Below are 135275 nucleotides of genomic sequence, written 5' to 3' on the forward strand. Positions count from 1 at the left end.
TCAGGGCCAGGGTCCAGGGTTAGGGTTGTTTTAGGGTCAGGGCCTGGGCCCAGGGTTAGGGTTGTTTTAAGTCCAGGGCTCAGGCTTAGGGTTGTTTTAGGGTAAGGGCCAGGGCCCAGGGTTAGGGTTGTTTTAGGGTCTAGGGCCAGGGCCGAAAGTTAGGGTTGTTTTAGGGTCAGGGCCAGGACCCAGGGTTTGAGTTGTTTTAGGGTCAGGTCCAGGGGCCAGGGTCAGGGTTGTTTTAGGGTCTGGGCCCAGGGACAGGGTTGTTTTAGGGTCAGGGCCCAGGGTTAGGGTTGTTTTAGGGTCAGTGCCCTGGGTTAGGGTTGTTTTAGGGTCAGGGCCCAGGGTTAGGGTTGTTTTAGGGTCAGGGCCAGGGCCCAGGGTTAGGGTTGTTTTAGGGTCAGGGCCCAGGGTTAGGCTTGTTTTAGGGTCAGGGCCCAGGGTTAGGGTTGTTTTAGGGTCAGGGCCCAGGGTTAGGGTTGTTTTAGGGTCAGGGCCCAGGGTTAGGCTTGTTTTATGGTCAGGGCCCAGGGTTAGGCTTGTTTTAGGGTCAGGGCCCAGGGTTAGGCTTGTTTTAGGGTCAGGGCCCACGGTTAGGGTTTTAGGGTCAGGGTCAGGGCCCAGGGTTAGGGTTTTAACGTCAGGGCCATGGCCCAGGTTTAGGGTTTTAGGCTCTTGGCCAGGTCCCAGGGTTAGGATTTTTGGCTCAGGGCCAGGGTCCAGGGTTAGGGTTTTAGGCTCAGGGCCCAGGGTTAGGGTTTTAGGGTCAGGGCCCAGGGTTTAGGTTTTAGGGTGAGGGCCCAGGGTCAGGGTTTTAGGGTCAGGGCCCAGGGTTAGGGTTTTAGGGTCAGGGCCCAGAGTTAGTAGGGTTTTAGGGTCAGAGCCCAGGGTTAGTAGGGTTTTAGGGCCAGGGCCCAGTGTTAGTAGGGTTAAGGGTCAGGGCCCAGGGTTAGGGTTTTATGGTCAGGGCCCAGGGTTAGGGTTTTAGGGTTAGGGCCCAGGGTTAGGGTTTTAGGGTCACGGTCCAGGGTTAGGTTTGGTTTGGGTCAGGGCCATGGGCCAGGGTTAGGGTTGTTTTAGGGTCAGGGCCAGGGCCCAGGATTAGGGTTGTTTTAGGGTCAGGGCGAGGGCCCAGGGTTAGGGTTGTTTTAGGGTCAGGGCCAGGGCCCAGGGTTAGGGTTGTTTTAGGGTCAGGGTCCAGGTTTAGGTTTGTTTTAGGGTCAGGGCCCAAGGTTAGGGTTGTTTTAGGGTCAGGGCCCAGGGTTAGGTTTGTTTTAGGGTCAGGGCCCAGGTTTAGGTTTGTTTTAGGGTCAGGGCCCAGGGTTAGGGTTGTTTTAGGGTCAGGGCCCAGGGTTCGGGTTGTTTTAGGGTCAGGGCCCAGGGTTAGGCTTGTTTTAGGGTCAGGGCCCAGGGTTAGGTTTGTTTTAGGGTCAGGGCCCAGGGTTAGGGTTGTTTTAGGGTCAGGGCCCAGGGTTAGGCTTGTTTTAGGGTCAGGGCCCAGGGTTAGGGTTGTTTTAGGGTCAGGGCTCAGGGTTAGGCTTGTTTTAGGGTTAGGGCCCAGGGTTAGGGTTGTTTTAGGGTGAGAGCCCAGGGTTAGGGTTGTTTTAGGGTGAGGGCCCAGGGTTAGGGTTGTTTTAGGGTCAGGGCCCAGGGTTAGGCTTGTTTTAGGGTCAGGGCCCAGGGTTAGGGTTGTTTTAGGGTCAGGGTCAGGGCCCAGGTTTAGGGTTGTTTTAGGGTCAGGGCCAGGACCCAGGGTTAGGCTTGTTTTAGGGTAACGGCCCAGGGTTAGGGTTGTTTTAGGGTCAGGGCCCAGGGTTAGGCTTGTTTTAGGGTCAGGACCCAGGGTTAGGGTTGTTTTAGGGTCAGGGCCCAGGGTTAGGCTTGTTTTAGGGTCAGGGCCCGGGGTGAGGGTTGTTTTAGGGTCAGGGCCAGGGCCCAGGGTTAGGGTTGTTTTAGGGTCAGGGCCAGGGCCCAGGGTTAGGGTTGTTTTAGGGTCAGGGCCTGGGCCCAGGGTTAGGGATGTTTTAGGGTCAGGGCCAGGGCCCAGGGTTAGGGTTGTTTTCGGGTCAGGGCCCAGGGCTAGGTTTGTTTTAGCGTCAGGGCCCAGGGTTAGGATTGTTTTAGGGTCAGGCCCAGGGTTATGCTTGTTTTAGGGTCAGGGCCCAGGGTTAGGGTTGTTTTAGGTTCAGGGCCAGGGCCCAGGGTTAGGGTTGTTTTAGGGTCAGTGCCAGGGCCCAGGGTTAGGGTTGTTTTAGTGTCAGGGCCCAGGTTTAGGGTTGTTTTAGGGTCAGGGCCCAGGGTTAGGGTTGTTTTAGGTTCAGGGCGAGGGCCCAAGGTTAGGGGTGTTTTAGGGTCAGGGCCAGGGTCCAGGGTTAGGGTTGTTTTAGGGTCAGGGCCTGTGCCCAGGATTAGGGTTGTTTTAAGTCCAGGGCTCAGGCTGAGGGTTGTTTTAGGGTCAGGGCCAGGGCCCAGGGTTAGGGTTGTTTTAGGGTCTAGGGCCAGGGCCGAAAGTTAGGGTTGTTTTTGGTTCAGGGCCGGGACCCAGGGTTTGAGTTGTTTTAGGGTCAGGGCCAGGGCCGAGGGTCAGGGTTGTTTTAGGGTCTGGGCCCAGGGACAAGGTTGTTTTAGGGTCAGGGCCCAGGGTTAGGGTTGTTTTAGGGTCAGTGCCCTGGGTTAGGGTTGTTTTAGGGTCAGGGCCCAGGGTTAGGGTTGTTTTAGGGTTAGGGCCAGGGCCCAGGGTTAGGGTTGTTTTAGGGTCAGGGCCCAGGGTTAGGCTTGTTTTAGGGTCAGGGCCCAGGGTTAGGGTTGTTTTAGGGTCAGGGCCCAGGGTTAGTGTTGTTTTAGGGTCAGGGCCCAGGGTTAGGGTTGTTTTAGGGTCAGGGCCCAGGGTTAGGGTTGTTTTAGGGTCAGGGCCCAGGGTTAGGCTTGTTTTAGGGTCAGGGCCCACGGTTAGGGTTTTAGGGTCAGGGCCAGGGCCCAGGGTTAGGGTTTTAACGTCAGGGCCATGGCCCAGGTTTAGGGTTTTAGGCTCTTGGCCAGGGCCCAGGGTTAGGATTTTAGGCTCAGGGCCAGGGTCCAGGGTTAGGGTTTTAGGGTCAGGGCCCAGGGTTTAGGTTTTAGGGTCAGGGCCCAGGGTCAGGGTTTTAGGGTCAGGGCCCAAGGTTAGGGTTTTAGGGTCAGGGCCCAGAGTTAGTAGGGTTTTAGGGTCAGGGCCCAGGGTTAGTAGGGTTTTAGGGCCAGGGCCCAGTGTTAGTAGGGTTAAGGGTCAGGGCCCAGGGTTAGGGTTTTAGGGTCAGGGCCCAGGGTTAGGGTTTTAGGGTTAGGGCCCAGGGTTAGGGTTTTAGGGTCACGGTCCAGGGTTAGGTTTGGTTTGGGTCAGGGCCATGGGCCAGGGTTAGGGTTGTTTTAGGGTCAGGGCCAGGGCCCAGGATTAGGATTGTTTTAGGGTCAGGGCGAGGGCCCAGGGTTAGGGTTGTTTTAGGGTCAGGGCCAGGGCCCAGGGTTAGGGTTGTTATAGGGTCAGTGCCAGGGCCCAGGGTTAGGGTTGTTTTAGGGTCAGGGCCAGGGCCCAGGGTTAGGGTTGTTTTAAGTCCAGGGCTCAGGCTTAGGGTTATTTTAGGGTCAGGGACAGGGCCCAGGGTTAGGGTTGTTTTAGGGTCTAGGGCCAGGGCTGAAAGTTAGGGTTGTTTTAGGGTCAGGGCCAGGACCCAGGTTTAGGGTTGTTTTAGGGTCAGGGCCAGGGCCCAGGGTTAGGGTTGTTTTAGGGTCAGGGCCAGGGCCCAGGTTTAGGGTTGTTTTAGGGTCACGGCGAGGGCCCAGGGTTAGGGTTGTTTTAGGATGAGGGCCTGGGCCCTGGGTTAGGCTTGTTTTAGGGTCAGGGCCAGAGCCCAGGGTTAGGGTTGTTTTTGGGTCACGGCCACTGCCCAGGGGTTGGGTTGTTTTTGGGTCAGGGCCAGGGCCCAGGGTTACGGTTGTTTTAGGGTCAGGGCCAGGGCCCAGGTTTAGGGTTGTTTTAGGGTCACGGCCAGGGCCCAGGGTTAGGGTTGTTTTAAGGTGAGGGCCAGGGCCCAGGTTTAGGCTTGTTTTAGGGTCAGGGCCAGAGCCCAGGGTTAGGGTTGTTTTTGGGTCAGGGCCACGGCCCAGTGGTTGGGTTGTTTTTGGGTCAGGGCCAGGGCCCAGGGTTAGGGTTGTTTTAGGGTCTGGGCTAGGGCCCAGGGTTAGGGTTTTTGTAGGGTGAGGTCCAGGGCCCAGGGTTAGGGTTGTTTTCGGGTCAGGGCCAGGTCCCAGGTGTATGGTTGTTTTAGGGTCAGGGCCAGGGCCGAGGGTTAGGGTTTTTGTAGGGTGAGGTCCAGGGCCCAGGGTTAGGTTTGTTTTATGGTGAGGGCCCAGGGTTAGGGTTGTTTTAGGGTCGGGGCCCAGGGTTAGGGTTGTTTTAGGGTCAGGGCCCAGGGTTAGGGTTGTTTTAGGGTCAGGGCCAGGGCCCAGGGTTAGGGTTGTTTTAGGGTCAGGGCCCAGGATTAGGGTTGTTTTAGGGTCAGGGCCCAGGGTTAGGGTTGTTTTAGGTTCAGGGCGAGGGCCCAAGGTTAGGGGTGTTTTAGGGTCAGGGCCAGGGTCCAGGGTTAGGGTTGTTTTAGGGTCAGGGACTGTGCCCAGGATTAGGGTTGTTTTAAGTCCAGGGCTCAGGCTGAGGGTTGTTTTAGGGTCAGGGCCAGGGCCCAGGGTTAGGGTTGTTTTAGGGTCTAGGGCCAGGGCCGAAAGTTAGGGTTGTTTTTGGTTCAGGGCCGGGACCCAGGGTTTGAGTTGTTTTAGGGTCAGGGCCAGGGCCGAGGGTCAGGGTTGTTTTAGGGTCTGGGCCCAGGGACAAGGTTGTTTTAGGGTCAGGGCCCAGGGTTAGGGTTGTTTTAGGGTCAGTGCCCTGGGTTAGGGTTGTTTTAGGGTCAGGGCCCAGGGTTAGGGTTGTTTTAGGGTTAGGGCCAGGGCCCAGGGTTAGGGTTGTTTTAGGGTCAGGGCCCAGGGTTAGGCTTGTTTTAGGGTCAGGGCCCAGGGTTAGGGTTGTTTTAGGGTCAGGGCCCAGGGTTAGTGTTGTTTTAGGGTCAGGGCCCAGGGTTAGGGTTGTTTTAGGGTCAGGGCCCAGGGTTAGGGTTGTTTTAGGGTCAGGGCCCAGGGTTAGGCTTGTTTTAGGGTCAGGGCCCACGGTTAGGGTTTTAGGGTCAGGGCCAGGGCCCAGGGTTAGGGTTTTAACGTCAGGGCCATGGCCCAGGTTTAGGGTTTTAGGCTCTTGGCCAGGGCCCAGGGTTAGGATTTTAGGCTCAGGGCCAGGGTCCAGGGTTAGGGTTTTAGGGTCAGGGCCCAGGGTTTAGGTTTTAGGGTCAGGGCCCAGGGTCAGGGTTTTAGGGTCAGGGCCCAAGGTTAGGGTTTTAGGGTCAGGGCCCAGAGTTAGTAGGGTTTTAGGGTCAGGGCCCAGGGTTAGTAGGGTTTTAGGGCCAGGGCCCAGTGTTAGTAGGGTTAAGGGTCAGGGCCCAGGGTTAGGGTTTTAGGGTCAGGGCCCAGGGTTAGGGTTTTAGGGTTAGGGCCCAGGGTTAGGGTTTTAGGGTCACGGTCCAGGGTTAGGTTTGGTTTGGGTCAGGGCCATGGGCCAGGGTTAGGGTTGTTTTAGGGTCAGGGCCAGGGCCCAGGATTAGGATTGTTTTAGGGTCAGGGCGAGGGCCCAGGGTTAGGGTTGTTTTAGGGTCAGGGCCAGGGCCCAGGGTTAGGGTTGTTATAGGGTCAGTGCCAGGGCCCAGGGTTAGGGTTGTTTTAGGGTCAGGGCCAGGGCCCAGGGTTAGGGTTGTTTTAAGTCCAGGGCTCAGGCTTAGGGTTATTTTAGGGTCAGGGACAGGGCCCAGGGTTAGGGTTGTTTTAGGGTCTAGGGCCAGGGCTGAAAGTTAGGGTTGTTTTAGGGTCAGGGCCAGGACCCAGGTTTAGGGTTGTTTTAGGGTCAGGGCCAGGGCCCAGGGTTAGGGTTGTTTTAGGGTCAGGGCCAGGGCCCAGGTTTAGGGTTGTTTTAGGGTCACGGCGAGGGCCCAGGGTTAGGGTTGTTTTAGGATGAGGGCCTGGGCCCTGGGTTAGGCTTGTTTTAGGGTCAGGGCCAGAGCCCAGGGTTAGGGTTGTTTTTGGGTCACGGCCACTGCCCAGGGGTTGGGTTGTTTTTGGGTCAGGGCCAGGGCCCAGGGTTACGGTTGTTTTAGGGTCAGGGCCAGGGCCCAGGTTTAGGGTTGTTTTAGGGTCACGGCCAGGGCCCAGGGTTAGGGTTGTTTTAAGGTGAGGGCCAGGGCCCAGGTTTAGGCTTGTTTTAGGGTGAGGGCCAGAGCCCAGGGTTAGGGTTGTTTTTGGGTCAGGGCCACGGCCCAGTGGTTGGGTTGTTTTTGGGTCAGGGCCAGGGCCCAGGGTTAGGGTTGTTTTAGGGTCTGGGCTAGGGCCCAGGGTTAGGGTTTTTGTAGGGTGAGGTCCAGGGCCCAGGGTTAGGGTTGTTTTCGGGTCAGGGCCAGGTCCCAGGTGTATGGTTGTTTTAGGGTCAGGGCCAGGGCCGAGGGTTAGGGTTTTTGTAGGGTGAGGTCCAGGGCCCAGGGTTAGGTTTGTTTTATGGTGAGGGCCCAGGGTTAGGGTTGTTTTAGGGTCGGGGCCCAGGGTTAGGGTTGTTTTAGGGTCAGGGCCCAGGGTTAGGGTTGTTTTAGGGTCAGGGCCAGGGCCCAGGGTTAGGGTTGTTTTAGGGTCAGGGCCCAGGATTAGGGTTGTTTTAGGGTCAGGGCCCAGGGTTACGGTTGTTTCAGGGTCAGGGCCCAGGGTTAGGGTTGTTTTAGGGTCAGGGCCCAGGGTTAGGTTTGTTTTAGGGTCAGGGCCCAGGGTTAGGGTTGTTTTAGGGTCAGGGCCAGGGTCCAGGGTTAGGGTTGTTTCAGGGTAAGGGCCCAGGGTTAGGGTTGTTTTCGGGTCAGGGCCCAGGGCTAGGTTTGTTTTAGGGTCAGGGCCCAGGGTTAGGATTGTTTTAGGGTCAGGCCCAGGGTTATGCTTGTTTTAGGGTCAGGGTCCAGGGTTAGGGTTGTTTTAGGTTCAGGGCCAGGGCCCAGGGTTAGGGTTGTTTTAGGGTCAGGGCCAGGGCCCAGGGTTAGGGTTGTTTTAGGGTCAGGGCCAGGGCCCAGGGTTAGGGTTGTTTTAGTGTCAGGGCCCAGGGTTAGGGTTGTTTTAGGGTCAGGCCCAGGGTTATGCTTGTTTTAGGGTCAGGGCCCAGGGTTAGGGTTGTTTTAAGTTCAGGGCCGGGGCCCAGGGTTAGGGTTGTTTTAGGGTCACGGCCAGGGCTCAGGGTTAGGGTTGTTTTAGGGTCAGGGCCAGGGCTCAGGGTTAGGGTTGTTTTATGGGGAGGGCCCAGGGTTAAGGTTGTTTTAGGGTCAGGGCCCAGGGTTAGGGTTGTTTTAGGGTCAGGGCCCAGGGTTAGGCTTGTGTTACGGTCAGGGCCCAGGGTTAGGGTTGTTTTAGGGTCAGGGCCAGGGCCCATGGTTAGGCTTGTTTTAGGGTAAGGGCCCAGGGTTAGGTTTGTTTTAGGGTGAGGGCCCAGGGTTAGGGTTGTTTTAGGATCAGGGCCCAGGGTTAGGGTTGTTTTTGGGTCAGGGTCCAGGGTTAGGGTTGTTTTAGGGTCAGTGCCCAGGGTGAGGGTTGTTTTAGGGTCAAGGCCAGGGCCCAGGGTTTGGGTTGTTTTAGGGTCAGGGCCCAGGGTTAGGCTTGTTTTAGGGTCAGGGCCCAGGGTTAGGGTTGTTTTAGGGTCAGGGCCAGGGCCCAGGGTTAGGGTTGTTTTAGGGTAAGGGCCCAGGGTTAGGGTTGTTTTAGGGTCAGGGCCCAGGGTTAGGGTTGTTTTAGGGTCAGGGCCCACGGTTAGGGTTTTAGGGTCAGGGCCAGGGCCCAGGGTTAGGGTTGTTTTAGGGTCAGGGCCAGGGCCCAGGGTTAGGGTTGTTTTAGGGTAAGTGCCCAGGGTTAGGGTTGTTTTAGGGTCAGGGCCCAGGGTTAGGGTTGTTTTAGGGTCGGGGCCCAGGGTTAGGGTTGTTTTAGGGTCAGGCCCAGTGTTATGCTTGTTTTAGGGTCAGGGCCCAGGGTTAGGGTTGTTTTAGGTTCAGGGCCAGGGCCCAGGGTTAGGGTTGTTTTAGGGTCAGGGCCAGGGCCCAGGGTTAGGGTTGTTTTAGGGTCAGGGCCAGGGCCCAGGGTTAGGGTTGTTTTAGGGTCAGGGCCCAGGATTAGGGTTGTTTTAGGGTCAGGGCCCAGGGTTAGGGTTGTTTTAGGTTCAGGGCGAGGGCCCAAGGTTAGGGTTGTTTTAGGGTCAGGGCCAGGGTCCAGGGTTAGGGTTGTTTTAGGGTCAGGGCCTGGGCCCAGGGTTAGGGTTGTTTTAAGTCCAGGGCTCAGGCTTAGGATTGTTTTAGGGTCAGGGCCAGGGCCCAGGGTTAGGGTTGTTTTAGGGTCTAGGGCCAGGGCCGAAAGTTAGGGTTGTTTTAGGGTCAGGGCCAGGACCCAGGGTTTGAGTTGTTTTAGGGTCAGGGCCAGGGGCCAGGGTCAGGGTTGTTTTAGGGTCTGGGCCCAGGGTCAGGGTTGTTTTAGGGTCAGTGCCCTGGGTTAGGGTTGTTTTAGGGTCAGGGCCCAGGGTTAGGGTTGTTTTAGGGTCAGGGCCAGGGCCCAGGGTTAGGGTTGTTTTAGGGTCAGGGCCCAGGGTTAGGCTTGTTTTAGGGTCAGGGCCCAGGGTTAGGGTTGTTTTAGGGTCAGGGCCCAGGGTTAGGGTTGTTTTAGGGTCAGGGCCCAGGGTTAGGGTTGTTTTAGGGTCAGGGCCCAGGGTTAGGCTTGTTTTAGGGTCAGGGCCCAGGGTTAGGCTTGTTTTAGGGTCAGGGCCCACGGTTAGGGTTTTAGGGTCAGGGCCAGGGCCCAGGGTTAGGGTTTTAAGGTCAGGGCCATGGCCCAGGTTTAGGGTTTTAGGCTCTTGGCCAGGGCCCAGGGTTAGGATTTTTGGCTCAGGGCCAGGGTCCAGGGTTAGGGTTTTAGGCTCAGGGCCCAGGGTTAGGGTTTTAGGGTCAGGGCCCAGGGTTTAGGTTTTAGGGTCAGGGCCCAGGGTCAGGGTTTTAGGGTCAGGGCCCAGGGTTAGGGTTTTAGGGTCAGGGCCCAGAGTTAGTAGGGTTTTAGGGTCAGGGCCCAGGGTTAGTAGGGTTTTAGGGCCAGGGCCCAGTGTTAGTAGGGTTAAGGGTCAGGGCCCAGGGTTAGGGTTTTAAGGTCAGGGCCCAGGGTTAGGGTTTTAGGGTTAGGGCCCAGGGTTAGGGTTTTAGGGTCACGGTCCAGGGTTAGGTTTGGTTTGGGTCAGGGCCATGGGCCAGGGTTAGGGTTGTTTTAGGGTCAGGGCCAGGGCCCAGGATTAGGGTTGTTTTAGGGTCAGGGCGAGGGCCCAGGGTTAGGGTTGTTTTAGGGTCAGGGCCAGGGCCCAGGGTTAGGGTTGTTTTAGGGTCAGGGCCCAGGTTTAGGTTTGTTTTAGGGTCAGGGCCCAAGGTTAGGGTTGTTTTACGGTCAGGGCCCAGGGTTAGGTTTGTTTTAGGGTCAGGGCCCAGGTTTAGGTTTGTTTTAGGGTCAGGGCCCAGGGTTAGGGTTGTTTTAGGGTCAGGGCTCTGGGTTCGGGTTGTTTTAGGGTCAGGGCCCAGGGTTAGGCTTGTTTTAGGGTCAGGGCCCAGGGTTAGGTTTGTTTTAGGGTCAGGGCCCAGGGTTAGGGTTGTTTTAGGGTCAGGGCCCAGGGTTAGGCTTGTTTTAGGGTCAGGGCCCAGGGTGAGGGTTGTTTTAGGGTCAGGGCTCAGGGTTAGGCTTGTTTTAGGGTTAGGGCCCAGGGTTAGGGTTGTTTTAGGGTGAGAGCCCAGGGTTAGGGTTGTTTTAGGGTGAGGGCCCAGGGTTAGGGTTGTTTTAGGGTCAGGGCCCAGGGTTAGGCTTGTTTTAGGGTCAGGGCCCAGGGTTAGGGTTGTTTTAGGGTCAGGGCCAGGGCCCAGGGTTAGGGTTGTTTTAGGGTAAGGGCCCAGGGTTAGGGTTGTTTTAGGGTCAGGGCCCAGGGTTAGGGTTGTTTTAGGGTCAGGGCCCACGGTTAGGGTTTTAGGGTCAGGGCCAGGGCCCAGGGTTAGGGTTGTTTTAGGGTCAGGGCCAGGGCCCAGGGTTAGGGTTGTTTTAGGGTAAGTGCCCAGGGTTAGGGTTGTTTTAGGGTCAGGGCCCAGGGTTAGGGTTGTTTTAGGGTCGGGGCCCAGGGTTAGGGTTGTTTTAGGGTCAGGCCCAGTGTTATGCTTGTTTTAGGGTCAGGGCCCAGGGTTAGGGTTGTTTTAGGTTCAGGGCCAGGGCCCAGGGTTAGGGTTGTTTTAGGGTCAGGGCCAGGGCCCAGGGTTAGGGTTGTTTTAGGGTCAGGGCCAGGGCCCAGGGTTAGGGTTGTTTTAGGGTCAGGGCCCAGGATTAGGGTTGTTTTAGGGTCAGGGCCCAGGGTTAGGGTTGTTTTAGGTTCAGGGCGAGGGCCCAAGGTTAGGGTTGTTTTAGGGTCAGGGCCAGGGTCCAGGGTTAGGGTTGTTTTAGGGTCAGGGCCTGGGCCCAGGGTTAGGGTTGTTTTAAGTCCAGGGCTCAGGCTTAGGATTGTTTTAGGGTCAGGGCCAGGGCCCAGGGTTAGGGTTGTTTTAGGGTCTAGGGCCAGGGCCGAAAGTTAGGGTTGTTTTAGGGTCAGGGCCAGGACCCAGGGTTTGAGTTGTTTTAGGGTCAGGGCCAGGGGCCAGGGTCAGGGTTGTTTTAGGGTCTGGGCCCAGGGTCAGGGTTGTTTTAGGGTCAGTGCCCTGGGTTAGGGTTGTTTTAGGGTCAGGGCCCAGGGTTAGGGTTGTTTTAGGGTCAGGGCCAGGGCCCAGGGTTAGGGTTGTTTTAGGGTCAGGGCCCAGGGTTAGGCTTGTTTTAGGGTCAGGGCCCAGGGTTAGGGTTGTTTTAGGGTCAGGGCCCAGGGTTAGGGTTGTTTTAGGGTCAGGGCCCAGGGTTAGGGTTGTTTTAGGGTCAGGGCCCAGGGTTAGGCTTGTTTTAGGGTCAGGGCCCAGGGTTAGGCTTGTTTTAGGGTCAGGGCCCACGGTTAGGGTTTTAGGGTCAGGGCCAGGGCCCAGGGTTAGGGTTTTAAGGTCAGGGCCATGGCCCAGGTTTAGGGTTTTAGGCTCTTGGCCAGGGCCCAGGGTTAGGATTTTTGGCTCAGGGCCAGGGTCCAGGGTTAGGGTTTTAGGCTCAGGGCCCAGGGTTAGGGTTTTAGGGTCAGGGCCCAGGGTTTAGGTTTTAGGGTCAGGGCCCAGGGTCAGGGTTTTAGGGTCAGGGCCCAGGGTTAGGGTTTTAGGGTCAGGGCCCAGAGTTAGTAGGGTTTTAGGGTCAGGGCCCAGGGTTAGTAGGGTTTTAGGGCCAGGGCCCAGTGTTAGTAGGGTTAAGGGTCAGGGCCCAGGGTTAGGGTTTTAAGGTCAGGGCCCAGGGTTAGGGTTTTAGGGTTAGGGCCCAGGGTTAGGGTTTTAGGGTCACGGTCCAGGGTTAGGTTTGGTTTGGGTCAGGGCCATGGGCCAGGGTTAGGGTTGTTTTAGGGTCAGGGCCAGGGCCCAGGATTAGGGTTGTTTTAGGGTCAGGGCGAGGGCCCAGGGTTAGGGTTGTTTTAGGGTCAGGGCCAGGGCCCAGGGTTAGGGTTGTTTTAGGGTCAGGGCCCAGGTTTAGGTTTGTTTTAGGGTCAGGGCCCAAGGTTAGGGTTGTTTTACGGTCAGGGCCCAGGGTTAGGTTTGTTTTAGGGTCAGGGCCCAGGTTTAGGTTTGTTTTAGGGTCAGGGCCCAGGGTTAGGGTTGTTTTAGGGTCAGGGCTCTGGGTTCGGGTTGTTTTAGGGTCAGGGCCCAGGGTTAGGCTTGTTTTAGGGTCAGGGCCCAGGGTTAGGTTTGTTTTAGGGTCAGGGCCCAGGGTTAGGGTTGTTTTAGGGTCAGGGCCCAGGGTTAGGCTTGTTTTAGGGTCAGGGCCCAGGGTGAGGGTTGTTTTAGGGTCAGGGCTCAGGGTTAGGCTTGTTTTAGGGTTAGGGCCCAGGGTTAGGGTTGTTTTAGGGTGAGAGCCCAGGGTTAGGGTTGTTTTAGGGTGAGGGCCCAGGGTTAGGGTTGTTTTAGGGTCAGGGCCCAGGGTTAGGCTTGTTTTAGGGTCAGGGCCCAGGGTTAGGGTTGTTTTAGGATCAGGGTCAGGGCCCAGGTTTAGGGTTGTTTTAGGGTCAGGGCCAGGGCCCAGGGTTAGGCTTGTTTTAGGGTAACGGCCCAGGGTTAGGGTTGTTTTAGGGTCAGGGCCCAGGGTTAGGCTTGTTTTAGGGTCAGGACCCAGGGTTAGGGTTGTTTTAGGGTCAGGGCCCAGGGTTAGGCTTGTTTTAGGGTCAGGGCCCGGGGTGAGGGTTGTTTTAGGGTCAGGGCCAGGGCCCAGGGTTAGGGTTGTTTTAGGGTCAGGGCCCAGGGTTAGGCTTGTTTTAGGGTCAGGGCCCAGGGTTAGGGATGTTTTAGGGTCAGGGCCAGGGCCCAGGGTTAGGGTTGTTTTCGGGTCAGGGCCCAGGGCTAGGTTTGTTTTAGGGTCAGGGCCCAGGGTTAGGATTGTTTTAGGGTCAGGCCCAGGGTTATGCTTGTTTTAGGGTCAGGGTCCAGGGTTAGGGTTGTTTTAGGTTCAGGGCCAGGGCCCAGGGTTAGGGTTGTTTTAGGGTCAGGGCCAGGGCCCAGGGTTAGGGTTGTTTTAGTGTCAGGGCCCAGGGTTAGGGTTGTTTTAGGGTCAGGCCCAGGGTTATGCTTGTTTCAGGGTCAGGGCCCAGGGTTAGGGTTGTTTTAAGTTCAGGGCCGGGGCCCAGGGTTAGGGTTGTTTTAGGGTCACGGCCAGGGCTCAGGGTTAGGGTTGTTTTAGGGTCAGGGCCAGGGCTCAGGGTTAGGGTTGTTTTATGGAGAGGGCCCAGGGTTAAGGTTGTTTTAGGGTCAGGGCCCAGGGTTAGGGTTGTTTTAGGGTCAGGGCCCAGGGTTAGGCTTGTGTTACGGTCAGGGCCCAGGGTTAGGGTTGTTTTAGGGTCAGGGCCAGGGCCCATGGTTAGGCTTGTTTTAGGGTAAGGGCCCAGGGTTAGGTTTGTTTTAGGGTGAGGGCCCAGGGTTAGGGTTGTTTTAGGATCAGGGCCCAGGGTTAGGGTTGTTTTTGGGTCAGGGTCCAGGGTTAGGGTTGTTTTAGGGTCAGTGCCCAGGGTGAGGGTTGTTTTAGGGTCAAGGCCAGGGCCCAGGGTTTGGGTTGTTTTAGGGTCAGGGCCCAGGGTTAGGCTTGTTTTAGGGTCAGGGCCCAGGGTTAGGGTTGTTTTAGGGTCAGGGCCAGGGCCCAGGGTTAGGGTTGTTTTAGGGTAAGGGCCCAGGGTTAGGGTTGTTTTAGGGTCAGGGCCCAGGGTTAGGGTTGTTTTAGGGTCAGGGCCCACGGTTAGGGTTTTAGGGTCAGGGCCAGGGCCCAGGGTTAGGGTTGTTTTAGGGTCAGGGCCAGGGCCCAGGGTTAGGGTTGTTTTAGGGTAAGTGCCCAGGGTTAGGGTTGTTTTAGGGTCAGGGCCCAGGGTTAGGGTTGTTTTAGGGTCGGGGCCCAGGGTTAGGGTTGTTTTAGGGTCAGGCCCAGTGTTATGCTTGTTTTAGGGTCAGGGCCCAGGGTTAGGGTTGTTTTAGGTTCAGGGCCAGGGCCCAGGGTTAGGGTTGTTTTAGGGTCAGGGCCAGGGCCCAGGGTTAGGGTTGTTTTAGGGTCAGGGCCAGGGCCCAGGGTTAGGGTTGTTTTAGGGTCAGGGCCCAGGATTAGGGTTGTTTTAGGGTCAGGGCCCAGGGTTAGGGTTGTTTTAGGTTCAGGGCGAGGGCCCAAGGTTAGGGTTGTTTTAGGGTCAGGGCCAGGGTCCAGGGTTAGGGTTGTTTTAGGGTCAGGGCCTGGGCCCAGGGTTAGGGTTGTTTTAAGTCCAGGGCTCAGGCTTAGGATTGTTTTAGGGTCAGGGCCAGGGCCCAGGGTTAGGGTTGTTTTAGGGTCTAGGGCCAGGGCCGAAAGTTAGGGTTGTTTTAGGGTCAGGGCCAGGACCCAGGGTTTGAGTTGTTTTAGGGTCAGGGCCAGGAGCCAGTGTCAGGGTTGTTTTAGGGTCTGGGCCCAGGGTCAGGGTTGTTTTAGGGTCAGTGCCCTGGGTTAGGGTTGTTTTAGGGTCAGGGCCCAGGGTTAGGGTTGTTTTAGGGTCAGGGCCAGGGCCCAGGGTTAGGGTTGTTTTAGGGTCAGGGCCCAGGGTTAGGCTTGTTTTAGGGTCAGGGCCCAGGGTTAGGGTTGTTTTAGGGTCAGGGCCCAGGGTTAGGGTTGTTTTAGGGTCAGGGCCCAGGGTTAGGGTTGTTTTAGGGTCAGGGCCCAGGGTTAGGCTTGTTTTAGGGTCAGGGCCCAGGGTTAGGCTTGTTTTAGGGTCAGGGCCCACGGTTAGGGTTTTAGGGTCAGGGCCAGGGCCCAGGGTTAGGGTTTTAACGTCAGGGCCATGGCCCAGGTTTAGGGTTTTAGGCTCTTGGCCAGGGCCCAGGGTTAGGATTTTTGGCTCAGGGCCAGGGTCCAGGGTTAGGGTTTTAGGCTCAGGGCCCAGGGTTAGGGTTTTAGGGTCAGGGCCCAGGGTTTAGGTTTTAGGGTCAGGGCCCAGGGTCAGGGTTTTAGGGTCAGGGCCCAGGGTTAGGGTTTTAGGGTCAGGGCCCAGAGTTAGTAGGGTTTTAGGGTCAGGGCCTAGGGTTAGTAGGGTTTTAGGGCCAGGGCCCAGTGTTAGTAGGGTTAAGGGTCAGGGCCCAGGGTTAGGGTTTTAAGGTCAGGGCCCAGGGTTAGGGTTTTAGGGTTACGGCCCAGGGTTAGGGTTTTAGGGTCACGGTCCAGGGTTAGGTTTGGTTTGGGTCAGGGCCATGGGCCAGGGTTAGGGTTGTTTTAGGGTCAGGGCCAGGGCCCAGGATTAGGGTTGTTTTAGGGTCAGGGCGAGGGCCCAGGGTTAGGGTTGTTTTAGGGTCAGGGCCAGGGCCCAGGGTTAGGGTTGTTTTAGGGTCAGGGCCCAGGTTTAGGTTTGTTTTAGGGTCAGGGCCCAAGGTTAGGGTTGTTTTACGGTCAGGGCCCAGGGTTAGGTTTGTTTTAGGGTCAGGGCCCAGGTTTAGGTTTGTTTTAGGGTCAGGGCCCAGGGTTAGGGTTGTTTTAGGGTCAGGGCCCTGGGTTCGGGTTGTTTTAGGGTCAGGGCCCAGGGTTAGGCTTGTTTTAGGGTCAGGGCCCAGGGTTAGGTTTGTTTTAGGGTCAGGGCCCAGGGTTAGGGTTGTTTTAGGGTCAGGGCCCAGGGTTAGGCTTGTTTTAGGGTCAGGGCCCAGGGTTAGGGTTGTTTTAGGGTCAGGGCTCAGGGTTAGGCTTGTTTTAGGGTTAGGGCCCAGGGTTAGGGTTGTTTTAGGGTGAGAGCCCAGGGTTAGGGTTGTTTTAGGGTGAGGGCCCAGGGTTAGGGTTGTTTTAGGGTCAGGGCCCAGGGTTAGGCTTGTTTTAGGGTCAGGGCCCAGGGTTAGGGTTGTTTTAGGGTCAGGGTCAGGGCCCAGGTTTAGGGTTGTTTTAGGGTCAGGGCCAGGGCCCAGGGTTAGGCTTGTTTTAGGGTAACGGCCCAGGGTTAGGGTTGTTTTAGGGTCAGGGCCCAGGGTTAGGCTTGTTTTAGGGTCAGGACCCAGGGTTAGGGTTGTTTTAGGGTCAGGGCCCAGGGTTAGGCTTGTTTTAGGGTCAGGGCCCGGGGTGAGGGTTGTTTTAGGGTCAGGGCCAGGGCCCAGGGTTAGGGTTGTTTTAGGGTCAGGGCCCAGGGTTAGGCTTGTTTTAGGGTCAGGGCCCAGGGTTAGGGATGTTTTAGGGTCAGGGCCAGGGCCCAGGGTTAGGGTTGTTTTCGGGTCAGGGCCCAGGGCTAGGTTTGTTTTAGGGTCAGGGCCCAGGGTTAGGATTGTTTTAGGGTCAGGCCCAGGGTTATGCTTGTTTTAGGGTCAGGGTCCAGGGTTAGGGTTGTTTTAGGTTCAGGGCCAGGGCCCAGGGTTAGGGTTGTTTTAGGGTCAGGGCCAGGGCCCAGGGTTAGGGTTGTTTTCGGGTCAGGGCCAGGGCCCAGGGTTAGGGTTGTTTTAGTGTCAGGGCCCAGGGTTAGGGTTGTTTTAGGGTCAGGGCCCAGGGTTAGGGTTGTTTTAGGTTCAGGGCGAGGGCCCAAGGTTAGGGTTGTTTTAGGGTCAGGGCCAGGGCCCAGGGTTAGGGTTGTTTTAGGGTCAGGGCCAGGGTCCAGGGTTAGGGTTGTTTTAGGGTCAGGGCCTGTGCCCAGGATTAGGGTTGTTTTAAGTCCAGGGCGAGGGCTTAGGGTTGTTTTAGGGTCAGGGCCAGGGCCCAGGGTTAGGGTTGTTTTAGGGTCTAGGGCCAGGGCCGAAAGTTAGGGTTGTTTTAGGTTCAGGGCCAGGACCCAGGGTTTGAGTTGTTTTAGGGTCAGGGCCAGGGCCGAGGGTCAGGGTTGTTTTAGGGTGTGGGCCCAGGGACAAGGTTGTTTTAGGGTCAGGGCCCAGGGTTAGGGTTGTTTTAGGGTCAGTGCCCTGGGTTAGGGTTGTTTTAGGGTCAGGGCCCAGGGTTAGGGTTGTTTTAGGGTTAGGGCCAGGGCCCAGGGTTAGGGTTGTTTTAGGGTCAGGGCCCAGGGTTAGGCTTGTTTTAGGGTCAGGGCCCAGGGTTAGGGTTGTTTTAGGGTCAGGGCCCAGGGTTAGTGTTGTTTTAGGGTCAGGGCCCAGGGTTAGGGTTGTTTTAGGGTCAGGGCCCAGGGTTAGGGTTGTTTTAGGGTCAGGGCCCAGGGTTAGGCTTGTTTTAGGGTCAGGGCCCACGGTTAGGGTTTTAGGGTCAGGGCCAGGGCCCAGGGTTAGGGTTTTAACGTCAGGGCCATGGCCCAGGTTTAGGGTTTTAGGCTCTTGGCCAGGGCCCAGGGTTAGGATTTTAGGCTCAGGGCCAGGGTCCAGGGTTAGGGTTTTAGGCTCAGGGCCCAGGGTTAGGGTTTTAGGGTCAGGGCCCAGGGTTTAGGTTTTAGGGTCCGGGCCCAGGGTCAGGGTTTTAGGGTCAGGGCCCAGGGTTAGGGTTTTAGGGTCAGGGCCCAGAGTTAGTAGGGTTTTAGGGTCAGGGCCCAGGGTTAGTAGGGTTTTAGGGCCAGGGCCCAGTGTTAGTAGGGTTAAGGGTCAGGGCCCAGGGTTAGGGTTTTAGGGTCAGGGCCCAGGGTTAGGGTTTTAGGGTTAGGGCCCAGGGTTAGGGTTTTAGGGTCACGGTCCAGGGTTAGGTTTGGTTTGGGACAGGGCCATGGGCCAGGGTTAGGGTTGTTTTAGGGTCAGGGCCAGGGCCCAGGATTAGGATTGTTTTAGGGTCAGGGCGAGGGCCCAGGGTTAGGGTTGTTTTAGGGTCAGGGCCAGGGCCCAGGTTTAGGGTTGTTATAGGGTCAGTGCCAGGGCCCAGGGTTAGGGTTGTTTTAGGGTCAGGGCCAGGGCCCAGGGTTAGGGTTGTTTTAAGTCCAGGGCTCAGGGTTAGGGTTATTTTAGGGTCAGGGACAGGGCCCAGGGTTAGGGTTGTTTTAGGGTCTAGGGCCAGGGCCGAAAGTTAGGGTTGTTTTAGGGTCAGGGCCAGGACCCAGGTTTAGGGTTGTTTTAGGGTCAGGGCCAGGGCCCAGGGTTAGGGTTGTTTTAGGGTCAGGGCCAGGGCCCAGGTTTAGGGTTGTTTTAGGGTCACGGCGAGGGCCCAGGGTTAGGGTTGTTTTAGGGTGAGGGCCTGGGCCCTGGGTTAGGCTTGTTTTAGGGTCAGGGCCAGAGCCCAGGGTTAGGGTTGTTTTTGGGTCACGGCCACTGCCCAGGGGTTGGGTTGTTTTTGGGTCAGGGCCAGGGCCCAGGGTTACGGTTGTTTTAGGGTCAGGGCCAGGGCCCAGGTTTAGGGTTGTTTTAGGGTTACGGCCAGGGCCCAGGGTTAGGGTTGTTTTAGGGTGAGGGCCGGGGCCCAGGTTTAGGCTTGTTTTAGGGTCAGGGCCAGAGCCCAGGGTTAGGGTTGTTTTTGGGTCAGGGCCACGGCCCAGTGGTTGGGTTGTTTTTGGGTCAGGGCCAGGGCCCAGGTTTAGGGTTGTTTTAGGGTCTGGGCTAGGGCCCAGGGTTAGGGTTTTTGTAGGGTGAGGTCCAGGGCCCAGGGTTAGGGTTGTTTTCGGGTCAGGGCCAGGGCCCAGGTGTATGGTTGTTTTAGGGTCAGGGCCAGGGCCGAGGGTTAGGGTTTTTGTAGGGTGAGGTCCAGGGCCCAGGGTTAGGTTTGTTTTATGGTGAGGGCCCAGGGTTAGGGTTGTTTTAGGGTCGGGGCCCAGGGTTAGGGTTGTTTTAGGGTCAGGGCCCAGGGTTAGGGTTGTTTTAGGGTCAGGGCCCAGGTTTAGGTTTGTTTTAGGGTCAGGGCCCAGGGTTAGGGTTGTTTTAGGGTCAGGGCCCAGGGTTAGGCTTGTGTTAGGGTCAGGGCCCAGGGTTAGGGTTGTTTTAGGGTCAGGGCCCAGGATTAGGGTTCTTTTAGGGTCAGGGCCCAGGGTTACGGTTGTTTCAGGGTCAGGGCCCAGGGTTAGGGTTGTTTTAGGGTCAGGGCCCAGGGTTAGGTTTGTTTTAGGGTCAGGGCCCAGGGTTAGGGTTGTTTTAGGGTCAGGGCCAGGGTCCAGGGTTAGGGTTGTTTTAGGGTAAGGGCCCAGGGTTAGGGTTGTTTTAGGGTCAGGGCCCAGGTTTAGTGTTGTTTTAGGGTCAGGGCCCAGGGTTAGGGATGTTTTATGGTCAGGGCCCAGGGTTAGGGTTGTTTTAGGGTCAGGGCCCAGGGTTAGGGTTGTTTTAGGGTCAGGGACCAGGGTTAGGCTTGTTTTAGGGTCAGGGTCCAGGGTTAGTGTTGTTTTAGGGTCAGGGCCAGGGCCCAGGGTTAGGGTTGTTTTACGGCCAGGGCCCAGGGTTAGGGTTGTTTTCGTGTCAGGGCCCAGGGCTAGGTTTGTTTTAGGGTCAGGACCCAGGGTTAGTGTTGTTTTAGGGTCAGGCCCAGGGTTATGCTTGTTTTAGGGTCAGGGCCCAGGGTTAGGGTTGTTTTAGGTTCAGGGCCGGGGCCCAGGGTTAGGGTTGTTTTAGGGTCACGGCCAGGGCTCAGGGTTAGGGTTGTTTTAGGGTCAGGGCCAGGGCTCAGGGTTAGGGTTGTTTTATGGTGAGGGCCCAGGCTTAAGGTTGTTTTAGGGTCAGGGCCCAGGGTTAGGGTTGTTTTAGGGTCAGGGCCAGGGCCCAGGGTTGTGTTAGTTTTAGGGTCAGCGCCAGGGCCCAGGGTTAGGGTTATTTTAGGGTCAGGGCAAGGGCCCAGGGTTAGGGTTGTTTTAGGGTCAGGGCCAGGGCCCAGGGTTAGGGTTGTTTTAGGGTCAGGGCCAGGGCCCAGGGTTAGGGTTGTTTTAGGGTCAGGGCCACGGTCCATGGTTAGAGTTGTTTTAGGGTCAGGGCCAGGTCCCAGAGTTAGGGTTGTTTTAGGGTCAGGGCCCAGGTTTAGGGTTGTTTTAGGGTCAGGGCCAGGGCCCAGGGTTAGGGTTGTTTTAGGGTCTAGGGCCAGGGCCGAAAGTTAGGGTTGTTTTAGGGTCAGGTCCAGGACCCAGGTTTAGGGTTGTTTTAGGGTCAGGGCCAGGGCCCAGGGTTAGGGTTGTTTTAGGGTCAGGGCCAGGGCCCAGGTTTAGGGTTGTTTTAGGGTCACGGCCAGGGCCCAGGGTTAGGGTTGTTTTAGGGTGAGGGCCAGGGCCCTGGGTTAGGCTTGTTTTAGGGTCAGGGCCAGAGCCCAGGGTTAGGGTTGTTTTTGGGTCAGGGCCACTGCCCAGGGGTTGGGTTGTTTTTGGGTCAGGGCCAGGGCCCAGGGTTACGGTTGTTTTAGGGTCAGGGCCAGGGCCCAGGTTTAGGGTTGTTTTAGGGTCACGGCCAGGGCCTAGGGTTAGGGTTGTTTTAGGGTGAGGGCCAGGGCCCAGGGTTAGGCTTGTTTTAGGGTCAGGGCCAGAGCCCAGGGTTAGGGTTGTTTTTGGGTCAGGGCCACGGCCCAGTGGTTGGGTTGTTTTTGGGTCAGGGCCAGGGCCCAGGGTTAGGGTTGTTTTAGGGTCTGGGCTAGGGCCCAGGGTTAGGGTTTTTGTAGGGTGAGGTCCAGGGCGCAGGGTTAGGGTTGTTTTCGGGTCTGGGCTAGGGCCCAGGTGTATGGTTGTTTTAGGGTCAGGGCCAGGGCCGAGGGTTAGGGTTTTTGTAGGGTGAGGTCCAGGGCCCAGGGTTAGGGTTGTTTTATGGTGAGGGCCCAGGGTTAGGGTTGTTTTAGGGTCGGGGCCCAGGGTTAGGGTTGTTTTAGGGTCAGGGACCAGGGTTAGGGTTGTTTTAGGGTCAGGGTCCAGGTTTAGGTTTGTTTTAGGGTCAGGGCCCAGGGTTAGGGTTGTTTTAGCGTCAGGGCCCAGGGTTAGGCTTGTGTTAGGGTCAGGGCCCAGGGTTAGGGTTGTTTTAGGGTCAGGGCCCAGGATTAGGGTTGTTTTAGGGTCAGGGCCCAGGGTTACGGTTGTTTCAGGGTCAGGGCCCAGGGTTAGGGTTGTTTTAGGGTCAGGGCCCAGGGTTAGGGTTGTTTTAGGGTCAGGGCCCAGGGTTAGGGTTGTTTTAGGGTCAGGGCCAGGGTCCAGGGTTAGGGTTGTTTTAGGGTAAGGGCCCAGGGTTAGGGTTGTTTTAGGGTCAGGGCCCAGGTTTAGTGTTGTTTTAGGGTCAGGGCCCAGGGTTAGGGATGTTTTAGGGTCAGGGCCCAGGGTTAGGGTTGTTTTAGGTTCGGTGCCCAGGGTTAGGGTTGTTTTCGTGTCAGGGCCCAGGGCTAGGTTTGTTTTAGGGTCAGGACCCAGTGTTAGTGTTGTTTTAGGGTCAGGCCCAGGGTTATGCTTGTTTTAGGGTCAGGGCCCAGGGTTAGGGTTGTTTTAGGTTCAGGGCCGGGGCCCAGGGTTAGGGTTGTTTTCGGGTCACGGCCAGGGCTCAGGGTTAGGGTTGTTTTAGGGTCAGGGCCAGGGCTCAGGGTTAGGGTTGTTTTATGGTGAGGGCCCAGGGTTAAGGTTGTTTTAGGGTCAGGGCCCAGGGTAAGGGTTGTTTTAGGGTCAGGGCCCAGGGTTAGGGTTGTTTTAGGGTCAGGGCCCAGGTTTAGGTTTGTTTTAGGGTCAGGGCCCATGGTTAGGGTTGTTTTAGGGTCAGGGCCCAGGGTTAGGCTTGTGTTACGGTCAGGGCCCAGGGTTAGGGTTGTTTTACGGTCAGGGCGAGGGCCCAGGGTTAGGCTTGTTTTAGGGTAAGGGCCCAGGGTTAGGTTTGTTTTAGGGTCAGGGCCCAGGGTTAGGGTTGTTTTAGGATCAGGGCCCAGGGTTAGGGTTGTTTTTGGGTCAGGGTCCAGGGTTAGGGTTGTTTTAGGGTCAGGGCCCAGGGTGAGGGTTGTTTTAGGGTCAAGGCCAGGGCCCAGGGTTTGGGTTGTTTTAGGGTCAGGGCCCAGGGTTAGGGTTGTTTTAGGGTCAGGGCCCAGGGTTAGGGTTGTTTTAGGGTCAGGGCCACGGCCCAGGGTTAGGGTTGTTTTAGGGTCAGGGCCCAGGGTTAGGGTTGTTTTAGGGTCAGGGCCCAGGGTTAGGGTTGTTTTAGGGTCAGGGCCCAGGGTTAGGCTTGTTTTAGGGTCAGGGCCCACGGTTAGGGTTTTAGGGTCAGGGCCAGGGCCCAGGGTTAGGGTTTTAAGGTCAGGGCCACGGCCCAGGGTTAGGGTTTTAGGCTCTTGGCCAGGGCCCAGGGTTAGGGTTTTAGGCTCAGGGCCAGGGTCCAGGGTTAGGGTTTTAGGGTCAGGGCCCAGGGTTAGGCTTTCAGGGTCAGGCCCTGGGTTAGGGTAATTTCAAGGAAGTGACCTCACAATGACTCAAGCTACCACTTACTGTTGATTGTGACGAAATGCCAGCTGAGGCACATGCCTTGGGAGCTAAGTGGTTGCTGCCCTTGACTACTATGAAGACTGGTGTGGGAAGGGTCGCTTTGGATGCAGTTGAGCAGGGGTCCCCAACCCCTGAGCCATGGAGCCGTAAGGAGCCACACAGCAGGTGAGTGGTGTCGAGTGAGGGAGTGAGGGAAGCTTCGTCTGTATTTACAGCCACTCCCCTTTGCTCACATTCCCGCCTGAGCTTCACCTTCTCAGATGAGCAGCAGCATTAGATTCTCATAGGAGAACGCACCCTGTTGTGAACCGTGCATGTGAGGGATCTAGGTTGCGCTGTGCTTATGAGAATCTAATACCTATTGATCTGTCACTTTCTCCCATCACGCTCAGGTGGGACCATCCAGTTTCAGGAAAACAAGCTTAACACGCCCACTGATTCTACATTATGGTGAGTTCTATAATTATTTTATTATATATTCCAGTGTAATAATGGAAATGAAGTGCCTAATAAACGTAAATGTGCTTAAATCTTTTGGCCCAGCTCCTACCTCCCGGCAGCCTCGCCAGGCCCAGAACTCTCTCCAGTCAGCCTCTACAGACCAAGCTCATGACTCACAATGGCCTATTTAGGCCCATACCCTACCTCACGGCAGTCTCCGCAGATGAGCCTACTGCCTCACAACAGCCTCCACAGGCACAGCTCCATCGTTACAATGGCCTCTTTAGACCCAGCTCCTGCCTCCCAGCCTTCTCTCCAGGCCCTGAACTTTCTCCGTAAGTTGAGGTAGCTGGGACTGTAGGTATACATGACGATACTTGGCTAATTTTTAAATTGTTTTGCAGACATGGGGTCTCACTTTGTTGGCCAGGCTGGTGTCAAACTAATGGCCTCAAGTGACCCTTCCACCCCTGCCTCCCATCCTCGAGGTATGTGCCACCACAAGGAGCACTTGTTCAATTTTCTAAAGAAAAAATTTCTAAAGTAAGGCTGTGGGATGATGGCAGGAAGATAAAAGAAAAACAGAAGAATAAGTTAAAATGACTTATTCACACATATTCTTTTACAGCAAGAAGAACTTTTAGTATATACATTCCTTACAAACAAACAAACGGTAGATAAACAATGTTGTATAGGAACTTCAACACACACTGTACAATATTCCCACTTTGCTGACATAAGTTATGGAAATTTCGTGGTTTCCTTGAGTGTCGCTACCAGTATTTTGCTTCTCTGATGATTTTTATGAACTTCCTCATCTGTTAACTTCTCTCCAAAGTATGTCATGTCACGACATACTGCCGCTGCACGAACACGGCCAGTGTCTTCCTATTAAACATGTAGAATGCTTTCCTAATTTCTCTTTTTACTCTCTGTCTTTGTGTTCTGCATTTTCCTTACTTTTATTGTCGGAAACTCCAGAAAGTCAATCGTACTAATTTATCACGATTTGCTTCATTAATTTATACTATGCTTATATGGAATTTTGCCCAACAGACCTCATTACAATTTGGTCAAGGGCCCAGGGTTAGGGTTGTTTTAGGGTCAGGGCCAGGACCCAGGGTTAGGGTTGTTTTAGGGTCAGGGCCAGGGCCCAGGGTTAGGGTTGTTTTAGGGTCAGGGCCCAGGGTTAGGGTTGTTTTAGGGTCAGGGCCCAGGGTTAGGGTTGTTTGAGGGTCAGGGCCCAGGGTTAGGTTTGTTTTAGGGTCAGGGCCCAGGGTTAGGGTTGTTTTAGGGTCAGGGACCAGGGTTAGGCTTGTTTTAGGGTCAGGGCCCAGGGTTAGGGTTGTTTTAGGGTCAGGGCCCAGGGTTAGGGTTGTTTTAGGGTCAGGGCCCAGGGTTAGGCTTGTTTTAGGGTCAGGGCCCAGAGTTAGGGTTGTTTTAGGGTCAGGGCCCTGGGTTAGGGTTGTTTTAGGGTCAGGGCCCAGGGTTAGGGTTGCTTTAGGGTCAGGGCCATGGCCCAGGGTTAGGGTTGTTATAGGGTCAGGGCTAGGGCCCAGGGTTAGGGTTGTTTTAGAGTCGGGGCCCAGGGTTAAGGTTGTTTTAGGGTCGGGGCCCAGGGTTAGGTTTGTTTTATGTCCGGGGCCCAGGGTTAGGGTTGTTTTAGGGTCGGGGCCCAGGGTTAGGCTTGTTTTATGGTCAGTTCCCAGGGTTAGGCTTGTTTTATGGTCGGGGCCCAGGGTAAGGCTTGTTTTAGGGTCAGGGCCAAGGGTTAGGGTGGTTTTAGGGTCAGGGCCCAGGGTTAGGGATGTTTTAGGGCCAGGGCCCAGGGTTAGGGTTGTTTTAGGGTCAGGGCCAGGGCCCAGGGTTATGTTAGTTTTAGGGTCAGCGCCAGGGCCCAGGGTTAGGGTTATTTTAGGGTCAGGGCAAGGGCCCAGGGTTAGGGTTGTTTTAGGGTCAGGGCCAGGGCCCAGGGTTAGGGTTGTTTTAGGGTCAGGGCCAGGGCCCAGGGTTAGGGTTGTTTTAGGGTCAGGGCCAGGTCCCAGAGTTAGGGTTGTTTTAGGGTCAGAGCCCAGGTTTAGGGTTGTTTTAGGGTCAGGGCCAGGGCCCAGGGTTAGAGTTGTTTTAGGGTCTAGGGCCAGGGCCGAAAGTTAGGGTTGTTTTAGGGTCAGGTCCAGGACCCAGGTTTAGGGTTGTTTTAGGGTCAGGGCCAGGGCCCAGGGTTAGGGTTGTTTTAGGGTCAGGGCCAGGGCCCAGGTTTAGGGTTGTTTTAGGGTCACGGCCAGGGCCCAGGGTTAGGGTTGTTTTAGGGTGAGGGTCAGGGCCCTGGGTTAGGCTTGTTTTAGGGTCAGGGCCAGAGCCCAGGGTTAGGGTTGTTTTTGGGTCAGGGCCACTGCCCAGGGGTTCGGTTGTTTTTGGGTCAGGGCCAGGGCCCAGGGTTACGGTTGTTTTAGGGTCAGGGCCAGGGCCCAGGTTTAGGGTTTTTTTAGGGTCACGGCCAGGGCCCAGGGTTAGGGTTGTTTTAGGGTGAGGGCCAGGGCCCAGGGTTAGGCTTGTTTTAGGGTCAGGGCCAGAGCCCAGGGTTAGGGTTGTTTTTGCGTCAGGGCCACGGCCCAGTGGTTGGGTTGTTTTTGGGTCAGGGCCAGGGCCCAGGGTTAGGGTTGTTTTAGGGTCAGGGCCCAGGGTTAGGGTTGTTTTAGGGTCAGGGCCCAGGGTTAGGCTTGTTTTAGGGTCAGGGTCCAGGGTTAGTGTTGTTTTAGGGTCAGGGCCAGGGCCCAGGGTTAGGGTTGTTTTAGGGCCAGGGCCCAGGGTTAGGGTTGTTTTCGTGTCAGGGCCCAGGGCTAGGTTTGTTTTAGGGTCAGGACCCAGGGTTAGTGTTGTTTTAGGGTCAGGCCCAGGGTTATGCTTGTTTTAGGGTCAGGGCCCAGGGTTAGGGTTGTTTTAGGTTCAGGGCCGGGGCCCAGGGTTAGGGTTGTTTTAGGGTCACGGCCAGGGCTCAGGTTTAGGGTTGTTTTAGGGTCAGGGCCAGGGCTCAGGGTTAGGGTTGTTTTATGGTGAGGGCCCAGGCTTAAGGTTGTTTTAGGGTCAGGGCCCAGGGTTAGGGTTGTTTTAGGGTCAGGGCCAGGGCCCAGGGTTGTGTTAGTTTTAGGGTCAGCGCCAGGGCCCAGGGTTAGGGTTATTTTAGGGTCAGGGCAAGGGCCCAGGGTTAGGGTTGTTTTAGGGTCAGGGCCAGGGCCCAGGGTTAGGGTTGTTTTAGGGTCAGGGCCAGGGCCCAGGGTTAGGGTTGTTTTAGGGTCAGGGCCACGGTCCATGGTTAGAGTTGTTTTAGGGTCAGGGCCAGGTCCCAGAGTTAGGGTTGTTTTAGGGTCAGGGCCCAGGTTTAGGGTTGTTTTAGGGTCAGGGCCAGGGCCCAGGGTTAGGGTTGTTTTAGGGTCTAGGGCCAGGGCCGAAAGTTAGGGTTGTTTTAGGGTCAGGTCCAGGACCCAGGTTTAGGGTTGTTTTAGGGTCAGGGCCAGGGCCCAGGGTTAGGGTTGTTTTAGGGTCAGGGCCAGGGCCCAGGTTTAGGGTTGTTTTAGGGTCACGGCCAGGGCCCAGGGTTAGGGTTGTTTTAGGGTGAGGGCCAGGGCCCTGGGTTAGGCTTGTTTTAGGGTCAGGGCCAGAGCCCAGGGTTAGGGTTGTTTTTGGGTCAGGGCCACTGCCCAGGGGTTGGGTTGTTTTTGGGTCAGGGCCAGGGCCCAGGGTTACGGTTGTTTTAGGGTCAGGGCCAGGGCCCAGGTTTAGGGTTGTTTTAGGGTCACGGCCAGGGCCTAGGGTTAGGGTTGTTTTAGGGTGAGGGCCAGGGCCCAGGGTTAGGCTTGTTTTAGGGTCAGGGCCAGAGCCCAGGGTTAGGGTTGTTTTTGGGTCAGGGCCACGGCCCAGTGGTTGGGTTGTTTTTGGGTCAGGGCCAGGGCCCAGGGTTAGGGTTGTTTTAGGGTCTGGGCTAGGGCCCAGGGTTAGGGTTTTTGTAGGGTGAGGTCCAGGGCGCAGGGTTAGGGTTGTTTTCGGGTCTGGGCTAGGGCCCAGGTGTATGGTTGTTTTAGGGTCAGGGCCAGGGCCGAGGGTTAGGGTTTTTGTAGGGTGAGGTCCAGGGCCCAGGGTTAGGGTTGTTTTATGGTGAGGGCCCAGGGTTAGGGTTGTTTTAGGGTCGGGGCCCAGGGTTAGGGTTGTTTTAGGGTCAGGGACCAGGGTTAGGGTTGTTTTAGGGTCAGGGTCCAGGTTTAGGTTTGTTTTAGGGTCAGGGCCCAGGGTTAGGGTTGTTTTAGCGTCAGGGCCCAGGGTTAGGCTTGTGTTAGGGTCAGGGCCCAGGGTTAGGGTTGTTTTAGGGTCAGGGCCCAGGATTAGGGTTGTTTTAGGGTCAGGGCCCAGGGTTACGGTTGTTTCAGGGTCAGGGCCCAGGGTTAGGGTTGTTTTAGGGTCAGGGCCCAGGGTTAGGGTTGTTTTAGGGTCAGGGCCCAGGGTTAGGGTTGTTTTAGGGTCAGGGCCAGGGTCCAGGGTTAGGGTTGTTTTAGGGTAAGGGCCCAGGGTTAGGGTTGTTTTAGGGTCAGGGCCCAGGTTTAGTGTTGTTTTAGGGTCAGGGCCCAGGGTTAGGGATGTTTTAGGGTCAGGGCCCAGGGTTAGGGTTGTTTTAGGTTCGGTGCCCAGGGTTAGGGTTGTTTTCGTGTCAGGGCCCAGGGCTAGGTTTGTTTTAGGGTCAGGACCCAGTGTTAGTGTTGTTTTAGGGTCAGGCCCAGGGTTATGCTTGTTTTAGGGTCAGGGCCCAGGGTTAGGGTTGTTTTAGGTTCAGGGCCGGGGCCCAGGGTTAGGGTTGTTTTCGGGTCACGGCCAGGGCTCAGGGTTAGGGTTGTTTTAGGGTCAGGGCCAGGGCTCAGGGTTAGGGTTGTTTTATGGTGAGGGCCCAGGGTTAAGGTTGTTTTAGGGTCAGGGCCCAGGGTAAGGGTTGTTTTAGGGTCAGGGCCCAGGGTTAGGGTTGTTTTAGGGTCAGGGCCCAGGTTTAGGTTTGTTTTAGGGTCAGGGCCCATGGTTAGGGTTGTTTTAGGGTCAGGGCCCAGGGTTAGGCTTGTGTTACGGTCAGGGCCCAGGGTTAGGGTTGTTTTACGGTCAGGGCGAGGGCCCAGGGTTAGGCTTGTTTTAGGGTAAGGGCCCAGGGTTAGGTTTGTTTTAGGGTCATGGCCCAGGGTTAGGGTTGTTTTAGGATCAGGGCCCAGGGTTAGGGTTGTTTTTGGGTCAGGGTCCAGGGTTAGGGTTGTTTTAGGGTCAGGGCCCAGGGTGAGGGTTGTTTTAGGGTCAAGGCCAGGGCCCAGGGTTTGGGTTGTTTTAGGGTCAGGGCCCAGGGTTAGGGTTGTTTTAGGGTCAGGGCCCAGGGTTAGGGTTGTTTTAGGGTCAGGGCCACGGCCCAGGGTTAGGGTTGTTTTAGGGTCAGGGCCCAGGGTTAGGGTTGTTTTAGGGTCAGGGCCCAGGGTTAGGGTTGTTTTAGGGTCAGGGCCCAGGGTTAGGCTTGTTTTAGGGTCAGGGCCCACGGTTAGGGTTTTAGGGTCAGGGCCAGGGCCCAGGGTTAGGGTTTTAAGGTCAGGGCCACGGCCGAGGGTTAGGGTTTTAGGCTCTTGGCCAGGGCCCAGGGTTAGGGTTTTAGGCTCAGGGCCAGGGTCCAGGGTTAGGGTTTTAGGGTCAGGGCCCAGGGTTAGGCTTTCAGGGTCAGGCCCTGGGTTAGGGTAATTTCAAGGAAGTGACCTCACAATGACTCAAGCTACCACTTACTGTTGATTGTGACGAAATGCCAGCTGAGGCACATGCCTTGGGAGCTAAGTGGTTGCTGCCCTTGACTACTATGAAGACTGGTGTGGGAAGGGTCGCTTTGGATGCAGTTGAGCAGGGGTCCCCAACCCCTGAGCCATGGAGCCGTAAGGAGCCACACAGCAGGTGAGTGGTGTCGAGTGAGGGAGTGAGGGAAGCTTCGTCTGTATTTACAGCCACTCCCCTTTGCTCACATTCCCGCCTGAGCTTCACCTTCTCAGATGAGCAGCAGCATTAGATTCTCATAGGAGAACGCACCCTGTTGTGAACCGTGCATGTGAGGGATCTAGGTTGCGCTGTGCTTATGAGAATCTAATACCTATTGATCTGTCACTTTCTCCCATCACGCTCAGGTGGGACCATCCAGTTTCAGGAAAACAAGCTTAACACGCCCACTGATTCTACATTATGGTGAGTTCTATAATTATTTTATTATATATTCCAGTGTAATAATGGAAATGAAGTGCCTAATAAACGTAAATGTGCTTAAATCTTTTGGCCCAGCTCCTACCTCCCGGCAGCCTCGCCAGGCCCAGAACTCTCTCCAGTCAGCCTCTACAGACCAAGCTCATGACTCACAATGGCCTATTTAGGCCCATACCCTACCTCACGGCAGTCTCCGCAGATGAGCCTACTGCCTCACAACAGCCTCCACAGGCACAGCTCCATCGTTACAATGGCCTCTTTAGACCCAGCTCCTGCCTCCCAGCCTTCTCTCCAGGCCCTGAACTTTCTCCGTAAGTTGAGGTAGCTGGGACTGTAGGTATACATGACGATACTTGGCTAATTTTTAAATTGTTTTGCAGACATGGGGTCTCACTTTGTTGGCCAGGCTGGTGTCAAACTAATGGCCTCAAGTGACCCTTCCACCCCTGCCTCCCATCCTCGAGGTATGTGCCACCACAAGGAGCACTTGTTCAATTTTCTAAAGAAAAAATTTCTAAAGTAAGGCTGTGGGATGATGGCAGGAAGATAAAAGAAAAACAGAAGAATAAGTTAAAATGACTTATTCACACATATTCTTTTACAGCAAGAAGAACTTTTAGTATATACATTCCTTACAAACAAACAAACGGTAGATAAACAATGTTGTATAGGAACTTCAACACACACTGTACAATATTCCCACTTTGCTGACATAAGTTATGGAAATTTCGTGGTTTCCTTGAGTGTCGCTACCAGTATTTTGCTTCTCTGATGATTTTTATGAACTTCCTCATCTGTTAACTTCTCTCCAAAGTATGTCATGTCACGACATACTGCCGCTGCACGAACACGGCCAGTGTCTTCCTATTAAACATGTAGAATGCTTTCCTAATTTCTCTTTTTACTCTCTGTCTTTGTGTTCTGCATTTTCCTTACTTTTATTGTCGGAAACTCCAGAAAGTCAATCGTACTAATTTATCACGATTTGCTTCATTAATTTATACTATGCTTATATGGAATTTTGCCCAACAGACCTCATTACAATTTGGTCAAGGGCCCAGGGTTAGGGTTGTTTTAGGGTCAGGGCCAGGACCCAGGGTTAGGGTTGTTTTAGGGTCAGGGCCAGGGCCCAGGGTTAGGGTTGTTTTAGGGTCAGGGCCCAGGGTTAGGGTTGTTTTAGGGTCAGGGCCCAGGGTTAGGGTTGTTTGAGGGTCAGGGCCCAGGGTTAGGTTTGTTTTAGGGTCAGGGCCCAGGGTTAGGGTTGTTTTAGGGTCAGGGACCAGGGTTAGGCTTGTTTTAGGGTCAGGGCCCAGGGTTAGGGTTGTTTTAGGGTCAGGGCCCAGGGTTAGGGTTGTTTTAGGGTCAGGGCCCAGGGTTAGGCTTGTTTTAGGGTCAGGGCCCAGAGTTAGGGTTGTTTTAGGGTCAGGGCCCTGGGTTAGGGTTGTTTTAGGGTCAGGGCCCAGGGTTAGGGTTGCTTTAGGGTCAGGGCCATGGCCCAGGGTTAGGGTTGTTATAGGGTCAGGGCTAGGGCCCAGGGTTAGGGTTGTTTTAGAGTCGGGGCCCAGGGTTAAGGTTGTTTTAGGGTCGGGGCCCAGGGTTAGGTTTGTTTTATGTCCGGGGCCCAGGGTTAGGGTTGTTTTAGGGTCGGGGCCCAGGGTTAGGCTTGTTTTATGGTCAGTTCCCAGGGTTAGGCTTGTTTTATGGTCGGGGCCCAGGGTAAGGCTTGTTTTAGGGTCAGGGCCAAGGGTTAGGGTGGTTTTAGGGTCAGGGCCCAGGGTTAGGGATGTTTTAGGGCCAGGGCCCAGGGTTAGGGTTGTTTTAGGGTCAGGGCCAGGGCCCAGGGTTATGTTAGTTTTAGGGTCAGCGCCAGGGCCCAGGGTTAGGGTTATTTTAGGGTCAGGGCAAGGGCCCAGGGTTAGGGTTGTTTTAGGGTCAGGGCCAGGGCCCAGGGTTAGGGTTGTTTTAGGGTCAGGGCCAGGGCCCAGGGTTAGGGTTGTTTTAGGGTCAGGGCCAGGGTCCAGGGTTAGAGTTGTTTTAGGGTGAGGGCCAGGTCCCAGAGTTAGGGTTGTTTTAGGGTCAGAGCCCAGGTTTAGGGTTGTTTTAGGGTCAGGGCCAGGGCCCAGGGTTAGAGTTGTTTTAGGGTCTAGGGCCAGGGCCGAAAGTTAGGGTTGTTTTAGGGTCAGGTCCAGGACCCAGGTTTAGGGTTGTTTTAGGGTCAGGGCCAGGGCCCAGGGTTAGGGTTGTTTTAGGGTCAGGGCCAGGGCCCAGGTTTAGGGTTGTTTTAGGGTCACGGCCAGGGCCTAGGGTTAGGGTTGTTTTAGGGTGAGGGCCAGGGCCCTGGGTTAGGCTTGTTTTAGGGTCAGGGCCAGAGCCCAGGGTTAGGGTTGTTTTTGGGTCAGGGCCACTGCCCAGGGGTTCGGTTGTTTTTGGGTCAGGGCCAGGGCCCAGGGTTACGGTTGTTTTAGGGTCAGGGCCAGGGCCCAGGTTTAGGGTTTTTTTAGGGTCACGGCCAGGGCCCAGGGTTAGGGTTGTTTTAGGGTGAGGGCCAGGGCCCAGGGTTAGGCTTGTTTTAGGGTCAGGGCCAGAGCCCAGGGTTAGGGTTGTTTTTGCGTCAGGGCCACGGCCCAGTGGTTGGGTTGTTTTTGGGTCAGGGCCAGGGCCCAGGGTTAGGGTTGTTTTAGGGTCAGGGCCCAGGGTTAGGGTTGTTTTAGGGTCAGGGCCCAGGGTTAGGCTTGTTTTAGGGTCAGGGTCCAGGGTTAGTGTTGTTTTAGGGTCAGGGCCAGGGCCCAGGGTTAGGGTTGTTTTAGGGCCAGGGCCCAGGGTTAGGGTTGTTTTCGTGTCAGGGCCCAGGGCTAGGTTTGTTTTAGGGTCAGGACCCAGGGTTAGTGTTGTTTTAGGGTCAGGCCCAGGGTTATGCTTGTTTTAGGGTCAGGGCCCAGGGTTAGGGTTGTTTTAGGTTCAGGGCCGGGGCCCAGGGTTAGGGTTGTTTTAGGGTCACGGCCAGGGCTCAGGTTTAGGGTTGTTTTAGGGTCAGGGCCAGGGCTCAGGGTTAGGGTTGTTTTATGGTGAGGGCCCAGGCTTAAGGTTGTTTTAGGGTCAGGGCCCAGGGTTAGGGTTGTTTTAGGGTCAGGGCCAGGGCCCAGGGTTATGTTAGTTTTAGGGTCAGCGCCAGGGCCCAGGGTTAGGGTTATTTTAGGGTCAGGGCAAGGGCCCAGGGTTAGGGTTGTTTTAGGGTCAGGGCCAGGGCCCAGGGTTAGGGTTGTTTTAGGGTCAGGGCCAGGGTCCAGGGTTAGAGTTGTTTTAGGGTCAGGGCCAGGTCCCAGAGTTAGGGTTGTTTTAGGGTCAGGGCCCAGGTTTAGGGTTGTTTTAGGGTCAGGGCCAGGGCCCAGGGTTAGGGTTGTTTTAGGGTCTAGGGCCAGGGCCGAAAGTTAGAGTTGTTTTAGGGTCAGGTCCAGGACCCAGGTTTAGGGTTGTTTTAGGGTCAGGGCCAGGGCCCAGGGTTAGGGTTGTTTTAGGGTCAGGGCCAGGGCCCAGGTTTAGGGTTGTTTTAGGGTCACGGCCAGGGCCCAGGGTTAGGGTTGTTTTAGGGTGAGGGCCAGGGCCCTGGGTTAGGCTTGTTTTAGGGTCAGGGCCAGAGCCCAGGGTTAGGGTTGTTTTTGGGTCAGGGCCACTGCCCAGGGGTTGGGTTGTTTTTGAGTCAGGGCCAGGGCCCAGGGTTACGGTTGTTTTAGGGTCAGGGCCAGGGCCCAGGTTTAGGGTTGTTTTAGGGTCACGGCCAGGGCCCAGGGTTAGGGTTGTTTTAGGGTGAGGGCCAGGGCCCAGGGTTAGGCTTGTTTTAGGGTCAGGGCCAGAGCCCAGGGTTAGGGTTGTTTTTGGGTCAGGGCCACGGCCCAGTGGTTGGGTTGTTTTTGGGTCAGGGCCAGGGCCCAGGGTTAGGGTTGTTTTAGGGTCTGGGCTAGGGCCCAGGGTTAGGGTTTTTGTAGGGTGAGGTCCAGGGCCCAGGGTTAGGGTTGTTTTCGGGTCAGGGCCAGGGCCCAGGTGTATGGTTGTTTTAGGGTCAGGGCCAGGGCCGAGGGTTAGGGTTTTTGTAGGGTGAGGTCCAGGGCCCAGGGTTAGGGTTGTTTTATGGTGAGGGCCCAGGGTTAGGGTTGTTTTAGGGTCGGGGCCCAGGGTTAGGGTTGTTTTAGGGTCAGGGACCAGGGTTAGGGTTGTTTTAGGGTCAGGGTCCAGGTTTAGGTTTGTTTTAGGGTCAGGGCCCAGGGTTAGGGTTGTTTTAGGGTCAGGGCCCAGGGTTAGGCTTGTGTTAGGGTCAGGGCCCAGGGTTAGGGTTGTTTTAGGGTCAGGGCCCAGGATTAGGGTTGTTTTAGGGTCAGGGCCCAGGGTTACGGTTGTTTCAGGGTCAGGGCCCAGGGTTAGGGTTGTTTTAGGGTCAGGGCCCAGGGTTAGGGTTGTTTTAGGGTCAGGGCCCAGGGTTAGGGTTGTTTTAGGGTCAGGGTCAGGGTCCAGGGTTAGGGTTGTTTTAGGGTAAGGGCCCAGGGTTAGGGTTGTTTTAGGGTCAGGGCCCAGGTTTAGTGTTGTTTTAGGGTCAGGGCCCAGGGTTAGGGATGTTTTAGGGTCAGGGCCCAGGGTTAGGGTTGTTTTTGGTTTGGTGCCCAGGGTTAGGGTTGTTTTCGTGTCAGGGCCCAGGGCTAGGTTTGTTTTAGGGTCAGGAGCCAGTGTTAGTGTTGTTTTAGGGTCAGGCCCAGGGTTATGCTTGTTTTAGGGTCAGGGCCCAGGGTTAGGGTTGTTTTAGGTTCAGGGCCGGGGCCCAGGGTTAGGGTTGTTTTCGGGTCACGGCCAGGGCTCAGGGTTAGGGTTGTTTTAGGGTCAGGGCCAGGGCTCAGGGTTAGGGTTGTTTTATGGTGAGGGCCCAGGGTTAAGGTTGTTTTAGGGTCAGGGCCCAGGGTAAGGGTTGTTTTAGGGTCAGGGCCCAGGGTTAGGGTTGTTTTAGGGTCAGGGCCCAGGTTTAGGTTTGTTTTAGGGTCAGGGCCCACGGTTAGGGTTGTTTTAGGGTCAGGGCCCAGGGTTAGGCTTGTGTTACGGTCAGGGCCCAGGGTTAGGGTTGTTTTACGGTCAGGGCGAGGGCCCAGGGTTAGGCTTGTTTTAGGGTAAGGGCCCAGGGTTAGGTTTGTTTTAGGGTCAGGGCCCAGGGTTAGGGTTGTTTTAGGATCAGGGCCCAGGGTTAGGGTTGTTTTTGGGTCAGGGTCCAGGGTTAGGGTTGTTTTAGGGTCAGGGCCCAGGGTGAGGGTTGTTTTAGGGTCAAGGCCAGGGCCCAGGGTTTGGGTTGTTTTAGGGTCAGGGCCCAGGGTTAGGGTTGTTTTAGGGTCAGGGCCCAGGGTTAGGGTTGTTTTAGGGTCAGGGCCGGGGCCCAGGGTTAGGGTTGTTTTAGGGTCACGGCCAGGGCTCAGGTTTAGGGTTGTTTTAGGGTCAGGGCCAGGGCTCAGGGTTAGGGTTGTTTTATGGTGAGGGCCCAGGCTTAAGGTTGTTTTAGGGTCAGGGCCCAGGGTTAGGGTTGTTTTAGGGTCAGGGCCAGGGCCCAGGGTTATGTTAGTTTTAGGGTCAGCGCCAGGGCCCAGGGTTAGGGTTATTTTAGGGTCAGGGCAAGGGCCCAGGGTTAGGGTTGTTTTAGGGTCAGGGCCAGGGCCCAGGGTTAGGGTTGTTTTAGGGTCAGGGCCAGGGCCCAGGGTTAGGGTTGTTTTAGGGTCAGGGCCAGGGTCCAGGGTTAGAGTTGTTTTAGGGTCAGGGCCAGGTCCCAGAGTTAGGGTTGTTTTAGGGTCAGGGCCCAGGTTTAGGGTTGTTTTAGGGTCAGGGCCAGGGCCCAGGGTTAGGGTTGTTTTAGGGTCTAGGGCCAGGGCCGAAAGTTAGAGTTGTTTTAGGGTCAGGTCCAGGACCCAGGTTTAGGGTTGTTTTAGGGTCAGGGCCAGGGCCCAGGGTTAGGGTTGTTTTAGGGTCAGGGCCAGGGCCCAGGTTTAGGGTTGTTTTAGGGTCACGGCCAGGGCCCAGGGTTAGGGTTGTTTTAGGGTGAGGGCCAGGGCCCTGGGTTAGGCTTGTTTTAGGGTCAGGGCCAGAGCCCAGGGTTAGGGTTGTTTTTGGGTCAGGGCCACTGCCCAGGGGTTGGGTTGTTTTTGAGTCAGGGCCAGGGCCCAGGGTTACGGTTGTTTTAGGGTCAGGGCCAGGGCCCAGGTTTAGGGTTGTTTTAGGGTCACGGCCAGGGCCCAGGGTTAGGGTTGTTTTAGGGTGAGGGCCAGGGCCCAGGGTTAGGCTTGTTTTAGGGTCAGGGCCAGAGCCCAGGTTTAGGGTTGTTTTTGGGTCAGGGCCACGGCCCAGTGGTTGGGTTGTTTTTGGGTCAGGGCCAGGGCCCAGGGTTAGGGTTGTTTTAGGGTCTGGGCTAGGGCCCAGGGTTAGGGTTTTTGTAGGGTGAGGTCCAGGGCCCAGGGTTAGGGTTGTTTTCGGGTCAGGGCCAGGGCCCAGGTGTATGGTTGTTTTAGGGTCAGGGCCAGGGCCGAGGGTTAGGGTTTTTGTAGGGTGAGGTCCAGGGCCCAGGGTTAGGGTTGTTTTATGGTGAGGGCCCAGGGTTAGGGTTGTTTTAGGGTCGGGGCCCAGGGTTAGGGTTGTTTTAGGGTCAGGGACCAGGGTTAGGGTTGTTTTAGGGTCAGGGTCCAGGTTTAGGTTTGTTTTAGGGTCAGGGCCCAGGGTTAGGGTTGTTTTAGGGTCAGGGCCCAGGGTTAGGCTTGTGTTAGGGTCAGGGCCCAGGGTTAGGGTTGTTTTAGGGTCAGGGCCCAGGATTAGGGTTGTTTTAGGGTCAGGGCCCAGGGTTACGGTTGTTTCAGGGTCAGGGCCCAGGGTTAGGGTTGTTTTAGGGTCAGGGCCCAGGGTTAGGGTTGTTTTAGGGTCAGGGCCCAGGGTTAGGGTTGTTTTAGGGTCAGGGCCAGGGTCCAGGGTTAGGGTTGTTTTAGGGTAAGGGCCCAGGGTTAGGGTTGTTTTAGGGTCAGGGCCCAGGTTTAGTGTTGTTTTAGGGTCAGGGCCCAGGGTTAGGGATGTTTTAGGGTCAGGGCCCAGGGTTAGGGTTGTTTTTGGTTCGGTGCCCAGGGTTAGGGTTGTTTTCGTGTCAGGGCCCAGGGCTAGGTTTGTTTTAGGGTCAGGAGCCAGTGTTAGTGTTGTTTTAGGGTCAGGCCCTGGGTTATGCTTGTTTTAGGGTCAGGGCCCAGGGTTAGGGTTGTTTTAGGTTCAGGGCCGGGGCCCAGGGTTAGGGTTGTTTTCGGGTCACGGCCAGGGCTCAGGGTTAGGGTTGTTTTAGGGTCAGGGCCAGGGCTCAGGGTTAGGGTTGTTTTATGTTGAGGGCCCAGGGTTAAGGTTGTTTTAGGGTCAGGGCCCAGGGTAAGGGTTGTTTTAGGGTCAGGGCCCAGGGTTAGGGTTGTTTTAGGGTCAGGGCCCAGGTTTAGGTTTGTTTTAGGGTCAGGGCCCACGGTTAGGGTTGTTTTAGGGTCAGGGCCCAGGGTTAGGCTTGTGTTACGGTCAGGGCCCAGGGTTAGGGTTGTTTTACGGTCAGGGCGAGGGCCCAGGGTTAGGCTTGTTTTAGGGTAAGGGCCCAGGGTTAGGTTTGTTTTAGGGTCAGGGCCCAGGGTTAGGGTTGTTTTAGGATCAGGGCCCAGGGTTAGGGTTGTTTTTGGGTCAGGGTCCAGGGTTAGGGTTGTTTTAGGGTCAGGGCCCAGGGTGAGGGTTGTTTTAGGGTCAAGGCCAGGGCCCAGGGTTTGGGTTGTTTTAGGGTCAGGGCCCAGGGTTAGGGTTGTTTTAGGGTCAGGGCCCAGGGTTAGGGTTGTTTTAGGGTCAGGGCCACGGCCCAGGGTTAGGGTTGTTTTAGGGTAAGGGCCCAGGGTTAGGGTTGTTTTAGGGTCAGGGCCCAGGGTTAGGGTTGTTTTAGGGTCAGGGCCCAGGGTTAGGCTTGTTTTAGGGTCAGGGCCCACGGTTAGGGTTTTAGGGTCAGGGCCCAGGGTTAGGGTTTTAGGGGTAGGGCCCAGGGTTAGGGTTTTAGGGTCAGGGCCCAGGGTTAGGTTTGGTTTAGGGTAAGGGCCATGGGCCAGGGTTAGGGTTGTTTTAGGGTCAGGGCCAGGGCCCAGGATTAGGGTTCTTTTAGTGTCAGGGCGACGGCCCAGGGTTAGGGTTGTTTTAGGGTCTGGGCCAGGGCCCAGGGTTAGGGTTGTTTTAGGGTCAGGGCCAGGGCCCAGGCTTAGGGTTGTTTTAGGATCAGGGCCTGGGCCCAGGGTTAGGGTTGTTTTAGGGTCTAGGGCCAGGGCCGAAAGTTAGGGTTGTTTTAGGGTCAGGGCCAGGACCCAGGGTTAGGGTTGTTTTAGGGTCAGGGCCAGGGCCCAGCGTTAGGGTTGTTTTAGGGTCAGGGCCAGTTCCCAGGTTTAGGGTTGTTTTAGGGTCACGGCCAGGGCCCAGGGTTAGGGTTGTTTTAGGGTGAGGTCCAGGGCCCAGGGTTAGGCTTGTTTTAGGGTCAGGGCCAGGGCCCAGGGTTAGGGTTTTAAGGTCAGGGCCATGGCCCAGGTTTAGGGTTTTAGGCTCTTGGCCAGGGCCCAGGGTTAGGATTTTAGGCTCAGGGCCAGGGTCCAGGGTTAGGGTTTTAGGCTCAGAGCCCAGGGTTAGGGTTTTAGGGTCAGGGCCCAAGGTTTAGGTTTTAGGGTCAGGGCCCAGGGTTAGGGTTTTAGGGTTAGGGCCCAGGGTAAGGGTTTTAGGGTCAGGGCCCAGGGTTAGGGTTGTTTTAGGGTCAGGGCCATGGGCCAGGGTTAGGGTTGTTTTAGGGTCAGGGCCAGGGCCCAGGGTTAGGGTTGTTTTAGGTTGAGGTCCGGGGCCCTGGGTTAGGCTAGTTTTAGGGTCAGGGCCAGAGCCCAGGGTTAGGGTTGTTCTTGGGTCAGGACCACGGCCCAGGGGTTGGGTTGTTTTTGGGTCTGGGCCAGGGCCCAGGGTTAGGGATGTTTTAGGGTCAGGGCTAGGGCCCAGGGTTAGGGTTTTTGTAGTGTGAGGTCCAGGGCCCAGGGTTAGGGTTGTTTTCGGGTCCGGGCCAGGGCCCAGGTGTATGGTTGTTTTACGGTCAGGGCCAGGGCCGAGGGTTAGGGTTTTTGTAGGGTGAGGTCCAGGGCCCAGGGTTAGGGTTGTTTTATGGTGAGGGCCCAGGGTTAGGGTTGTTTTAGGGTCAGGGCCCAGGGTTAGGGTTGTTTTTGGGTCAGGGCCCAGGGTTAGGGTTGTTTTTGGGTCAGGGCCCAGGGCTAGGTTTGTTTTAGGGTCAGGGCCCAGGGTTAGGGTTGTTTTAGGGTCAGGCCCAGTGTTATTCTTGTTTTAGGGTCAGGGCCCAGGGTTAGGGTTGTTTTAGGTTCAGGGCCAGGGCCCAGGGTTAGGGTTGTTTTAGGGTCAGGGCCAGGGCCCAGGGTTAGGGTTGTTTTAGGGTCAGGGCACAGGGCCCAGGGTTAGGGTTGTTTTAGGGTCAGGGCCCAGGGTTAGGGTTGTTTTAGGGTCAACGCCCAGGGTTAGGGTTGTTTTAGGGTCAGGGCCCAGGGTTAGGTTTGTTTTAGGGTCAGGGCCCAGGGTTAGGGTTGTTTTAGGGTCAGGGCCCAGGGTTAGGGTTGTTTTAGGGTCAGGGCCCAGGGTTAGGGTTGTTTTAGGGTCAGGGCCCAGGGTTAGGGTTGTTTTAGGGTCAGGGCCCAGGGATAGGGTTGTTTTAGGGTCAGGGCCCAGGGTTAGGGTTGTTTTAGGGTCAGGGCCCAGGGTTATGCTTGTTTTAGGGTCAGGGCCCATGGTTAGGGTTTTAGGGTCAGGGCCAGGGCCCAGGTTTAGGGTTTTAGGCTCTTGGCCAGGGCCCAGGGTTAGGATTTTAGGCTCAGGGCCAGGGTCCAGGGTTAGGGTTTTAGGCTCAGGGCCCAGGGTTAGGGTTTTAGGGTCAGGGCCAAGGGTTTAGGTTTTAGGGTCAGGGCCCAGGGTTAGGGTTTTAGGGTCAGGGTCCAGGGTTAGGGTTTTAGGGTCAGGGCCCAGAGTTAGTAGGGTTTTAGGGTCAGGGCCCAGGGTTAGTAGGGTTTTAGGGTCAGGGCCCAGTGTTAGTAGGGTTAAGGGTCAGGGCCCAGGGTTAGGGTTTTAGGGTCAGGGCCCAGGGTTAGGGTTTTAGGGTTAGGGCCCAGGGTTAGGGTTTTAGGGTCACGGTCCAGGGTTAGGTTTGGTTTAGGGTCAGGGCCATGGGCCAGGGTTAGGGTTGTTTTAGGGTCAGGGCCAGGGCCCAGGTTTAGGGTTGTTTTAGGGTCAGGGCGAGGGCCCAGGGTTAGGGTTGTTTTAGGGTCAGGGCCAGGGCCCAGGGTTAGGGTTGTTTTAGGGTCAGGGCCAGGGCCCAGGGTTAGGGTTGTTTTAAGTCCAGGGCTCAGGCCTAGGGTTGTTTTAGGGTCAGGGCCAGGGCCCAGGGTTAGGGTTGTTTTAGGGTCTAGGGCCAGGGCCGAAAGTTAGGGTTGTTTTAGGGTCAGGGTCAGGACCCAGGGTTAGGGTTGTTTTAGGGTCAGGGCCAGGGCCCAGGGTTAGGGTTGTTTTAGGGTCTGGGCCAGGGCCCAGGGTTAGGGTTGTTTTAGGGTCACGGCCAGGGCCCAGGGTTAGGGTTGTTTTAGGGTGAGGGCCAGGGCCCAGGGTTAGGCTTGTTTTAGGGTCAGGGCCAGAGCCCAGGGTTAGGGTTGTTCTTGGGTCAGGGCCACGGCCCCGGGGGTTGGGTTTTTTTTGGGTCAGGGCCTGGGCCCATGGTTAGGGATGTTTTAGGGTCAGGGCTAGGGCCCAGGGTTAGGGTTTTTGTAGGGTGAGGTCCAGGGCCCAGGGTTAGGCTTGTTTTAGGGTCAGGGCCAGAGCCCAGGGTTAGGGTTGTTCTTGGGTCAGGGCCACGGCCCCGGGGGTTGGGTTTTTTTTGGGTCAGGGCCTGGGCCCATGGTTAGGGATGTTTTAGGGTCAGGGCTAGGGCCCAGGGTTAGGGTTTTTGTAGGGTGAGGTCCAGGGCCCAGGGTTAGGGTTGTTTTCGGGTCAGGGCCAGGGCCCAGGGGTATGGTTGTTTTAGGGTCAGGGCCAGGGCCGAGGGTTAGGGTTTTTGTAGGGTGAGGTCCAGGGCCCAGGGTTAGGGTTGTTTTATGGTGAGGGCCCAGGGTTAGGGTTGTTTTAGGGTCAGGGCCCAGGGTTAGGGTTGCTTTAGGGTCAGGGCCCAGGGTTAGGCTTGTTTTAGGGTCAGCGCCCAGGTTTAGGTTTGTTTTAGGGGCAGGGCCCTGGGTTAGGGTTGTTTTAGGGTCAGGGCCCAGGGTTAGGCTTGTGTTACGGTCAGGGCCCAGGGTTAGGGTTGTTTTAGGGTCAGGGCCCAGGATTAGGGTTGTTTTAGGGTCAGGGCCCAGGGTTAGGGTTGTTTCAGGGTCAGGGCCCAGGGTTAGGGTTGTTTTAGGGTCAGGGCCCAGGGTTAGGGTTGTTTTAGGGTCAGGGCCCAGGGTTAGGCTTGTTTTAGGGTCAGGGCCCAGGGTTAGGGTTGTTTTAGGGTCAGGGCCCACGGTTAGGTTTGTTTTAGGGTCAGGGCCCAGGGTTAGGCTTGTTTTAGGGTCACGGCCGAGGGTTAGGGTTGTTTTAGGGTAAGGGCCCGGGGTTAGGGTTGTTTTAGGGTCAGGGCCGAGGGTTAGGGTTGTTTTAGGGTCAGGGCCCAGGGTTAGGGTTGTTTTAGGGTCAGGGCCCAGGGTTAGGGTTGTTTTAGGGTCATGGCCAGGGCCCAGAGTTAGGGTTGATTTAGTGTCAGGGCCGAGGGTTAGGGTTGTTTTAGGGTCAGGGCCCAGGGTTAGGGTTGTTTTAGCGTCAGGGCCCAGGGTTAGGGTTGTTTTAGGGTCTGGGCCCAGGGTTAGTAGGGTTTTAGGGTCAGGGCCAAGGGTTAGTAGGGTTAAGGGTCAGGGTCCAGGGTTAGGGTTTTACGGTCAGGGCCTAGGGTTAGGGTTTTAGGGTTAGGGCCCAGGGTTAGGGTTTTAGGGTCAGGGCCCAGGGTTAGGTTTGGTTTAGGGTCAGGGCCAGGGCCCAGGGTTAGGGTTGTTTTAGGGTCAGGGCCAGGGCCCAGGGTTAGGGTTGTTTTAGGGTCAGGGCCAGGGCCCAGGGTTAGGGTTGTTTTAGGGTCAGGGCCTGGGCCCAGGATTAGGGTTGTTTTAAGGCCAGGGCGCAGTGTTAGGGTTGTTTTAGGGTCAGGGCCAGGGCCCAGGTTTAGGCTTCTTTTAGGGTCAGGGCCAGGGACCAGGGTTAGGGTTCTTTCAGGGTCAGGGCCAGGGCCCAGGGTTAGGGTTGTTTGAGGGTCAGGGACAGGGCCCTGGTTTAGGGTGCTTTCAGGGTCAGCGCCATGGCAAAGGGTTAGGGTTGTGTTAGGGTCAGGGCCAGGGCCCAGGTTTAGGCTTCTTTTAGGGTCAGGGCCAGGGCCCAGGGTTAGGGTTCTTTCAGGGTCAGGGCCAGGGCCCAGGGTTAGGGTTGTTTGAGGGTCAGGGACAGGGCCCTGGTTTAGGGTGCTTTCAGGGTCAGCGCCATGGCAAAGGGTTAGGGTTGTGTTAGGGTCAGGGCCAGGGCCCAGGGTTAGGGTTGATTTAAGGTCAGGGCCAGGGCCCAGGGTTAGGGTTGTTTTAGGGTCAGGGCCAGGGCCCAGGGTTAGGGTTGTTTTAGGGTCAGGGCCAGGGCCCAGTTGTAGGGTTGTTTTAGAGTCAGGGCCACGTTCCCGGGTTACGGTTGTTTTAGGGTCAGGGCTAGGGCCCAGGGGTAGGGTTGTTTTAGGGACAGGGCCAGGGCCCAGGGCTAGGCTTGTTTTAGGATCAGGGCCAGGGCCCAGGGGTAGGGTTGTTTTAGGGTCAGGGCCAGGTCTAAGGGGTAGCGTTGTTTTAAGGTCAGGGCCAGGGTCCAGGTTTAGGGTTGTTTTAGGGTCAGGGCCAGGGCCCAGGGGTAGGGCTGTTTTAGGGTTACGGCCAGGGCCCAGGGTTAGGGTTGTTTTAGGGTCAGGGCCAGGGCCCCGGGTAAGGGTTCTTTCAGGGTCAGTGCCAGGGCCCAGGGATAGGGTTGTTACAGGGTCAGGGCCAGGGCCCAGGGTTAGGGTTCTTTCAGGGTCAGGGCCAAGGCCCAGTTTTAGGGTTGTGTTAGGGTCAGGGCCAGGGCCCAGGGTCAGGCTTGTTTTAGGGTCAGTTCCCAGGGTTTGGGTTGTTTTATGGTCGGGGCCCAGGGTTAGGCTTGTTGTAGGGTCAGGGCCAAGGGGTAGGGTTGTTTTAGGGTCAGGGCCTAGGGTTAGGGTTGTTTTAGGGCCAGGGCCCAATGTTAGGGTTGTTTTAGGGTCAGGGTCCAGGGTTAGGGTTGTTTTAGGGTCAGGGCTCAGGGTTAGGGTTGTTTTAGGGTCAGGGCGCAGGGTTAGGGTTTTAAGGTCAGGGCCACGGCCCAGGGTTAGGGTTTTAGGCTCTTGGTCAGGGCCCAGGGTTAGGGTTTTAGGCTCAGGGCCAGGGTCCAGGGTTAGGGTTTTAGGCTAAGGGCCCAGGGTTACGATTTTACGGTCAGGGCCCAGGTTTTGGGTTTTAGGGTCAGGCCCAGGGTTAGGGTGATTTCAAGGAAGTGACCTCACAATGTCTCAAGCTACCACTTACTGTTGATTGTGAGGAAATGCCAGCTGAGGCACATGCCTTGGGAGCTAAGTGGTTGCTGCCCTTGACTACTATGAAGACTGGTGTGGGAAGGGTCGCTTTGGATGCACTTGAGCAGGGGTCCCCAACCCCTGAGCCATGGAGCCGTAAGGAGCCACACAGCAGGTGAGTGGTGTCGAGTGAGGGAGTGAGGGAAGCTTCGTCTGTATTTACAGCCACTCCCCTTTGCTCACATTCCCGCCTGAGCTCCACCTTCTCAGATGAGCAGCAGCATTAGATTCTCATAGGAGAACGCACCCTGTTGTGAACCGTGCATGTGAGGGATCTAGGTTGCGCTGTGCTTATGAGAATCTAATACCTATTGATCTGTCACTTTCTCCCATCACGCTCAGGTGGGACCATCCAGTTTCAGGAAAACAAGCTTAACACGCCCACTGATTCTACATTATGGTGAGTTCTATAATTATTTTATTATATATTCCAGTGTAATAATGGAAATGAAGTGCCTAATAAACGTAAATGTGCTTAAATCTTTTGGCCCAGCTCCTACCTCCCGGCAGCCTCGCCAGGCCCAGAACTCTCTCCAGTCAGCCTCTACAGACCAAGCTCATGACTCACAATGGCCTATTTAGGCCCATACCCTACCTCACGGCAGTCTCCGCAGATGAGCCTACTGCCTCACAACAGCCTCCACAGGCACAGCTCCATCGTTACAATGGCCTCTTTAGACCCAGCTCCTGCCTCCCAGCCTTCTCTCCAGGCCCTGAACTTTCTCCGTAAGTTGAGGTAGCTGGGACTGTAGGTATACATGACGATACTTGGCTAATTTTTAAATTGTTTTGCAGACATGGGGTCTCACTTTGTTGGCCAGGCTGGTGTCAAACTAATGGCCTCAAGTGACCCTTCCACCCCTGCCTCCCATCCTCGAGGTATGTGCCACCACAAGGAGCACTTGTTCAATTTTCTAAAGAAAAAATTTCTAAAGTAAGGCTGTGGGATGATGGCAGGAAGATAAAAGAAAAACAGAAGAATAAGTTAAAATGACTTATTCACACATATTCTTTTACAGCAAGAAGAACTTTTAGTATATACATTCCTTACAAACAAACAAACGGTAGATAAACAATGTTGTATAGGAACTTCAACACACACTGTACAATATTCCCACTTTGCTGACATAAGTTATGGAAATTTCGTGGTTTCCTTGAGTGTCGCTACCAGTATTTTGCTTCTCTGATGATTTTTATGAACTTCCTCATCTGTTAACTTCTCTCCAAAGTATGTCATGTCACGACATACTGCCGCTGCACGAACACGGCCAGTGTCTTCCTATTAAACATGTAGAATGCTTTCCTAATTTCTCTTTTTACTCTCTGTCTTTGTGTTCTGCATTTTCCTTACTTTTATTGTTGGAAACTCCAGAAAGTCAATCGTACTAATTTATCACGATTTGCTTCATTAATTTATACTATGCTTATATGGAATTTTGCCCAACAGACCTCATTACAATTTGGTCAAGGGCCCAGGGTTAGGGTTGTTTTAGGGTCAGGGCCAGGACCCAGGGTTAGGGTTGTTTTAGGGTCAGGGCCAGGGCCCAGGGTTAGGGTTGTTTTAGGGTCAGGGCCCAGGGTTAGGGTTGTTTTAGGGTCAGGGCCCAGGGTTAGGGTTGTTTGAGGGTCAGGGCCCAGGGTTAGGTTTGTTTTAGGGTCAGGGCCCAGGGTTAGGGTTGTTTTAGGGTCAGGGACCAGGGTTAGGCTTGTTTTAGGGTCAGGGCCCAGGGTTAGGGTTGTTTTAGGGTCATGGCCCAGGGTTAGGGTTGTTTTAGGGTCAGGGCCCAGGGTTAGGCTTGTTTTAGGGTCAGGGCCCAGAGTTAGGGTTGTTTTAGGGTCAGGGCCCTGGGTTAGGGTTGTTTTAGGGTCAGGGCCCAGGGTTAGGGTTGCTTTAGGGTCAGGGCCATGGCCCAGGGTTAGGGTTGTTATAGGGTCAGGGCTAGGGCCCAGGGTTAGGGTTGTTTTAGAGTCGGGGCACAGGGTTAAGGTTGTTTTAGGGTCGGGCCCCAGGGTTAGGTTTGTTTTATGTCCGGGGCCCAGGGTTAGGGTTGTTTTAGGGTCGGGGCCCAGGGTTAGGCTTGTTTTAGGGTCAGTTCCCAGGGTTAGGCTTGTTTTATGGTCGGGGCCCAGGGTAAGGCTTGTTTTAGGGTCAGGGCCAAGGGTTAGGGTGGTTTTAGGGTCAGGGCCCAGGGTAAGGGATGTTTTAGGGCCAGGGCCCAGGGTTAGGGTTGTTTTAGGGTCAGGGCCAGGGCCCAGGGTTATGTTAGTTTTAGGGTCAGCGCCAGGGCCCAGGGTTAGGGTTATTTTAGGGTCAGGGCAAGGGCCCAGGGTTAGGGTTGTTTTAGGGTCAGGGCCAGGGCCCAGGGTTAGGGTTGTTTTAGGGTCAGGGCCAGGGCCCAGGGTTAGGGTTGTTTTAGGGTCAGGGCCAGGGTCCAGGGTTATAGTTGTTTTAGGGTCAGGGCCAGGTCCCAGAGTTAGGGTTGTTTTAGGGTCAGGGCCCAGGTTTAGGGTTGTTTTAGGGTCAGGGCCAGGGCCCAGGGTTAGGCTTGTTTTAGGGTAAGGGCCCAGGGTTAGGTTTGTTTTAGGGTCAGGGCCCAGGGTTAGGGTTGTTTTAGGGTCAGGGCCCAGGGTTAGGCTTGTTTTAGGGTCAGGGCCCGGGGTGAGGGTTGTTTTAGGGTCAGGGCCCGGGCCCAGGGTTAGGTTTGTTTTAGGGTCAGGGCCCAGGGTTAGGCTTGTTTTAGGGTCACGGCCCAGGGTTAGGCTTGTTTTAGGGTCAGGGCCCAGGGTTAGGGTTGTGTTAGGGTCAGGGCCAGGGCCCAGGGTTAGGCTTGTTTTAGGGTAAGGTCCCAGGGTTAGGGTTGTTTTAGGGTCAGGGCCCAGGGTTAGGGTTGTTTTCGGGTCAGGGCCCAGGGTTAGGGTTGTTTTAGGGTCAGGGCCCAGGGTTAGGCTTGTTTTAGGGTCAGGGCCCGGGGTGAGGGTTGTTTTAGGGTCAGGGCCAGGTCCCAGGGTTAGGGTTGTTTTAGGGTCAGGGCCCAGGGTTAGGCTTGTTTTAGGGTCAGGGCCCAGGGTTAGGGTTGTTTTAGGGTCAGGGCCAGGGCCCAGGGTTTGGGTTGTTTTAGGGTAAGGGCCCAGGTTTAGGGTTGTTTTAGGGTCAGGGCCCAGGTTTAGGGTTGTTTTAGGGTCAGGGCCCAGGGTTAGGCTTGTTTTAGGGTCAGGGCCCACGGTTAGGGTTTTAGGGTCAGGGCCAGGGGCCAGGGTTAGGGTTTTAAGGTCAGGGTCACGGCCCAGGGTTAGGGTTTTAGGCTCTTGGCCAGGGCCCAGGGTTAGGGTTTTAGGCTCAGGGCCAGGGTCCAGGGTTAGGGTTTTAGGCTCAGGGCCCAGGGTTAGGGTTTTAGGGTCAGGGCACAGGGTTAGGGTTTTAAGGTCAGGCCCAGGTTTAGGGTGATTTCAAGGAAGTGACCTCACAATGACTCAAGCTACCACTTACTGTTGATTGTGACGAAATGCCAGCTGAGGCACATGCCTTGGGAGCTAAGTGGTTGCTGCCCTTGACTACTATGAAGACTGGTGTGGGAAGGGTCGCTTTGGATGCAGTTGAGCAGGGGTCCCCAACCCCTGAGCCATGGAGCCGTAAGGAGCCACACAGCAGGTGAGTGGTGTCGAGTGTGGGAGTGAGGGAAGCTTCGTCTGTATTTACAGCCACTCCCCTTTGCTCACATTCCCGCTTGAGCTCCACCTTCTCAGATGAGCAGCAGCATTAGATTCTCATAGGAGAACGCACCCTGTTGTGAACCGTGCATGTGAGGGATCTAGGTTGCGCTGTGCTTATGAGTATCTAGTACCTATTGAACTGTCACTTTCTCCCATCACGCTCAGGTGGGACCATCCAGTTTCAGGAAAACAAGCTTAACACACCCACTGATTCTACATTATGGTGAGTTGTATAATTATTTTATGATATATTGGATATATAATATGTATATATATTTATATATATGTAATAATGGAAATAAAGTGCCTAATAAATGTAAATGTGCTTAAATCTTTTTAAGCAGATTCTTCAGGCCCAGCATCTGCCTCACTGTGGACCCCCCAAGCCAAGCTCCCAACCTTTCAGCAGCTTCTACACACCCAGCTCCCGCCTGCCAGTGGCCTCTTCAGGCCCATGGGGCTCATTCCTCACAACAGCCTTTCCAGTCCCAGTTTTTCCCTTCCGGCGGCCTCTCCGGGCTGAGAACCTCCTCAAGTCGGCCTCTCCAGACCCACTTGCACCCTCCAGGCGTCCTCTCCGGGCCAAGCTCCTCTTCCTGGCTGCGTCTCCAGGCCCGACTCCTGCCTCTCAACAACCTCTTTGGACTCAGTGCCTACCCATCTCCTGGCGTCCTTGGTCGGCCCACAGCTTCATCAAGCCAAGCTCCCCAGGCCCAGGTCAGGCCTCACGGTGCCCCCTCCACGATGAGCTCCTGCCCTCCAATGGCACCTGCAGGCCCCAAATGGTCTCCGGTCGGTGGGCTCCTCCACGCCAAGCTTGGGCCTCCCGGTGACCTCTGCAGGCCCAAGTTGTCCTGAAGTCGGCATCTCCCGGCCGTGCCTCCCAGCAAGTAAGCAAGCTCTTTTGGCTCAACTCCTGCCCAGCTCCCAACCGCCTTTGTAGGTCCCGAACTTTCTCCAGCCAAGTTCTTTGGGCCTCATTCCTGCCGCCCGGTGGCCTGTACGGGCCCAGCAATGGTTGGAGAACGGCCTCTGCAGGTCTCGCTCTTGCCTCCCAGGGGCCTCTCCAGGCCCAGCTCTTGCCCTCACGGCGGCCACCCGGGGCCAAGTCCCTGCCTGCCTCCCAGCAGCCCTCATGCGGCCCAGCTCCTCCCTCACGGTGGCCTGTTGATGCCCATGCCTCTGGTACCCTGCCCAGAGGCATGAGCCCCTGCCACACACTGGCTCCTCCCACGCTGAGAGAGGTCAGCGTGAGCCCTTGCCTCACACCGGCCCCTCCCATGCTGAGAGAGGTCAGCGTGAGCCCCTTGCCTCACACCGGCCCCTCCCACGCTGAGAGAGGTCGGCGTGAGCCCTTGCCTCACACCGGCCTCTCCCACGGTGAGAGAGGTCAGCGTCAGCCCCTTGCCTCACACCGGCCCCTCCCATGCTGAGAGAGGTCGGCGTGAGCCCTTGCCTCACACCGGCCCCTCCCACGGTGAGAGAGGTCAGCGTCAGCCCCTTGCCTCACACTGGCCCCTCCCACACTGAGAGAGGTCGGCGTGAGCCCTTGCCTCACACCGGCCCCTCCCACGCTGAGAGAGGTCGGTGTGAGCCCTTGCCTCACACGGGCCCCTCTCACTCTGACAGAGGTCAGCCTGAGCCGTTGTCTCACACCGGCCCCTCCCACGCTGAGAGAGGTCAACATGAGCCCCTTGCCTCACACCGGCCCCTCCCACGCTGAGATAGGTCAGCCTGAGCCCTTGCCTCACACCGGCCCCTCCCACGCTGAGAGAGGTCAGCGTGAGCCCTTGTCTCACACCGGCCCCTCCCACGCTGAGAGAGGTCAGCGTCAGCCCTTGCCTCACACCAGCCCCTCCCACGCTGAGAGAGGTCAGCGTGAGCCCCTTGCCTCACCCCGGCCCCTCCCATGCTGAGAGAGGTCGGCGTGAGCCCTTGCCTCACACCGGCCCCTCCCACGGTGAGAGAGGTCAGCGTCAGCCCCTTGCCTCACACCGGCCCCTCCCACGCTGAGAGAGGTCGGCATGAGCCCCTTGCCTCACACGGGCCCCTCTCACTCTGACAGAGGTCAGCCTGAGCCCTTGTCTCACACCGGCCCCTCCCACGCTGAGAGAGGTCAACATGAGCCCCTTGCCTCACACCGGCCCCTCCCACGCTGAGATAGGTCAGCCTGAGCCCTTGTCTCACACCGGCCCCTCCCACGCTGAGAGAGGTCAGCCTGAGCCCTTGCCTCACACCGGCCCCTCCCACGCTGAGAGAGGTCAGCGTGAGCCCTTGCCTCACACCGGCCCCTCCCACGCTGAGAGAGGTCAGCGTGAGCCCCTTGCCTCACCCCGGCCCCTCCCACGCTGAGAGAGGTCGGCGTGAGCCCTTGCCTCACACCGGCCTCTCCCACGGTGAGAGAGGTCAGCGTCAGCCCCTTGCCTCACACCGGCCCCTCCCACGCTGAGAGAGGTCGGCGTGAGCCCTTGCCTCACACCGGCCCCTCCCACGCTGAGAGAGGTCGGCGTGAGCCCTTGCCTCACACCGGCCCCTCCCACACTGAGAGAGGTCGGCGTGAGCCCTTGCCTCACACCGGCCCCTCCCACGGTGAGAGAGGTCAGCGTGAGCCCCTGCCTCAACAGGCCACCGTGAGGGAGGAGCAGGGTCGCACGCGGGCTGCTGTGAGGCAGGCAGCGACTTGGGCCTGGGAGGTCGTGGTGGGGCGAGAGCTGGGCTTGGAGACTCCCCTGGGAGGCAACAGCAGGGCCTACAGACTCTGTTCTCCAGCCGGAGCTGGGACTGTTCAGGTACTGGGAGGTGGGATGTGGGTCTGAAGAGCTTGGTTGCAGAAACTTCGGGGTCTACAAACGCAGGCGGGAGCTGAGCCAAAAAAGCTTGTTTGCTGGGAGGCGGGAGATGCAGTCAGGAGAAACAGCTGTGCCTGCAGAGGCCGCCATGCGGGAGGCGGAGGCCGGGCCTCCTCAAATCGGCCTCTCCAGACCCACTTGCAGCCTCCCGGCATCCTCTCCGGGCCCAGCTCTTCCTCCCGGCTGCGTCTCCAGGCCTGACTCTGGCCTCCCAACAACGTCTTTGGACTCAGCTCCTGCCCAGCTCCCAGCAGGCCCAAGTCGTCGTCAAGTCGGCCTGGAATTGGGCCCGGAAGAGCAGCAAGTCGGCCTCCCCGGGCCCAGCTCCGTCCTCTCGGTGGCCTCTCCAGGTGCAAAACTTCCTCGAGTCAGCCTCTCCAGGCCCAGCTCCTCCTGCCTCCCAGTGGCCTCTTTCAGCCCAGACCAGCTCATGGCTCTTGGCGGCCTTCCCAGGCCCCGCTTTTGACTTTTGGTGGCCTCTTCAGGCCCAGAACTTGACCTCCAGTGGGCCTTTGCAGGCCCGGCCTCCTGCCTCTCGAAGGCCTGCACGGGCCCGGACTCACAGCGGACTCACAGCGGACTCTCCATGCCCAGCTAGCTCTCGCCTCATTGCGGCCTCCCGAGTCCAAAGCTCCTGCCTCTCGGCTGCTTCGGCAGGCCCAGCTCCCGCCTGCCAGTGGCCTCTTTAGGCCCAGCTCATTCCTCACAACGGCCTTCCCAGGCCCCGTTTTTCCCTTCTGGCAGCCTCTTGGCCTCTAATTTGTTTATCTTTTGTGTATAAATCCCAAAATATTGAATTTTGGAATATTTCCACCATTATGTAAATATTTTGGTAGGTGATTTATTTGGGGTGAGTTTCTGCACCAAGCCCGAATTTTTTATTTTATTTTCCTTATTATTTGGTGTTAAACAGGTTTAATGACGGTCATGGCAACTGTTTGGCACAATGAAAAATATCGCCCATGATCAACGTGTTCTGTTCTGGGGAAGGGGGCAAAGGCAGGGTGAATCACTTTCTTAAAAAGTATAGCTCAAGTTGGGAGTGCAGAGGGAATGGGGAGAAAACCCTCCCACTGCCTGTGTCAAAGTGCAGGAGCCCCCACCCCCATACTCACCTGAGTCCAGCCCCTCTGGGGAAAGAAGGGGTGCATGAACTCCCCCTAGTCCACAGGCACCTCCCTGTGGCCCAAGGCCCTCTTCACACTCCATCTTGTAGCCCCAACAGGAGCTATTTTCCGAAAAGTGAAAAGCTCTGAAGGTCGCACAATTCATGGTATGTACACCTCCCTCACCAGGGGCTGCAAAGTGGCCTGGAGCTCCATACTGAGTAGAAGTCTTTGGGCCAGAGTCAGCATCTGGCTGACGGTCCGGATATCCTGGTTGGAGTGACCCTGGTGCACCCTGCCAGGGCCTGGTGCCGCTTGCTGAAGATCATGACCGCCACTCATGGGCCACCGATGTGGTCCTTGTCCCATTTGTTGGGGCTGCGTCCATCCTTCTCAGAAGATGAGTCCTGTTCCTTGCGCAGGGCACTGAGGGACTGGGCCTGACATCATCTGAGTGGTAGAGGCAACTGGGTGTCAGGAGACATGATGGAGAGGAAAGCATCATCATGGTCATTCTCTGTCTCTCTGTCCAGCAGGGACTCCCCTGAGGGGCCCAGGGCTCCTCCTCCTTGGTGGGAGGTGAGCTTTTAACAGGTTCCACCACCCCCAAAGTGTGTGGGGTTGCGGGCCCTGGGCTTTCAGGGCAGGTGGCTCCAGGGGGCCGCCCAGGGTCAACACTCCCTGTGCCACCTGGTGGATGCTCATGAGCAACAGCTGCCAACTTGGCAGGTTGTTTTCTCTGGTTGGAGGCCACTGAGTAACTGGCAGGTTGCTGGGCCTCGTGTGGCTGCAGGGAGGGGTCAGGAAGGGGATGGAGTACCAGGGGAACACGGCCACAGAGTGACCTTCCACATTCCTCCACACGAACATGCTGACGCCACGGGAGGCCTCAGTGAATGCAGGCCTGGGGGCCGAGTACTTGGTCCGGGCAGGGAGTTCCTGGCAGGGGCTCACACCTCACCCCCTCCTCAGCCCAGGTGGCTTGGGCCCAGAGAAGTGGGGGTTGGAGAGGAGCAGAAGGCCAGGCCTCAAGTTTTGTTTTTTTTGTTTGTTTTTTTGTTTTTGAAATGCAGTTTGACTCTTGTCACCCAGGCTGGAGTGCAGTGGCACGATCTCAGTGGCCTTCATACCTGGCTAATTTTTTGTATTTTTACTGGGGGTGGGGTTTTGCCATGTTGGCCAGGCTGGTCTTGACCTCCCGACCTCAGGTGATCCACCCACCTCAGCCTCCCAAAATGGGATTACGGGCATGAGCCACTGCTCCCAACTTCATTCATTTTTACTTGAAAAACTCCGTTAAGCATTTTTTTAAGGTAGACCTAGTGGTCCTGAATGCCCTCAGCTTTGTTTGTCGAGGAAGCACGTTATTTCTTTTTTCTTTCTGAAGGACAGCTTTGTCAGACATAGTATTAGTTGCTGGCACTTTTTTTCTTTCAGCACTTTGAATGTATTATTCGATTCTGTCCTGACCTGCAAAGTTTCTTTAACTTTTGACTATTTGATTATATTGTGACTTGGTGAGTATCTATTTGGTTTGAACCTCTTTAGGAATCTTTAAGCTTCATGGATTTAGATGTCTAAATCTTTCCCATGATTTAGGCAGTCTTCAGCCATTGTTTAAATAAGCTTTCTTCTCCTTTCTCTACTTTCCTTCTCAAACTCCCATAACCTGACAATGGTTTGCCTAATGGTGTCTTGTTGGCTTTCTTTTCTCTGTCTTTTTTTTTTTTTTTTTTTTTTTGAGACACAGTCATGCTCTGTCACCCAGGCTGGAGTGCAATGTGTGGTCTAGGCTCACTAGGGTTAGGGTTAGGGTTTTAGGGTAAGGGCGAAGGGTTAGGGTTTTAGGGTAAGGGTGAAGGGTTAGGGTTTTAGGGTAAGGGCAAAGGGTTAGGGATTTAGGGTCAGGGCCCAGGGTTAGGGTTTTAGGGTCAGGGCCCAGGGTTAGGGTTTTAGGGTCAGGGCCCAGGGTTAGGGTTTTATGGTCAGGGCCCAGGGTTAGGGTTTTAGGGTCAGGGCCCAGGGTTAGGGTTGTTTTAGGGTCAGGGCCAGGGCCCAGGGTTAGGGTTGTTTTAGGGTCAGGGCCAGGGCCCAGGGTTAGGGTTGTTTTAGGGTCAGGGCCCAGGGTTAGGGTTGTTTTAGGGTCAGGGCCCAGGGTTAGGGTTGTTTTAGGGTCAGGGCCCAGGGTTATTGTTGTTTTAGGGTCAGGGCCCAGGGTTAGGTTTGTTTTAGGGTCAGGGCCCAGGGTTAGGGTGGTTTTAGGGTCAGGGCCCAGGGTTAGGGTGGTTTTAGGGTCAGGGCCCAGGGTTAGGGTTGTTTTAGGGTCAGGGCCCAGGGTTAGGGTTGTTTTAGGGTCAGGGCCCAGGGTTAGGCTTGTTTTAGGGTCAGGGCCGAGGGTTAGGGTTGTTTTAGGGTAAGGGCCCAGGGTTGGGGTTGTTTTAGGGTCAGGGCCCAGGGTTAGGTTTGTTTTAGGGTCAGGGCCCAGGGTTAGGGTTGTTTTAGGGTCATGGCCAGGGCCCAGGGTTGGGGTTGATTTAGGGTCAGGGCCCAGGGTTAGGGTTGTTTTAGGGTTAGGGCCCGGGGTTAGGGTTGTTTTAGGGTCAGAGCCCAGGGTTAGGGTTGTTTTAGGGTCAGGGCCCAGGGTTAGGGTTGTTTTAGGGTAAGGGCCCAGGGTTAGGGTTGTGTTAGGGTCAGGGCCCAGGGTTAGGGTTGTTTTAGGGTCAGGGGCCAGGGTTAGGGTTGTTTTAGGGTCAGGGTCAGGGCCCAGGGTTAGGGTTGATTTAGCGTCAGGGCCCAGGTTTTGGGTTGTTTCAGGGTTAGGGCCCAGGGCTAGGGTTGTTTTAGGGTCAGGGCCCAGGGTTAGGGTTGTTTTAGGGTCAGGGCCCAGGGTTATGGTTGTTTTAGGGTCAGGGCCCAGGGTTAGGGTTGTTTTAGGGTCAGGGCCCGGGGTTAGGGTTGCTTTAGGGTCAGGGCCCAGGGTTAGGCTTGTTTTAGGGTCAGGGCCCACGGTTAGGGTTTTAGGGTCAGGGCTAGGGCCCAGGGTTAGGGTTTTAAGGTCAGGGCCACGGCCCAGGGTTAGGGTTTTAGGCTCTTGGCCAGGGCCCAGGGTTAGAGTTTTTGGCTCAGGGCCAGGGTCCAGGGTTAGGGTTTTAGGCTCAGGGCCCAGGGTTAGGGTTTTAGGGTCAGGGCCCAGGGTTAGGGTTTTAGGGTCAGGGCCCAGGGTTAGGGTTTTAGGGTCAGGACCCAGGGTTAGGGTTTTAGGGTCAGGGCCCAGGGTTAGGGTTTTAGGGTCAGGACCCAGGGTTAGGGTTTTAGGGTCAGGGCCCAGGGTTAGGGTTTTAGGGTGAGGGCCCAGAGTTAGTAGGGTTTTAGGGTCAGGGCCCAGGGTTAGTAGGGTTTTAGGGTCAGGGCCAAGGGTTAGTAGGGTTAAGGGTCAGGGCCCAGGGTTAGGGTTTTAGGGTCAGGGCCCAGGGTTAGGGTTTTAGGGTTAGGGCCCATTGTTAGGGTTTTAGGGCCAGGGCCCAGGGTTAGGGTTGTTTTTGGGTCAGGGCCTGGGCCCAGGATTAGGGTTGTTTTAAGGCCAGGGCGCAGGGTTAGGGTTGTTTTAGGGTCGAGGGCCAGGGCCGAGGTTTAGGGTTGTTTTATGGTCAGGGCCAGGACCCAGGGTTAGGGTTGTTTTAGGTTCAGGGCGAGGGCCCAGGGTTAGGGTTGTTTTAGGGTCAGGGCCACGGCCCAGGGTGAGGGTTGTTTTAGGGTCAGGGCCAGGGCCCAGGGTTAGGGTTGTTTTAGGGTCAGGGCCAGGGCCCAGGGTTAGGGTTGTTTTAGGGTCAGGGTCAGGGCCCAGGGTTAGGGTTGATTTAGCGTCAGGGCCCAGGTTTTGGGTTGTTTCAGGGTTAGGGCCCAGGGCTAGGGTTGTTTTAGGGTCAGGGCCCAGGGTTAGGGTTGTTTTAGGGTCAGGGCCCAGGGTTAGGGTTGTTTTAGGGTCAGGGCCCAGGGTTAGGGTTGTTTTAGGGTCAGGGCCCGGGGTTAGGGTTGCTTTAGGGTCAGGGCCCAGGGTTAGGCTTGTTTTAGGGTCAGGGCCCACGGTTAGGGTTTTAGGGTCAGGGCTAGGGCCCAGGGTTAGGGTTTTAAGGTCAGGGCCACGGCCCAGGGTTAGGGTTTTAGGCTCTTGGCCAGGGCCCAGGGTTAGAGTTTTTGGCTCAGGGCCAGGGTCCAGGGTTAGGGTTTTAGGCTCAGGGCCCAGGGTTAGGGTTTTAGGGTCAGGGCCCAGGGTTAGGGTTTTAGGGTCAGGGCCCAGGGTTAGGGTTTTAGGGTCAGGACCCAGGGTTAGGGTTTTAGGGTCAGGGCCCAGGGTTAGGGTTTTAGGGTCAGGACCCAGGGTTAGGGTTTTAGGGTCAGGGCCCAGGGTTAGGGTTTTAGGGTGAGGGCCCAGAGTTAGTAGGGTTTTAGGGTCAGGGCCCAGGGTTAGTAGGGTTTTAGGGTCAGGTCCAAGGGTTAGTAGGGTTAAGGGTCAGGGCCCAGGGTTAGGGTTTTAGGGTCAGGGCCCAGGGTTAGGGTTTTAGGGTTAGGGCCCATTGTTAGGGTTTTAGGGCCAGGGCCCAGGGTTAGGGTTGTTTTTGGGTCAGGGCCTGGGCCCAGGATTAGGGTTGTTTTAAGGCCAGGGCGCAGGGTTAGGGTTGTTTTAGGGTCGAGGGCCAGGGCCGAGGTTTAGGGTTGTTTTATGGTCAGGGCCAGGACCCAGGGTTAGGGTTGTTTTAGGTTCAGGGCGAGGGCCCAGGGTTAGGGTTGTTTTAGGGTCAGGGCCACGGCCCAGGGTGAGGGTTGTTTTAGGGTCAGGGCCAGGGCCCAGGGTTAGTGTTGTTTTAGGGTCAGGGCCAGGGCCCAGGGTTAGGGTTGTTTTAGGGTCAGGGCCAGGGCGCAGGGTTAGGTTTGTTTTTGGGTCAGGGCCAGGGCCCAGGGTAGGGTTGTTTTAGGGTCAGGGCAAGGGCCCAGGGTTAGGGTTGTTTTAGGGTCAGGGCCAGGGCCCAAGGTTAGGGTTGTTTTCGGGTCAGGGCCAGGTCCCAGGTGTAGGGTTGTTTTAGGGTCAGGGCCAGGGCCCAGGGTTAGGGTTGTTTTAGGGTCAGGGCCAGGGCCCAGGGTTAGGGTTGTTTTAGGGTCAGGGCCAGGGCCCAGGGTTAGGGTTGTTTTCGGGTCATTGCCAGGGCCCAGGTCTACGGTTGTTTTAGGGTCAGGGCCAGGGCCCAGGGTTAGGGTTGTTTTAGGGTCAGGGCCAGGGCCCAGGGTTAGCGTTGTTTTAGGGTCAGGGCCAGGGCCCAGGGTTAGGGTTGTTTTAGGGTCAGGGTCAGGGCCCAGGTTTAGGGTTATTTTAGGGTCAGGGCCAGGTCCCAGGGTTAGGGCTGTTTTAGGGTCAGGGCCAGGGCCCAGGGTTAGGGTTGTTTTAGGGTCAGGGCCAGGGCCCAGGGTTAGGGTTGTTTTAGGGTCAGGGCTAGGGCCCAGGTTTAGGGTTGTTTTCGGGTCAGGAGCAAGGCCCAGGGTTAGAGTTTTTTTAGGGTCAGGGCCAAGGGTCAGGGTTAGGGTTGTTTTAGGGTCAGGGCCAGGGTCCAGGGTTAGGGTTGTTTTAGGGTGAGGGCCAAGGCCCAGGGTTTGGGTTGTTTTAGGGTCAGGGCTAGGGCCCAGGATTCAGGTTGTTTTAGGGTCAGGCCCAGGACCCAGGGTTAGGGTTTTTTTAGGGTTAGGGCCAGTTCCCAGGGTTAGGGTTGTTTTAGGGTTAGGGCTAGGGTCCAGGGTTAGGGTTGTTTTCGGGTCAGGGCCAGGGCCCAGGGGTAGGGTTGTTTTAGGGTCAGGGCCAGGGCCCAGGGGTAGCGTTGTTTTAAGGTCAGGGCCAGGGTCCACGTGTAGGGTTGTTTTAGGGTCAGGGCCGGTGCCCAGGTGTAGGGCTGTTTTAAGGTCACGGCCAGGGCCCAGGGTTAGGGTTGTTTTAGGGTCGAGGGCCTGGGCCCAGGGTTAGGGTTGTTTTAGGGTCAGGGCCAAGGCCCAGGGTTAGTGTTGTTTCAGGGTCAGGGCCAGGGTCCAGGGTTAGGGTTATTGTAGGTTCAGGGCCCAGGTTTAGGGTTTTAGGCTCAGGGCCAGGGCCCAGGGTTAGGGTTGTTTTAGGGTCAGGGCCAGGGTCAGGGTTGTTTTAGGGTCAGGGCCAGGGCCCAGGGTTAGGGTTGTTTTAGGGTCAGGGCTAGAACCCAGTGTTAGGGTTGTTTTAGACTCAGGGCCAGGGCCCAGGGTTAGGGTTGTTTTAGGGTCAGGGCTAGGGCCCAGGTTTAGGGTTGTTTTCGGGTCAGGAGCAAGGCCCAGGGTTAGGGTTTTTTTAGGGTCAGGGCCAGGGGTCAGGGTTAGGGTTGTTTTAGGGTCAGGGCCAAGGTCCAGGGTTAGGGTTGTTTTAGGGTGAGGGCCAAGGCCCAGGGTTTGGGTTGTTTTAGGGTCAGGGCCAGGGCCCAGGGTTCAGGTTGTTTTAGGGTCAGGCCCAGGGCCCAGGGTTAGGGATGTTTTAGGGTCAGGGCCAGGGCCCAGGTTTAGGGCTGTTTTAGGGTGAGGGCCAGGGACCAGGGTTATGGTTGTTTTAGGGTCAGGGCAAGGGCCCAGAGTTAGGGTTGTTTTAGGGTCAGGGCTAGGGCCCAGGGTTACGGTTGTTTTAGGGTCAGGGCCAAGGCCCAGGGTTAGGGTTTTTTTAGGGTTAGGTCCAGGGCCCAGGGTTAGGGATGTTTTAGGGTCAGGGCCAGGGCCCCGGTTTAGGGTTGTTTTAGGGTCGAGGGCCAGGGCCCAGGCTTAGGGTTGTTTTAGGGTCGGGGCCAAGGCCCAGGGTTAGTGTTGTTTCAGGGTCAGGGCCAGGGCCCAGGGTTAGGGTTATTGTAGGTTCAGGGCCCAGGTTTAGGGTTTTAGGCTCAGGGCCAGGGCCCAGGGTTAGGGTTGTTTTAGGGTCAGGGCCAGGGCCCAGGGTTGGGGTTGTTTTAGGGTCGGGGCCAGGGCCCATGGGTAGGGTTGTTTTAGGGTCAGGGCTAGAACCCAGTGTTAGGGTTGTTTTAGACTCAGGGCCAGGGCCCAGGGTTAGGGTTGTTTTAGCGTCAGTGCCATGGCCCAGGTATAGGGTTGTTATAGGGTCAGGGCCAAGGCCCAGGGTTAGTGTTGTTTCAGGGTCAGGGCTAGGGCCCAGGGTTAGGGTTATTGTAGGTTCAGGGCCCAGGTTTAGGGTTTTAGGCTCAGGGCCAGGGCCCAGGGTTAGGGTTGTTTTAGGGTCAGGGCCAGGGTCCAGGGTTAGGGTTGTTTTAGGGTCAGGGCCAGGGCCCAGGGTTAGGGTTGTTTTAGGGTCAGGGCTAGAACCCAGTGTTAGGGTTGTTTTAGACTCAGGGCCAGGGCCCAGGGTTAGGGTTGTTTTAGGGTCAGGGCTAGGGCCCAGGTTTAGGGTTGTTTTCGGGTCAGGAGCAAGGCCCAGGGTTAGGGTTTTTTTAGGGTCAGGGCCAGGGGTCAGGGTTTGGGTTGTTTTAGGGTCAGGGCCAGGGTCCAGGGTTAGGGTTGTTTTAGGGTGAGGGCCAAGGCCCAGGGTTTGGGTTGTTTTAGGGTCAGGGCCAGGGCCCAGGGTTCAGGTTGTTTTAGGGTCAGGGCCCAGGGTTAGGGTTGTTTTAGGGTCAGTGCCCTGGGTTAGGGTTGTTTTAGGGTCAGGGCCCAGGGTTAGGGTTGTTTTAGGGTTAGGGCCAGGGCCCAGGGTTAGGGTTGTTTTAGGGTCAGTGCCCAGGGTTAGGGTTGTTTTAGGGTCAGGGCCCAGGGTTAGGGTTGTTTTAGGGTCAGGGCCCAGGGTTAGGGTGGTTTTAGGGTCAGGGCCCAGGGTTAGGGTTGTTTTAGGGTCAGGGCCCAGGGTTTGGCTTGTTTTAGGGTCAGGGCCCTGGGTTAGGGTTGTTTTAGGGTCAGGGCCCAGGGTTAGGGTTGTTTTATGGTCAGGGCCCAGGGTTAGGCTTGTTTTAGGGTCAGGGCCGAGGGTTAGGGTTGTTTTAGGGTAAGGGCCGAGGGTTGGGGTTGTTTTAATGTCAGGACCCAGGGTTAGGTTTGTTTTAGGGTCAGGGCCCAGGGTTAGGGTTGTTTTAGGGTCAGAGCCCAGGGTTACGGTTGTTTTAGCGTCAGGGCTGAGGGTTAGGGTTGTTTTAGGGTAAGGGCCCAGGGTTAGGGTTGTGTTAGGGTCAGGGCCCAGGGTTTGGGTTGTTTTAGGGTCAGGGGCCAGGGTTAGGTTTGTTTTAGGGTGAGGGCCAGGGCCCAGGGTTAGGGTTGATTTAGGGCCAGGGCCCAGGTTTAGGGTTGTTTTAGGGTTAGGGCCCAGGGTTAGGGTTGTTTTAGGGTCAGGGCCCAGGGTTAGGGTTGTTTTAGGGTCAGGGCCCACGGTTAGGGTTCTTTTAGGGTCAGGGCCCATGGTTAGGGTTGTTTTAGGGTCAGGGCCCAGGGTTAGGGTTGTTTGCTTCCCCCCGCCCATCATACTTAGCATCTTTTAACCAATACATTCACTTATTTAAAAAGTTTATTGTCTAGACTGTAAGCTCCAGGATTGCAGGGATTTTGTCTCGTTTCTCCGCCAATGTGCCTCAAGTACCTAGAGCAGTATCCTGACCATAGTGTGTGCTCACATAGTTGTCCCATGGACTTATGTTGTCTGAGGACCTAGGATGTGCCCAGCACTGTCTGCTGGGATGAACAAGGCAGGCACAGAGAAAGTCGGTGCTGAGCACACGGTAGTGCTCTGACAATGGGGGACATGAGCGCCACAGCTGGGCTCATCACTGCTTCTCCCTCCTCCCGGGTCTGGGTGCAATGAGTCTTCAGATGTCAGCGTTGTCATTATTGAATAACACACCATGCCCCGCAGGCCTGCCTTGCTCTGCCAGGAACCATGAGTGAGGCCCGCAGGGACAGCACGAGCAGCCTGCAGCGCAAGAAGCCACCCTGGCTAAAGCTGGACATTCCCTCTGCGGTGCCCCTGACGGCAGAAGAGCCCAGCTTCCTGCAGGTAGGCCCTGGCCTGCAGGGACTGTGGGTGCCCCCTGTCCAGCACCCTCACCATGACCCTGTTGCCCAGCCCCTGAGGCGACAGGCTTTCCTGAGGAGTGTGAGTATGCCAGCCGAGACAGCCCACATCTCTTCGCCGCACCATGAGCTCCGGCGGCTGGTGCTGCAACGCCGGACGTCCATCACACAGACCATCCGCAGGTACCAGCACTGCCCAGCTGCTCCGTGGGGTGGGAGCTGGGGGCTGGTGGGGCAGAGGCAGGGACACTGAGGATGGGAATGAGAACAAGGGCCCTCCTGTTTCAGCTTCCTCCTCCGTCTCGGTCCCCACATCCCCTTGCCCTCCCCCTGTTCTGGAGACTGACGGCTCTCACCCCACTACCCTGCTCCACTCCCTTCTCTTCAGCACTCACTCTCTCCTTCTCTGTCTCCACCACCCGGATGCTCTGGCCTCTTAGCAGCCGACAAGTACGCTTTGGGCGTGTCCACACTCTGCCCCTCTTGGGTCCCCGGGCTGCCCGCAGGGCCTTCCCACAGCGCCAGTCTCTCTCTTGGTCCCTGCTCAGGTATCTCATTACAGGTCATGAGTGTGTTGGTGTTTTCTGGCATGTGCTTGGCATGTGGCCTCTTGGGAGCTGCCAGTGTGGTTGGCATTCCCTGGGGCTCCTAATGGCAGGTGCTGGCAGTGTTTTTGTTTGCATGTCCAAGTGCTGTGGACAGCCTGCCTGGGCCTGTAAGCACCTGCTGTCTGAGCTTTGTGGTGTCCTGGGGCCAAGCTCTCTCGGGTTGAGCTCTCAGCTCCTTCTCTGGACTCAGTGTCTCCCCTCAACTGCCCCTCAGGGATGGTGGGGTGAGGGCCTCTGTGAAGCACTCAACCGGGCAAGGCCTGCCAGCTGCGGTCTAGTGGAAACTTCGAGTTGGCTAACAGTTCAGGGGGTGGCCGGAACCCGCTCATCCTCTTATTAGACCTTGCCCACCCAGACCCTGGCCCCTGGAGTGACTACAGGCCTGGGGCAGGGCATGCTGCCCCGGAGGAGGGCCTTTGAAGTCCCCTGCCTGGGAGGGGGTGATCTGGCTGCCCCTTGCTGAGTCCCTGCCATGCCAGGGGGACCGCCGACTGGTTTGGAGTGAGCAAGGACAGTGACAGCACCCAGAAATGGCAGCGCAAGAGCATCCGTCACTGCAGCCAGCGCTACGGGAAGCTGAAGCCCCAGGTCCTCCGGGAGCTGGACCTGCCCAGCCAGGACAACGTGTCGCTGACCAGCACCGAGACGCCACCCCCACTGTACGTGGGGCCGTGCCAGCTGGGCATGCAGAAGGTATGCCTGCCTGTTGCTGCCTCCTGCAGGCCCCTCCTTCCGCTCTCAGGGGCTGGGGCTGCGGACACAGCCAGCCTGAGCAGAAGGGACTCTCTGGGAGCTCACAGTCTGGAAGGGCAGTCAGACAGCCTGCTCGTGAAGGCACCTGAAACAGTCTCTGGGAAAGGGGTGCCTTGGGATGGGGACATGGTCTTGGGATTGCACCAGGGGGCCAGTGTCTGGATGGGAGAGCATTCCAGGCAGGACTTCTAGGTGCTGTGGGGTGGGAGTGGTGGCCATAGAGCTGTCCAGGAGCCCGTGAGGAGTCAGGAGCAGCAGTCACGCTGTCTTTGCAAGGCCTCTGTGCCTCTGGGTGAGCTAGGAGCCCCCCATGGTCCTGACTCCAGCATCTCCTCTCCTCTCCTCTCCAGATCATAGACCCCCTGGCCCGTGGCCGTGCCTTCCGTGTGGCAGATGACACTGCGGAAGGCCTGAGTGCCCCACACACTCCCGTCACGCCGGGTGCTGCCTCCCTCTGCTCCTTCTCCAGCTCCCGCTCAGGTTTCCACCAGCTCCCGCGGCGGCGCAAGCGAGAGTCGGTGGCCAAGATGAGCTTCCGGGCAGCCGCAGCACTGATGAAAGTGGGTGCAGGGGCCAAAGGTGGGGTTGGGGGCCGACCCAGCAGCCGGGTCTCACGCTCACTTCCCCGTCCCCAGGGCCGCTCCGTCAGGGATGGCACCTTTCGCCGGGCACAGCGTCGAAGCTTCACTCCAGCTAGCTTTCTGGAGGAGGACACAACTGATTTCCCCGATGAGCTGGACACATCCTTCTTTGCCCGGGTAAGAAGTGCCCAGGGCGTCCCCCCACCCCCCGTTCCCTTCCTCCCTGTGTCCACCCTGACCTCATGTGTTTGCTCAGGAAGGTATCATCCACGAAGAGCTGTCCACATACCCGGATGAAGTTTTCGAGTCCCCATCGGAGGCAGCGCTAAAGGACTGGGAGAAGGCACCGGAGCAGGCGGACCTCACCGGCGGGGCCCTGGACCGCAGCGAGCTTGAGCGCAGCCACCTGATGCTGTGAGTGCGGCAGGCAGGGAAGGGGGGCAGAGTGAGACCCCAGGGCCCGTCAGGAACAGTTGGGCGAGTATCGGCATTCACCTCTGTGGGCAATGGAAGGGGTAGCCTCAGGGACTGGGAACTCACTACTCACTGGCCACCAGGGGTGGGAGAAGCAGGGCTGGGCATGGCCCCAGTCTCATGGCTTGCCTGTGGAATGGGACAGCAATCTTAGAACCCAGGGGCTGGGCAGAATCCAACGGGGAGGCGGAGGCGACAGAGGTGATACTTGCTGAGTTGCAGAAGACAGTGTGTCCCCGTTCCAGCTCCCTGCCATCCCCGGAGGCCCGCAGTGTTGCTTTTTTACTGGCAAGGAGAAGGCAGATGCCGGGCGACTTGCGCAGCATATTCACCAGGATAGAGACAGGGTGCCCTGGTGCCCCCGGGGAGGGACTGCAGCAGTTTGCGGGGCTGGGGCGGGAGGTGAATGCCTGCTCCCTCCAGGCCCTTGGAGCGAGGCTGGCGGAAGCAGAAGGAGGGCGCCGCAGCCCCGCAGCCCAAGGTGCGGCTCCGACAGGAGGTGGTGAGCACCGCGGGGCCGCGACGGGGCCAGCGTATCGCGGTGCCGGTGCGCAAGCTCTTCGCCCGGGAGAAGCGGCCGTATGGGCTGGGCATGGTGGGACGGCTCACCAACCGCACCTACCGCAAGCGCATCGACAGCTTCGTCAAGCGCCAGATCGAGGACATGGACGACCACAGGTAGGCGCGGCAGGCAAGGCCTGGGTTGGGATGGAGGCTCCTGGGGGAGGGTGGGGGCTCCGGGTTGGGGATGAGGCCCCCGCTGACGCTCCACCCCGCAGGCCCTTCTTCACCTACTGGCTTACCTTCGTGCACTCGCTCGTCACCATTCTAGCCGTGTGCATCTATGGCATCGCGCCCGTGGGCTTCTCACAGCATGAAACGGTGGACTCGGTGAGCCCCTGTGCCTTCACTGGGCCCAGACGAGTGGAGTCTGGGCACTGGACCCCCTCCCGACCCGCTCTGGGAGGAGAGGGCCAGAGTCGGGGCCCGTCTGATCCCGCTCCCCAACCTCCCAGGTGCTGCGGAACCGCGGGGTCTACGAGAACGTCAAGTACGTGCAGCAGGAGAACTTCTGGATCGGGCCCAGCTCGGTGAGGGCGGGGCTGGGGGCGGGGCTGGCGGGGGCGGGACCTGGAGGTGCCCGGCGGGCAGGAGGCCTGGACTGCGGCTGCTCGTCTCCCTCGCCCGCAGGAAGCCCTCATCCACCTGGGCGCCAAGTTTTCGCCCTGCATGCGCCAGGACCCGCAGGTGCACAGCTTCATTCGCTCAGCGCGCGAGCGCGAGAAGCACTCCGCCTGCTGCGTGCGCAACGACAGGTCGGGCTGCGTGCAGACCTCGGAGGAGGAGTGCTCGGTGCGTTTCCCCGCCCTGGACTCCCGCCCTCGTCTGCCCCGTGTTCGCTCTTTCCTTCAGAATTCAGATAGACTCGGCAGAGTGATCCTTCGCCCTTGTTCCTGGCACATCCCGCCGTCCTTACGCGCAAGGCCTTTCTTGTCATATTCATTGCTCCTTATCCCCACCCTCCCCCATCTCCAGCTCCTCGCCCCGCAGACCATCATCTGATTTGGTCTTTTGATTTGGGTGTACTCTTCCAGCGTGTGTCTTAAAGCTTACATAAGTGGTATTTGCCTCTTTTCCACTAAGCAATTTTTAACAAAATTCATCCAAACTTTCATCACATCATCTTATGTGGAAGTGCCATAGTCCATACCAGTTCCCTGATTTAGGACACAGAGGTTGTTTCTGATTTTCAGCTAACAGGAATTATGCTGTCAAACTCCTTGTAAGAGTCTTTTCCAACATGCACGTGTATCTCAAGAGTGGGGGTGACTTGTAGAAGCGGAGGGAGGAGCTCAGTGGTTTTGCCTTCGCCTCCTGACTCGCTGCGTGCCCCTCATTGCCCTGACCCAACTGGACCTGACCCTGTGTCCCCCTCCCACAGTCCACGCTGGCAGTGTGGGTGAAGTGGCCCATCCATCCCAGCGCCCCAGAGCTTGCGGGCCACAAGAGACAGTTTGGCTCTGTCTGCCACCAGGATCCCAGGTTAGTCCTGCCGGCAGCTCTCTCACCTGCCTTCGTCCACACCTTACCCGGGGGCTGTGGTGCAGAGGGTGTAGGGGCTCCTCTTGTTGGTGACTTGGCTGGAAGGGTGCCAATGCTAGGGGCTTGAAGCCGGGTCTGACCACATACTTGGCTCATGCAGGGTGTGTGATGAGCCCTCCTCCGAAGACCCTCATGAGTGGCCAGAAGACATCACCAAGTGGCCGGTGAGCTGCAGTTGGGGGTTGTTAGGGAGCCCTCCGTGTCATGCGGGGGAGAATGCCACACCCCACCCACTGGTGATACCAGAGATTCCCATCATGGGACCACCTCACGTTTTCAGAGGCTGTGCACCTGACCTTTGCACAGCCTGTCCATCAACCAGCGCCTGCCCCTCTGAGCAAGTAGATCAAGAGAACTAGATGGAGACTTGAAAGGTCAAGTGACATTATTCCAGTTTGATAGAGACTCAGTGTGGTGGCCTGCTTGAAATCAAGGAAGCCACACCGTTTTCTGCTTTATGAGCCCACCCATCTTTGCCTCTACCCCCAAACGTGGTGTGGGGCCAAAGGTTGGGGGAGGCCCTGACCCAGCTCATCCTCATTTGTGACCCAGATCTGCACCAAAAACAGCGCCGGGAACCACACCAACCATCCCCACATGGACTGTGTCATCACAGGACGGCCCTGCTGCATTGGCACCAAGGGCAGGTACGTGTGCGTGCCAGCGAGTGCAGCTGGTCTCTGGGCTCAGAGCATCGCCCTAGGGCGTGCCTTCTCCCTAACCAAATCCTGAAATAACCCAGTATACCAAGGGTGTGGGGTTAGACGGGGTCTGCACTTCCTTGCGGCCAAAAAAGGTGGGTAGGTGCGGCTGAAACTTGCCCTGGATGCCAGCAATCCCCCTCTGCAAGGCAGCAGTCTCCGAACCCTGGCCTGCCTTTCTAGGTGTGAGATCACCTCCAGGGAGTACTGTGACTTCATGAGGGGCTACTTCCATGAGGAGGCCACGCTCTGCTCTCAGGTAGGTCTGCAGAGTGTCCGTCGTTCCCCTCCCCCAGCTGCTGTGATGCTGATATGCTGCTCTGCGCAGGTGCACTGCATGGATGATGTGTGTGGGCTCCTGCCTTTCCTCAACCCCGAGGTGCCTGACCAGTTCTACCGCCTGTGGCTATCCCTCTTCCTGCACGCCGGGCAAGTGACACTGTGGGCCGGGTGGGGGGTCTCAGGGTCCTCAGGATTGGCTGGCTGGGGGTGGCAGAGAGGTCACTTCCCTGCTGAATGTCTCCCGACCCCCGCCTGCTACTGACTACAGGATCTTGCACTGCCTGGTGTCCATCTGCTTCCAGATGACTGTCCTGCGGGACCTGGAGAAGCTGGCAGGCTGGCACCGCATAGCCATCATCTACCTGCTGAGTGGTGTCACCGGCAACCTGGCCAGTGCCATCTTCCTGCCATACCGAGCAGAGGTAAGGCTGGCCCTCAGGGTGGGGATCCTCCCGTGTGCACCTGCAGCCTGCTGTGAACCTGTCCATATCGAGCACTGAGTCTGGGAGCATCTCCAGTTGGATCCTCGGTCCCAATATGCTCTGGGCCATGGGAAGTGGGGCACAAAGATGAGGCCTTGGGTCCAGGGGGCCTGCCCAGCCCCATGGCCTTACAGCTACCCCAACCATCCCCCAGGTGGGTCCTGCTGGTTCCCAGTTCGGCATCCTGGCCTGCCTCTTCGTGGAGCTCTTCCAGAGCTGGCAGATCCTGGCGCGGCCCTGGCGTGCCTTCTTCAAGCTGCTGGCTGTGGTGCTCTTCCTCTTCACCTTTGGGCTGCTGCCGTGGATTGACAACTTTGCCCACATCTCGGGGTTCATCAGTGGCCTCTTCCTCTCCTTCGCCTTCTTGCCCTACATCAGCTTTGGCAAGTTCGACCTGTACCGGAAACGCTGCCAGATCATCATCTTTCAGGTGGTCTTCCTGGGCCTCCTGGCTGGCCTGGTGGTCCTCTTCTACGTCTATCCTGTCCGCTGTGAGTGGTGTGAGTTCCTCACCTGCATCCCCTTCACTGACAAGTTCTGTGAGAAGTACGAACTGGACGCTCAGCTCCACTGAGCTGGCTGCGGGCTCCAGCGGCCGTGTGCTCCAGCAGGCCAGAGCCAGACACGACAGCCCTGAGCCTCACAGGCTTACAAAAGTCACCTGCTCCATGTGGGGACTGGCCTGTTTCCTGAACACAGACCTCTTTCTTGTGCCTTGTTCACTTCTGTTGAACCCCTCGTACTGCCGGGCATTTATTATACTACTTCTTGTCATAACCTTCTAACTTGTTTCTTGACGACCACCTCATGTGGCCAATAAATGGACTGGGAGCGTTTTAGCTGCCATTAACTTGACCAGGACTTCCCCATCCTTCTTTGTTTCTGGCTGGAAGCTGTGGAGGGAGGTCCTGCAGGCCCCTTGTGGCTGACTCACCCGGGCAGGGAACTGAGTGTCAGATACAGTCACGGGCTCTTTCACTTCCCAGTGAAATCCTTCAGCCAGGCACGTGCACCTTGCTCTTTCTCCTTAGAGTGGCTGGTAGCAGACGCTGGGACAGGGACCTAGGGATGTGCTGTCACACCCTCCCCACATGCTGGGAAGCACCCCGCCCCCACCCTTAGCAGCTCCAATTTCCACCCCACACTCCCTCCCTGTCCACGGAACCTGCTGCAGGGAACCCTAAAGGCTGAGGCTGGAGGGCCCACACACAGCTGTGCTGTGCTCGCTGCCACCGTGAGCTCCAGGATGCAAACCCTAAAGCCGCTCTGCTTTTATTTCCTCCTTGCTGTGGAGATCATGGTAACACAGTTGTGTGGTTTGGGGAGTGGCGTGGCCTCAAGGCTTTGGTGGTGTGGCGCCATCTTGGACTATAGGACTCGCCTGTACCAATTCTCTCCCCTTAACTCACCTCTGTGATGGGGCAATCTGTCTTTGCTACCCAAGTTACTGTGGGTTTTTACTTTTCAAACTAAGAAGCAAACAGGTTTATTTTATACACTGGGCCAGGCCGTGGGTCTGCCATGTGACTAGGGCATTTGGACCCAGGGAGAGGTCAGTCTCAGGCCAAGTACATGAAAGGAGGGAGCACTGGCTCACCCTGTCCTAGTCCTGAGGGCCCCCAGGTTGATGCTGACAGTTCCTGTTGGGCATGCCTGGGGTGAGGCCACCACAACGTCCTTTCTGTGAAAGAGGCACGATGACTCGAGGACCCATTCCTGCTGGGAAAAAGCTCAGCCACCAGTGATGAAGAGGGTTGTCCTGTCTGGAGGCTCACTTTTGCCTCAGCTTTTTGATGAAGGAAACCTCGTCTCGATTCCGGATGCCGTAGCTGAAAAAGAAGGAAAGGTATAAAGCACCTGCCCTACAGAAGGACATATCTGTGACTCCCCTCCTGAGGCTGTGGAGGACCACGAAGAAACAACAGAGGGGAGGCGTGTGGCTTCTGGGAAGGCCAGGAAGTAGCAGTGGCCATCCTCTCACAGACCCAGAAGCACTCCGACTCAGAAGTCCCTGGGGCAGGGAACTGAGTGTCAGATAGAGTCGCAGCCTTTCGCCTCCATGCCCACTCTGATTTCCTCCCTCCTGGCACTGTGTAGCCCTAAGCTGCCACTGGTGGGAAGCAGCAAGGCCCCTCCAGGTGCCCTCTGCCTGCCATTCTCCTAGTGGGGAGGGCCCCAAGGAAGCTCCTTGGAGGAGGGTGTTATCTCCGGAGAGGGAGTCGCAGCCCTCTGGCAGAGCATGGGGGACTAAGGAGCAACAGAACAGCCGTGCCCTACGGCTCCGGATGTGGCCGGCACTTACTCTTGGAGCTTCTTTCTATCTTCCGTGAGTTTCTCTCCTGCAGAGGTCAGATGGTATGTCCTCCACACGTAGGACCCGCAAGAGGGGAACACAGGTAGACCACATGCCCTGAGCAGGGTGAGCTGAGTGGCTCTGCATGACGTGGGCTTGAGGCATGCAGCCCTATGGGACCTGGGGCAGCTGTCCTCCCTACCTGGGCTGTTGTGTACAATGTACAAATTGGGTCTGAGGCAGCTACAAGGAGGCTCTGTTCTCAGAGGGCTGTTTGGGGCGGCTTGGCCAAGCGCACCTTGCTAATACAACAGGTGACAGTGTTGAGACTCAGTGAACAGGACAGTTGATCCAATAGGAGAGTGAGGGCTGACAGCACCCAGGTGAGAAGGGGATGGGAGCCCCTACAGGTGTACCATCCATAACTAGGGAGGCCACTTCCAGACACACTGGAAATTCCCGACGGTGTCCCCAAGTGAAGATACCCAGCAGCTCGGATGGGGTGATGCCGATGGAAGAGCAGAATGTTGGGGATGGCCGAGGCAAGAGTCCCAGGCACAGAACGACCCGCACTGTCTGAACTCTTGTGACAGGGAGCTCATCACTTCAGTGGTGCTGTACTCATGCAGAGCTGAGAGCTGTTTCCAGGTGGTGCCTGGTGACAGTGCCAAGAAGGGCACTAGCCCCAGGAAGGGCTATAATGAAGGGAATGTTGTTCCACTTACCAGCTGATGTGCTGAATGCCCCCTTCACGCTCCTGCTTGAGCTGCACGTATCTCTGGATGGCCTTCTTCAGGTCCAGGACTGTGGCACTCTGCACTACAACCACGGCTGCAACCACGGACACAGATGGGAGAAGATCCATGGTGAGAACCCAAAGCCATAGCCTCTGATGGCAGGAAAGGAACCAACACCTCTGTGCACAGGGCAGGTTTGTGGTTGCCCCAGTACCCCTGGGTATGGCCTGTGAGTTTCTGAGCAGGCTGACCAGCACTGTTACATCTTCCTGCTGTGAAAGCCTGGACCACATAACCTGAAGGGAGGAGGGCAGCACTTACGCATTACTTCTCCATCCATCTTGCACACTCGGACCGTCATTGCCTGGCCGTATTCTAGGGCTATCTGGGAGTTGACTTCTTCCAAAGTGACCTACAAAAGACCAAGGGCAGAAGTGGGAACCCTGGCTCTCTTTACCACCTTGAGCAACACCAAAGAACAAGCCGATAGTGGCCAAAAAGTGGTGCCCCATTTTACGAAGGGCAAGGAAGGGTGGTTGCCCGTATGTTACGGTTTCCCAATTCATCAGAGCCCTAATCTCATGTTCCACTCACATTTTAATGTCCATAGTGGACAGAGTCTCTGGGGGAAACAGGTGCTAAGAAACAGGCAAGAGAATAAACTCACATGAGGACCTGCCCCCAGGGGTGGGTAGGGGCCTGTCGGTTCACCCTGAGTATATCCCTGATCATCAGGACCCAGGCCAGGGCTCGGGACTGAGTAAAGCAGGTGTGCAAAATTTACCGGGGCAGCAAAACACGGTAATAACAATGAATATTTTAATACAACATTTAAGAAATACAAGGCAATTAAAATATCCATGATGAGCAAAATATAAAACATTTAAAATTGGCCGGGCGCGGTGGCTCACGCCTGTAATCCCAGCACTTTGGGAGGCCGAGGCAGGCGGATCATGAGGTCAGGAGATCAAGACCATCCTGGCCCAACATGGTGAAACCCCGTCTCTACTAAAATACAAAAAATTAGCCGGGCGTTGTGGCGCGTGCCTGTAGTGAACCCGGGAGGGGGAGGTTGCAGTGAGTGGAGATCGCACCACTACGCTCCAGCCTGGAAACAGATCAAGACTCAGTCTCAAATAAATAAATAAATAAAAAGACAGTATCGTCCCAAAGCATGATACTGATGCTTCGACACATGATTGACGCTTGAGGCAAATGGAACAATCAGTACTACTAATCTTGCTCTTACTTAAAACTAAGCTTTTTCGTTTACCGTAGGCTCTTTTTTTGCATCAGCTTTGACTTTTAAAGGTATTACAGGCCGGGGGGTGGCTCACACCTATAATCCCGGCATTTTGGGAGGCCGAGGCAGGAGGATCGCCTGAGCCCAGGAGTTTCAGACCAGCTTGGGCAACATAGTGAGACTCCCTCTGTACCAAATATTTAAAAATTAGCCGGGTGTGGTAGCGCGCACCTGTGGTCCCAATTACTCGGGAGGCTGAGGTGGGAGGACGCCACTGCACTCCAGCCTGGGCAACACAGCAAGACCCTGTCCCCCGAGGCCCCTAAATACAATTACATTAAAATGTCATTTAATGCCACTCACTAATGAGGTTTTTGGTTCCTCTGTAAGCTTCGCGCCCCAGGCGAGTGCGCCCGGCCAAGGTTAAAACCCTCGTTTACGCCCAGAGGCGCCTTCCTCAGCCTTGGGCCGCAGCCTCCCACCAGCACCTTTGGAGGCTGCCGGCGCCCGGATGCCCGGCCCCTGGGGGGACGACTCCCGCGCCCCCAGCCCCCGCCCGCACGCACGCACCTGGATCGGCAGATCGCAGAGCAGCGGGTCCTGCACCACCATAGCCAGACCCTCCTGGAACACGTCCATGGCCTCGGAGTGCGGCAGCGCCTCTTCTTCGTCCTCATCTTCCTCTTGCGCCTCGGGCCCACCCGCGGCCTCCGTCTCCTCCAGGGCCGCACCTCTCAGCGGGGCTCTGCCCGCACTGCCAGTCCGCACTAGGGAGGCCAAGCGCGCACGCGCACGAACTGCGGCCCGCCCCAGCGAGGCCGCCCAGCCATTGGCGCGCCGAGGGGTGGGGCGGCTGCAGTGGCCAATGACAAGTGCGAGACGGCCTGCAGCAGGGCTGCGAGCGCGGAATCGCCCTGTCTATTGGTTGGTTGGTGTGGCGGGGAGGCTGCCAGGACCAATGTGAGCTCGAGGCGGGCGGGGAGGCTGCCAGGACCAATGTGAGCTCGAGGCGGGCGGCGCGTCGGCGCTGAGCGGCAGTGGGAGCCGCAGGGAGTTGGAGCCTGCGGAGTTCGAGACCATGCTGCTGTTCTGCCCCGGCTGCGGGAACGGGCTGATCGTGGAGGAGGGACAACGCTGCCACCGCTTCGCCTGCAACACGTGCCCCTACGTGCACAACATCACCCGCAAGGTGGGACCCGAAGGCCGGCGCTGGGCCGCGGGCGACTCTCGCAGGCCTTCCGCTTCCTCCGACTGCTGCTCCATAGCCGCCAGCCCCGGCGTCTGCCTCTGTCCGCTCTTTCTCGCGCCCCTTTCTGGTCTGCAGCAGATCTGTGGGCTCTACTTTCCAATACACTCAGAAAGCCCCACCGTTTCCCACCTCCTTGGGTTCCTGCTCCCATGGTTGCGCCCTTCTCTGCGTTCACAGCAGCGGCCACGGTGATTTCCTTAAAGCTGAGGCACGCAGGTCCGTGTTGTGCGCAGAAACCTTCGGCTCTTCTCCAGCTCACGCAGACGAAAAGCCGGAGTTCTCCCAGGGCCTTCCAGGTTCTGACACTGACCCCCTCCCCTGCGTGCGTCTCCGATTTCAAGTCCTAATGCCCTTCCTGTTGCCCTTTGCCGCATCAACACCGCCTCCTGGACGATCTCTCATCGTGCACATGGTGCTAGCAGGGCCTTTGCACTTGCTGTTGCTCAGTTCACTCTTCCCCTAGATCGCCACCTTACTCATTGGTCTTGTCTTTACCGTATTTTAAATTTCAGCCCCTCCTTCCAATTTATCCTCCTTCCCTTTGTAATTGTTTCCATAGGGCTTATTACCTTCTAATATATTATGTAATGTATTGTGTGCTTTCTTTCTTTATTTTTTTATTTTTATTTTTTATTTTTGAGACGGAGTCCCGCTCTGTCGCCCAGGCTGGAGTGTAGTGGCGCGATCTCGGCTCACTGCAAGCTCTGCCTCCCGGATTCACGCCACTCTCCTGCCTCAGCCTCCCAATTAGTTGGGACTACAGGCGCCCGCCACCACGCCTGGCTGATTTTTTTGTATTTTTAGTAGAGACGGGGTTTCACCGTGTGTTAGCCAGGACGGTCTCCTGACCTCGTGATCTGCCCGCCTCGGCCTCCCAAAGTGCTGGGATTACAGGCGTGAGCCACCGTGCCCGGCCTTTTTTTTTTTTTTTTTTTTTTTTGAGACAGAGTCTCGCTCTGTTTCCCAGGCTGGAGTGCAATGGCATAATCTCGGCTCACTGCAACCTCTGCCTCCCGGGTTCAAGCAATTCTTCTGCCTCGGCTTCCCGAGTAGCTGGGATTACAGGCGACTGCCACCATCCCCGGCTAATTTTTGTATTTTTAGTAAAGACGGGGTTTCACCGCGCTGGCCAGGCTGGTCTCGAACTCCCGACCTCAGGTGATCCGCTTGCCTTGGCCTCCCAAACTGCTGGGATTACAGGTGTGAGCCACCACGCCTGGCCAGAATACCTTTACTTTTTAGCAGTTAGAATATGTTGGTGCTACGTCAGCCTTAATGTTTGCATGCTACTCCAGTTTGTACTGTGTTGTGGGAGTTTGGAGTTTGAAACTACAGGAAGAGTGAACTCGTTTTTTTTTTTTTTTTTTTTTTTTGAGCTGGAGTCTTGCTCTGTCGCCCAGGCTGGAGCACAGTGGTGCGAACAACGCTCACTGCAAGCTCCGCCTCCCAGGTTCACACCATTCTCCTGCCTCAGCCTCCTGAGTAGCTGGGACTACAGGCGCCCGCCAACACGCCGGGCTAATTTTTTGTATTTTTAGTAGAGACGGGGTTTCACCGTGTTAGCCAGGATGGTCTCGATCTCTTGACCTCGTGATCCGCCCGCCTCGGCCTCCCAAAGTGCTGGGATTACAGGTGTCAGCCACCACGTCCAGCCGAGTGAACTCTTATGTAATCCTGAAATTTAAGGTTTGGCAGCCCAGGTTTGTGCTGTTCAGTTACTTGGAGTCTGAAGTGTTGTTTTTGTTAGGTAACAAATCGGAAGTACCCAAAACTGAAAGAAGTGGATGATGTGCTTGGTGGAGCAGCTGCCTGGGAGAATGTTGACTCTACTGCAGGTAAGAGGGAAAACTGTTTCTGCTGCTGAACTGTGGATAATTATGAGGCTGTTGATGCCACTGCATGGCAGAGTCTATGATGTCATATAAATGATGTAGGTTTCTAAAAATAGAAAATGGTTCTTGAATAATTTATTTGTATTTGTTACTGTTTAATAATCTGTCAGACAAGCAATATTTGTGCCAGCCTTGGAGTCATACAGGCCCGGGTCAGATTCTCAGGGCAACCTTGTATTGTTGTAGGACCTTCCTTGGGTCTCTTGACTTCTCTGGGGCTAATCCATATTCGTAGACCTCGAGAGCATAAAGTGAATTATACCGTGCTTGGTATATAAGAGGCACTCAACAGGTGATAGCTTTGATAATGGCAATGATGAGTAGATTAATAAAAATAAGAGTCTAAGGAAAAAAGTATGTTCTTTCTGTTTGATATGGTTTGGCTGTGTCTGCACCCTAATCTCATCTTGAATTATAGTTTCCGTAATCCCCAGGTGTCCTGGGAGGGGCCCAGTGGGAGGTAATTGAATCATGGGAGCGGATTCCCCCCATGCTGTTCTCCTGATAGTGAGTGAGTTCTCACAAGATCTGATCGTTTTATAAGCGTTTGCATTTCCCCTGCTCGTACTCATTCTGTCTCCTGCTGCCCTGTGAAGAGGTTCCTTCCGCCATGATTGTAGGTTTCCTGAGGCATCCCCAGCCACGCACAACTGTGAGTAAATTAGACCTCTTTTCTTGGCTGGGTGTCGTGGCTCACGCCTGTTAATCCCAGCAGTTTGGGAGGCCAAGGTAGGCAGATCACTTGAGGTCAGGAGTTCCAGACCAGCCTGGCCCGCATGGCGAAACCCTGTCTCTACTAAAGATAAAATAATTAGCCGGGTGTGGTGGCGCTCGCCTGTAGTCCCAGCTGCTCAGGAGGCTGAGGCACGAGAATTGCTTGAACCCAGGAGGCAGAGGTTGCAGTGAGCTGAGATCGCACTACTGCACTCTAGCCTCGGTGACAAGAGTGAGACTCTGTCTCAAAACAAACAAACAAAACCCCTTTTTTCTATATAAATTACCCAGTCTCAGGTATTCATAGCAGTGTGAGAACGGACTAATACACGGTTCTAATATAGATTTTTAGAAGTTAATACCAGTGAGCATTAAACTGCAGATTGGGTAAAATACATGTTTATTGCATGTCTGGTAGAGATAGATGTGGCCAGGAGAGGAAAGGGGAAGGCCCTAAATGTAAGTTATATTGAGAGGTGAGAGAGATAACTGATGGTTAGTACTGTGGTTTTCCCCCTATAAAAGAACATATAGGCTGGGTGTGGTGGCTCACGCCTGCAATCTCAGCACTTTTGGAGGCCAATGTGGGCGGATCATCTGAGGTCAGGAGTTCGAGACCAGCCTGGCTAACACAGTGAAACCCCGTTTCTGCTAAAAATACAAAAAATTAGCCAGGCATGGTGGCAGCGCCTGTAATCCCAGCTACTCGGGAGGCTGAGACAGGAGAATCGCTTGAACCTGGGAAGTGGAGGTTGCAGTGAGCCAAGATTGCATCATTGCACTCCAGCCTGGGCAACAAGAGCGAAACTCTGTCAAAAAAAAGAACATACAAATCTGCTATGTGAAAAAGTTAGCAGCTGGCACGGTGGCTAACACCTATAATCACAGCACTTTGGGAGGCCAATGTGGGCGGATCACGAGGTCAAGACATCGAGACCATCCTGGCCAACATGGTGAAACCCCGTCCCACTAAAAATACAAAAAGTAGCTGGGCGTGGTGGTGCCTGCCTGTAATCCCAGCTACTTGGGAGGCTGACACAGGAGAATTGCTTGAACCTGTGAGGCAGAGGTTGTAGTGAGCTGAGATCGTGCTATTGCACTCCAGCCCAGGCAACAAGAGCAGAACTCCATCTCAAAAAAAAAACAAATTAGCCAGGCTCAGTGGCGCGTGCATGTAGTCCTAGCTACTCAGGAGGCTGAGGCAGGAGAATTGCTTGAACCAGGAGGCGGAGGTTGCAGTGAGCCGAGACCATGCCACTCCAGCCTGAGCGAGACTGTCTTAAAAAAAAAATCTTTTTACCTAATGTCAGAAATAGAGTGTTTGAAGCCATTTCTGTCAGGTGTAGGGTAAGTTTCTCAAAGTGAAATCGCTTTGAAGAGTGCAATGGTGTGATCTCAGCTCACTGCAACCTCCACCTCCCAGGTTCAAGCGATTCTCCTGCCTCGGCCTCCTGAGTAGCTGGGATTACAGGCATGCGCCACCACGCCCAGCTAATTTTGTATTTTTAGTAGAGATGGGGTTTCTCCTTGTTGATAAGGCTGGTCACGAACTCCCAACCTCAGGTGATCTGTTGGCCTCAGCCTCCCAAAGTGCTGGGATTACAGGCCTGAGCAACTGCGCCTGGCTTTTTTTTTTGAGATGGAGTCTCTTTTGCCCAGGCTGGAGTATAGTGGCACGATCTCTGCTCACTGCAAACCTATGCTGCCCGGGTTCAAGCGATTCTCCTGCCTCAGCCTCCCTAGTAGCTGGGATTACAGGCACCTGCCACCACGCCCGGCTAATTTTTGTAGTTTTGGTAGAGACGGGGTTTCACCATCTTGGCTAGGCTGGTCTTGACCTCCCGACCTCGTGATCCATCTGCCTCAGCCTCCCAAAGTTCTGGGATTACAGGCAAGAGCCACCATACCCGGCCGGCCTCTTCTCTTCTTTTCAGCCCACACCAGAATCGCCCTTAATGCTCAATTCTTTTTTTTTTTTTTTGAGATGGAGTCTCACTCTGTTGCCCAAGCTGGAGTGCAATGGCGTGATCTCGACTTACTGCAAGTTCCGCCTCCCGGGTTCACGCCATTCTCTTGTCTCAGCCTCCCGAGTAGCTGGGACTGCAGGCACCCGCCACCACGCCTGGCTAATTTTTTGTATTTTTAGTAGAGACGGGGTTTCACCATGTTAGCCAGGATGGTCTCGATCTCCTGACCTCGTGATCCACCTGCCTTGGCCTCCCAAAGTGCTGGGATTACAGGCATGAGCCACCGCGCCCGGCCCTTAATGCTCAATTCTTGACAATGCAGGCTTTTCCCAGCATTTACTTCAAAACTCTTCCACCATCTAACCATTACTTAGTCTTAGGCATTTTGTTACAGCAGCAGAAAATGGACCAAAACAGTCACCTTCCATGTTACGTTTCCAGCCAGCCTTCAGCTGGATTTGAGAAGAACCATGGGACTCAGGGAGGGGAGGGGGAGAGTGTGTGAGTCACAGGTGTCCCAGATTCCCTTAGTGTTAGAGTGTAGTGGGAATGACATCACTGTTTGTAGATCTACCCTTGTCAAGGGGGATCAAATGAGCAGGGAGGTTCTTTATCATCTTTAAAGATATTAAGTAGGCTGGGCACGGTGGCTCACGCCTGTAATCCCAGCACTTTGGGAGGTTGAGGTTGGGCGGATCACGAGGTCAGGAGTTCGAGACCGGCCTGGCCAACATAGTGAAAACCCGTCTCTACTAAAAATACAAAAAAATTAGCCGGGTGTGGTGGCAGGCGCCTGTAGTTCCAGCTACTCGGGAGGCTGAGGCAGGAGAATCACATGAACCCAGGAGGCAGAGGTTGCAGTGAGCTGAGATTGCCCCACTGCCCTCCAGCCTGGGTGACTGCAAGATTCCATCTCAAAAAAAAAAAAAAAAAAAGATATTAAGTAATACCTACTCTTTTTTTTTTTTTTGAGTGCACTGGCACGATCTTGGCTCACTGCAATCTCTGCCTCCTGGGTTCAAGCGATTCTCCTGCCTCAGCCTCCCAAGTAGCTGGGATTAAAGGCGCCCGCCACCACGCCTGGCTAATTTTGTATTTTTAGTAGAGATGGGGTTTCACCATGTTGGCCAGGATGGTCTCGAACTCCTGACCTCAGGTGATCCGCCCACCTTGGCCTCCCACATATTAAGTAATACCTACTTTTGACAGTCATGAGCATCATCTTTTTTTAAATGTGGTAACTTCTTTTTTCTCGTTGCCAGAGCCGTGTCCCAAATGCGAACATCCTCGTGCTTACTTCATGCAGCTTCAGACCCGCTCTGCAGATGAGCCGATGACCACCTTCTACAAGTGCTGCAATGCTCAGTGTGGACACCGCTGGAGGGATTAGGGCCAGGATGGCCCAGCTGCCCTAGTGTGTGCTTGCCTTGTCCCTCAGGGTAGATGCTTAGCTGGCAGTATGAGTCGTGTGTCCTGAGGGTCTTTGCTAGTGTGGTGGAAAGATAAACCTTTTGAGGTGAAGAGCCAGGGGGTCAGGAAATATGGCCTATCTGCCAGGCAGGGTGGATGAAGTCGTGAATGTCTGGGAGTTTTTCTGTGTGGGGAGGAGACAGAGACCCATAACTAAATATGCTCTGTTTAAAGTCCTATTCTTTCATCTTCCACTTTATTGGCAGTTGACATTCCCTTACTCCCAATCAACACTCTTAAATATTTGTACTGTTTGTAAAACTTAGTACATGTCCCTAAATATTTAACTGTTACTTGTAAACTTGTGTAATTTATTATTTATTTTAATCAAAATTCTGAATATTTCATTAAAATGAAAGTTCCAATATTGCCTTCTCAGTGTTTTAAATAGCTTAAGAGGTAGAGCGCAAACCCCAAATCACAGTGATCCCAGAATAGACTACATACTTACATTTGAACAGGCTACGAAAATGTTAATCACCGGGATTTCAATTTCTTTCTTTATTCCTATTCTTACTCCCTTATTCATTTTTTTGAACCTTCCCTGATTTGCTTCCTAGGGTTGCTTTAAATGTATAAGATACTATTTATTTATTTATTTATTTACTTAAGACAGAGTCTTGCTCTGTCGCCCAGGCTGGAGTGCAGTGGTACAAATTCAGCTCACTGCAACCTCTGCCTTCCAGGTTCAAGGGATTCTCCTGTCTCAGCCTCCCAAGCAGCTGGGACTACAGGCATGCTCCACCACACCTGGGTAATTTTGCATTTTTAGTAGAGATGGGGTTTCTCCATGTTGGTCGGGCTGGTCTCCAACTCCTGACCTCAGATAATCTGTCTGCCTCGGCCTCCTAAAGTGCTGGGATTACAGGCGTGAGCCACTGTGTCCCACCAATCTTTACATTTAATATGAGTATTTTCTTATTGTTTGAACATGTTGATCAGTTCCTGATCACAATATGGGGCCTATCCTATATTAGTCCTAGAGTGGCTGGATTTTATTTTTTAACCTGAACAAAGACCCTAGGTTTGAAAGGGTGTACTGGGTCTGTTAGACTTACAGGCTTTTTTTTTTTTTAATACTTAGCCGTGCATCTCTTGCATTGTCACTCCTTTAGGAGTGCATCTGTCTTCTAAGGGTTAGCTCTCCTAACTCTTTTAAATCCCCTCTAATTTGATTAATGATTGGGGGCAGCCTTCTGAACAATATTTCACAGGACGAATACCCAGTTTTTTTGGTGGGGGTGTACCTGACTTGGAGGAGGACCATGGGCGAGACCTGATCTTATTTTAGATGAGTTTCTTGACAAAATTTTTTCAGCAGCTGTTTGAGTGTCTGGTTCATGCACTCTACTTTACTTGAGCTCTGTGGCCTGTAGGATGTATGCAGTTTCCACTTTATTTTTAATAGTCGAGTTAAGTCCTGAACTCTTGCAGCCACAAATGTTGGTCCATTGTCTGATCTTAGAGGCAGTCCAAATCTGAGAATAATGTCTCCTAACAACACCTAAGTCACTTCTAGTGCCTTCTCTGTCCAGATGGAGAAGGCCTCGACTTATCCTGAAAAGGTGCAAATGAACACCCACATGCACTGACAGCCCCCCTTTCAGGGCAATTTGGCAAAGTCCATAAGCAGCTTTTCACAGGGCATGGCTGGCTCATGTTTCCTGCACTCCTGGGGGCCAAGTAGGCCCTTGTTATGGATTGTTCTGAACACAAGTTAAACACTGTTTGTTTACAAATGGCTTGAGTAATAGCAGCGAGCCATGGCACATAGAAGTGATGCCTTAATAATGTCTTTAGTGCTGTTTTTTTTTTTTCCCATGTGAGTTCCTTGGTGGAACTGTTTTACAAATCGTGGTCACCATTTCAGGTATGGCCTCCCATTGGAGAATTTTTACCGTCCTTCAATGTAGTTCTTATTTTTCTCGGCAAACCAAGCCCTTTTATTTGCAGGGGCGCTTGGGATCTCTGGGAGGGAATCTCCGGGAGGAGAGGCATAGCTAAGGCCTCCTCTTTAGAAGGTGGAGTTGTCACTGCAGCCTGCTTTGCCTTTTTGCCTTTCTATTTTTTCTATTTTTTTTAGCCTTTAGCGTTCTTGCTTTTTGGTGCCTCTCGCAGGGCATCACGGCCACCTCTTTTGGGGCTCGTACAGCATCTAAGAGCTGCAGAATTTCTTCCTTGTGCTTTTTATTTTTTTACTTTTAGTAGTTAAAAGGCTTTTTTTTTTTTTTGTAAATAGCCTCATGAACATGCAAAGTGGCAGAAGCATATTTGGAATCTTTGTAAATATTTGTCTTTTGGTCTTTTCCTAGCCAGAGAGTTCTTGTCAGAGCTATCAGCTCTGATTTCTAAGCAGAAGTTTGCACCTTTACTACTGAGTCCGAAGTCACCACTGCATACCCAGCTTGGTGGATTCCCTTTAGTGTGAAATCGCTTCCATCAGTAGAATATTCAATGTCTGAGTCCCCGAGGGGCCGATCTGGTAAATCTCTCTGGCTTGAGAACACTTTATCTACCAAGTCCACACAGCAATGAAGGGGGCCTCTTGGCACTGACTTGATGAGGAGCAGTGTAGCTCGGTTTAGGGTATTCAGTCTCTAAAGTCAGTTTATTAGCTTTTTCCATGACTGCATTCACGCCCACGTCCATGCCTTCTTGCAAAGCTAGCTTCTCTTCCTGTAAGGGCTGCTGCTAGTAAATTAGCCTTTCTTAAGCCTCTGATCAGCCTCCTGATCTCGGTTAATGTACACCTTGGTAGCCACTTTAATAAGCTGAGTAGCATTCATGCCTGCGGAGCTTCCAACTTCTGTAATTTATGCCTGATATCTCCTTGGGCCTGCCTTACAAATGTCATATTCACCATGTGCTGATTTTCAGCAGCCTCAGGGTTAAACGGAGTGTACAACCAAAATGCCTTACAAAGTCTGTTATAAAACTGACTGGTGCTTTTAATTTGCACCCTGGAGAACCTCTGAGGTTTTGTGTGTGTGTGTGTGTGTGTGTGTGTTTTCAGACGGAGTCTCGCTCTGTTACCCAGGCTGGAGTGCAGCAGCGTGATCTTGGCTCACTGAAAGCTCTGCCTCCTGGGTTCACGCCATTCTCCTGCCTCAGCCTCCCGAGTAGCTGGGACTACAGGCGCCCGCCACCACGCCCGGCTAATTTTTTTGTATTTTTTTAGTAGAGACGGGGTTTCACCGTGTTAGCCAGGATGGTCTCGATCTCCTGACCTTGCGACCCGCCCACCTCGGCCTCCCAAAGTGCTGGGATTACAGGTGTGAGCCACCGCGCCTGGCCTGTCCTCTGAGATTTTTTATATTGGTTGCCTTTCTCTTTTACCTTCCTTTAGCCTTTGCAGAAATGTTTCTTGGCACCTTTGTAGGTGCTGAAGCTGGACTGCATCATCGGATCCTGGTGGGGGTCCTCTTGTCCTCTTAAGAGGCGTAAGTATAACTTGGGCATGGCCAGGCCTGAGACGGCCTGCCTGACTTTTTGAGCCTTTCACTTTAACTTCCCGGAGCTCTGATTTCTCCCTCTCAGGTGAGACTGGGAGCGTGTATCTGTTTGAACTTAACTCCCTAGGTGCAGTTAGCTTTGGTAAAGGGGGGCAGATTGGAATATAGGGAGGAGTGGTCTCTATTCCCTCCTGTGGTTCTTGCAAACGGTTTTTCTCTTTCTTTTCTGAGACTTTTCATTCATCCCCATAGCTTCCAGGGCAGCTGATTTTTACTTTTGCTTTTGGCTCAGTGGTGCTACGAGCCTCTGTGACTTTCCCTTTAACTCTGTAGCTGCTAGCGCAGCTGATTTCTCTCTTGGCGTGAGCTGTGAGCGTTCTACAACAAACTGCTAGGTAGGGCTGCATTCACTTAGCCATGAGTCAATACCATTGCCTCTGGCTTCCCTATCTCCAGGGTCACATTCCCTTTAGGTGTAAAGGAAATTTGTGCCTGCAGTTTTTGGAGCAAGTCTCTCCTCAACAAGGGCACTGAAGAATTTGGCATATATGGAAACTCATGCTGCACTTCTTGTCCTCCAATAACACATCTCCTGTATTTGGAGAAAGGTGTCATGTCTTTGGCCCTAGTAGCTCCCATGATAGCAGCATAGTTCTTTCTATGGGTGCTAATTGGGTGAGTTACCACAGAGAAATCAGCACCAGTATTGACCAAAAGATCCATTAATTGGCCCCCTTCTTCCATAGAGACCACAGGCTCCCCGGGGCCTAAAAAGATGGAGCCCAGTCTGTCTCAGTCCTCAAAATTCTCAGCCCCCGCTGAGCCAGTCAGATCAGGATCTGCCTTTGAAGCACTATGACCAGCAACGGAACGCCACACTTGGGTGTTAGACCATTGACCATCATCTCCATCCGTTTCCTTTCTGGGACACTCATGTTTCCAGTGGCCCATTGGTCTGTACCTTGCACATTGGTTCCTGTCCAGCCGGGACCAGCTTCCTCTCCCTGTCTTGTCTGCCCTCTTCCTCGGCCTCTTCCTTGGCCACACCCTCTAGCAAATCCAGGGTTACTTTCTGCTACTGTGTCAGCTACACATTGAGCCATCTCTTTGTTTCTATTTTTGGTTTTTTTTTTTTCTTTGGTTGGGCTGCCTGGGCCTCTGATGCCTTGTAATACCCCTCTAGGCAGGGCTGTAGCCACCTGGGGCAAGTTTGTGCCACAATGAGCCAACTGTCCATATAGGGAAACTGGTCTGGGTATCCTGGTTGTCCTCCAACTCCAATGACCACCTTAAACACACGGCCAATTAATTCCCTGTCTACTGTAGCTTCAGAGGGCCACCCCACATTGAAAGCAGACCAGTCTATTTCACTTAACTTCTGAGCATCCAGTTTCATCCCATAATCACCTCTAAATCCTTTTTTAAAGTTCTTTATCACGCACGCCAAAGGAGTTGGTTTAGAGACTTTCCCTCCCATTTCCTCCCTTGCGGCACGCTCTCACTCTCACTTTCTCACCTCGGTCCACCAGACCTGGTCCTGGAGTTTCGGACGCTGCTTAGCCAGGCATGTGCCTTCCCGTCTCACAGCCTGCTGCGGCTGTAGACTGGTCTTATCTGCCGTATGCAGCGTCCTATGTCTGATTTCCCCCGCACTCACCTCGGAGCACACAGCCTGCACTGAGGGATCTGTGCTTCCCCACGTCACTCCCTGCATTGGCCTCTCCCGAGACCGTCTCTTTCACACACTTTCACACACCTCCCTTGCCCCAGGACTCCTCATTGGATGAAACGAGCCTCTCTCGTGTCCCGGGTGAGCCTAGTTAGGCTCCTACATTCACACACATACACACACCACTCCTACCCCAGGACTCCTTATTGGAGGAAACTAGCCTCTCTCATGTCCCGGGTAGGTTCACACACACCCACACACTCCCAGTTGCTGTCTCCAGATCCAGTGAACCACTTTCACTTTGTTAGTGGGGACGCGAGGTTCATCCAAATTGGCAGGCCACTCCTGCCGCCCCCAGCTGCTCTGGGTTGGATTAGTGGTTGGTCCCTGGGAGGTGATCAAGCTCCCATTCATCCCTGTGGGACAGGCTTTCCTGCCTTGGTCCCTTACTCCTTACCATGGTTCCCGAAGTGCTGGTATCATCCTACAGCCCCATCCCTGGTTCCGCTGCGCTGCCGGACAGGGCGCCGGGACGTGGGGAGAGCTGGCTTCCATCTGGGTGAAGCTCCCCCGTGGTGCACCTTGGATGCTGGGTCTTCCCTGGCCCTGGGGCTCTAGTGCCACAGGCAAAGGAGAGAGTAAATCTGTTCATCCAATCCCGGATGAACCCCCAGAAATATTTCCGGATTGATAAGGAATCAGAGAGACTGATGGGGTTGAGGAGGATATTTATTATTTAGGAGCACCAGCCCAGTCGGATTAACACCCAAAGACTGAGCCCTGAACAGAGTTACCTTTTAAGTATTTTGTGGGGTGGTGGGAGATCTGTGCAGGGAGAAGCATATTACAGCAGTGACAAACAAAGGTAGTTATTTAATTAATTGAGACATGCATTACATCATTTCTCACTTTTCAAAGAAAAACATGTTTTGTGACTTGAGTTTATCTGTCTAGTGACCTTGCAGCTGCACGGCTAGAGAAACAGGGTCTTCACGATGCCTGGGAGAGGAGGAGAGATAAGGCTCACTAGCCATGGAAAAACAGGCAGTCAATTTTTAAAGGGCTCCAGCTCTTTCTCTTTCTCAGGGGAACTGGGTTTCCTTACATACAACTCGGTTTCTGCTTACACATTCTTTAATTTCTTTTAATTCCTGTTCCAACACAATCCCAGCTCACTGCAGCCTGGACCTCCTGGGCTCAAGCGATCCTCCCACCTCAGCCTCCCGAGGGGCTGGAACTACAGGTGCGCACCATGCCCAGCTTATTATTATTATTATTATTATTTTTGAGATGGAGTTTTGCTCTTGTTGCCCAGGGTGGAGTGCAATGGCACGATCTCGGCTCACTGCAACCTCTGCCTCCCGGGTTCAAGCTATTCTCCTGCCTCAGCCTCCTTAGTAGCTGGGATTCCAGGCATGTGCTACCATGCCTGGCTTATTTTGTATGTTTAGTAGAGACGGGGTTTCTCCATACTGGTCAAGCGGGGCTTGAACTCCTGACTTCAAGTGATCCACCCACCTCGGCCTCCCAAAGTGCTAGGGTTACAGGCATGAGCCACTGTGCCTGGCCTAATTTTTATATATTTTTTTTGTAGAGACAGGGCTTTGCCATGTTGCCCAGGCTGGTAACTTCCATATGTTTTTTATAGGCAATTTTTTTTATTTTATACTTTTTATTTAATTTTTTTGAATTTAACCTCAGAATGTGATTATAGACAAAATTCAAAACATAATAATTGAGTTTAATTTTTGTAATGTGGGTCTATTACCGAGAAGAGTGGATGCCATTTTGCTTAATTGGGGTTCAAAGTTAGTGTTCCCTGTCATTGAAATCAATTGCAAATGTGCATCTGTGAATGCCGGTTACGTCCAGGAGAGCAAGTGAAGTATACCATTGACACCACTGATAGAGTCAATAGATTCACCACTGATAATGGATTCAGATATTTCCCCCAGAGTTCTTGCTGTTGAATAATGCAGTGAAGTCAGGCACAGTGGCTCATGCCTGTAATCCTAGCACTTTGAGGCTGAGGTTGGCGGATCACCTCAGGTCAGGGGTTCGAGACCAGCCTGGCCAACATGGCGAAACCTCATCTTTACTAAAAATACAAAAATTAGTCTGGGCGCAGTGGCTCGTGCTGGGCATGGTGGCACAGCTTATAATCCCAGCTATTCTGGGGGCGGAGGCAGGAGAATCACTGGAACCTGGAAGGCAGAGGTTGCAGTGAGCTGAGATCGCGTCATTGCACTCCAGCCTGGGTGACAGAGTGAGACTCCATCTCAATAATAATAATGATAATAATAGTGATAATAATAATGATGATGGAGTGAAAACCATACACTTTAAGCACTTTATGTTTTCATAAGCTTCGTACATTTGTCCACCTAAGCTTTTTCCTGCCCCACACATGCTTTTACCGCCGCTAGTTTTAACACATATTTACACTTCCTTTTTTGCTGCGTTAGTTTCTCATCTTTGGGAATATTCTTGCTGCAGTTGTTTTTTTTTTTTTTTTTTGAGACAGGGTTTCACTGTCACCTAGGTTGGAGTACAGTGGTGCAATAACGACTCACCACAACCTGAAACTGCCGGGCTCAGGAGATCCTCCCACCTCAGCCTCCCGAGGAGCTGGGACTATAGGCGTGGGCCTCCCTGCCCAGCTAAGGGAGGGTGAAGGGCTGAGCTTGCCTGAAGACCCTCCCGTGGGTGTGGCAGAGCCTGTGGTCTGAGGGAGGAGTCTAGCTGCAGGGCAGCGCACAGCTTCACGGTGGCCCAGGGAACCAGGACAGGCAGGCCGTGAGGCCCAGTGGTCATCCGGGCCAGGCCTTGATGCTGAGGCCATGGAACAGGTGAGGCTCTAAGAAGGGCCCAGAGTGACCATGGGCTGGAGGCTATGTCCACAGACCCAGTGCAGGAGAGGGTGTCCTGGGCAGTGATGTCAGCCAGGCTCCCTAGCAGGACTGGGGGTGTCGGGGCAGCTCTTTCCCAGGTGGCAGACACTGGCTTCCCCTCTTGCTCTCACAACTGTCCTGTGACCTGGTGTTGTCTGAGCTGTGGTGAGGCCTCCCTGGTGACATACAGGAGCACGGAGCATGTGGGTGGGGGTGTGTGCACCTGCCCTGACTTCCTGGTCCTGTGGTCAAGGATGGGGGAAGGCAGATCTGCCTGTAGCTCCACCCCATTTGTAAAGCACTGTGGTGCCTTCTGCTGGGGCATCTGCTGAGTGGTGCCTCGCAGGCACTGCCCTCGGGAAGTTCACAGGCTTGTGTAGAAGCTGATGGGAATGTGCCAAGAACAGAGGTGTCAGGAGCCAGGTATTGGGCAGGTCCTAGGTCTCTGAGCCTCAGTTTCCTTATCTGTAGGAGGGTGGGAACCCTGCCCTGCTCAGCTTACCAGGTGCAGCTGTGAGTTTTCAGTGCAGAGGAAAAGCAGAGACCTTCCCCTCAGATGGCCATACCCCCTTGTCGCTGTACCAACACTCTAATGCTCCCCTAGGGAGTGTCCTGGCCTCCTCCTTTGTAGCTCTCAGGTGTCACATGTGGGTCTTGCCCTACCATCCCCTCTCCCTTTCTAGAAATAAGGACTGCTGAGCTTGGAGCCACCCCACTCCCTGCTCTCAAGCCATCGGCTCCTGGGTTAGCCTGTGGCTGGCCTGGCCTGATTCTACACCGATGTGGGTGTTTTTCCACTGCTGGGGCAGTGGTTGTCCATCCTGGGGCCTGGGTCAGCTCTCAGCTGTGGCCGTTGTGCCTGTGCTTCCCCCAGGTCCTGGTGGTCACTCCAACCCTGCCCTCACATATCTCAAGAGCAGGCTGACTGTCTTCCCCATTCCTACCTTTCCAGTAACTGCTGCAAGAAGGGACAGACATTGCTGCAGAGAACTTGCCACGGTGTTTCATGTTGTGGCCAGTGGTGCCAGACTGCACGCTCCATTCTAGGGAAGGGTGAGCCTTCCCGATCATCAGTCTTAACAGGGAACTGTCCTGTGGGTACCTGGGTAGGCTGCAGGAGTGGGATTAGAGTAGTGCCTACTGCCTGTTGAGAGTGTGTGAGTTCCTTAAGAGCGTGCATGCTGGGCCAGGCATGGTGGCTCATGCCTGTAATTCCAGCACTGTGGGAGACTGAGGCGGGCAGATCACGAGGTCAGGAGTTCAAGACCAGCCTGACCAACATGGTGAAACCCTGTCTCTACTAAAAATACAAAAATTAGCTGGGAGTGGTGGTGCGCACTTGTAATCCCAGCTACTCAGGAGGCTGAGGCAGGAGAATCACTGGAACCCAGGAGGCAGAGTTTGCAGTGAGCCAAGATGGTGCCACTGCACTCCAGCCTCTGTCTCAAAAAAAAAAAAAAAAAAGAAAAAGAAAAACAAGGCATGCATGCTGTAGTCTGTGTGTATGTCTGTTTTTGTTCTCCTCCTTAACACTAGTCAGTCTTGTGTAACCAGGCTGGCCCTGCTTCCTGCTTAGAAGCTATTGGTGTATCATCTGGAGCTGCAAATAGGGTGATAGGGCGTCAGTAGCCTTCCCACACTCAAGAGCTCCCTGACACCCAGCCCCTCATCTCCAGCCAGCCTCTGGCTACCCCAGGAATCTTGGGGCTCAGGCCTAACACTCCAGCATAGAGGGCTTTGCCGTTCTGGTGTACTCTCGCTTGGAGGCATCTTGGAACGGGGGTACAACAGAGCTCTGGAAGTGCTGTCTGTTGCATCGATACCCCGCTGCCACATTTGTCCACCTTCCTGGGGCAGAATCCTGGGATGGGTCTTTATTTAAGGAGACAAAAGGGAGAGAGAATGCATAGAGGCTGGGCATGGTGGCTCACTCCTGTAATCCCAGGACTTTGGGAGGCCGAGGCTGGTGGATCACTTGAGGTCACGGGTTTGAGACCAGCCTGGCCAATACGGTGAAACCGTCTCTACTAAAAATACAAAAAAATTAACTGGGTGGCAGCGCGCACCTGTAATCCCAACTACTTGAGAGGCTCAGGCAGAAGAATCACCTGAACCCAGGAGTCGGAGGTTGCAGTGAGCCGAGATCATGCCACTGCACTCCAGCCTCCAGCCTGGGCAACAGAGGGAGACTCCGTCTCAAAAAAAAAAAAAAAAAGAGAGAGACAGAGAAGAAAAAAAGAAAGAGAGAGAGAAGAAAAAAAGAATGCATAGAGGCCATCTGTGTGACCCTGGGCAAGCCATTTTCCCTGCTTCACTCCTTGGGACTCAGCCTGTGAACGGGGACAGTGCTTCTTCCTTACAGAGCTGTTGTGAGAATTTTCATTGAAAATGCACCTGTGGTGGTTGTAAGTAGTGGCTGGTTCCCCCAATCCTGACCCCCCCCTGCAGAATGGGGCCTGGGCCCAGGGACAGGGCATGGGCTGGCAGAGGGTGCCCGTCCTAGAGAGGAGCCTTCTTGGTGGACGTGGAGACCTGGCTAAGTCCGGATCAAAGTTTGAGGGTGCATCTGACACCCTGCAGCCATGAGTCTGCAGCTGGGTCAAGCGGCCTTTCTGAGCTTCAGTTCCTTATCAGTAAACCCTGGGCAGTGGTGCCCAGCGTCTTTCACAGGACACCGTGTGAGTGCAGATGGAGACCCGCTGAGCACTCTGCTGGGGAGCAATTCATGGGGAGCACCCCTCCAGAGAGGGATGGCTCGCACAGGCCCTCAGCCCAGCCCCTTGCAGGCTGGATCTTGGAGAGTGAGGCCCTGAGGCGAGACATAGGCACCTGGCTCCTGGCCTGCACCTTTGTCTGCACCTGTGTCTGCTCGGGAGTCTCTATCTCAGGGGATGGACGAGGTGAGGGCTGGGCACTAGTGTCTGTATGAGGTGTGTGGAGAACTAGGGCATGTTTGGGAGACTGGTTTGTCCGATGTTGAGACCCTAGGGAAAGGCTTGGCCCCAACTGTGCTGGGGCATGTCCTCTAGGGTTCAGTCTGGACCTCAGTCTCTATTCTTGCTTCCTTTACCTCCCTATCTTCAGTCCCTGGACAGACCTTAGTCTCCCTTCCTTCACCCTCTTGACGCCTCTCTGGGTCTGACTTGCCCGTGTACCACGGGTCAGAGCCCATCACTTCCCAGGCCTCTCAGTGCTTTCTTGGACAGATTCTGGGATCATTCACTGGTGACTGCCCTGCTAGGGTGTCAGCTGTCATATCCCCCCGCAACCCCCCAACTCAGCTCTGCCCTCAAGCACTCACTGTGGGCTCCCGACCATCACTGTCTCCAGGGCCAAGGGCTGGAACCTCCACCTGCCTCACCAACAACATTCTCAGGATCGATTGCCACTGGTCTGCCCCAGAGCTGGGACAGGGCTCCAGCCCCGGGCTCCTCTTCACCAGGTGAGCTTGGAGGGCCAGGTGGGCATGCACCTGGACAGGGATGAGGGTGAGGTCCCCAGGATGGCAGCAGATATGCTAGGATAGTGTAGCAGCCCCGTGGTGCTGACACATGCCCTTTCCAGCAACCAGGCTCCTGGTGGCACACGTAAGTGCACCTTGCGGGGCAGTGAGTGCACCGTTGTGCTGCCGCCCAAGGCAGTGCTCCTGCCGTCCGACAATTTCATCATCACTTTCCAAATGCGTGTCTGGGAGGGAGCAGGTCAGCCTGGTGGACCCGGAGTACCTGCCCCGGAGACACAGTGAGCAGCGGCTATAGGCCTGGGGCAGGGCCCTTTGGCAAGAACATCCTGGCTGCTTGCGGGCTGGGAGCAGGGCCCTGCAGCCTGTGACCCCTGTGGCCCAGTGAGTGTTCTCAGTCCCAGCCAAGTGAGATCCAGGGCTGGGGGCAGGCTTGGCCCCTGCGAGGGGAGGGCCCACGTGGTGACTGCAGGGGCAGGGTTTTGTAGAAAATAAAGATGCAGGGCTGCTAGTTGGGGCAGGGGCTGGCACTTGAGTCATGTGAAATGCACTTCGGTCATACCAGGAAGGACTCCAGTAAGATGCTGGGAAGGACTCCCAGCAGCAGACTGTGAAGGAAAGGGGAAGCAAGATTTAGAAACCACCTAGTCTAGCTGCAGAGGTCAGAGGAAGTCGTTGCTGTCCTGTCCCTCCCGAAGGTTTTCTGGACCAGTCTCCCAGTGAGGTGCCTGGTCTGAGAGGGCCTTGACGATGCCCCTTGGGAATCTTTCAGATCCCCGGTCTTGGATGTGCTGACTGACACACCCAGACCCATGGGGCTTCAGCCTTACGTAGACTCACTCTGTTCCAGTGAAGCTGGAGCCACTCTGACTTGCAGAGCAACATCATCTCTGGCCATTGCATCCTGACCTGGAGCATCAGTCCTGCCTTGGAGCCGAGGACCACACTTCTCAGCTATAACTATGGTCTTCGAGAGGCAGGAGGAGGCCTGGGAGGTAACGCTTTGGCTGGCTTCCCCTGGGGGCCTCCCTCCTGGGAGCAGCAGTCCAGGGCAGGCTCCCCACTGTAAATAAGGAGAGGTCACCTTGGAGCGAAGAGGAGGGGAGGAGCTAGAGCGGGGTGTGTGTGCACACGTGCTGACATGCACATGTGTGTGCCTCGTGTGTGTATGCGAGTAGGGTCAGTGCGCCTGTGTTTATGTGTGTGCACGTGTAAGTGTGCCCGTGTTTGTAAGTGTACGTGAGTGTGTGCCTCGTGGTTGTGTACGTGAGTGCACATGGGCATGCCTACAGGTATGAGTGTGTGTGTGAGTGTGGTGAGTTGCTTCTGTGCACACACTTGTGTTTATGAGTGTGATGCAAGTGTGATGAGTGTGAAAGTGCCTGTAGACACGTTTGCCTGTGTGTGCGTATGTGTATTTGTGGGAAAATGCAGCTGTGTCTGTGTGTGAGTGTGCCTTCTCCGTGTGTGTGTGCACGTGAACCTGCTGAGTGTGCTTGTGTGAACACAGATGTGTTCCTGTGTGTGTTATGTGAGCGTGTGCGTGTGTGTATTCTCGAGGGGGACCCAGCCCCACCTTCAGCACCTGCTAACTGTCCCCACCCCCACAGTGGGCCCAGCACAGGGATCACATCGTCGGGGTGACCTGGCTCATACTTGGAGCCTTTGAGCTGGACCCTGGCTGTATCCATGAGGCCGGGCTGCGTGTCCAGATGGCCATGCTGGAGGATGACGGGGCACAGGAGCGTCACACAGGCCGGTGGAGCGAGTGGAACCAGCCCGTGTGCTTCCAGCCTCCCCAGAGACAAGGTGGCCACTGCTATGGCTGCTGCACTTCCAGAGTCTGGGTTGGGCATCCTCTCCCCTGATCACCTCACCCCTGCACCCTTTCAGCCTCCTGGAAGCCCCTCCCTGAGGCAGCCATGCCCCAGTTTGACCCCCTTCCTCTGACGCTCTGAGGTCTGTAGGGAGGAAACAAATACTTGCCAACTATGGGGCTTCCTGGGAACCCATAGTCAGTGGCTCCTGTTAGCAGTGAGGGTGGCAGGGCTGCACACCAGGGTTGGTGCTCCTGCCTGGAGGCTGGACATGACCTCAGTGTCCTTAGTGAGGGCTGGGCTGACCCTTGCGCACTGCAGTGCTGAGACGGCCCAGGGACCTTATGACCCACCATGTGGCAGATGGGAAGAGTGAGGCCCAGGAGTGTGGCTCACACAAGGTCCTTCAGCAGGTGACAATTGTGTGGCAGAGGGGAAGAGTGAGGCCCAGGAGTGTGGCTCACACAAGGTCCTTCAGCAGGTGACACAAACCTCCAAGGCCCATCACAAACCTTCCACTTTGGCCCAGGGCACTAAAGGGCGCACCTTTGCCAGGTGGGTTTGGGGGGAGCCTCCTGGCACTGACGCTGCTCACAGCCCTGGGCCCTTCCTGCCCACGGACTCTCTGATCCCACCCTGGGGGTGGCCAGGCAACACCCTTGTTGCTGTGTCCATCTTTCTCCTGCTGACTGGCCCGACCTACCTCCTGTTCAAGTTGTCGCCCAGGTAGGTAGCTGATGTGTGTGTGTGTGTGTGTGTGTACATGTGTGAGCGGGTAAGAGTGTACATGTTAGTGTATGTGTGCAGATGTGTGACTGTGTGCATGTGTGAGTGTGTGGTGGGTGGGCCGTCAAGGGCCACCCTTGTCTGGTTCCTCCCCTTCCCTCTCCACTGCCTGGTCCTGGATGGGGTGGGCTTTTCCAGTCTCCACTCTGGGCCACTAGAGAGTCGTCAAGTTGCCAGGGGAGAGAAGGGAAGGGGGGTCTGAGGCAGAGGCTGAAGATAAGGGCAGCTTGGTCCCGACCAGACCCAGAGTCACTGAGATCAGGAGCCCGGGGTCCTAGTCTCCTGCCTCTGGAGGAGCTTGGTTTGTTCATTTGTTCACATGTTCTACGAAAGGACAGCTGGGGCATCTGGTGTGTTCAGGACCCTCTTCTCACCCTGGCAGATGCCTTAGAGAACAAGATGGACAAGGGCCCTCCTTAAATAAACCATCACGCCTCATGCACCACATGTCAGGTTACAAGAGCGAGTGCAGGGGCCATGTCAGGCCGAGGATGTGAGGAAGAGGGTGTGGGGAGAGGGGTGTTGGGTGGGGCTAAGCGGGAGGGTGCTTGGCTTCTCCTTGGAGCAAAGGAAAGTGTGAAACTGTGTAACACGACCTAGTTTATGTTTTGAGGAATGGATTGCTGGGAAAGGGGGACATGGGGGACCTGCTGGGGGCCAATGGGGGCCAGTGGGGTGCCCTCAGGGAGATGATTTGGCATGAGCCAGTGAAAGAAGTGGAGATAGAGCAAGGTGGAGGGAATTGCAGGGTCTTAGGGAGAGAAATAGAGGGAACGTGTGACTGGATGAGATATGAGCAGTGACCCCTGAGGTGGGGAAATGGGGCACAGCCTTGCGGGGAGGTTGGCGAGGTCTATTTGCACCTGCTGGGTTGGAGCCCCAGGTGACATCCTTGTGGGAGGGTCACTGGATCCTTGGCAGCAAGTCAGGTGCTCAGGGAGACACTGGGTGGGTGGGAGCCACAGACATGCTGATGGCAGAGACAGAGTTCCTGGAGGCGTGGCTCCCTCTGCGGGCTGAGGATCTAGCTGATAACTCCCCGTTCTGAACCCACCATCGCAGCTCACGCTGTAAAGGACGCGCGCCTCAGTATAAATCAGTTCTATGCGGCCGTTAGGCAAGGAGGCCCAGTTGGGTCCTGCCCTGACAGTGGGTTGGGATGTGATGAGATGGGAGAGAGGCAGTGGCAGGGATGAGGTGGGCGGACCCCCTGCTGATGGAAGGAAGCTCAGCCTCTGCAGTGACCTCAGGCCACCTCGGTCCCCACAGGCCTCTGACTGGCCTCTCCTGGCCTCAGGGTGAAGAGAACCTTCTACTAGAATGTGCCCTCTCCAGCGGTGTACTTCTAGCCCCTCTACAGTGTGCACAATGGGAACTTCCAGGTGTGTGCAGAGACCACGGCAGGGCGTCGGGGGCAGGTGTTGCCCAGAGCTCTGGCCTGCCCGAGATGTTGGCTTTCATGAGGGTTGGCGGCCAGTATGGGAAACTTGTTAGTACTTGGAGCCTTTTTTGTATATTCAGTGTATTTCAATTTATATGCTGTGTCTCAAGTGGGGAAAAACTAGCTTTATTCTCCATTACTGATTTCTTTTTGTTCTCATGTCTCCAGTTCCACTGTTGACGGAAAAATGTAAATTTCTCACGACTTATCTCTGTCCCCTCTGGTTTGCGGCTGTCTGCACCCACCATGTGCCTCACCTCCTCCTTCTGCGAAGGTGTCTGTCCTGTGGCCGTGGGGAAGGGTCTGTGGTATGTGCGCTGCCCTGGGGGCTCTCACTGCCTCTGGGCTCCTGCTCTGCCCTGTCCCCTGGTCCCTATGGATCGCAGGCTGGCACCACAGCTGAGGAGTGGGCTCTGCACTTCCCCCGCTTCCCCCCATGTTGGGCCCCCACAGCCCAGGAACCAGTGAGCAACTTAGGGGTTGCGTCAGCCCCTCCCCTCCCTGCTGAGCCGGCGGTTCATGCCCCCTGGGTGGGAGGAGGGGGAGAGGGAGGGCTCCAATGAATGGTCTCTGGTTTTTCCCCTCTGACTTCTCACTTTGGGCAAAGGACAAGAAGCAGTGAGGGCCCCTTCCTGGGTTCTGGGCCAAGCTGACCCCTCTTCTCCAGGATCTTCCCCCCCTGTGCCCTAGGGCATCCCTGGGCCCTGTGTGGCAAGGATGTCCCTTCCACACCGGGGCTCCAACTTACTATGCAGAAAAATCCTTTTTTCTCTCAATGAGGAGCCTAGTTTTCAAGATTTTTGTCCAAATGTTCAATTTAAAGCATAAATCGGGCACCTGGCTCTTGGCAGAGTCTCCCCCTTTCCCCAAGGTGGTAGGTGTGACCGCCACGAGCCTGGGCAGCCAAGTATAAGGCTGAGCAGGACACAGATTGTGACTGTCCCCTGGACTGTCATCCTGTTGCGGGCACCAGCCCTTCCCTAGAGAACGAGGGCACCTGCCAGGGGGTATTTAGACCCGAGGGTGGGGATCTGGTGCCATAGGTTGGTCTCCAGGGAGCAGTGCAGTGACGGAGGGTGTGTTGTGTGTTTAGGGAGCAGTGCAGTGACGGAGGGTGTGTTGTGTGTTTAGGGAGCAGTGCAGTGACGGAGGGTGTGTTGTGTGTTTAGGGAGCAGTGCAGTGACGGAGGGTGTGTTGTGTGTTTAGGGAGCAGTGCAGTGACGGAGGGTGTGGTGTGTGTTTAGGGAGCAGTGCAGTGACGGAGGGTGTGGTGTGTGTTGTGCATGGGATGGAGGTTCCTGGTCTCACCAAGGGAACAGCTTCCTTTTGGAGGCGGGGCCTCCTGTGGCCCCATAGAAGGATCCAGGTCTGCTAGCCTTAGCCCAGTGCTTTGAAAGTCACCAGTCCTGACAGCGACTCGTGTGTGTGTGTGTGTGTGTGTGTGTGTGTGTGTGTGTGTGGTGGGAATGCCCAGTCTCTGCAGCTGCTGAAAGGCCTTGAGGCACATGCTGTCAGGAGTTGGCTCTGTCCTGGGCAGATATCACCATCTGTACCTTGGTTCAGGCTGCCGTGAGCACCAGGCCCTGTGCTGGTGGAGTGGTGAGGAGCCTGAAGGGACTCAGGGTCCCATGACGAGGCTGGGCTGGCACATGGAGGAAAGACAGAATGTCCAAGATACAGGCGCTGCTTGGCCTCTGGGTGTGGATCTCAGGAGGGCTTCCTGGAGGAGGAGGGATGCTGGGCTTGCCAGAAAGGAGGCAGCTCCTCCCAGGATGAGTTATGAACATGCTACCTGAGCCCCTCCCTCCTCCTGCACTCTGTTCCAGACTCGGATGGGGGGCCCACAGGGCTGGTGTGCTGCTGAGCCAGGACTGTGCTGGCACCCGACGAGGAGCCTTGGAGCCCTGCGTCCAGGAGGCCACTGCACTGTTCACCTGTGGCCCAGCGGGTCCTTGAAATCTGTGGGCCTGGAGGAGGAGCAGGAAGGCACTGGGACCTGAGCTCAGAGCATGTGCTGCCAGCAGGGTGTACGGAGTGGAGGGCACAGCCACTTGCCTATCTGCCACAGGAGGACTGGGCCCCCACGTCCCCCACCGGGGCATGTTACTCCCTTCCGTCCTTAGCAAGGCTCGATCCTGGATGTTCTAGGTCCCTGACTTGCCAGACGAATCATGTCTGTTTTGGGAAAATGGACTTAAGTCTCCGGAGCCCTTGTCTAGGACTGAACCTCCTGAGAATGGGCCCTTAGCAGTGGTCGGAGGTCCTGTCTGGATGGAGGCTCAGAGGCAGCTTCAGAGAGGAAGGATCCCTCTGCTCAGTGCCTGTGGGGAGCAGCCTCTACCCTCAGCATCCTGCCCACAGGTTATTCCTTCCGCTGTCCCTTTTCTTTATCCCCGGCCTCTCTGAGAAGAGGGGTGTGGTCTCTCAGCTGTTCCGCCCTCATCCCCTTAAAGGGCCAGCCTGGGCCCAGTGGACACAGGTAAGGCACCATGACCACCTGGTGTGACCTCTCTGTGCCTTTCTGAGGCACCTTTCTAGAGAGTAAAAGGGGCTTCATGGCTGTTCCAAAGTGCTGATGGCTGGGAAGAGGGGCCAGAGGAGGAGTGAGGGGTGAGGTTTGGCCAGCCCTAGGCTTTCTGGGCTCTAGGGATAGCGTGGTGGATGCTCAATGACAGTTTCGGGGACAGCAGTGTGGAGGCTCAGGGGCAGCTCCGGGGACAGCAGGGTGGAGGCTCAGGGGCAGCTCCGGGGACAGCAGGGTGGAGGCTCAGGGGCAGCTCCGGGGACAGCAGGGTGGAGGCTCAGGGACAGCTCTGGGCTGAGGTCAGGGTGGAGGTTCAGGGGCAGCTCCGGGGACAGCAGGGTGGAGGTTCAGGGGCAGCTCTGGGGACAGCAGGGTGGAGGCTCAGGGGCAGCTGTGGGCTGAGATCATGGTGGAGGTTCAGGGGCAGCTCTGGGGACAGCAGGGTGGAGGCTCAGGGGCAGCTCTGGGGACAGCAGGGTGGAGGTTCAGGGGCAGCTCTGGGCTGAGGTCAGGTTGGAGGTTCAGGGGCAGCTCCGAGGACAGCAGCGTGGAGGCTCAGGGGCAGCTCTGGGCTGAGGTAAGGGTGGAAGCTCAGGGGCAGCTCTGGGGACAGCAGGGTGGAGGCTCAGGGGCAGCTCTGGGGACAGCAGGGTGGAGGCTCAGGGGCAGCTCTGGGCTGAGGTCAGGGTGGAGGTTCAGGGGCAGCTCCAGGGACAGCAGGGTGGAGGCTCAGGGGCAGCTCTGGGCTGAGGTCAGGGTGGAGGCTCAGGGGCAGCTTCATGGACAGCAGAGTAGAGGTTCAGGGACAGTTCCTGGGAGGCCAGAGCCCTCATTCCTCCTTGTCCTCATCCTCCCACTTGCTCCTGGAAACTGAGAGATGAGGCTGGAGCTCCCAGTCAGTGCTGGAAATGACCATCCAGCAGTGATGGTGGCCTGTGAAGGGTCCTGCTTCTGTCCTCAGCCTCTCATGGGGTGGGCTTGGGGAAGAGCTGTGGTCTGGAGAGAGCGGCAGATGGAGCAGAACGTGCCTGCATTTGTTTCCTAGGGCTGCTGTAACAAAGTGCCACAAAATGGGTAGCTTAGAACCACAGAGATTTTTTGTCTTAGTTCCGAAGTCCAAAAGTTGGAAATAAAGATGTTGGCAGTGTTCCTGACTACAGGTTCTTAGGCTCCCATGAAACAGAAGTTGATACAAGGCCAAGCAAGCTTCCCAGACAAGGCTTTATTAAATCTTATGTCCCTAAAGGTTGGGCAGAAAAGAGACGTATTAAGTCTTACTCCCTGAAGGTTGGCCAGGAGGAAGGATTCTTGGCTGGCTCACCAAGGGGAGTGCGTTGTGGTGTCTTGAGGGTGACATGCATAATTTATGAGTTAGGTGAATGTTGTTACACCTACAGGGTGGAGTGAAGGGTACTCAGATGCAGTAAAGAATCGTGCTAACACATACGTTGCGTGATCAGAAAATAGCAGATAAGCCTATACCTGGGTGGGGACTTTAGTATTATAATGAGGCCAGGGGTAAGGATCAGTCATTCTCCTGGCCTCGTGCACAAGTGGGTGACAGAGTCAACTCTCTTTAGTAAGACTTACGGCCAGATGCTTCTTATCTTAGTTTATTTCAGACGGTTGGCAAGGTCTGGCCAGCGGGTATGGCACCTGGAAGGTGGTGCAGCAAGGTCTGGTGGTCAGCGGGCACATATGGAACAACACGTTAGTGGGGGTGGGCCGAGCCCCATTCTACTCTGTCTCAGCAGGGCCATGCTCCCTCTGAAGGCACTAGGGAAGGATCCGTTTCGGGCCTCTCTTCAGCTTCTGTTAGTTTCTTGGCTTGTGACAGCAAAACTCCACTTTTTTTTTTTAAGATGGCGTCTTGGTCTGTCGCCCAGGCTGAAGTGCAGTGGCGTGATCTCAGCAATCTGCAACCTCTGCCTCCCCGGTTCAAGTGATTCTCCTGCCTCCACCTCCCAAGTAGCTGGGATTACAGGCGCGAGCCACCATGCCCAGCTAATTTTTGTATTTTTAGTAGATACAGGATTTTGCCATGTTGGCCAGGCTGGTCTCAAATTCCTGGCCTCAAGTGATTGCCTGCCTCCCCTTCCCAAAGTGCTGAGATTACAGACATGAGCCACTGCACCGGGGCATGTCATCTGTATATCTTTTTTGGTGAGGTGTCTATCTTTTAACTGGGTTGTTTTTCTTTTTGTTATTAGAATTTGTTTGTATATTTAGCACACAAGTCTTTTTCAGGTTTGTTTTTAAAATATTTTCTCTCAGTCTGTGGCTTGTTTTTTGATTCTCTTAACTGGATATTTCACAGAGTAGTCATTTTAAATTTTAATAAAGTCCACATTATCATTTTTTTATTTTATGAACTGGCTTTTGATATTGTATCTAAAGACTCATCACCAATCCAAACTCATATGGATTTTCTTCTATAACTTTTACAATTTTATATTTGAAAATTTAAGTCTACAGACTATCTTGAGTGATTTTTTAGGGGTGAGCTATGAAGTTTGTATCTACGTTCATTTTTTTCCCTATGGTTTCCGATTGTTCTGTCGCCACCTGTGGAACAGACTTTTCTTTCCCCATTGAATATTTTTGCCCCTTTGACAACAGCAGTTGACTATATTTATTTGGGTCTTTTGGGTTCTGTATTCTATTCCATTCATCTGTTTGTCCATTCCTTCACCAATATCATTCTCTTCATTACTTTAGCTTTGTGGTCAAGCTAACAGTAATGAGTGCACTGCTCCTAAACGAGGAGTATCTGCATTTATTTATATATTTTTTATTCTTCCCAACCATGATCCAAGGTTTTCTGAATGCATATTTGGATGTATTTTATTACATTTATACTTAATAAATTCAGTTTTGGGGGTGCTATTGTAAATGATTTTTTTTAAATTTCAAGTTCAAATTATTCCTATACATTATTGCTGATAGAAAGAAAGTCAGGCAGTGCATGGTGGCTCACGCATGTAATTCTAGCACTTTGGGAGGCTGAGTTGGGAGGATCACTTGAGCTAGGGAGTGCTAGACCAGCCTGGGCAATATAGTGAGACCCACCCCCCCAATAAAAATAAAATAAAATAAAATAATTAAAATAAATAAATAAATAAATAAAAGAAAATCAGGTGGGGCTGGGCACGGTGGTTCACACCTGTAATCCCAGTGCTTTGGGAGGCTGAGGTTGGAGAACCTCTTGAACCCGGGAGCTGGAAGCTGATCCCAGGCGCTGTGATTATGCCACTGTCCTCAAGCCTGGGTAACAGAACGAGACCCTGTCTCTTAAAAAGAAAAGAAAGAAAATCAATTTAGTTTCGTCTACTGGCCATCTTCTTTTTCTTTCTTTCTTTTTTTTTTTTGAGAAGGAGTCTCGCTCTGTTGCCCAGGCTGGAGTGCAGGGCACAATCTCAGCTGGCTGCAACCTCCGCCTCCCGGGTTCAAGCGATTCTCCTGCCTCAGCCTCCAGAGTAGCTGGGATTACAGGCACGCGCCATCATGCCTGCTAATTTTTGTATTTTTAGTAGAGACGAGGGTTCACCACGTTGGCCAGGCTGGTCTCGAACTCCTGACCTCAAGTGATCCGCCCGCCTCAGCCTCTCAAAGTGCTGGGATTACAGGCGTGAACTGGCCATCTTCTTTGATTGCTATCTCCATGCTTTCCGGTGAAGGCACGGGATGGCGGGCTCCATTTCAGTCGAAATTTCCAAAATCTCGGCCTGGAAAAATCCAGACGCTGATTTCCAGAGATTCCCCAGAGCTGCCGCGAGGGGGCGCCCGGCCCTGCCAAACCCGGAGGGTCGCGCGCGCGAACCGTGTCCGAACCGCACGGCGGCGTCCTGGGGCGCCCACTGTGGGGACGGAGCTTCCTCTCCTCAGCACCCACCCAGGAGCGGCCGGGGCTTGGGACACCTGGGGACACCTGGGGACACGTCCGCTGTGAGGACAGGGAGACGCTCCGGGACACCTGGGGCCGCCGAGGCAAAGGTGAGGAAAAGGCTTCCTGCCCGCGCTGCGAGTGCCGCGGAGCGAGCGCGGCCGCGTTTCCCGTCGGGCTGTTTGTACCTGGACTTTGTGCAAGCGTCCCTTCATGGAGGCTTGGGCGAGTCACCCCCAGCGCAAGGCCAAGATGCCGGTCACGAATGCGAGTTTGTTTCTGGGGAGGGACCCTGGTACCGGGAGAGGAGGAGGAACGCGGAGACGCCGTCGGGCGGTGGGGATGTTGGGGACTGGCAGGCGCCACAGCCTGAGGTCGAGGAAATAGGCGCCCCCGGATCAGTGCTCATTTTTTGTTTTGTTTTGTTTCTTTTGAGACGGACTTTCGCTCGTTTCCCAGGCTGGAGTGCAATGGCGCGATCTCGGCTCACTGCAACCCCCGCCTCCCGGGTTCAAGCGATTCTCCTGCCTCAGCCTCTCGAGTAGCTGGGGTTACAGGCATGCACCAACACGCCCGGCTAATTTTGTATTTTTAGTAGAGACGGGGTTTCTCCATGTTGGTCAGGCTGGTCTCGAACTCCCAACTTCATCAGGTGATCCACCCACCTCGGCCTCCCAAAGTGCTGAGATTACAGGCGTGAGCCACCTGGCCTGGTCAGTGCTCCGTGTTTTCAGGCTCATTTGTTAACATAGTGGAAACAACACAGGAAAATGGAAAAGTAGGCACATTATCATGCTCACGCCACTGCACTCAAGCCCTGGGCAACAGAGCGAGACCTTGTCTCAAAAAACACAAACAAATGAAAACAAAACCAAAAAAACCATTGTGTGCGTCTAATGGAAGTGAACTCGTCAACAACGGGTTTTCTTTTGTTGAGAAAGCCTGTTTAATTTGCAGTGTATTTGTAATGGTACGTAAAATGACGTCTGTTTTATAAACATTCTCATCCTAAGTTAGTTGAAATGTATTAACTATATCAAGCTTTGACATGATACCGTAAAATTAATTGAAGAAAGTCACTAATCTTTTTTTCCCTTGGCCTTGAACATTTTAAATAAAATCAGATTTCGTTAAGGTTACTTTTAATACTGAGCTGTAAACCCGTATGGCCGTGCAGTGTCTTTTCGTATCTTTTTTTTTCTTGTGTTTTTTTTTTGAGATGGAGTCTAGCTCTGTCTCCCAGGCTGGAGTGCAGTGGCGTGATCTCAGCTCACTGTAACCTCCACCTCCCAGGTTGAAGCAATTCTCTGTCTCAGCCTCCCAAAGAGCTGGGATTGTAGGCGTCTGCCACAAGGCCCAGCTAATTTTTTTGTATTTTTAGTACAGATGGGATTTCCCCATCTTGGACTGGCTGGTCTTGAACTTCTGACCTCGTGATCCACCCGCCTTGGCCTCCCAAAGTGTTGGGATTACACGCGTGAGCCACTGAGCCCAGCCTCTTTTTTTGACATGGAGTCTCACTTTGTCGCCCAGGCTGGACTGCAGTGGCGCAATCTCAGCTCACTGCAACCTCCGCCTCCTGGGTTCAAGCACTTCTCCTGCATCAGCCTCCTGAGTAGCTGGGATTACAGGCCTGCATCACCACGCTGGGCTAATTTTGTATTTTTGATAGAGGTGGGGTTTCACCATGTTGGCCAGGCTGGTCTCGAACTCCTGGGCTCAAGCCATCTTCCCACCTTGGCCTCCCAACGTGCTGGGATTACAGGCGTGAGCGGCGGTGCTGGCAGAAGCTCCTTTCTTGGATTGCGTGCCTGGCTTCGCTCTGTTGAGGGTGACCTGGTTGTGGGGTCCCCTGAGATGCCAGGAGGGAAAAGTGTTTTCAGCCCCTCCCTCCTCCATTTGATGGCAGCATGCCGGCTTCTGATCTGCTCTGCCTTTAGCCCCTCCTTACCCCAAAATAGTCACCAACCTTTGTAAGAGCTGTCCACCTATCAGCCTGATAGGCTTTAAACCAACCAACCAAACAAACGACGCTTTATCACGGGACTGAGGAAACAGGGCTGATGACCCCACGCACCGCAGCATCTCAGCTGAGTGATCTGGTGAGGAGGAAGACAGGGCTGTGTCTTTCATTCCCACTGACCTGCAACTCCCCATCTGGGATTTTGCCCCCAAAATAGTCCAAAATGTATGCTCAGATTGAACCAAATCACTGCACCGTTTTCGGTGTTGGGATTATGTTAAACTGTTCACACTGTGTTGTAGAAGAATGTTTAACAACGTAGAAAGCTATGGAATGAGACCATGCCATGGGTTTGGTCAGAGCCCCAGCAGCCTCAGGGCAGATGTGGACGGGAGGGCTCCCAGCGACACAGACGCGTAGCCATTGCATCAGCGCTGGGGACCCAGGAGCAAAAATCGACTCTACGGTGCTCCCTTTGTCTAGCACTCAGCGGCGTGGAGGTTTTGTGGAGATGGTCATGTGGGACCCTGGAGAGGGGAAGGAGGATGGCGGGGCCCTGAGTGATCACCACTTGGCACGACAAGGGCCTGAGCCTCCTGTGTAGACGCCTTTCACGTACGGCAGTGGAGGTGGAGCCATGTGGGTGGGCCTCGAGGGCAGTCTGATGGATTGGGGTCCCCGAGCAACAGCAAGAGGCTGCGGGTGTGGCCCAGGGAGGAGGGGATGGGAATGTCCTGACCGTCCAGGGACTCAGCCAGCAGGGTGGAGAGGAGGCAGGAGTGTTGAGGTCTGGGAGCCGGGGCGGAACCCGCCACCACCCTCTCTGACGCCCCTTCACAGCAGGCCTGTAAGCCTCAGGGAGAGGGTGCGTCTGCTGTGGTGGAGGCCGGTTGGGGCAGGGACCACACCCTCCTGCTGCCTCTGACCCCTCAAGTGCCCACTGAGATCCGGAGCCCCAGCTCGGGTGACCCTGGAAGGGCACAGCCTCCATTTCCCTGGCCTTTGCAAAGCCAGACTTTGCCGCCTGACTTGCAGGTTGAGAGGCCACGTGTCTCCTTGGTAATTCGGGAGCCCCTGCCATCCATGGTTTTGGGCAGATGGTGTCCTGGTCATGCCTGGCACCTGGGTGTACATAGGCCCCATGACCCTCTGGCCAAAGTGCCCTCTGCACCATGCCATGTGTTTCTTATGGGGCTGCAACTTCTTGGGGATTATTTATTTTGTTTTTTGAGATTGGATCTTTGTCTGTTGCCTGAGCTGGGACTAGAGTGCAGTGGGGCGATCATAGCTCACTGCAGTCTCAACCTCCTTCAAGTGATCCTCTCCCCTCAGCCTCTTGAGTAGCTGGAACCATCAGTGCCTGCCACCATAACCAGCTAATTTAAAAAAAAAATTTTTTTTTGTGGAGATGGGGTTTTGCTATGCCGCCCAGGCTGGTGTCGAACTCCTGGACTCAAGCGATCCGCCTGTCTTGGCCTCCCAGAAGGTTGGGATTGCAGGTGTGAGCCACTGTGCCTGGCCAATATTTTGAATATGATGAAAAATGTCTGAGGCTGGCCAAGTTTTCAGTGGAGAGAGAGTGGAGTAGGTTTGCTGGGGCAGACATGAGGAGAACTCAAGTTGTTGGTGACTGTACCCCAGTAAGAATTGTTGATATCTATGGAGTTAAATGGGCAAGTTACAAAACCATGTAGTATGTACTGGCTTTTATAAAAGAACTGTTTTTTTCTATAGCAACTTCTGCCACTGGAGGTTTATGGTCTAAAACATATATGTTCCCAAAGGCAGTAGCACACATATATGCATGCACACGCATGTACACACATGCACACAGGAGTGTGTCAGCTCCAGGAGGGCAGTGCTCGGTGTTGCTTGTTCCCTTGGTGTTCTCAGGACATAGACACAGGCCTTGCCTGTCATGCGTGGGCCTCGGGAGTGCCAATTGCAGGTGCACCAGTGAGGGAGGGGGAGGGATGGCGAGAGGGTTGAGTGCCAGCCAGCGGGAGCGAGGTCCTCACGCCTGAGACACTTGCTCAGGAGGGCCGGCCACAGGAGGAGCCTCTGGAGGGAGGGACCCTCTGCCCCCACAGCCCAGCTGGGCTTCCAGGCTGCTCCTCTGCCTGGCTCCTCATGGTTCCCTAAGGAACCCTACCTACTTTGTGCTAACCCAGGAAAAAACGGAAGTGCTAATACAGCAATAGTGGTGTCTAATGCCAAGGCCTGAAATTGATTGCTCACAATACTGCTTGCTTTTAACATAAAAACAAAATGATGTATAAAAATAAAGCTTTAGGGAGACATAAAAAGTTAGTAGAAAAGATAAAGTTGACAACTGCAGTCACAATGAAATGAGAAAAATAAATCCAATGAGAAATAACAATTGTTAACAGAAGAAAGAATAGGATTAATCAAAGGAAACTTTTTACAGCCAAGGAGAGAATGTAAACAATCTATTATGGTTTTCAGACTTAATTTTGTGTGACTACCTATTAAGTTTTACAGATTGTATTCCTTTATAAGATATTTTGTAGATCTGAGATTCAAACATCAGATTAAAACAGATTAAATCCAATTATGCCTTTCTATTAAAAAAACTAACTCTTATAAAAGTTAACTATTTTTTATCACATACGAGAAATCTGCAAGATTAAAATGCTATTAGAGAACAATGGCCTGTCCAGGTGCGGTGGCTCATGCCTGTAATCCCAGCACTTTGGGAGGCCGAGGTGGGAGGATCACGTGAGACCAGGAGTTCCAGACCAGCCTGGGCAACATGGTGAAACCCAGTCTGTGCAAAAAAAGCAAAAACAAAAATCAGCCAGGCGTGGTGGCATGCGCCTGTATTCCCAGCTACTCAGGAGGCTGAGGTGGGAGGATCATTTGATCCTGGGAGATGGAGGCTGCAGTGAGCTGTGATTGAGCCACTGCCCTCCAGCCTGGGTGGCAGAGCGAGACCCTGTCTCCAAAAAACACAAACAAAAAAGACAACGGTTCCTTACTTTTTTGACCAAAAAGTACACTTATATACAAGGGATGGAAATTACCATTTCTTCAGGTAGTGAAATTAATTTGTGAATTAATATTTTGAAAACTCTTAGTTCTTAAAAGACCTCACATTTTCAAGAATAAGTAGGTGCCATTGTTTGGAGAATGGAGAGTAAGCAGATGATTCTGAAAGAGAAAGAGGCCATTTTGGCTCCAAAATACATGAGGTCAGGGTTTTCTTCAAAACCTATACTATTTTGTGATCATGTTCCTCTTTATTTTTCTTATTATATCATAATTTTAATGCTATACATTTAAAATCCTGTTAAAGGACAATTCTGCATCTTACCCTTGCAAAATGTATGAAATGTCTCATTTGCAACTTGAGGCTGGACAGTGGTACCTGCATGAACTGGTCGTTTTACTGAAGCTCAGAAGCAACTCACGGTCAGCTGGGGGTGGCCCCTTCTGCTGCCAGGTCATCTCCATCAAAGATGAAAATGCCCTCTACATCACCCGAATCAAAGGGAGCAGGTATCAAGCACGCACGAATGCAGGTCTTCCCTTCCAGAACTGTGACGTCGCACATCATCTCCAGAGCCTTGGATAATCGCAAGGTTTCCAAACCAGTAGGGCCTGATTTTCACACCTCAGGTTCTTACCTGCCAGCATATTATTACTGCTCAGAAAGCACTTTAAAAGCAAATGCATAAATGATGTGGACAGACATGGAAGGTGTCTTTAAGTCCTCTGGTGGACTGAGACACTGAGATGAAGTCAGGAGAGGAGACAATGTGAAGGTCAGGCCAAGACCCAGGCTGGAGATTGGACAAGGGAAGCCTCACATCGCAGTGCAGACAGCAGGTGCGGATGTGACAGGTGCGGATGTGACGGGCCCTGAGGGAACCCAGGCTGGGCCCCCAGTGAGGGGAGCCCTGGGGAAGCCCTACCGAGCTCCATTGCTGGCTGGCTGCTGGGAGGAGTGTGGCCCTGCTCGGCAGGGGCTGTGGGCTCAGTGGCCTCCTTGCAGCCAGCAGCATGTGCTCTCTGTAGGGAGGTCTGCGTGGTGCACCTCCACATCTTAACATTGATTTTGGGAGGAAATGGCAGCTTGCTGTGTCCACTCAGCAGTATGTGTGGGGGAGGCACCGCCAGAGCCACTGCCCCTGCTCCAGGTCTCAGCCCATTGTGACGCCTACGCCATGTGGTGCCACAGAGACCATTTTCCATGAAGACTCTGTAATCAGTAATGTGTCAGGCCTGGCCAAGCACAGCCCAGATTCCGCCGCTTCAGTCACTCAACTCTGTGCTCATTTTCACCCACAGCCCCCAGACACGGAGCAGAGTGTGGTGGGAACCAGAGAATGTCGAAGGCAGTGCTCCAGCTTTTCACTCTGCTTGAGGCTCTGAGTTTCTGGGCCATGTTAAAATTTGAATTTGAAATAGTTATAAGCTTTCAAAAGTATTCTCAAAATAGTACAAGTAATTACTCTTTACTCAGATTTCCCAAAGGTTACCATCATACCACACTTGATTTATGATTCCTGTGTGTGAGTGTGTGTATTCAGATAGACAGGAACATGGATGGATGGGTAGGTAGGTGGGAAGTAGATGTGTGGAGAGATGGGTAGATGGGTAGGTGGATTGTTAAAGAGATAGGTGGATGGGTAAGTAGATGAGTAGATAGGCAGGTAGATGGGTAGGCAGATGGTTAGAGAGATGGATAGGTGGGTGAGTAAATGGATGAATAGATGTGTAGAGAGATAGATCAATGGGTAAGTAGATTGTTAAGAGATGCATAGATGGGTGGGTAAATGCACAGATCGGTAGGTAGATATGCAGATACATGGGTAGGCAGATGGGTAGGTAGGTGAGTAGATGGGTAGGTAGATGAGTATATGTATAAGTAGATGAGGAGATGGGTAGGTAGATGAGTAGTTGGGTAGGTAGATAGGCATATGGGTAGGTAGGTGAGTATATGTGTAAGTAGATGAATAGATGGGTAGGTAGATGAGTAGATGGGTAGGTAGACGGGCAGATGGGTAGGTAGACGGGCAGATGGGTAGGTAGATGAGTATATGTATAAGTAGATGAATAGATGGGTAGGTAATGAGGAGATGGATAGGTAGATGGCAGATGGGTAGGTAGATGAGTGTATGTGTAAGTGGATAAATAGGTGGGTAGGTAGATGAGTAGATGGGTAGGTAGATGGACAAGTGGGTAAGTAGATGGGTAGATGGGTAGGTAGATGGTAGAGGGCTAGGTAGATGGGTAGACAGTGTATTAGTCTATTTTGGGACTTGTATGAAGAAATACCTGACACTGGGTAATTTATAAATGAAAGAGGTTTAATTGGCTCACAGTTCTGCAGGCTGTACAGGAAGCATGATTCTGGCATCTGCTCAGCTTCTGGGGAGGGCTCAGGAAACTTACACGCATGACAGAAGGTGAAGGGGAGCATGGAGTCTCACGTGGTGTAGCAGGAGCACCATGAAAGTGGGGAGAGGTGCTGCACACTTTTAGACAAGCAGATCTCGTGAGAACTCTATCAAGAGAACAGCACTAGGGGACAGTGCTAAACCATTCATGAGAAACTGCCTCCAGGATCTAATCACCTCCCACCAGGCCCCACCTTCAGCATTTGGGATTACATTTCAACATGAGATTTGGGCGGGGACACAGATCCAAACCATATCAGCTGGGTAGGTATGCAGAAACATGGGTAGGCAGATGGGTAGGTAGATGGTAGATGGGTAGGTAGATGGGCAGGTGGGTCGGTAGTTGAATATATGTTTTCATCACTGGAGACTTCCTAAGGTGCTTGTTGTATTGAAAATTTCTTGATTACTAGAGTTGCAGTTCACCTACATCCATATTAAAGTATCCATATTATGAATATTTTAATAATAATTAATCCCATTAATTGACTTCATTTATGCTTTTTTACACTTACAAAACTGTAATATCTTTTTTTCACATTGAATTTGCCAGCGCTCAAGGCTCTGTCTTTTGTGGAGCTATGTGCCTGTTTTATTTCCGTGTTTTAGAATCGACATGCAGTCGGGTCCTGCCTTCTCTTCCGAGGGCTGAAGCTTCACGACTGCACTCTCTTTCTCATGAAGAAGGGCTTTGTCAGGGTATACGCCAACGTCTAACCACTGAGAAATTACGGACTTAATAGGGAAAAATCTATTACAAATGAAACGGCCATGAAATCATGAGACATCCGTTCAGTTTGAGGGTTCCCACTGGCCAGCACCTGCGCTGCAGACTGGACGGCACCATCCAGGGAGAAGAGCCGGGCAGAGAGGGTTCCACGATTTTATGAGCCAGGAGACATCAGGGGGCCTGTGGGGCTCAGTCTGAGGGGCTTTCTGATGGAGAGGAGGGGTGGGGTTTCACATACTGGGGAGCCTAAAGGCCTGGCACACCACACAAGTTAGAATTGGCAAGAAGGTGGATTTCAGAGCCACGCGAGGATAATTCTCTTGGGAGCAGGACTCTTTGGCGACACGAAGCTTCCTGGGAGAGAAGCTAGGCACCGCCTGTGGCTGCTGGGGAGGAGGCATCCTGCAGGCAGTGAGAGATGCTCTTTTATTGTTCAAGGTCTGAATTTGATGGCTGCCTCTGTATTGGTCCAGTTGGGAAACAGAAACCACCCTGGTATTTCAAATGAATGTGAGGTTGAACTTGGGCATTGTTTGCATAGACACTGGAGGATGGGGAGGGCACTGGGCATGTTAGTTCTCTATTGCTGGGTAACTGGTGACCCTCACTCAGCCAACAGCAACTCATTCATCACCCATGGCTCTGTGGGCCAGGGTCAGGGGCTGCACTGGGTCCCCTGGTAAGGGTCTCACAAGGACGAAATCGAGGCATTGACGGGGCTGGGCTTTATCTGGGGGCTCTGAGAAGGGAACCTGCTTCCAGGGCCATCCAGGGAGTGTGCAGAGTCCAGTCCTTGTGGTGCAGGACAGGGGTCCCCCTTCCTCGCCACTCTCAGCCTCTCAGCCCCGTGAGGCCGTCTGCACTCCCCATCATGTCCCCTTCCCCACCTGACGTCTTCAAATCATCAGGAGTGGCTTGAGACCTTCTATCGCTTCAAACCCTCTGCAGTTCCTTTCTGCAGACTCTCTTCCGTGTCTGCTTGGAGAAGCTTCCCTGCATTCCAGGGTTCATGTCATTGCCCCCTGCCTGCTGGATTGTCCCAGATACTCCCCCTGTTTTAAGGTCAGTAACCTTATTTGCATCTGCAAAGCCCATTTTGCCATGGGACAGCATTTGCTCACAGGTTGTGGGGACTGGAGTGTGGGCGTTTTGGGGGGCATTTATCCCAGGGTAACGGGCAGCCCTGATATCAGAACCGGAGGGAGGCAGCAGCTGCCCTGAGGCCCAGGAGTGAAGAGGGGGATTGGGCTCCCAGTGTGGCAGAGCTCAGAGGAGAGCACTCCCCGGTAGGCACGCAGGCCCAGAGGGCAGGGGAGTGTGACTCGGAGGTTTTGAGCCCCAAGGCCAGGCTCCAGCGGTGACATGAGACCTGGCAGAAGCTGGAGCCTGTCGGGTGCTGGAATGGAGGGTGGCTTTCCTCTCTCCCACCTTCCAGGTCTCTGCCAGTGCTGCTGTTTGGCAGAATGTTCTGGAACTTCCCTGCTGGTGGTGATCTGGGAAAGGTTTGCAGATCTCAGTTCCAGAATCCCAGAGCAGAATATGGAAGCGGGGACTCCGTGGGAATATTCAAGCCACATGCCCTCCGAGAAACCCTTAGACTGGGAGATTCTGGGACTGTAGATGGTATTTATTCTGTAGACAGCATTTTTATCACTGAGAATACTTGACAACATTCTGCACATGGTGAGTGAGGAGGGGTGGCTCAGGGTGCACCCAGGGTGTGTGTTTGGCACTGGGTCTTTGCATCCTGCAGCTGGGGCCTGACTTGGTCCTGCAGGCAGTCGGGAGTTGCTGCCAACCCAAGGTCGCTTCCCAGAGGGTGGAAGGCTGTGGAGAAGTGTGGGCGAAACCCAGTTTCTCCATTTAGATGCTGTTGTGTAAACTGTGCTTGCATATCAGGGGATATGTAGATTCCAATGAGTTTATCAAAAGCAGGACATACATTCTGAGGTGCAGAGCAGATGGCGTTCTACTGAAATAGGCAGGGGAGTTGATGCCAAGCCATGCCCAGGTCGTACTGACAGGTGGCATGGGTGAGATGGCTCCCGGGAGCTCCGTGGAGACTGCAGGGTGGGCAAGGGACACAGGTAATGAGGGGCCTTCGAAGAGGCCATTGCACACAGTCTCACAGTCTAGGCTTTGTCCCTACCCCACGTGGAGTGCATTTTCCAGGATGTGTGGAACAGAAAAATCCATGCGATGTTTGCCTTGAGAACAGCTTATTCTTATTTATGTTTTTATTTATAGAATAGCTATTTTTCTACGAAAACATGATTTTATTTTATCATGGGATCACAGTGTTATTTATAAGGAATAACTTCATGGGGAGCCGTGGATAGAGGCCTGCAGCTGGTGGTGTTCATCATATAACTGATTGATGGGAATTTGCGTAGAAAGTCCGAACATTGTTTCGAAAGTGAGCCAAGGCAAGCTGTGTAGACAAGATAGTTTTGTTGTGTTCTTGGGGGAATATCCAGCGTTCATCAATGGCCCTGGAGCACCTGGCAGAGACTGTCAGCCCTGAGTGGCCAGCAGAGACTGCACCGCAGCCACGGGGAAAGGAGCCATTAGACTCAGCACCTTCCGTTCCCACTTGGTGATCTGCCCGGTCCTGGCAGGAAATAGGTTAACCACGGCCAGGGAAGGACCAAGGCGGCCCCGGTGGGCATCACCCCACCTGCCTGGAGGCAGTCGCCACCCGCAGCTCTGCCCCCACCCTCCTGGTACGGTTTGATGTGTCCTCTCCAAGTCTCCTGTGGAAACATGGCCTCCAATGTGGAGGTGGGCCATGGAGCGGATCCCTCATGAATAGCTTGGCACCGTCCTTGCCATGGGAGCTCATGCACGATGTGGTGGTTTAAAGAGCCTGGTACCTGCCCCTGCTTGCTCCCGCTCTCGCCCTGTGACGCGCAGGCTCCCTTCACCTTCCACCACCAGAGGAAGCTTCCTGAGGCCTCACCGGGAGCCACTGCTGGCGTCAGGTTTCCTGCATAGTCTGCAGCACGGTGACCAGTTAAACCTCCTTTCTTTACACTTCACCCAGCCTGGGGTGTTCTTTCATAGCAATGTGAAAATGGACTGGCACAGGCCTTCTGGGCACCGCCTGACAAACCCAAGCCAAGCCCCAGCCGGAGCCCGCGGTGGGAGTGGGCCGGGCAGGTGGGGCTTGGGGCAGAGGGTGCAGGGCGGGAGTGTGTCCAGGTGGAACCAAGTTGTCCAGCGCCACCCAGGGGTTGCCGTGGCACCAGTGGGCGTCTGTGGCTTTCCGATGGTCCCTACGTAGGGACCAGGCACAACAGCTCTCAGATGCACCACGAGGCCTGATGGGATTTGCACAGGTGCGGGGACACTGTGGCCAAAATGGCTTCAGATGATCTTTTTCAGGAAAATATTGTCTCAGCAGTTTGCAGCACCCGTGGACCATGGTCACCCCGACCCGTTTTACAGACCTCACTGACTGTGAGGGGATGTGTGTGATCTGAACTAGGAAGTGTGGGTGAAATGAGCATGCACGCGTGTGTGTGTGCGTGCGTGTGTGTGGGTGTGCGTGTCTGTGCATGTGTGTGCGTGTAAGTGTGCACTGTGCGTGCATGTAAGTGTGCATGTGTTTGTGTGTGCGTGAGTGTGCATTGTGTGTGCGTGAGTGTGCCTGTGTGTGCGTGTGTGTGCATGTGAGTGTGCCTGTGGGTGTGTGTGCGTGTGTGTTCATGTGAGTGTGCTTGTGTGAGTGTGTGGCCATGGCCGTGGAGGGAAGTTCATGCCAGTGAGCTGGGCTGTCCCGAGACGCCTTTAATGTCAGGACGCACGGGGTCTGCAGCTCACCCGTTACCCACTCCACATGGGCTTTGCTGAGATAGGCAGCTAACGTCACTTTTTTTTTTTTTTTAAATAACAACAACAACAAAAAAACCAGTGTCTCACAATGTACTTTTATTATGCAAAATCAAAACTCACCCACAGTACTAAGGAAGTTTAAGGCTTTCTAAGGAGATGGGAAAGGACAAACCCGCGGGACAGACAAAAAGACAAAAGGAAAATGGAAGCGTGTGTGGGAAGCAGAAGGGCAGCCCCCGGAAGAGAGCACTGAGTGCGGTGCGCCCAGACCCCCGTGCGCCCAAACCCCTATGTCCCTAAACCCCAGGGTGCACAAACCCCAGGGCCTAAATCCCAGAGCGTCTAAACCCCCGTGTCCCTGAACCCCGGACTTAGCTGTTCTTTAAGCTTCCCTATTTTAACAACTTCCAAACAATTTTAGTGGAGTTTTATATTTACAGGATGACGGAGAAGAAGGCAGAGTCCCATGGACCCCGCGTCCACGTCCCCGTACTGGTGCATGTGTCGTAACTGACCAGCCCACACTGATCACTGATCCATCATTATCGACAGGACAATATTTCATTCCGGTTTCTTAGTTTTCTCCCTCTTTCTGTGCCAGCCCCGCCTCTGGGACTACCTGTGACGTTTAGTCACCCAGCCCCTGGGGCTGCCCTTGGCTGGACGTTTCTCGGGCCTTCCTCGTTTCTGACGACCTTGAGGGTTTTGAAGGGTTCTGTTAGGAACTCTGCGGAACGCCCCTCTTGGGGTTTGGGCTTTCTCGTGCACCGACAGGACCATCCCTGACCCCGAGCTGGATCACGAGCTGGGTTCTCCTCGCCCAGCGGTAAATCTGTCCAGAGCTGCTTTCTATCAGTGTGGACTTGCGGATGCTTATGTTACACCTCGGGTTACCGCCCAGCGCTGCTCTGTTTTCCTGTTCAAATGGTTCCAGCGTTGGCCTCGGGAGCGCTTTTCACGAGCCCCAGTGTCCTCGCGGCGAGCCCCGTCGTTGTGGTGTGTGTTTGTGCATCTCCTCACTTTCTGACACTACAGATACTTCCAGTGTCTCCAGCTCCAATCCGTCGGTCTCCCCATGGATCGTTCTGGCCCCGCCCTTTGCCCCTGCAGCCCCACCCCCCACCACAGTGAGAAACCCACGCCCCCACCTGCCGTCCGTTCACGTCGCTGCCCAGATCCAGCGTCCACGGGTAGAGGTTTCAGAATTTCAGACGGTGTTTCCATTTCCTGTTTGCATGTGTGTGTGACGCGGAGGCGATGGGAAGCATTCTGTTTATCTGTGGCCTGGGGTGAGGCTCCCCGTGCAGGGCCATCTGCCCGTGGGCCTGCCCAGACCTGGGCTTACCGTCCTGGAACGGAGAAAGGAATCATGAGCAGTGGTTTCGGGAGGCTGGGAGGGGCGAGGCCGGGGAATGGGGCTGGGGCAGGGAAGGAGGTCATGTGCTGTCTTCATAGGCTTTGATATTTGAGGCATGTGGCTTGTTACTGTTTGAGGATAAAATTTGAAAACCGTAGCACGAAGGACTTAGGTTAGACATCGGAAAGCACTTCCTGGCAGTGGTTACCGGGCAGCTTTCTGAGCTTTTCCTAAGCCACCCTGTCACTGTGAGGGGGAATTCCCTCAACCTGCCCTCCAGCGACAGCCTCCACCTCATGGCCAACCCCCGAGGGCGGCTTCTGTGGCTTGCCTTGCTGTGGATGAGGCCAGCTTTGCTCCCCACTCTCTCTGGACTGCGTGGGGAGTGACTCCTGGACTGTCTGCAGCCTCCTGGACCCTGGCTCCGAGTCAGATGAGGGTTCTCATCTGGTTCTTGCAGAGTCTCCTGCTGAGCCTGGTCTTCTGTCCACACCTGGGTGGTGGAGGCCGCCCCAGGAGCCTCTTTCTCCCCCTGCACGGGAGGCCGGGTCTGCTCAGCCAGCGCCCTCACCTGCGGTCGGTGAGCTGTGCACGGGGAAGCAGAGCCTGGCGGCCACGTCGGCCTCCTGTGAGAGGGTCGAGGGCTCCATCCCGGAATGGGACTTGAGCAGTGCTTCGGCGACATGTCTGTGTGTGTTTGTGTGTGTCTGTGTGGTGTGTATGTCTGTGTCTATCTGTGATTGTGTGTCTATGTGTGATCATGTGTGATTGTGTCTGTGTGATGTGTGTGTCTGTGTGTGATAATGTGTAATCGTGTGTGTCTCTGTGTTTGTGTGTGATGTGTAATCATGTGTGTCTCTGTGTGTGTCTGTGTGATTGTGTCTGTGTGTGATCACGTGTCTGTGCGTAATGATGTGTGTGTCTTGGTGTGTGATGGTATGTTTAATTGTGCATGTGTCTGTGTGTGATTCTGTGTGATGGTGTCTGACTGCACATGTGATTGTGTCTGTGTGTGTGATGTGTGACCGTGTCTGTGTGGCTGCACGTGTGTCTATGTGTGTATGTGTGATGGTGTGTCTGGTGTGATGGTGTGTGATTGTGTGTGTGTGCGTGATGGTGTGTGAGTGACTGCATGTGTGTGATGGTGTGTGTCTCTGTGTGATTGTGTGTGATGGGGTGTATGTGTGATTTTGTGTGATGGTGTGTGTGTGTCTGTGTGACTGTACGTGTGTGTGAGGTGGGTGAGCAGGGCTGCGGGGCACAGGGCAGAGGAGAAAGGTTGCATGTGGGGGTTGATCCCTGGCTGGAGGAGGCTGGAGAAGCCCTGGTGGGCAGGGACGCGGTGGCCTCTCCGGACCCCTTTGCTGCAGCATCACAGAAGGAGACGCAGTCTCTGTCCGGCTTGTGGGCACGGAGCTCCCACTCTGGATCTTTTCACTCTTCGATGCTAAGGGGGCGGCTCCCGGAGGGTGGGCTGGTTGCCAGTAGAACCGGTGCGGGTCAGCCCGGCGCACCCAACCCCACCCCACCCGAGAGGGAGAGGCCGGGATGGGGTCAGTCCCCAGAGGCCTGTGGCCTAATTGGTCATGTCTGGAACCCCTTAAAAACCCCAAATGAGGGTCCAGGGGCCTGCATGGCAGTGACCATGGTGGTTCCCGGAGGCCCCCCCACCTCTCCTGTGCCTGGCGTGTGCCTCTCCCAGGCGGGTGACAGTGAGGCGCCTCCATGTCCTGGGAGCTGTTCTGCTGAATCTGGAAGCCGGGGGCCAGGGGTGCTCCATGTACCGTGGGTGTTGGAAGTGGGGGCGTCTTGTGGGCTCAATGCCTGTGGAGAGTGGGTGAGCCCTCCCTGGGCCAGGTGGGAGCTGAGGACTTACTGGTGTGAGAAGAAACCTGCACAGCCGCGGTCAGGGGGCCGTGGGGAGAGCAGCACCGGGGACCCCACCTCACAAGGGGGACAGAGGCAGAGGGAGCCAGGGGAGGCAGGAGCCCTGGCTTGGGGTGTGCTTTGGGTTAGGTCCTCTCATCTCTTATGTGCCCCCTCATCCTCGCTGGCCCTAACTCCAGTTCCCAAATTGCTCTGAGGGAGGACTAAAGTTCCAGAAAGGCTGTGTGAGCCAGCCACCAGTGCCAGCACGAAGCTGCGGGGACCACAGCACCCCCTGTCCTGGGAGGTGCCTGCTCCCCCACAGCCTGTCCCCCCGAGAGGAGCCAGGCTCCCCCCATCTCCCATCCCCCTAGAGGAGCCACGCTCCCCCCAACCCCCATCCTCCCTGGAAGGAGCTGTGCTCCTCCTATCCCCCGGAATTCTCCTTAAGAAGGCCATGATCCTCGGTCCTCCTGTCCTCCCTGAAAGAGGCTGTGCTTCCCCTGTCTCCATCTTTCCTAACCACAGGTGCTCCACCTGGCCTGTGCTGGAGGCTGGGAGGGTGGGCCCAAAGGGGGAGTCTGTGTGAGGGAAGCGTGTCCCTGTGTGTGTGTGCATGAATATGTGCACACATGCGGCTGTGTGGGTGTGTTTCTCTGTTTCTGTGTGCATGGGTCTGTGCATGAGCACAGGTGTGCATGTGTGTGTCTGTGTGCATGGGTCCGTGTGCGAGCACAGGTGTGCATGCGTGTGTCTGTGTGCATGGGTCCGTGTGCGAGCACAGGTGTGCATGCGTGTGTCTGTGTGCATGGGTCCGTGTGTGAGCACGGGTGTGCATGCGTGTGTCTGTGTGCATGGGTCCGTGTGTGAGCACGGGTGTGCATGCGTGTGTCTGTGTGCATGGGTCCGTGTGTGAGCACAGGTGTGCATGTGTGTGTGCACACGTGTCTATGTGCGCATGCTGTCTCAGGGCTTGTCTGTGCGTACAAGTGTCTTTCTGTGTTTCATGGTTGTGTGTGAACACACGTGTGTGTCTGCATATATGCCTGTGTTTTCCCGTGTCTGTGTGTGCGTGTGTTTGGGGTGGGGAAGGCTCCATTGTTTAGGACGTGTGTGACCTGCCTCGCCATCTCCCCTGCCATCCTCTGGGTCATTCTTGCACAACACTGGCCTGCTGTTTGGAGCCGAATGGGCACAGTGAATAATGTGTTTCATTTATTTTCACAAACCCGTGGTTGCAAAGCCAGCGTGAGACGCAGGTGAGGCCGTCACACCCCTCGTCCTGGCGGAATCCATGCCTCCTTGGGTCCCTGCTGCCAGGACCCCACACCTCTTTAGATTAAATAAACCTTGGCATAGGGGCAGTTTACGGAAACGAGAGAATTGTGTAACCATCGACCCTGTGGACAGGTTTGACTCTTGGGGTTGAAGATCCGCGGTGACGTCTTCCTGATGCCGCTGCCTCCTCTCGTCAGTGAAGGGAGTGGGACTTGTCGGAGAAAGAAGCAAAGGCTCCAGCCCCGGCTGGGTGAACCCTGCAGCTGGTCCTCACCGTCTCGGGAGGCAGCTCCGGCTTCTGTCCACTAGGTGGAGGGCTTGCCGTTTGCGATGAAATCGTGGAGCATTGAAAATTCCCAGGCTGGCGAAACGCTAAGGGGCATTGCTGGTCAGCAGGCGGGGCCCGTGCTGGTTGGAGCTGCTGGGGCTGAGATGGAATGGCGATGCCATTGGGTATTCCCTGTGGGAATGCAGCTGCCGTCCGCAAGCCCCCGCGACCTTTCTCCAGGGAGAATGTGGAGCCCACAGCGGGGTTAGGGCCGTGTGCTGCAGGGCGGGGCCTCGCCTGGTCGCGTGGCAGCCTCGAGGTTTGTAGCAGGTGATGGGGTGAGGAGCAGCTGGGCCCCACTAGCTCTTGGCCGCATTGTCCCTCCTTTCACCCCCAGAAGTTACCCCTGCACTGTAAACCCCATGGGGGCATTGAGCCTTCTATTTTCTTCTCCTGCTTCACAAGTTTAGAGTATTTGCTTAAATGCAATGCTTAAAGCCGCCTAGATGTTTGAGAAAATAAGTTTAGTGAGAAACAGGAGGCTTCACCTCAAAGCATTTAAGGCTGCTGTGAGAAATTATCCCCATCCTTAAAAGCCTCCATATGTTTGAAACTCCTGTTTTGTGTAAAATAACAGCAACAAATAAGTAAAAACAAAAACCTCCATACCGACTGCATTCAAGTGTTTAACTGTTTAACTTCAAAGTCAGAAGTGCCCTAAACTCAAAAACGGCACCAACAACTACTTGAGTGGGACTCTTTTGTTTGCAGTCATCAGGAACTCAATTCAAGCTGATAAAAGCCAGAAAAAGAATGTCATTGAAGGGGCAGGGGTTGTTGATGTATGCAATTACTAACTGCAAAGGGGCATTCAGGAATGGGTGGATCTAGGGGCTTCAGTGGTCTCTATCTCTTACCTATGCCTTCCTCTGAAATGAGTCCTCCAGATTTCTCCTCCTGCCAGCTCCTGGCAGCCACGGTCATTTCTTTGCAGCCTCAAGTCTACTCTGAGATTTCCTCTTCCCAGCAGTTCAAACAGGAGCCTCTGATTGAGACGCTTGCACTGGCTGGGGCCTTGCGCCCACCTCTGAGCCCATCACTGCAGCGGGGCATTGGGTGCTCTCATCGGCCAGGCCTGGGTCACGGGACCATCTGGAGGGCAGGGTGGGGCAGCCCATGGAGCCCAGGCTGCGTGTCTCCGGAAGAGAATCGAGGTGGGACTCGGGAGGGAAGGGTGCTGGGCAGGGAAGGTAGGGAGTGCTCAGGAGCGCTTCAGCGGAGGGACCTGGAAATGGCTCTGGCTGGCTGTGGTCAGTTTCCTGCTCCTTGCACATCCAGAGAAGGAAAGGACTTTTTTTTTTTTGAGATGGAGTTTTTCACTCTTGTTGTCCAGGTGGGAGTGCAATGGTGAGATCTCGGCTCACTGCAACCTCCGCCCCCCGGGTGTGGGTGATTCTCCTGCCTCAGTCTCTGTGGCAGCTGGGATTACAGGCAGATGCCACGACGCCCAGCTAATTTTTGTATTTTTAGTAGAGACAGGGTTTCACCATGTTGGTCAGGTTGGCTTCCAACTCCTGACCTCAGGTGATCTGCCTGCCTCGGCCTCCCAAACTGCTGGGATTACAGGCGTGAGCCACTGCGTCCAGCCAGGAAAGGACTTTTTAAAGCTTTGGATTATAAGAATGGGTGATGATCTCTCTCGGCTTGCCTGGCATCATTTTGAGAGAGGGTTGTCTGTTAAACCCTTTTAAATACAAATAAGACGCATATTAACGTTTAAGGAAATCTAATGTTTTCCACAATATGACTTTGAGAGCCTTAAGCTCTTGCGTGTATGTTTACCGGGGACGGGACCGTGCCCTTTGTGGAAGCCCAAGCCTCACTGTGATGACATCTGGAGGTGGGCCTTTGGGAGGTGATTTGGGTTAGATGGGGTCATGAGGGTGGGGCCACATGAGGGGATTCGTGCCCTCCTAGGAAGAGGAGGAGACCAGAGCTCGCTCTCCACCACCTGCTGGCCAGGAAGCCGCCCTAGCAAGAACCCGGCCCGGCCGGCCCGACCTCAGACCCGCAGCCACCAGACTGTGAGCAATGGAGGTCTGTGTGCGCCCCCTCTGTGGTGTTGGTTACAGCAGCCCCTCAGACGGAGAGTGAAGAGTGTTTAGCTGGTTCTCCGGGAAGCAGCGCCTGAGATACAGGCTCAGGGCTGCCGGCTCACTAGGGAGTGAGGCTCAGGGGAAAGGGGTGGGGGAAGAGCAAGGTGGGTGCGGGGGGCAGGCGAGGGAGAAGGGGGGAGAGGGAGGGGAAGGGGAGGGGGGAGGAGAGGGAGAAGGGAGGAACCGAGGGGACGGGGGGCTCAGCGCACGGGGGCATCTTCCAAATGGCCACATAAATGAGCGCAATTCCGGGTCCACCCGAAGGTGCGGGGGGAGGTTCCTCCCCCGGTTTCCACCTCACAGAGGATGCTGTTTCCCTGCACGCGGCTGCTCCTGGAGGGTGAGAAGGGGTTGCAGTGGTTCCGCTCAGGGCCAGGTGGGGCAGGAGGCCGGACCCCTGTCTTGGTGGACGCTCGGCCGCAGCCCTCTGTTGTGGCCTCAGCAGCGACTCCAACCGAATCTGTGGCCAGAGGCTGTGGGGAGTGGAAGCTGGAGGACCCAGGCTCTGAGGGCGTCTGACCCAGGGAGCCCGCAGCAGGCAGGTCACCCCCACCTCTGGCCCCGTGATGCTGCAGGGACCCCAGCTGTGGGAAAAGCCACGCTACTGTCCCCCAGAGCAGAGGACCAAGTGCTCAGCTGCAGTGACCGGCCGGGGGTGCTCGGCCGCCATGTCTGCAAAGGCCTGGAGCAGATGTGCCCAGGCCGCGGGGAGGAGCCGGAGGTGCCCAGGCCCCGGGGGGCAGCCGGAGGTGCCCAGGCCGCGGGGAGGAGCCGGAGGTGCCCAGGCCGCGGGGGGGAGCCGGAGGTGCCCAGGCCCCGGGGGGGAGCCGGAGGTGCCCAGGCCGCGGGGGGGAGCCGGAGGTGCCCAGGCCCCGGGGGGGAGCCGGAGGTGCCCAGGCCGTGGCTGTCCTGAGGTCTCCGCTGGCCCGTCGCTGTCCTCTCTCTCCTGTGCCGGGGTGGCTGCCCTGCAGGCTCCAGTGAATATAATTTTCTCTTGGCTTAGCTGCATCCTGCAGTTTTGATGTGTCTTTTCTTCATCACCATTTATTCAACACATATCCAAATTCTGCTATGATTTCTTTTGGCCACTGGATTATTTAGAAGCATATTGTTTAATTTCCAGGAAGTTTAGCATGTTTTAGTATTTTTTTTCACTTCTAAGTTTACTGAGGTCAGAAAATATGCTCTGAATTTTAAATTTAGATCCTTTGAAATTATTTGAGGCTTTCCCTATGTCCCAACATATGGAAATTTTGGTGAATGTTATGTGTACACTTAAGAAGAAGAGGAAGCAAGCCATTTTGGATACAAGGTCTGAGGCAGAACAATTGGGCCGCTCTAGTTGATTATGTTGCTCAGGTCTTCCTTATCCTGACTAATTTTATGTTACCCAGTTACCGAGAAAGGCACGTGACAATTCCCCTATGCTTGTGGATTTTTCTCTTTGTATTTGGCTCTCATTACTCTTAGTAGGGTGCTCCTAGGTGGGATTTACATGTATCCCCCTTGGGATTTGCTGATCTTCATGAATCTGTGGATTAACGTCTTCCAACAGTTTTCAAAGATTCCCACCCATTATTGTTTCAAATATTTCGTCTGTCCCATCAACTCTGATCTCTCTCTGGGATTATGCATATCTCAGACCTATTGACTATGTCTCATCTGTTATTTTTTTCCTTTCTGGATTTTCTATTTATTTTTTCCCATTCCTTTCATTTGAGTATTTTCTATTACTTCTGTTGAGGTAGTTTCTAATGACTTGCATTTATGTTTACAAATTCTATCTTCTGCTGTGTTCAATTTTTATTAAACCCACCAATTTCATTCTTAATTTCAGATATCATACTTTTCAATTCAAGAACGTCCGTGTTATTATTTTAACGTTTCCATTTCTTTGTCGGAATCCCTCATTTTCCCATCTGTTGTTACTGAGCTCATTCATCACAGCTGTCTTTAAGGTCCTTCTCTGGCAATACCATTTTGGATCATCCGTGGGTCCCTTTCTGCTCTTTCTTTCCCTCTTTGTTATAGGTCACATGGTCTTTATTCTTGACACACTCTGGTCATGTGTACCGAATGCTGAAGCTGGTGAATTATCATAACAGCAGTGCCCTGCTGGTTCCAAGCCATGTTGTCTTTAAGCATAAAGTGCTCACCGTTTCCTCTTCTGAGGAGTGGATTGAGGCCTGATCATTCTCGGTGGAGGATGGAGCCTGGTGAGAGTGAACTGCACTTTCTGTTGCACTGAGGCTCACCCAAGCTTGTCTTGCCCCTCGGGGTGGCTTCCCAGGGCTCCCAATCCAGAGCCCGGTGGCTGGTGGCTCCCTGTCTCCCCAGTACTGGAACAAGCAGGACAGAGAGGCAGGTGCTCAAGGGAGGGAGACATGGGTGTTCAAGGGGGAGAGACATGGGGGTGTGGAGGAGAGAGGTGTGAGTGTGAGATGTGGTCATGCACAGGAGGAGGCTGCCCTGCTGCAGGACAGGCATCCACCTCCTGTTGATCCTCCCCTTTCCAGGGAAGAATGGGATCGACATGTCCCCTTTCCAGGGATAGGAGGGGTGGAAATCTTTTTGACGCTGCAGGAAGCTTAGAGTGGCCATCCCTTTGTTCGCCTGGGGTGAGGGTTTTTGCGGAAAGGAGACATTAAGTGTCTTGGTGTCCGATTGGTTGGACACGCTATTGGCCTGTTATCTACAGTACTTCTTTACATCCACCCCTTGGGATCAGTTTTCTCCTCCCCATGGGTACATGTCCTCAACCTTGGCAAAATAAACTTTCTAAAGTAACTGAGACAGGTCTCAAAGCCTCAGGAGGCCCTGATGACATGCTGAAGGCAGTCGGAGCACAGTTTGGTTTTATACATTGTAGACACGAGACATCAGTCAGCATATGTAAGATGAACATTGGTTTGGTCTGGAAAGACGGGAAGACTGGAAGCAGGGAGGGGGCTTCCAGGTCATAGGTAGATAAGAGACAAATGGTTGCATTATTTGGAGTTTCTGATGAGCCTCTCCAAAGGAGGCAGTCAGATATGCATTTATCTCAGTGAGCAGAGGGGAGACTTTGAAGAGAATGGGAGGCAGGTTGGCCCTAAGCAGTTCCCAGCTAGACTTTTCCCTTTAGCTTAGGGATTTGGGGGCCCAAGGTTTGTTTTCCTGTCACACCTGTTAGGCATTTGGGCTGTTTCTACCTTGCGTCGGCTGTGAATAATGCTGCCATGAACATATGTGTACCTTCTGCCATGAACATATGTGTACCTGCTGCCATGAACATACGTGTACCTGCTGCCATGAACATACGTGTACCTGCTGCCATGAACATATGTGTACCTGCTGCCATGAACATATGTGTACCTGCTGCCATGAACATGTGTACCTGCTGCCATGAACATATGTGTACACACTTTGAGGCATGAGGAAGAGCAATGAGCAAACTACTGAACCGTCTGCCTTCAGGGGCCACACATGACAAGCCTGACCCTAGACACCACCAACAGTGCACACGTGAGGATGATGGGCAGACATGGCAGGGTCAGGGCGAGAGTGGCAGTGGAGGGCAGGGAGAGTGGCAGGGAGGCCTGTGAGGGGCAGATGTGGAGAAGGAAGGCAGGGGTCTGCAGCTCTTGGGGGGTGCCTAGGGGCACTCGATGTGAGAGGCAGCTAGGACGGGAGGTAGAGAGTGTCGGGGGAGCTGGCCCAGGCAGTGGATGTCATCAAAGACCCCCAGGAGCACAGGTAGGGCTCACCCAGGGCTGGCTGGGCAAGGGCCTGGCCACGTCGTTTGTGTTGGATAGAGACTTGAAGGCAGCTGGGCTGGGGAGCTTCACAGTGGAACAGACAGCCCTGGTGTACCCTGGTGGAGGCTGTGGCTTGGGGGAGCGGGGCCAGCCTACGGGCTTGGTAATGGAGCACATGTGGCTTTCCCAGCTTGGTCTTGAGTTGAAAGGTGATGAGGAGTCCAACTCAGGAAGCCACAGTCATTGACCAAGTCCTGGCTGTCTGGGATACGGTAATGTGGCCCACAGCTTGGCGTCACTGCACTCCAGCCTGGGCGACAGGGTGAGATCCTGCATGTGAGTCTGTTCTTGCATTGCTATAAAGAAATACTGAGGCTGGGTAATTCATAAAGGAAAGAGATTTAATTGGCTCATGGTTCTGCAGGCTGTACAGGAAGCATAGTGCCAGCCTTTGCTTCTGGGGAGGCCTCAGGGAACTTCCAGTCATGGTGGAAGGCAGTGGGGAGGCAGGAGTACGTGGTGAGAGCCGGAGGGTGGGTGGGGGCAGACTCTTAAACAACCAAAGCAGTGAGGAGGCAGGATTACACGGTGAGAGCCGGATGGTGGGTGGGAGCAGACTCTTAAACAACCAGCTCTCCCGAGAACCAACCGAGCAGGAACTCACTCATCTCCCAGGGCATGGTGCTAAGCCATTCACGAGGGATCTGCCCCCATGATCCAACAGTTCCCACCAGGCCTCACCTCCAACACTGGGGAGCACATTTCAACGTGAGATGTGGAGGGCACACTCATCTAAACCGTATCACTCCGTCTCTAAAAAACAACAGGAGTTTATTCTCATTTTTGGAGACCAGAAATCTGAGACCAAAGTGTTGGTGGCCTCACTCCCTTCCCAGGCTTGAGGAGCGAAGCCTTCCTGCCTCTCTTAGCTCCTGGTGTCCCGAGGTGTCCCTGGGCCTGTGTTTTTGTGCCTGCATTGCTCCCATCTCTGCCTCTGTTCATGTGGCCTCTCCACTTTCCTCTCTCTTCTGTTCTGTCTGTGCCAATCTCCCTCTTCCTTTCTTTTATAAGGACACCAGTCAGTAGACTTAGGGTCCACCAGGGCAACCCAGTGTGATCTCATCTCAACGTCCTTCACTTAATTACATCTGCAATGACCTGATTTCCAAATAAGGTCACATTCACAAGTACTGAGGTATATTAGTGCGTTCTCATGGTGCTATGAAGAAATACCCGAGACTGGGTAATTTATAAGGAAAAGAGGTTTAATTGACTCACAGTTCTGCATGGCTGGAGAGGCCTCAGGAAACTTACAATCGTGGTGGAAGAGGAAGCAAGCATGTCCTTCTTCATATGGTGGCAGGAAGGAGAAGTGCCCAGCAAAAGGAGGAAAAGCCCCTTATAAAATCATCAGATCCATTAGGCATGGTGGCCCAGGCCTGTAATCCCAGCACTTTGTGAGGCTGAGGTGGGCAGATCACAAGGTCAGGAGTTTGAGACCAGCCTGGCCAACAAGGTGACACCCTGTCTCTACTAAGAATACAAAAATTAGCCAGGCATGGTGGCGTGCACCTGTAATCCCAGCTACTTGGGAGGCTGAGGCAGAAGAGTCGCTTGAACCCAGGAGGTGGAGGTTGCAGTGAGCCGAGATCGTGCCACTGCACTCCAGCCTGGGTGACAGAGCAAGACTCCGTCTCAAAAAAACAAAAACAAAACAAAAAAGACCCATCAGATCTCATGAGAACTCACTCACTATCATGAGAACAGCATGGGGGGAACCGCCCCATGATTCAATCACTTCTCATGACACATGAGGATTATGGGAACTACAGTTCAAGATGAGATTTGGGTGGGGACCTAGCCAAGCCGTATAGGGTTAGGACTTAGACATATTTTTGGAAGACATAATTCAACTCACTACTCCACTCTTCCCTAACTCGGCTATATATCAGACCCTCTTGGGGATCTTATAAAAGTTACATGTTATTATAATTTCTGTTCCATAATCCCAGTAGGTTGCTCGGTGCCTGGTTCTGACGCTATCCCTCAGATCCTGTGGAAGTTGCTGATGCCAGGATGCAGTTGCTCTCCTAAAGCAGAGTGGGAGATCCTGAGGAAGGGAGCCTCCTGCTTGTGTGTCTGCGGTAAGAACGGCTGCGCAGACGCTCTGAAAGTCCTTATGCCTCTGTGTTGTTCCAAATAAACTCACTTATCCTGAGAGCCGCTCCCTTTGCTGCTCAGGATGGCACAATCTGGTGCCAGAAATAGGACTAGAAGCAAGATGACCTTCAGAAGGAAGTGACAATTCTTGGAACTGCTGTGTAGTGCCCGCCTGAGGCCTCTGAGCGCTTCCTTTCCGCGGCCCACCTCTTCTGCCGCGTGCATCTTCTCCCAGGCTGAGAGCCCTCCTTCCGGCAGAAGCTTGACTTCGCTTGGGATCTGCCTTGGACCAGGCCACCTTAATATAGGACCTTGCATCCGTCCTGGGACCCTGTGAGGCCGGGTTGTCCTTTCTGGTCCTGGGGAGCGCTCTGGTTTGTTTGTTTCTGTGCGTCCATAAGTGATGAAGTGATTTGGCTTTTTTTACTTCTGCTCTCCCTGCTTGTTTCAAAACATCTTTAAAGAGCAAATATCACATACAGCGGTTATATGAATTTCCTTTTGCTCTCAAAAGTGCAGTAGGAGACAGAACGGGATTCTCAAAGTGTAAGGCACGCCCGGCTTTCGGGGGCTCAGCTGGTCGTACGTTCAAACATTGTGGCCCTTTGTGCACATTTTAAGCCCATGGACAGATGACACCAAGGGTGATTTGGAATTCCAGTGGCCATTTGAGAATCATTCCAACTCCCCAGACTGGTTTCCTAGAACTATATTAGAAAATTGCAGCTATTGGGTTAAACAGTCTGAATGAGGCATGTATTTTTAATTGCCATCTTGAGGCTTCAAAGTGCATTCAGGACTTTCAAAAGGCCTCGCTGCAAAATACCGTCTCCACGCCAGCCAAGGCGCCTCCTTCCCAGAGCCCTTCCCTCCCCTTCCCACAGCACAGCCTCCTCCTCCTCCTGGCTGACCTCCCCACCCGCTTTCTTCAGAGCTCCCCTGCTTTTCTCCACAAACACCAATTCCTCTTTTAACACATGGCATCTCTAGGGAAGTTCTAGATGAAGGAGATAAAGTAATTAAATATGCTATTCTGGCATATTGACAATTTAGTTAGAATCACTCGAAAAACAGCAGGCTTGCTTCTTTTTCAAAGCTACCCATGCTGATTGCAGATATAAAAAAATGTTTTCTCCCCACTCTTCCTTAATGGGCTCTACCCTGAAGTTAGCAATCAAGAAGCAAGCAAAGCTGAAAAGACTGTCTATCAAACCAAACACTGTCTGGCATTTAGCTGGCTGTTTTGAAACTGTTTTGTAAAAACTCACGTCTATAAAGGAAAACAGCTTTTGGCTTCCAGAGGCAAAAACTGTGAGAATAAATGAGTGAAGTAAGATGTAATTAGGATTTCCCTGCTGCCATCTCTGTGCTGGTAAGAGTTGTGTCCAGTTAAGAAAATTAATATCCTTCTTTAGATGGAAGGAAAAATAGAGCCCTTCCTCTGCTACTTCTTCATTGCTTTTAGCAGAAAAGAATATCTGTGTTAAAGAAGCATCATCTGGAATGGTCCTTCCTAACTCCTTCAATGGCCAGTTTTGATTAAGAAGGAATTAAAGCATAATTGTAGGTGAATGTAAATGACTTTAAAGTTCATCAACTTTTCAATGATAGTTGTTTTATAAACTGTGTCTACTTAAAATGAAGTCCAAACATATTTTGGGGGAAACTTGAAGCCTTAAAATGAACTTAAATAATAGATATTCATAAAATGAGTCATTTTCAAATAAGATAAAACCCACTGCTACAACTATAATTAAAACAAAACCAAAAAACACACTGATTTCAAAGCTGCCTGGAGGTTTTTTATTCTCACCAGCCCTAGCTGAAATGTAAACATCCAAGAAATTAACTTCTCCACCCATTGGAGACCATAAATGGGGGGAAGGAAGCAAGCAAGGAAGGAAGGAAGGAAGGAAGGAAAGGCAGCCTTCTTATCTTCAAGGATGAGAAGCTGAAGCAGACAGAACATTATACAGACCTTGTTAGATAACTCATATGTTTTAAGCTCCCTGGAATGATTTAGTGAATTGATAACGGCCTCCCTGGGGTCTTCATTTCCATACGGGGGCTCCCATGCTATGTAAAACCTGTATGATGCTTCTCTCCTGCTAGTCTATCTTATGTCAATTTAATTCTCAGACCCAACTGGGACGCTAAAGGCTGGGACATCCCACTTTGTCCTCTCCCCGGAACCTGCAGGTGGGATTCCAGGACACCTGACACAGGGCAGAGGCAGGAATTCTTCCCAAAGTCAGCTCTCTCACGCCACTACCTGGAATGCCTGGTTGAGAAGGTAAAAGGTTTTCTTGTCCCTTTTCAAATTTGGATCGAAAGGAGAACATTGTAAGAAGTGGTTCTTTATATGGTGACTCTTGTGAATTTGGTGCTGGGTGCCCGTTGCTTTTTGGCCACAGCTTCCCAGAAATAGCTGCTGTTTTCTTTGTCTCTGCCTTTTGTGGGGTTTGTCCTAAGGCCTGTTTTCTGTCTTGAGAACTTGGTCATAACCAGTGAGGATGCTGTCTCTGGTCTCTGCCCACTGAGAGATCCGAGCTGCCAGGCATGCTTCTGATGGCGGTCACCGGCCAGGACCCAAACATGAAGTGTCTCTGTTCGACCACATCAGCTCTCAGGAACTTAGCTTAACTGCCTCGCCATGGTTACCTTGTTACCAGTGAGCATCTTTACTTCCTTAGCATATCTTCAGGAGAAATTTTGGATCCTGAAGGGGGCTACATCCTTTGCATCCTTTCTGGGGACCTCTTGCATCCATGGTTAAGCCATACAGGGCTTACTAGTTTTGAATCACAGCGGAAGTAGGTTTACCTTTGGTTTGGAAGTTGGTTAATATTTGGAGCATTATAGGAACTTTTTGTTTGTTTGATCTTCTGTCCTAAGCTAAAATGGAACTAGAAGGGAGGAAAGAAAGACTTCAATACCACCGGGAATGTTTACTGTTGTCCTGGTTAAAAGCTGATAATAAGATATTTGAAAAGGGACTTTCTTTAGAGCTCCCTGATGAGAAGTCAGGCTAACTGGAAGCTGACGCTCAGGCTATAACTCTTGGTGGCTCTCTGTTTTCTCTGCCAGACTCTGCTTCTCCCCCTGGGAACTTCTCAGCCAGCCGAGCCATCCTTTCCCAGCACTGCTGACTGTGTGCTGTGCACATTTTTTGATTGGCGTGATTCTTGACTGTTTACAAATGGAGCAAATAAAATATCTTTAAGGTCTTTCCTACTTAGTAAGAGGCATTGTTTAAATTGACTTAGAAATAAATGAGCATACCTACAACTGTAAAAAAAAATAGGAACTAACCCAAATGTTTTTAAAGTTCACTTGACCTGGGGTAAACTTTGGTGAATAAAGGTGAGTTTAGATTTGCCGGTTTGATAAAAGCAGGTGTCTTCAGAGTCCTCAGCGTTAAAGATGATGCAGACACGCAACTTTCATCTCTGCTAAATGTTTAATGGTAAAGCATGAGTCTGACCTAAAAACAAGTGTGCCCGCAGAAGTGAGGCGGCACGCCCGTTACTCCTCACGCAGGAAGCGCAGCAATGAAACAAAACGCCGTGCGTTTAACTCTTCGGTTTCTTGATTTTGAGATGACCGCCTGACAGTCACATGCTGTAAAAATGGTTAATAGGAAAACACCTCAAGATGATGGATGCTTAATATCTCAGGAATTTTCTCAGGAGTAACACAGACAAGTTAAAATACTAAAACATTAATGGCTGAACATAAGTGTAAGCTTATTCCTGGCTTCGAAAGTTCTGTGGAAAGATAAAATTTGTTTGGGTCTGTTAGAAAACATTGTGTCTTGTTCTACATTGAGAAATTGTTCTATGAGGAAGCACGTTTCTGAAAAATTATAAAATATGTATCCATAAAATGTTATCATATAACAGTTCAAAATTGCTTACTTCCTAGGTTCCACTAAAAATTAAGGGCACTAAGATTTAAAAATTCTAATTAATGTGTGTAACTCTATATACAAAGTATGAAAAATAATGATACAATTTTTGGTATTTTTGGTAAAAAAATTACAAAAGACATGAGGTTTTTTTTTAGAAGAAGAATTATTTTGTCTAATTTGGAGGTTATTTAAAGGTTGCTTGAAAATGCAAATTTCGAAAGGAAATAGAAACACGGCAGAAAGGAACCAGTAAATGGGACAAAAATAAGCAAAGAAAGTTATATCTTTGGTAAGGAAAGTTGAAAAGAAAAAGAGAATAAAATTTTTTTTTTATATGAGAAAATCTTGTGTGGCCAAAATTATAAGGGAAAAAAGAGTAAATTTTTATCCTAAGTTAGAATGATTGGTTGTTCCAGTATAAAAAAGAGGAAGTATAGAACGAAACTGAAGGTTTGAACAAATTCTAGAAGGTTTGAGAAAATTGCAGAAGGTTTATGGAAGATGAATTTTATGAAATACATTTTGTATGTGATCAAGTTGACTAAAAATAGAAGGAAATAATTTATAAGTCTTTCTAAAATAGAACATTAAGATCTAGGCTGGGCGTGGTGGCTCATGCCTGTAATCCCAGCACTTTGGGAGGCTGAAGAAGGCAGATCACTTGAGGTCAGGAGTTCAAGACCAGCCTGGCCAACATGGTGAAACTCCTTCTCTACTAAACATACAAAAATTAGCTGGGTGTGGTGGCGCATGCCTGTAGTCCCAGCTACTAGGGAGGCTGAGGCAGGAGAATCGCTTGAACCTGGGAGGTGGAGGTTGCAGTGAGCTGAGATTGCGCCACTGCACTCCAGCCTGGGCGACAGAGTGAGAAGAAGAAAAAAGACCTAAAGTTTGCCAACATGAAACTAGAATTTGGTCCTCTCTGTTAATACGACAAGATTTTCTTGTAGTATTGATCTCCCCCTGATTAAAAAATAATCAGGGTGTTCCTTACCTTTTTGGTAACTGTCGCAGGTGAGTGGTGACCCTCTGGGGCTGGTGGTGTGGTGAGAAGAAGAATTTACCAAGACAGTTGCAGATAAAGAAAAGCAGATTTATTAAAGAAAGTATGAAAATACATTGCAAGAGTGCAATGGGCAAGTTAGCAGAGAGGAGCTGACTGCAAGGAGGCAAAGGCTTGGTGGGGGTTTTATAAGACAGTCTTTGTGCTGTGAGCTGAAGAGGGCTTTGACAGTGCTGATAACGCCAAGGTTGCAGTGAGCTAACTTGTAATTTTTCTGTCAGTCAAGGGTCTGGTGATAGCTGGAAGACTGAGTTATTTGTGCAGGAGGGTTATGTGTTCTGGACCATGAAGAAAGGCAGACTTAAAACTTATGTGCCTTCTCTTTTTGCTTCCTTCAGTCCTGCCAGCCCCACTCCCCCTCCGTAATGAGGCCTCCACAGTAACTGGCCTAAAATAATTTATCAAGATAATGTCGTGTACTTTGCGCTGTCTTTATTAGGTTTTTGATTGCTTGGAAAAATTCTTCCTTTAAAGAGTTAGGGTTTTTTTTTTTTTTTGTCTGTGTAACTTTATTTGCTTTTAAAGTATTTTAATTATCACTATAGTTAAATGGATGACTATTATTTCACAATGACCTATTATCCTGTTTTAATTAAGTGTTTTAAACCTTTGACATTTTTGACAAGCTTTCCCAAGATCAAATTCTAAATTAAATCTTTTTATTCTTACCTTGTAAAAGAGATATATTAATTAAGTTTATTTGACATGCTAAATTATTAAATATGTGGGAAGCATTGTAAACAAGAAATGATGTTTAACCTTTTTTTTTTTTTTTTTTCCTGAGATGGAGTCTGGCTCTGTCACCCAGGCTGGAGTGCAGTGGTGCAATCTTGGCTCAGGGCAAGCTCCACCTCCTGGGTTCACGCCATTCTCCTGCCTCAGCCTCTTGAGTAGCTGGGACTACAGGCGCCCACCACCACACCCAGCTAATTTTTTTGTATTTTTAGTAGAGACAGGGTTTCACCTTGTTAGCCAGGATGGTCTCAATCTCCTGGCCTCATGATCGGCTTGCCTCGGCCTCCCAAAGTGCTGGGATAACAGGAGTGAGCCACTGCGCCCGGCCTTAACCTTTCTTTAAGTTATATTTGTATGGATACAGTATTAGTGTATTCCAAAAGTTATATAAAATTCTTAAATATCTGATATATCTTGGCATAATGTTATCAGTAGTAGTTGTAATTATTGTGTTAAAATGTTCTATGCTATGGAAATAACCAAAGTTCCTTGTCAATTTCTCATTATAATGAACTCTCATCAGACTTTTAACCATGACCCGTCTATGTTTTTGTCATCCATGTAAAGATCCAAATCCAATTTATTGTTTTGATGTTTCTCTAAAAGCTTTTGCAATCAACTACAGTCCAGATTGCTTCTAATGAAATGACTTTGGCAGTCCTCTTGAACTCTGATTGCTGATACCTTTAAGATCATACCGTTGGACAGAGTAGATATTTTTGGGACTCTGTTGAAGAAACTGATGGGTTCATAAATCTGCTAACCTAGATCAAGCAGAATGAGAATTAATTACATGGGACTGAATGAATTGACAAAAAGGAATTATGGGTTTTTACAGTTTTAATTTAAAATATTTTTGGTTCTCTATCTTAATGTTTTGTTTTCCAGGTTTAAGGAGAATAGTTTTCTTAAGCTATCTATAATTTACACCAATTTGGTAAAGTATAACTTTGTGAACAAAAATTGAAACATAGGCTTGTTTCCCTACCTTATCTCTCCAAAATTTGTGAACTATTTGTGAGTATGATTATGTTTTTGGCAATACAGTCATTTGTGTAAGTTCAATAAGAGCCTGTTCTCTTCACAGCAGCATACAATGGAAAATATTGGTTATATTACCAGGTTTTGACTGGAATGCCAGGCTTAACGTTGCTCAGAAGTTGCTTCTATGAGGACGTCTCCCAGCAGCTGTCAGTGTTTCCAATGAGTCATTGCCGGCCCCTGCAATGAGCCTCTCAGGCTGGTAAGTTTTGTTTCAGAACCACTTCCTGAAGCTTCTTTTGCCTTTAAAAGCTTCCTCTTGCCCCAGCCTCCCAGGGAATGCCTGTGGTCTGTCATGGCTCACACATCCTGGTTGATAATCCACTGCTGTTCTCCAGGGAATGCCTTCATTTTGAGAGCTGCTCGCTGCCTGTTGTGGTTTCAGTTAACGGCCCACCGCTGTGTGCAGAGTTCACCAGCCGCTGTGGTGTGCAGTGTGGCAGCTGACCTGCCTGCCTTGTGGTTTTCTAATCCCATGGAGGGGACGTCTTAGGTGTTCTCACCAAGAATGCACAGCAAATGTGCTGGGTGGGCCACATCCTCCCTCATGTTTGGTGCCACCAGTTTTATAGATTTTGGCTACCGTGGGTGTGTGGTGGTTTTCGTTGGTGTTTACGATGCAGCTTCCTTGTGCTCGAGTCTGTCGAGCACTTTTTCTTGTGTTTATTTGCCATCATTTGGCGAAGTGTTCAAATCCTTTGACCGTTGTTTCACCAAGTTGTTTTATTATGAAATTTTAGGGGTTACTTATTCTGGATGTCAGCACTTGGATAAATATTTGAGAATATTTTTTGCAGTAAGTGACATCATTTTATGTGGATGAACAGAAGATTTTAATTTTGATAAAGTCTAATGGATATATGTGATGTTAGTGTATTTTGAATGCATACATATGTATATTTAATGCATTCTTTTATGATGATTGTGCACTTCATATGAAATGTGGCAACCATGCCTTGCCATCCCGGAGGCCTCTGCTTCTCTGATCTGTGGGTGTCATAGGCACTTCGCTTACACACACCTTACGGCACGGTTTCTTTTGCTCTAAGCCTGCAAGTGTGTTTTAAAGGTAATTTCTTCCGTTAGAGAAGTCGCGTATGCTCACCCTGCTATTTGCCATTTCTGGAGCTCTTTATCTCCTTCTTCATATCTGCATTTCCCTCTGGAATCATTTCCATTCAGCCTGAAGAACTCTTCTGCCTGGGACTCCACCTTCTTTTCTAGCAGCTGGGCTCATTGGGAGCTCTGTCCTCTGGTGGGTCTGGCCAGGGGACGCTGGGTTTTCTCTTAGGGTTTCAGTTGGCCCGTGTGGTGCCAATGTCAACGTGTCTGTAGGCCAGAGCCAGCAATGAGCACCCCCTCGGTCTGGCCCTGAGCTCCAAGGCCCCACTCCCATGGGATCTTGCTGCCAGGACCCCACTCTCTGCATCTTGTCCAGAGTGTCGAGGAGGGCAGGGTCCAGTGGGTTCTCTCGGCCCTCCCAGGGCTGAGTCTGTGCTCTGACCTTTCCTGGGAGGCACTCAGGGCCAACAGAGCAACAAGGGGCCTTTCCCTGTGGCTCCCTCCCCTCTGGAGAAAATGGGTCAGACCTGGGTTTCTCCATAGTCACTGTCCCTAAAATGAAGCCGGGCTGCCAGAGGCGGTTGCATCTCCCGGCACCAAGACCCCAGAGTCCCTGTGAGAAAGAGGACCAACGACGATGGAAGCCTTTCTCTAATGTGCGCACAGCCAGGCCGCTCCTCTGAAGGCACTGAGCCGCCTCTAATCACAGCGCCACACTGGCCACAGGTCGCTGGGTATAGGATGAACCCAGCTGTGAAGAGGATGCATTTCCTGGGAGGTTTCTGTGAAGTTACTGAACTGCCAAAAGGTAAGCAGTTTTAATTGATTTGTGAGTCTTCAATTAAGCACAGCAGAATGCTAATTAAATATTCTCTGTTCTTTAAATAGAGAATGCTTTAAATAATTCAGCACAATCTTTGCATAAATCACACCATTCAGCTGAGGTGCCTGTCAGCAGTCAAGTGATTGAGAGCACAAACTGTCCCAAAGACACAGCCCCCTTCCCTCTGGGGACGCGCACAGCCTGCAGAACAGATGTCACCTGATGCAGTGTTGTGGTTTAAAAACTCATTATGGGAAGCATGAGGCTGGACGCAGGGGACCCTGGAGGCGATGCAGGGGCTTTGGCAGCCTGGAAGCTGTTGGAGGAGGGGCCCTTGGTGGAAGTGGGGACAGTTTGAGCCTCCGGCCTCCAATTCCCTCCCGCTGGCTTCTGGGCCGCACCTCCAGGAATCCAGCTAGACCCACAGGGCTCTGACTCCAGACTTTATTAAATGTTTCCTCTAATGGTTCTGGCCATTCTGCTGGGCCATTAAAGGCCACCCCAGGGCCACAGATATGAGCGTGGTGTCTGTATGTGGTCCTTTCATGGAGGGCAGGAAGCATCATCATTACTTTTTTAACGGTTTTCAATTTGTGTTGACAAAGAGCCTTAGTGAATCTGTTGGAAGAAGAGTGACTTGAAAATGAACCTGACTCCCTGTATCTTAGTAGTCCATATTCTCTGATACAGTTAACGTTTTCCTTCCAACCTCTTCACTGTTCAAGCAAAGTGGTATTTTAACTATTCACTGTGTGACACTTTAATAGGAGTTTTGATTAGCAATTTCAGGATGTGGAATTGCTACACTGCACCAGGTTCCTGCAGGAGCAGCAGCCTCAGCCCGTGGATGGGACGTGAGATCTTGGTGTTTCTCCTGGAGGAAACGCTGTGCTGCTGTGTTGATGACGGGGCGTGTGTGGGGATGATGACGGGTGATGGAGTGTGGGGATGATGATGGAGTGTGGGGATGATGATGGGTGATGGAGTGTGGGGATGATGATGGAGTGTGGGGATGATGATGGAGTGTGGGGATGATGATGGGTGATGGAGTGTGGGGATGATGATGGAGTGTGGGGATGATGATGGGTGATGGAGTGTGGGGATGATGATGGGTGACGGAGTGTGGGGATGATGACGGGTGATGGAGTGTGGGGATGATGATGGAGTGTGGGGATGATGATGGAGTGTGGGGATGATGATGGGTGATGGAGTGTGGGGATGATGATGGAGTGTGGGGATGATGATGGGTGACGGAGTGTGGGGATGATGACGGGTGATGGAGTGTGGGGATGATGATGGAGTGTGGGGATGATGACGGGTGATGGAGTGTGGGGATGATGATGGAGTGTGGGGATGATGACGGGTGATGGAGTGTGGGGATGATGATGGAGTGTGGGGATGATGACGGGTGATGGAGTGTGGGGATGATGATGGAGTGTGGGGATGATGACGGGTGATGGAGTGTGGGGATGATGATGGAGTGTGGGGATGATGATGGAGTGTGGGGATGATGATGGAGTGTGGGGATGATGATGGAGTGTGGGGATGATGATGGGTGACGGAGCGTGGGGATGATGACGGGTGACGGAGTGTGGGGATGATGACGGAGTGTGGGGATGATGATGGAGTGTGGGGATGATGACGGGTGACGGAGCGTGGGGATGATGACAGGTGACGGAGTGTGGGGATGATGACGGGTGATGGAGTGTGGGGATGATGATGGAGTGTGGGGATGATGACGGGTGATGGAGTGTGGGGATGATGATGGAGTGTGGGGATGATGATGGAGTGTGGGGATGATGATGGAGTGTGGGGATGATGATGGAGTGTGGGGATGATGACGGGTGACGGAGCGTGGGGATGATGACGGGTGACGGAGTGTGGGGATGATGACAGAGTGTGGGGATGATGATGGAGTGTGGGGATGATGACGGGTGACGGAGCGTGGGGATGATGACGGGTGACGGAGCGTGGGGATGATGACGGGTGATGGAGTGTGGGGATGATGATGGAGTGTGGGGATGATGATGGAGTGTGGGGATGATGACGGGTGACGGAGTGTGGGGATGATGATGGAGTGTGGGGATGATGATGGAGTGTGGGGATGATGACGGGTGATGGAGTGTGGGGATGATGATGGGTGATGGAGTGTGGGGATGATGATGGAGTGTGGGGATGATGACGGGTGATGGAGTGTGGGGATGATGACGGGTGATGGAGTGTGGGGATGATGATGGGTGACTGAGCATGGGGTTGATGACGGGGTGTGGGGTTGATGATGGGGTGTGGGGTTGATGACGGGGTGTGTGGCTGATGATGGGGTATGGGGTTGATGACGGGGCATGGGGTTGATGATGGGGCATGGGGTTGATGACGGGGTGTGGGGTTGATGATGGGGTGTGGGGTTGATGAAGGGGCATGGGGTTGATGACGGGGTGTGGGGCTGATGATGGGGCATGGGGTTGATGATGGGGTGTGGGATTAATGACGGGGTGTGGGGTTGATGACGGAGTGTGGCGTTGATGATGAGGCGTGGGGTTTATGACAGAGTGCGGGGTCGATGATGGGGTGTGGGGTTGATGACGGGGCATGGGGTTTATGACAGCTTGTGTCAGACGAAGCCACATCAACTCATTCTGAGCACCCCTTTCCTCAAAACATAAGGATGAGCATGACCAAAATCTCAAGACATTTTTCCTAAGTCCTTAAGATGGATGAACTTCTACAGGTAAGTAGGTAGATTAATAAACAGAGGTAAGGAATGTTGGCATGAAGAAGCTCCCTAGGCCACTGTGTGGCTGAAGCTCTGACTGGTCATGCTGGTTAAGGATGCATCTGAGCAAGATCGGTCGCTGACAGGTAGGTGTGTAGAAAATAACCTATATGTGGTGGTCCATTTTCAATTCTAAGTGCCTTCATATAGGTTTAAGCAGGCTATGTGGAAATAGAGAAATAAAGAAGCAGAAATGTACTGAGTCACCACCCTGCCCTCCTTCCTGCTTTCCTTTTCACCCAGCGGCCAGGTGCCTATCAGTAGGAGCCCCCTCAACTACCCTCTCCTCACCCCATCAAAGAATTTAGTTTAGGCTAGCTTGCAACATAAATAATTATACCTTTTCTTATCAGCTACGTGCAGCCACCAGGGCCATAGTCAAATGTCTGAAGAGTCCTGAGACAGTTGCAATGCATGGTGGGCTGCAATAAAATGCAGCAGAAAGATCCTAAAGAGCATACTTGAAATCTTAATC

General features: G+C 54.0%; 3 protein-coding genes, 2 long non-coding RNA genes and 1 pseudogene across 15 annotated transcripts in view; 4 read left to right on the top strand and 2 right to left on the bottom strand.

Annotated features, from left to right (window-relative positions):
• Window positions 1–22334: 22334 nt before the first annotated feature.
• Window positions 22335–65987, top strand: LOC101144552 (inactive rhomboid protein 1). Of its 5 annotated transcripts, XM_055380037.2 has the most exons (22): window positions 22335–22453; window positions 22547–22779; window positions 28627–28684; window positions 28778–29010; window positions 42771–42828; window positions 42922–43154; window positions 58991–59331; window positions 60236–60449; window positions 60860–61069; window positions 61145–61267; window positions 61347–61504; window positions 61988–62242; window positions 62344–62455; window positions 62581–62655; window positions 62756–62917; window positions 63507–63607; window positions 63768–63831; window positions 64220–64314; window positions 64552–64627; window positions 64697–64797; window positions 64919–65072; window positions 65287–65987. In XM_055380037.2, exons 7-22 carry the CDS (start codon window positions 59015–59017, stop codon window positions 65704–65706), a joined length of 2637 nt encoding a protein of 878 aa, XP_055236012.1. In that variant the 5' UTR covers window positions 22335–22453; window positions 22547–22779; window positions 28627–28684; window positions 28778–29010; window positions 42771–42828; window positions 42922–43154; window positions 58991–59014; the 3' UTR covers window positions 65707–65987. The 5 variants fall into 5 exon arrangements, with proteins under 5 accessions (XP_055236012.1, XP_063551440.1, XP_063551439.1 ...); XM_063695370.1 differs by lacking the exons at window positions 22335–22453; window positions 22547–22779; window positions 28627–28684; window positions 28778–29010 and adding an exon at window positions 42376–42543; XM_063695369.1 differs by lacking the exons at window positions 22335–22453; window positions 22547–22779; window positions 28627–28684; ... (1 more) ...; window positions 42771–42828; window positions 42922–43154 and adding exons at window positions 45851–46077; window positions 46305–46362; window positions 46484–50673.
• A 401-nt stretch (window positions 65988–66388) lies between these two features.
• On the bottom strand, window positions 66389–67963 carry LOC134756692 (uncharacterized). The gene is made up of 2 exons (XR_010129741.1): window positions 67435–67963; window positions 66389–66961 (listed from the first exon to the last, which is right to left on the bottom strand). It is a non-coding gene; the product is annotated as an uncharacterized lncRNA (long non-coding RNA).
• Window positions 67964–68012: 49 nt separating this feature from the next.
• On the bottom strand, window positions 68013–70391 carry LOC101143820 (U11/U12 small nuclear ribonucleoprotein 25 kDa protein). The gene is made up of 3 exons (XM_055380039.2): window positions 69976–70391; window positions 68484–68574; window positions 68013–68256 (listed from the first exon to the last, which is right to left on the bottom strand). The coding sequence occupies exons 1-3, from the start codon at window positions 70042–70044 to the stop codon at window positions 68147–68149; spliced, it is 270 nt and encodes an 89-aa protein (XP_055236014.2). The 5' UTR covers window positions 70045–70391; the 3' UTR covers window positions 68013–68146.
• Window positions 70392–70455: 64 nt separating this feature from the next.
• On the top strand, window positions 70456–77064 carry LOC101151284 (DNA-directed RNA polymerase III subunit RPC10). The gene is made up of 3 exons (XM_004056872.5): window positions 70456–70594; window positions 72402–72489; window positions 76490–77064. Exons 1-3 carry the CDS (start codon window positions 70484–70486, stop codon window positions 76615–76617), a joined length of 327 nt encoding a protein of 108 aa, XP_004056920.2. The 5' UTR covers window positions 70456–70483; the 3' UTR covers window positions 76618–77064.
• A 10370-nt stretch (window positions 77065–87434) lies between these two features.
• On the top strand, window positions 87435–94707 carry LOC101150929 (interleukin-9 receptor-like; annotated as a pseudogene).
• A 39778-nt stretch (window positions 94708–134485) lies between these two features.
• Window positions 134486–135275, top strand: part of LOC109025998 (uncharacterized) — an 18795-nt gene continuing 18005 nt past the window's right edge. For 2 of the 7 annotated variants that reach the window (XR_008677608.2, XR_010129742.1), the window contains exon 1: window positions 134493–135275. This exon is cut by the window's right edge. This is a non-coding gene — a long non-coding RNA (uncharacterized lncRNA). The other 5 variants (XR_010129743.1, XR_008677607.2, XR_010129744.1 and 2 more) reach the window with 5 other exon arrangements.

Source organism: Gorilla gorilla, chromosome 11 (assembly GCF_029281585.2).
Source record: "Gorilla gorilla gorilla isolate KB3781 chromosome 11, NHGRI_mGorGor1-v2.1_pri, whole genome shotgun sequence".
NCBI classification, from domain to species: domain Eukaryota; kingdom Metazoa; phylum Chordata; class Mammalia; order Primates; family Hominidae; genus Gorilla; species Gorilla gorilla.

Bases quoted from the DNA above. Each gene is read 5' to 3' on its own strand.
- LOC101144552 (XM_063695369.1), top strand. From the start codon at position 50,578: ATGATGGAGAGGAAAGCATCATCATGGTCATTCTCTGTCTCTCTGTCC. The intron at 62,243-62,343 runs GTAGGCGCGGCA...TCCACCCCGCAG, and splicing joins GAGGACATGGACGACCACAG to GCCCTTCTTCACCTACTGGC. The intron at 64,628-64,696 runs GTAGGTCTGCAG...TGCTCTGCGCAG, and splicing joins AGGCCACGCTCTGCTCTCAG to GTGCACTGCATGGATGATGT.
- LOC101151284 (XM_004056872.5), top strand. From the start codon at position 70,484: ATGCTGCTGTTCTGCCCCGGCTGCGGGAACGGGCTGATCGTGGAGGAG. The intron at 70,595-72,401 runs GTGGGACCCGAA...TGTTTTTGTTAG, and splicing joins TGCACAACATCACCCGCAAG to GTAACAAATCGGAAGTACCC. The intron at 72,490-76,489 runs GTAAGAGGGAAA...TCTCGTTGCCAG, and splicing joins GAATGTTGACTCTACTGCAG to AGCCGTGTCCCAAATGCGAA.
- LOC101143820 (XM_055380039.2), bottom strand. From the start codon at position 70,044: ATGGACGTGTTCCAGGAGGGTCTGGCTATGGTGGTGCAGGACCCGCTG. The intron at 68,575-69,975 runs GTGCGTGCGTGC...GGTCTTTTGTAG, and splicing joins TCTGCGATCTGCCGATCCAG to GTCACTTTGGAAGAAGTCAA. The intron at 68,257-68,483 runs GTAAGTGCTGCC...CCGTGGTTGCAG, and splicing joins GATGGATGGAGAAGTAATGC to CCGTGGTTGTAGTGCAGAGT.